This window comes from Anolis carolinensis, chromosome 2 (assembly GCF_035594765.1).
Source record: "Anolis carolinensis isolate JA03-04 chromosome 2, rAnoCar3.1.pri, whole genome shotgun sequence".
In the NCBI taxonomy this organism is placed as follows: domain Eukaryota; kingdom Metazoa; phylum Chordata; class Lepidosauria; order Squamata; family Dactyloidae; genus Anolis; species Anolis carolinensis.
The window spans coordinates 265,720,928-265,865,106 of record NC_085842.1 but is presented as its reverse complement, the minus strand read 5'-3'; positions in this window follow the sequence as shown (position 1 = coordinate 265,865,106).

Sequence of the window (144,179 nt, the reverse complement as noted above, 5' to 3'; positions counted from 1 at the left end):
CCAGAAAGCATCGTTGACACCGCAAGGGAATCTACCGAACAACACACTTTTAACAGATTCTGGTCTGTTCAGAATTTGGGGAGTACAAACTCCCAAAACTTTCCCAAGGGAACGCTACCCATTTTCCCATCTGTTTGACAGTCTCTGGCTGCAGCGAATTTCCTGTTTTGCCCTCCTTTGTCTAGTCACAAAATCTCTACGATTAAACACTCCGTTCCCAGGCATTTCTTCCACATCTGGCTCTGTTTGCAATGAAGGACTAGAAGAATCCTCCCCAATTAACAATTCTCCAACGTCAACATCTTCAGGCACCTGTAGCTGTAAAGGCCCCTCTGTGGAGGGTGCAATGTTAGTGAATTCCTCCTCATTATCTATGTCAAAGTGCAGGTCCTGAAACGCTGCAGGCCTTAGTGCCCTAGCCAGCTGGGACCTAACACAGATGCTGCTTCTCTCCCAAAAGGACTGGGTTTAATTCCTTTGAAGGGCTTTGAGGAGGATGTGAGGCCCCACACTTTACCCAAAGGGGGCAGCAAGGGGGGAGGCTCAGGGCCGGCAGGAGGGGATGCCTGGCTGGATGGCCGGGCAAGGAAGAAGCCCTTCCGACACATGGCCGGCCCAGAGAAAGATAGGTCAAGACCACACTTACATTGAGGTTTTAATGTGGAAAGCAAGCAGAATTCTGGGAAATGTAGTTTAGGGCAGTCCTTTTGAATTATCTGGCACAGGGGTCTTTGCCTTCTCAAACTATATTTCCCAGAATTCTTATTTCCTTGTGCCTCCTTCTCATCCCTGAAAGATTTGGTGTTCATTCTCTAATGGATTTTGAGATAATAGGGGATTGTTGGGAGTTGAGGTAGGCAAAGTTGAGAGGCAATAAGTAACTCCAAAGTTTACCTAGTAGGTTTCCTACTATTTTTATTTCTATTATTATTTCAAAGGCTGGATGGGCATCTATTTGGAGTGCTTTGACTATGCTTTTCCTGCCTGGCAGAAGGGGGTTGGGCTAGATGACCCCTGGGGTCTTTCAGTGAAATAATACTGTTAAATTAACAATCAGGACCAGCTAACACCTCCCATCAAATGATTCCCCCAGGGAGGAAGCAGCCAGACTTTGAAGCTGAAAGGCCATTACATGCTAATCATTCTGGCTAATTGCAGCATTCATACTTCCCTCCAACAGACCAAAAAGAAAAAAGAAAAAAAAGGAACAACCAGAAATATTGTATATTCACAAGCTTTAGGAAATAACATATACTAACTACCACAAATTCCTTAATACTTTATATCCCATACCACCACACATTGCCACAGCAACATCTGACTGGGCACAGCTAGTTGTATATAATGGAATTTCAGAATCCATAGATTTTGCCATTCACATGGGGAGCTGGGACCAAATCCAGCTGATACCAAGGGCACACTGTAGATTAATACTGACAGGATCAACAATGGTTAGTCTGATTGATGAATATATATATATATATATATATATATATATATATATATATATGGACAAAATATTCTGACATTTTGGAACAATGTAGAGAGGTTTGGACCTATATTCATGTTGCAATGTACAGGTGTCCATTTCAGAATAGTAGCTAGTGGAGTGACTGATGCACCACAACCTCAATGTGCAATGGGCATCAATGGGCTTTGGGACACTCCTGATGCACATGTGGACACTGGCAGCAAGAGTGCTGCATTTGCACTAGATGTTTCTGATGTGTATCAGAAGTAGTTGATATGAATGGTAAGTTCCCAACATGTTTCAGGCACCTATGATGCACATCAGGAGCAACTTATGTTTATCAGAAGAATCTAGTGTGCATTGGTATACTCTTACTAGTACCCTGATATGTATCTTTACAATTCACTAACATTGCATTTCTGCAATGCAGACTGTTATAGTAAAGATTTCGGTAGATGTATCTTTATTGGAAGAACTACCCTAATGCCACCTATTTCATCACAGAGAAACGCACAAGAAAGGCATACATGCTGTGATTCAATGAGACAAAGAAATGGTACATTTTTAACCTAAACAACTACTATAAAAAGTCCTTTTCAATATAATTTATAATATGTTTGCAAAAAGTGATTTGCAAACTTAGCTAAAATAACAAGCCATATTGACATGTAGCATGTATGTGGCACAGTTTGCTTTCCCGTATCTTTCCCATAATGAAATTATTGCTTAATTACATTGGATTGATTTTATTGTCCCAAGTTGCGTAAGGGACCAAGGACAGGGCTGATGGACTGATCTCTATCGCTCTCGACAGTCACTTTAAAACACTCCCTTAACTCAGCCTGGACAGCCAGATGTAGCTCACTTACAACTCAATTAGATGCCTTAGTTAATCTAAATGCATAATCAAGTTATCATTTACAATTAATGGGGTAAAACACACATGCAAACCAATATTACATTATTTGGCACAAATTTATTAGCATACAGTCGCAGCCACACACACAAATGGAGTTTGGAAAGTTTTTTTCAGGAGCACAGCTGCCAGAATCCACTTGCCAGGCTCTGCACAAAAAGTATGTTCATCATACTGTTTGAAAAATCAGATAAGGAAAATTAATTATACCTCTTTAGATGTGCACTTTAAATGGGTCACAATCTGCCTTCAGCTATTTTTGTGACATTGAACTGACTACACTGGAGCTATCATATTTTCACTTCTTTGCCTGGGTGAGGTCAGTCTCCCCTTGTGCCACAATTCCTGCTATTTAAAAGATTTCTTTAGCAGCAAGGAATGCAGCGTAGATTATGGGAACATTTTTTCTTACACATAATGAATTTTAATTCTTTCACTGTTAATATAATTATCATTTATTACTTTCATGCCCAGAGAACCAAAGGACTGGATCAAGTACAGCTTAAACACAACAATACTAATGTCATACTAATAATGTATAAATAGAAAATACTAATGTACAGTAGATCACGTAAGATTTAAAAGTCTAGTTACAGCTTGCAATTCCAGGAATCTTACATTCTTTTTTTAAATTTTGGTTTTCAGATAACGTAATGACATGTGTAGCCATGTCAAGGTTATGCATTTATCTCTTTGCATGGCAAAAACTGATACCAAGTAAATAACTATTTATATACTAGAGCAGGCATGGGTAAACTTTGGCCCTCCAGGTATTTTGGACTTCAACTCCCATAATTTCTAACAGCCTACTGGCTGAACTAGAGCATAATCAAAGATGTTCGTATTCTGTTTGGCTTGTTTATGTTTGGTGTTGCTTTCTTTCTTGTATTTGTCTTATTTGGGGTATCACCTGCTGTGGATCATTTCCCAGAGTGTTTGCCTCTGATTTTTGAGCTGATCTCCTGGATTCTGGATGCAGAATCAAAGGTTGCAAACATTGCTTAGCCACTTATTGACATGCTACCTTATCACACAAGGGAATCCCCCCCCCCCACCATGCCATTTTGCCAGCGAAACAGCAGGTGCAAAGGGCAACTCCATAATCCTTCTCCGGTGCAAGCGGTGCAGAAGTGTGCTGGCTCCAATGGAGCCAGCACAACACAGGCAGGCTCCCATGTTTGGAGGGAAGCATCATACAACACTTTCACTCTTGTTGTGGATGGGGTCTCCACCAGAAGTCCAGTGGCATTTGTGGATGGGGCCTCCACCAGAAGTCCAGTGGCATCATGAGATCGGCAGTGTGCCCATCCATCACTGGACTGGTGGGGAAGCACCCTAAGATGCTTCCCAAGCCCCATTTGATGAGGTCATTAAAATGATTATGCAGGCTACAGATTGACTTAAAGTTACTGAAATGAATTACCCTATTTACTCAAATCTAATGCTCACCTTTTTTTGGTTAAATGACCTTGTCAAAATTATGGTGCACATTAGATTCACACAATGTGATAATCTTAGAGTTGAGCCAAAGCAAAAGGGGAAGGTGCTTCAGGAGCTCCTGTTTGCAGGATATCATCTCTAATTTAATTTCCATGACTCAATGCTATACCATCCTGGGAGATGTAGTTTAGTAAGCCACCAGCATTCTTTGGTGGAGAAGGCCTGAGACCTTGTAAAACTGCAGCCCCAATGATTCCATAGCATTGAACCAAGGTCATCAAAGTGGATTCATTCTACAGTATAGATGCATCCCAAGGTTTCCTTTTTGTTTGCTGGAAGCTTTGGTGTTCTAACACTTTTGTTTCTAAAGAAGGAATCCTAAGCAGGCAGCAAATATAATGCACACCTTTTTTGGCCAAATTACAAAAGGGTACACTTTTTACATTCAACAGCAAATACTTTTTTTTCGTTTTATGGTTTTAAAAATCGAGGTGCACATTGGATTTGATGGTGCATTAGACTCGAGTAAATATGGGTGATATGTTTGAAAAATCTTAAGGTGTATATACTCCTTAATATCCATGCCTAGATTAAACTATATAGTCTTTGAGCTCTGTTGCACATATATACCCACACTCACTGTTATATAGGTAAGGAAATGAGCATGCCCAGTGCTTTTTGTCTATGAGTGAAGGAATTTCCAGCTAAAATCTCAGAAAATACTCCACCAATGTATTCATATTATTTTCTCTGATTAATATATAATTGGATACCATCAGGACTGACCCACATTATTTTGCTACCAGAGGCAAAGCACAAGATCATTTCCACTGTATAATGAACCTGAATTGACAGAGGAAGCTTATACCTACTATAAAAGATGGCTACTTCACTCTGAGTAATATGAGCTTATCAATGCCATGTGTTTAAAACCACTAATAGATTCCAGTGGAAAGCAAAGCATATCAAGTCATATACAACCTCATCACACTGACTTCTTGCTCCATTTTAGGATGCTTTCAGGATGGAGCCAGGACAGAGACCACTGATGTTGTAGTTCAGCCTGTGATAGTGTCTGATGTCAATGGGGATGCTGGGATTCCTAGGCCTGTGTCTGATGACAATAGAGATAATGATTTTCTTGACAGGCCTGGCTTTGAGCCGGAGGTTTCTAGCGAACAGAGAGAGGCCCTCAGCAGGTTTTCCCTGAGAATTGGTCTTCTGAGGATGATTTGTCAGATGAAGAATTTAATGAGCTGGAAGATAGGTGACAAGACTTTTGTAAACAAAGGGAGAGTTCACAGGTCCATCGAAGGTAAGTTCATCTCTGGGGAAAAAGGGAAAGTAAATCTTTATCTGGTGGGAAAGTGAAACAGAATGTGTTCTTTTCATTGCATGAGACAGAAAAAGTTTTATAAGAGACAAGGGAAAGCTTTTTACCTCAGTATGGTCAACTGTGATGTTTCATGCCAGTCTTGCTTCCAAGTGGATTTCTAGCTTCATGGTTCCAGTATTGCAAAGTTCCTGTTTTGAGTATTGGGATTTTATGCTGTCTTTTCTTGTGAATTTTTCAATCTTGTACCTTGTTTTTTTTTTATCTTTGCACCTTGAAATTCATGGACTAATTGTTACATGTTGAAGATTTCTTTTTGGACTATACTTTTTGCATCATTTTTATTGCTTGGCTTTAATATATTCTTCAATAAACTGCTTGCTGATAATACTCAACTGGTGTAGTTTCTAAGGTCAGAGGGGTTCCAGTTCTGAGGTACAACAGCTGAAGCCCTTCACATGATGCAGAGCTACTTCTGGTGGAGCTCTGTCCTGGCTCCATCCTGGAAGTGTTCTAGGATGGAGACCAGAAAACATGGGAGGCTTCCTGTGTTCTCATTACTTAGAATGGGGCACATGTGGTGGTGGTGGTGGTGGTGGGGGGGGGGGGAAGCCAGGTGGAGATGCTTTCCCCTATGTGATGGGGAAAACAATGATGCGGGCAATGCAGGGTGTGGGGTGAAAGTTTCCCACGCTGCCCCACAGATTCACTACACTGCCAGGTGAATGAAAGCCTTAATTGCCACCTTTAGCAGTATTTTTGCAGCTGCGCCCAAAGTGTACAAGTTACAATATGCTGTCTTCCATGGCCAGATCATAGAAATCTGTGATTATTGAACAGGTGCTATGCTGAGAATCTGCCTCTGCTCTTTGGTCAAAGCAACCTGTTTCTTTGAGGGACACTAATATGCCACTGGATTGTGTCCCTGTAATATATCTTTCTCTCTGATTTGCCCCATTTCATTTCAAGCCCTGAGTTGTCACTGGGCAAACAGGTGTGATGACTCATGAGCCTTGTAGTCCTGTTCCTAGTACTATTGTGGCAGACGAAGAGGAAAACATGGGGTTTTCTCCGGTTCAGCAAGAGCCGGAGTCCCTTCACCTGCAGGATGTTGATGTTTGCCCTCAAGAATTCAGCCAAACAGGCCTTGGGCAGAACTCCCCTCCGTTTCCCAGGAAGGAATCATATTCTAGAGAAAGGGGAGTCAGAGAAGCCCAACGGAGGAGTTTACGCATAGCGGCCAAACATCAAGCTGATTAGGCCTGCTTCCCTTGGGAAATTCTAAGGAGTCACACATCTGGACAGAGTTGGGTTTCGCTTCTCGTTCTCTAGGGAAAGAGTTCTGTTGGCGGGAAAACGAGACCCAATATAGGTGTTTGGCGCGAGGGATTCTTTGCGGAGTCAATTGATCACCTTCAGGAGAGAGATCGTGTGTGGACTTCGTAATCCCAGTTCCTTGCTTCCCGGATCAAGCTTCAAGCCTTGCCCTGCCTCGCGGTTTTACCACGGACCCTGCTTCATGCTTCATGTTTTGCCTTGTCTCCAGTCACGGACCTAGTCAAGAATCAAGTTTATTTCCAGCCTTGTTGTCAAGCTTCATTGGACTCTAAGACTCTGTTATTTCCCCACACTATTGCTTGGCAAAGTGTGTGTTTCGGTCAAGTGGATTAAAACTTTGAACTCTAATATCATTTATTGGACAATACATTTTTGGACTATATTTGACCTCATTTGAAAGGTCTGCTTCTGAACTATATTCTTCACTTGTTTTTATTGATTTTATATATTTCCTTAATAAAGATATTAGATAGAGACTGGCCTCTGTGTAAGGTTATTGGTGCCCAGCAGCCAGGGACCTGACAACAGGCTACTTATTTTTGGCACACTGTCTACTTCATAACTTTTTCTTTGATGATGAATTTTGCCAGGTTTATGTTGCCATTATCAGATGACAAGTATCACAATTTTACTTTGCAGGGATACTTGGAACTGTCAGGTCTCTTCTATAAAGTCATTTGGAAAAATAAGTGTCTCGAGACAAAGATGGCTGTGTTTTATTCTGTTGCAAAGCACAAGAATTCTGCAATGAGTACTTATTTTCAAATATGGGATGGGATGTATTCATTAACATAATTGCTAAGAAGATATTTCTTCCACTTGTTTTACTGACAGAGTGAAGAATACTGTCTCTTACTGAATTCAAGCTCATGTTCCCCACTGATGTTGTAAAAGCAGCCTTTGGGTATGCGTATTTAAGTACTGAGATCTCATATCAAAGGAACAGAGAGACCTCTTGGGATTGAGAGCCTATAAATCCTGCTTTCCCCTCTCTATAGGTGGTACAATGATCTGTTTGTTTATTAGAAATTGAGGTACCAGAGGTTTTTCCTCTCCACATGTTTCCTTATTCCCACAATTTCACAGACAGCATTTTGAAGGAACTAGAAATTGACAATCTTGTAACTTCCTCCTCTGTCCTGAACTTCACATCCTTCTGCTTCTAGTTCTGTGTTCAGAGACAGAGTCATCTTCTTCAGACTTGATTTGTACAAGGAATTGAAGAAGAGTTCTGTGATAGTGGATAGATAGCACTCTACGTGGGGCTCCCCGCGAAGACAGTCCGGAAATTCCAGCTGGTCCAAAGGTCAGCAGCCAGGCTTCTAATGGGAGCTGGCTATAAAGAGCATACAACGTCCCTATTAAAACATCTCCATTGGCTGTCATGACTTATAAAGCCCTACACAGCTCGGGCCCTGTCTATCTCTGTGATCACATCTCCCCCTATGAACCGATGCAGGCCTTGAGATTGGCTGGGGAGGCCTTCCTTTCACTCCCACCACCGTCCCAAGCGCGTCTAGTGGGGACGAGGGAGCGGGCCTTCTCGGTAGTGGCTTCCCGCCTCTGGAATGCTCTCCCTAAAGAGATCAAATTGGCTCCCACATTGCCCACTTTTTGAAAGGAATTAAAAAGCTTGTGGTTTCAACAGGTTTTTGAGTCATTAGCCAAATTGGACTCAAATAGGACTCAAATAGCCTCATTAGCCAAATTGGACTCTACTCTGGTACACTGCTCACCTCTCGGCCCTAAGATATGTGCACACGTTTATCTATCCCTAATATGGACCATGTTAATCTGTCCTGATTCCTGCCCCCTTGAGCAAAGTTTCTGACTGTGATTGTTTATTTTATTTATTTCTAATTTTAACCCATTGTATTGTTTTAATGATGCGTTTTTACTGTATGTTGTTTTGCACTGTTTGAAACCGCCCCCAGTCCCTTCGGGGAGATAGAATGGTATACAAATAAAAAAGAAGAACAAGAAGAAGATTAAGTCACCATAAGTCAAAATTGACTTGAAGGCAGATAACAACAACACTGTAAATAGAACATAATTCAATTACCTATTCATTTATTACCTGCCTTCACTGAAAAGGAGTGGATGACCTTTTTAAAGATATATTACCATAGTTCAAGCATCATAGAATCATAGAATAGTAGAGTTGGAAGAGACCTCATGGGCCATCCAGTCCAACCCCCTGCTAAGAAGCAGAAAATTGCATTCAGAGCACCCCCGACAGATGGCCATCCAGCCTCTGCTTAAAAGCCTCCAAAGAAGGAGCCTCCACCACAGTCTGGGGGAGAGAGTTCCACTGCCGAACAGCCCTCACTGTGAGGAAGTTCTTCCTAATGTTCAGGTGGAATCTCCTTTCCTGTAGTTTGAAGCCATTGTTCCGTGTCCTAGTCTGCAGGGCAGCAGAAAACAAGCTTGCTCCCTCCTCCCTATGACTTCCCCTCACATATTTGTACATGGCTATCATGTCTCCTCTCAGCCTTCTCTTCTGCAGGCTAAACATGCCCAGTTCTTTAAGCCTCTCCTCATAGGGCTTGTTCTCCAGACCTTTGATCATTTTAGTTGCCCTCCTCTGGACGCTTTCCAGCTTGTCAACATCTCCCTTCAACTGTGATGCCCAGAATTGGACACAGTATTCCAGGTGTGGTCTGACCAAGGCAGAATAGAGGGGTAGCATGACTTCCCTGGATCTAGACGCTATTCCCCTATTGACGCAGGCCAGAATCCCATTGGCTTTTTTAGCTGCTGCATCACACTGTTGGCTCATGTTTAACTTGTTGTCCTCGAGGACTCCAAGGTCTTTTTCGCACACACTGCTGTCAAGCCAGGAGTCCCCCATTCTGTATCTTTGATTTCCATTTTTTCTGCCGAAGTGAAGTATCTTGCATTTGTCCCTGTTGAACTTCATTTTGTTAGTTTCGGCCCATCTCTCTAGTCTATCAAGATCATTTTGAATTCTGCTCCTGTCTTCTGGAGTGTTAGCTATCCCTCCCAGTTTGGTGTCGTCTGCAAACTTGATGATTGTGCCTTCTAACCCTTCGTCTAAGTCGTTAATAAAGATGTTGAACAGAACTGGGCCCAGGACAGAGCCCTGCGGCACTCCACTTGTCACTTCTTTCCATGATGAAGACGATGCATTGGTGAGCACCCTTTGGGTTCGTTTGCTTAGCCAATTACAGATCCACTTAACCGTAGTTTTGTCTAGCCCACATTTTACTAGTTTGTTTGCCAGAAGGTCGTGGGGGACTTTGTCGAAGGCCTTACTGAAATCCAGGTAGGCTACATCCACAGCATTCCCTGTATCGACCCAACTCGTAACTCTATCGAAAAAAGAGATCAGATTAGTCTGGCATGACTTGTTTCTGGTAAATCCGTGTTGACTATTAGCAATGACCGCATTTGTTTCTAAGTGTTTGCAGACCACTTCCTTAATGATCTTTTCCAGAATCTTGCCTGGTATCGATGTGAGGCTGACTGGACGGTAATTGTTTGGGTCATTCTTTTTTCCCTTCTTGAAGATAGGGACCACATTCGTCCTCCTCCAATCTGCTGGGACTTCTCCTGTTCTCCAAGAACTCTCGAAGATAATTGCCAGTGGTTCTGAAATAACTTCTGCTAGTTCAAAGAATATCAAAAGATACTCAAGTAACCCTCTGTTCTATACATGATGACATGATTAAATTACACACATAAGTAAATAGCTTGTCAATATCTTATGGGAATTGCCACCATTAAGTAAGGCCCAGAGCTGGGCAATCAAATGTGAAATCTCACAGCTCTTTCAGCTCTTTTCACCATCTCTGATTATCCATAGAATTGTAGAAACCAGTTGCATTGCAGTACACGAGGACTCAGGTCCCTTGTCCTGTCAGATTTGTCAAAACAATTTGTCATAATAATCTCATGTTCTCATGTTCATGTAAGGAGGAGGAGGAGGAGACCAATGCTTGTAGCTTTCCGGAATGACACCAGTCATTCCGGAAACTAGACCAATGCTTGTAGCTTTCCGGAATGACACCAGTAGTTTCTTAAAAATTGTTTCAGCTGACTAATATTGCTAAGAAAAAAGTTTCAGTCTGATATCTTCTCATTATAGCCTATACATTCATATTCATATTTAGAATGCCTGAGTCTGATAGCATAGAACTCGTTTGAAATGAAAATTTGCTTCATGGAAGACTTTTTGCAATTACTGCTCACAGTAATACCATTCCCAAGAACATTCCATCCAATAAATTATTTACCTGAATATTTTCAGAAAGTGAGCATGAAAGGGATGTGTACATTTTCAAAGCAAATCTATTTCAAAATAAGGACGAACAGCAATATTTTTCCATGTATTTGCTTTGCTATAATCTTTATGCAAACAGTTTTAGCTTCTTATTAACACATCCTATTGGGAACAGTTGTTCTTATATTTTAATAATGTACTAGCCCCAACTGTGTTCTCACATACATTGATGTAAAACTGAGAGCCCACTTTCTGAAGTTGCTGATCATGATAATAATGATAATTGTGTTAAAATGTAAATTTAAATTCTCGTTTTTCTTCAGCCATCCCAACGCAGCTTCTACACATAGGTCAATGTGTACTTGTGTGAATGAAAGAGGACTATTTTATGTGTAGACAGGCAGAAGTAAAAAGAATAAGAAATCTGAACAGGCTCAGTATAATTCGTGTACCTATAAAAACACCCTGTCTCTACCAAATATCTATTTTAATCCCTTTCAATCATAGGAAAGTGAATGCAAGATTGCCATGAGTCTGTCCATGTTGTAGTAGTTTAATATGACTTCAACTGCCATGGCTCCAACCTATGAAATCTTGGGACTTGTAGTCTGCCTAGGTTCTTGGAGTTTACTGTTAAAGTGCACCTCTCTGATCTTCAAAGAATGCTAAGTATTTCAGCTAACTACAAATCCTAAGATATTGAAGAATAGAATCATGACAATTAAATAGTACCAGGTGGCCACAACTGTGACATGTACATTTTTTTCTTTTGTTTTTGTTAACTGATATCAAGCTTTGATTTATGTTGATCTAATGAATGAGAGACCTCCAAATCATCCTGCCATCACCAGACCTGCTGAGATGTTGCAGATTCAGGGCTGGGGTGAGCCTTATACATAACATATATCCAGTCTCAATTTTATACATTATATAAAATTGGCACCTTAAAGGGTTTGCTAACAATCTTCTGCCAGTTTTGAAAGTATTGATGGCTGTGGTGGTATGGAATGGTACTACAAGATAAGAAGGATTCTACAGGACTAAGCGGACACTCTTTTGATGATTCCTCCTCCTCCTCCTCCTCCTCCTCCTCCTCCTCCTCCTTTGTGGTGAGAAATCAGATGAGAAATACTGTTTTATACCTTGCTTGTTACCCAAACCATCCACTTTCCTCTGCATAGTGAGTTAGGTATTTTGATTCTTCTCTTGTTCTAATATCTAGCTAGTAGCTTGCAGCTACTTTGACGTAACACACTCTTTATTTTCATACCCAGTACAGGACTGGCCCAACCCAATTCCCAAACAGAGAGAGTTCACAACACAATAGTGTTACGTACAGGATGCTCTGCAGCAAGAGGGCAGGTTACATCAGGAAGGCTCTGGCTGAGCTCAGTGTATAGCATGTTGTAAGTAGCAAGTTCAGTGCTATCAGTCAAAATCAGCATCCTGGAGAAGGAAGCCAGGGTCTGGAGTTTGGCATCAGGAAGGAATCTCCCTTCCTGAGGAAGAATGATTAGGTTCAATCTGTGTCCAAATATAGTGGAATAACTCCTTGAACGACAATACACGAAAAGACCCAAATTTAGTACCATCACAGGATAAGGCTATTGGGCTTAACAAGGCTCACATTCATTATTGTTAAATATATCTAATATTAGCTGCAGCTATTTTACATGAAGCACAACCATGCACAAATATAATAGACTTAATCTGAATAATAAAGGTCATACTTGCTTAAGCTCTTTTAGATATACCGCAGTGACAATCTGTAATTAACTGTGAGATTGTCCTATATTGAAGGAATGGGGAAACTTGCAAGTGTGCTTAATATCTTTATTTATAGTCCATTTTCTTGCTCTCCATTTTCTGTGCTGCCATCGTCACGGTTCCCTAACAGCGAACAGTAAAACACAATTCTTGGCTATAATATGCATAATTCCGAGCTTGGACTGTGGGCAGATTCTAATTTTACTTTGAAATTTTGGAGAATAGCCACACATTTCAACTATCTCCAGGTACTTGTCCAGCTGTAAAAGTAAAATAAAATACAGACTTTCTCTCACACAACTCTTTTTTGTGTCTGCATAGAAGAGTCCCAATTCTTTTCAATGAAGAACATACTTTCACGTTCAGTCTAACCTTAGGCAGATTGACTATTTCTAGCAAAATCTATTAAGAATCCATGGAGTTGGTGGGGCAAAGGAGAGAGCTTGACTTGCATAGTGGATACCTTGTGTCTTCAGAAGAGAAATAAGACTGTAATCTCATAACTGGTGACAGTTGTATTGGAATTAGTCTCATTTTAATCAGTGAGGTTTACTACCAAATAGACATATACTAGGACATTATTATGAAGTGAGTTTTTAGGTCCAAAATATCCCCTGCTGATTAAATTTTATTTTTGTTAGAGACTTTCTATTTTTTTTAAATAACAGTAAAGTTCTTAGCAAGTCTTTCCATTTGGGTAGGCTTCTCAGCTACTATGAGAGATGTAATCATATTAACAATAGCACTTTGAGTATTGATCTAGAACCATGGTTCCCAACTTTTGTTCCTCCATAGGCTTTCGATTCCCAGAATCAGTCAAGCTGGCAGTCTGGGAACTGAAGTGAAAAATACTTGGAGGAACAAAGGTTGGGGACCACTGACGCAGAACATTGGAAGACTAGGTTTTTGATGTATGCTCATCCATGGAAACCTATCTGAGTGATCTTGTGCTTCTCACACTCTTTCAGTCTTAGAGGATGACACCGGCAAGCCTTTTTTGCCAAGAAAACCCTATAAACCAGACACAACTTGAAGGCACATATAACAGCAGCAATGTAGTTAATGTATGTGTTCAAGGGTCTTTTTATGTATGAAGATTTTTCTCTCCCTTACTGTTCATCTTACCTTCTTAGAGGATGTTCAATTACTGTAGGTAATTTTTGAAGCCTGTGGGCAAGGATGGAGGGAAAAAGCATTTGCCCACTTCTGGTAACAAAAGGAAGCAACCATTACAACTGGCTGATTAAAGATGTTATTGTGATAAATGGTTCAGAAGCTGAGATAAGGCAAAATACTTCCGTGAAATCTTTCATGTCATGGGAAAGGAAGCAAAGCTTTTGGACATAAAACATCACTGTAGCTTGCTATTTATAACTATGCTATACAGGAAGCTAATTACCCGTTTCTCATCTGCATCCATTCAAAAAGTCAAATTACCTGGATCTAATCAGTAAAATGTGCAGAATGATTTCAAACAATATATTGTTTGAACAATGTGCAGCTGTAAGATGAAATAATACACATGCTACCTGCAATATATGAAATCAGCAAATCACACACGTGTACACGTGCATACACACACGAACACCCTAATGAACAGTTATGCTGTCTGTGGGAAAATAATCACACTGGAGATAAAATGGGAAAAATAATCTCTTCAAAATATAAAAATGAGAAATCTAAATACAAACTAAACCGGATCAGAAGTGCTTTAGTAAGAAGGATAAGGAAAGGAATAGGAGGCTTAGCAAGAACAATATTTCTCCACACAATTTCATGCATGAAAACTCTTTCACGAGCGCAATTGGTACAAAATGAAGTAGTATTTCTGTGTCTGTAGCATCTATTTGGCTCATGTACAATTCTGTATGAATATGAGAAATCTGCCTTTTCTGCTAGTTGTTTTTTGAGAAGTTATATTCACACAAAAACACAGCTAAATAAATATATGCTACAGCTCTGCAGGCAATTTCATATGCAGGTAGTTGGGGCAGAGATATTCATCTATAAGGGATTGTATTCACAAGGTAAAAGCACTGTGATTTCTGGCAGCCTAAATGAATCACAGGGATATTCAATATCACACTGTAGGGATGTAATTATTTCCTAATTTTAGTGTTAGGAGAAGCAACAAGTAATTTTAGCAATTTTCTTCCTGATACGAGGAAGTCTACAAAAATTGGGCATGTTTTGAAAACTATTTGCAGTTCAGGATTTATTTTGTGTAAAATTCTCATTTGCATTTTCCTGCAGAACCGTCTTTTCTGCATAGCAATTAATATTTACATGCAGAAATATTAGCTTATGTGCAAAATTGCTCTTTCTTAAGCAGAAAAATGATATCAGTGAAAATCCTGGTGATAGTCAGAAGCTCTCTTGAACTCTGTGGCAGTTTTGCAGCACTGATAGGGGACTGGCAAGGTAAGGTGATAATCCAGCAGAGTTGAATGGGCTTTAGCCTCACTAGATGCTCTGAATTCTGTCCCGCTGCTGCTGCTGGGGGACTGAGATGGTTTCACTGCCCCTGGGTAGGAGCCCGTGGTGATATAGTGAGTTAAACCCTTGTGTCAGCAGGACTGATGACTTGAAGCTTGGGTTGTTGACCTGAAGGTTGTTGGTTCAAATCCAACCCAGGGAGAGCACGGATTAGCTCCCTCTATCAGCTCCAGCTCCATGTGGAGACATGACAGAAGCCTTCCACAAGGATGGTAAAACATCAAAACATCTGGGCATCTCCTGGGCAACATCCTCGCAGAAGGCTAATTCTGTCACACCAGAAGTGACTTGCAGTTTCTCAAGTCGCTCCTGACACACACACAAAACTGCCCCTGGGTCTGGTCTAGAGTATTGGTATGGTCTAGAGCAGGGGTCCCCAAACTAAGGCCCGCGGGCCACATGCGGCCCGCCAAAGCCATTTATCCGGCCCCCCGGGGGTTACTCGTTCTGGGTGGGGGACCGGCAGCCAAGAGGAGGAAGGCTGCTGCTGCTGCTTCTTCTGAAGGCTGTTGGCAGCGAGCGGGCAGGCGGGGGATGGACTTCAGGAGCCCCCTCGTGTTCTTCTCCTTTTCCTTTCCTTCCTTCCTCTTTTCCGAAGTAGCAGGCAGGGAAAGGATGTTAGGAGCCTACGTGTGGTGTCGTCCTTCTCTCCTTCCCTCTCTTCCAAAGTGGTGGTGGCGGTAGTATGGCTGCAGGCTGGGTGGCGTACTTTTGTCTCCTTCCTTCTTTCCTTCCAAAGCAGTGCTTTCACCATGGCTTTGGATGGGGAAGAAGACGACGTGCTGTCTCTTTTGCCAATTTGGAAGAGGAGAGGAAAAAATGGAGACCGGTGAGCGGGCTCCTAAATTCTCTCCCCCACGCATGCTTTGATAGAAGAGGAAGGAAGGAGGGGAAAGGGGAACGCTGGGTCCTAAAGTCCTTCCCTCCGCGCTGCTTCAGTAATAAAGAGTAACATTGTTTTTGAAGGCTTTCATGCCTGGAATCACTGGGTTGCTGTGAGTTTTCCAGGCAGCATGGGCATGTCCCAGAAGCATTCTCTCCTGACGTTTGCCCACATCTATGCCAGGCATCCTCAGAGGCTGTGAGGTCTGTTGGAAACTAGGCAAGTGAGATTTACATATCTGTAAAAGCCTCTGGTGCCTGCGATTCCTTGGCAGACCTTTGGGGATTGATTGGGGAAGGGTCTTCTTTTTGGACTGCCATTCCCAGAATCCCCCAACCAGCTGTGCACCTTTTTGAGCAGTTCTAATCTGCAGCATTGAGGGAAAAGATCTGCATGTATGGACTTATGGCAACCCTATATATTTCATAGGGTTCCTTAGGCTAGGAATCCCTTCTGTACAACGCAAACATTTCTCTTCTCAGATGTGGAAGGCTTTCATGGCCAGAATCACTGGGTTGCTGTGAGTTTTACAGGCTGCATGGGCATGTTCCAGAAGCATTCTCTCCTGACATTCGCCCACATCTATGCCAGGCATCCTCAGAGGCTGTGAGATCTGTTGGAAACTAGGCAAGGGAGGTTTATATATCTGTGAAAGGTCCAGGGTGGGAGAAATAACTCTTCTCTGTTAGAAGCCAGTGAGAATGTTGCAATTAATCACCTTGATTAATATTGAAAAGCCTTGCAGCTTCAAGGCCTGGCTTCTTCCTGCCTGGGGGAACAAATATGGAAGCAGACATTGAGCATCTTATTAGCCAAAAGCAGTGTCATAAGATATGTGCAGTGTGCATAAGAATTTGTTTATGGTTTTTTTAAACTATAGTCCGGCCCTCCAACAGTCTGAGGGACAGTGAACTGGCCCCCAGTTTAAAAAGTTTGGGGACCCCTGGTCTAGAGTATTGGTACTCTGGACTGGTTTTGGATTAGCGGCTTGTGCAGATGAGTCCTTAGACCTGAGCATCTGAGGAAATAAATTGCATACAGAAATTAATGGGGAGAAACATTTCCTGTTTTTAACAATAGGATATGGTGCCCATATCCTACTGTTGTTTTGCTGGCAAACATGCTTGTCAGATTGTTTGTGAAAGATGACATAGAGATACAGATGTAAGCATCTACGGCTGCATCTATACTGTAGATTTAATGCAGTTTGACACCACTTAATGTCCATTGTGGAATACTAAGGAATCATGGAAGTTGTAGTTTTAGAAGGTTTTCCCCCTGACATTAAGTCCAGTCGTGACCGACTCTGGGGGTTGGTGCTCATCTCCATTTCTAAGCCGAAGAGCCAGCGTTGCCCATAGACATCTCCAGGTCATGTGGCCGGCATGACTGCATGGAGCGCCGTTACCTTCCTGCCGGACCGGTACCTATTGATCTACTCACATTTGCATGTTTTTGAACTACTAGGTCGGCAGGAGCTGGGGCTAACAGCGGGCACTCATTCCACTCCCGGGATTTGAACCTGGGACCTTTTGGTCTGCAAGTTCAGCAGCTTAGTGCTTTAACACACTGTGCTAACCTTCTCTGCCAAAAAATTCTGGGGCCCCGGCAAACTGCAATTCCTAGATTTCCATAGCATTTAGCCATGGCACCTAAAATGCATAATTCTACAGTGTAGATGAATCCCAAGACTCCTTCAAGTGATCAGGATCCCTGACCTATGAGGACACAGTAGAAGGTTTTTCACCTGTATCCTGTCTTTTCCTTAAAATTGAGAGTCAAGGAGGCTTATTAAAACAAAGAAAACAGATACAAATAAATAATAAAGCCGTACAAACAGGCTTTGGTAAAATGAAATTGAACATTTTATAGAATGTCAGCCACTTAAAGCAAATTAATTCATAGACCAAAAGATACAAAATTAATAAAACAGCTCACTATTCAAAGTCTTTTCCATAACCTCCTGCCAAAATAGAAGATTTCAGCTGGTGATGGATGGAGAGCAAATAGGGGGTCATCCTGACCTCCCTTGGGAAGGAGTTTCAAATTCTGAATGATCCCATCCCCTCTTTCCTGATTTTGTTGTATGTATGAAAGCAGATATTATGCATGCCTTTAACTAGGATGACCACAAAAGCCTGCTGTAAAAGTCCAGGTGCTTCATGGAACTGTATGATTTACTGTCCACATTCAAAGCTTATTAACTGAAAGCTTGCCAAAAAGGAAAACTAGTGAGTCCTCTGGAGTAAACAGACTTCATGTCCCTGCAGTCACATCTACTTTGTAGTCCTGGAAACATGATAATAAACAAATAATTTAGGAAGCCAGGCATATTGCTTCATGCTCTCCTGGGGTCCTATAGATGAGTAAAACCAAGATGTCAAGTAGGTCTAGAAAACAGAGAAAAGTGCTGCACCAAGTGTATACCCAACTCCTTATAGAAAAAAGGCAGAGGATACGAAGAGGAAGTGGGGGACAGCAGGGAAACATAATGGTAAGGGATACCATGGACCCCAAAGGTAGGGAACAAAGTGAGACAGTTTCCTACACTGCTCCACGATTTCCCCTGCTGTCACCCACTTTATTCAGTCAGTCAGTCAGTAGCCTTTATTTCGGTCAACAAACCATCAGCTAAGGTCACGTGAAAACAGAATGATCAGGGATCTGTCATCCCTGTAAACTGTACAGATGAAAAGTACATGTATTACAGTTTTGACTTTACCCTCCCCGCAAGGGCATGCGCTGTGTTTATATTCAGTCCCCTTGTATCTACCCTCTAGTATGGCTGATTTGAGCGCATTAAATCTGGCCCAACAGAAAGCAAGGTGAAATTTTGGGATGTTTAGATTTTCTAAATATTTGGCACGTCCCAAGGAGTTAAATGTTAGGCCTAGACTCAATGGGGAGCATGTGGAGCGTGCCCGAGTCATTGAGGTCTGTTTGTCTATGTCACGAATTCATTCTACTAAGATCTTCATAGTCCTTTTATACTCAGAACCCCTCACTTTGTTCTCTGATAGCCCCATCTGCCCAAATTTCTCATTTAATGCTTTGATTTGGTGGGATTTGAAGAGGTCTTTCTGAATCAAATATGTATATCCTGCTTCAGGCCCTTTATATGTCATCACAATCCAATATCCTAGGGCCCTTCTCCAAGCTATTGATTCCAGTCTTAGAACAGCAGCTGGAACACAATTGAGGACAGAAAATCATTTCCTGAGAAACCCTGATTGAACTTGTTCTACTTTAGATGAAAGCCCTGTGATCCAAACCGGAATTGCATATAATAGTTGGGCTGTTACCTTTACTTGGAAAACCTTTATCGCAGTTGGGATATACTAGCCACCTTTTGTTTTTTAAAAAAAGCGGATTATAGCTTTACTACTAGATAAAGCATTTTGTACTGACATTTTTTGGTGACAGCACCAAGAGCCTGAGACCTGGAAGGTCACCCCAAGATATTTAAAGGTGGAAACTTGTTGTATTAAGTTCTCTCCTATATACCAGTTATACCTGGCTCGCTTTTTTGAGAAAATCGTGATTTTGATTTTACTATAGTTTATCTTTAGCTGATTTTTCTCACAGTATTGGTGGAATGCCCTCAGTACTCGCTTGAGTCCTACCTGGGTGTAAGATATGAGGGCAGCATTATTAGCGTACAGCAGTAGGGGTATATTGGTGGATGTGATTTTGGGGGATGTCCATTTGGTAGTGAAACATGGGTGGCCAAGTCATTCAGGTATAGATTAAACAGGATAGGGGCTAGGATACACCCCTGACACACCCTTCTATTGACTTCTATTAGGTTTGAGAGGTTGCCTTGTACGCCACATCTTGCTTGTGTTGAAGTGTCCGAGTATAAGCTCTTGATCAGGCATAGCAACCTTTTGTCAATTGTGGTCTTCTGCAGTTTTTGCCACAGCAAATTTCTTGGGATTGAGTCAAAGGCAGGTTTTAGATCGATAAAAGCCGTAAATAGTCCCTTGTAGGGAGGGGTTTGATATTTTTCAGCTAGGTGGTTTAACATGATACAGTGGTCTATGGTAGACCTCCCTTTTCTAAAGCCTGCCTGTTCCTCACCTATTGCATTTTCTAAGTCCAACCAGTCTAGGAGCTTGTTACATAAGTGGCGAGCGTAAAGTTTGCCCACCACCGAGAGTAAACTGATGGGACGGTAATTTGCTGGTTCGTTTTTGTCTCCCTTTTTAAACATTGGGATTAGAATAGATTTTGACCATGAGGCAGGTATTAGGGTTGTGCGGTTAATATGTGTGAAGGCTGTCCACCATGAGATGTTATTTTTTTAGAAATTCGTGGGTTATTTGATCTGGCCCTGGGGCTTTACCATTTTTGAGCAATGAGATCAGACTTTTTATCTCCCTGCTGGTCACCGGGAGCCATTGTGGTGTGTCTATGGTACTGATGGAAATGACTGCATTTTCTTCCCAATCTCTTCTAGCTGTTTCTTCATTTCACCCATATAGTATAGTGAAGTATTTCTCCCACACCTGTGCTGGTATATGGCATTTGGAGAAGATTTTCCCGGTTCCCAGAATTCCTGTGGCCAGGGCCCAGAATTGCTTGGGGTTGTTGTTTAAGGAAGCAGTTTGTTCGGAACAAGTACTATCGCCCAATCTCCCACCTCTGAAGCATCAAAGTTTTTTTACCCATTTCTTTTCATTACTGTCCTTATTTTCCTTTTTCTTAACAAAAATGCTTTCTCAGGGATCCTGTATGACTCCTGGGTCTCCTAGTTCTGCCGGGTCACACGAGAGGGGTATCACTTTATTGGCTTCCAGGACATCGAGAACTGTTCTTGGCTTGGTCTGAATTGTTGGCATTTCATTTTTGAGTTCAAGTTTACTATTTTTTTTAATCTTTCTTAACTTTAGGGATCCTCAAAGTAGTGCCTCGATCCTTCTTCTTATCCATAAGTTTATGCTTAAGGAGCTTTTGAGAGTTCAAATTTGTTTGTTTTACTGTGGATATGGAGACTTTTTTCCTTACTTGATCCTTTTGAAGACTCTTGCATTTGTGCTTTATCCTTTTGCAAGCTTTGCTGTTTATGGGGTCCTATTTTGTTTTTGTTTTTGTTCTTTGCCTTTTTCTCGCAATGCCCATTTACACTGGAGTCTTGGTTGAAAGTTGGAAATGTTTTCTTCTTGTTTGCTTCCCGTTAGACCATGAATTGTGTAATTGTAATCAGGAGGGCATTGGTTTCTGCAAGATAGGACTTGATAGCTTGAATATCAGAGTTCAAACTGGTTAATTGATTGACCAGGTCCTCTGTGATGGGTGGTTCTTTGAGGGCCTCTGATATTAGTTTTGTCTCCAGGCCCCCCTCTGGTAAATTGATAGAATCCTCACCCTCATCTTCATCAGGAGATATAGAGTATGCCTCCTGCACCTCCTTCTACCATCCAGATCATCAGTGGCAAAGGCAAACTCCTCAGCTATACTTATGCCTGAGTTCTCATAAGGGTTATTGTAAAGAAGTGTGATGCTTTAGTTTATAGATGTCATGTTTAATTGTGTTTTAGAAGTCATGTTTGGCTATGTTTAAAATGGGTAAGTATTAGAGTTAACAATGCGTGGGGGAAGGTAACCAGCTCAGCATTCTGAGGCAGGTTGCCATAGCAACGGGGGCGGAGCTGACCGCCATTTGAAGGAAAAATGGAGGGAATGTTTTAAAAACAGGTCAGTCTTTAATGGTGGAATTACAGTGGAGACTGATTCTCAGTTGGAGGATCAGGGTGGCTCAAATGAGGGAATTTGAGTCAATTCTAAAATAAGGTGACTTGTTTTAGGTAGTCTGTGATTTTTAGTCACAGGGGAAAGACACTGGTTCCAGATTAGGGAAACTAGGGAAGCAGACCTCTAATAGTGCCAGACTAAGCAAGTTGGGTGACTTGTTTACGGTTATGTGTAGAGGCTGAGAAGTAAGGGGAAGTAATCCCAGTAGATCCAAGAGATCAGTTAATAGTTTTGATTGAAGAGGAGAAAGTATTGTGGAAGTTGGAACACCTCAACATCTATTTATAACAGTTATTTAAGTGCCTTAAAGAAGTTATTGTAACCAAGCTCTGTGCATGAAATAAACTTGTTTTGTTCTTTAAACTATCTAAGTCTCTGTCACATATATTCAAAACTAAGTTACGATACCATCTAAAGTAAATAAGAAGAATAAAGAAGATAAATTCCCCTCTGCCTGACATCTCCACAATTGGTGGCCGCGGTTAAATAAAACATATTTATATTGGTGGCAGCGGATATAGTTAAATATCTAATATAATTAATAAAAAGTTTCCTCCTCTACCCCACATCTTTACATTTTGGTAGCAGCGGTGGGATTAAAAAAAAAAAAAGGATTCCTCCCTGTCTCAGTTCTTTACAGTTATAAATTACCCGACAGTGATCTAAGGTCCAGTCTAGAGGAGAAGCTGTGGGGGAATTCTGTTCTTGCTCCGGCTCCTTTATTTTAACTATGGGGGAGAAGTAGGCTTTTATCTCTTTTTGTTTTGTTTTATTTCTTTTCCCGGGGGGGGGGGGGGGGTGATGATATTAATGGAGAAAGAGGCTTGTCACTGTTTCTGTAGGCGTGTCTTGTTCTAATCACCATGTCTTTTGTAAGATAAAGCCATAGTGTCTCTAGACAGCCAAGAGTTTTAGGTACTAGTTGATAAGCGTTACTTGGTGCTTGATGGAGTTACCTACACTGCTCCACGATTTCCCGTGCTGTCACCTGCTTTATTAAGGACCATCTGATGAGGTTCTTGGTCCTATGACTAGTGATTCTTCAGACCAACTAGACAGTTGAGATAGCAGGAGTTCTTAAAATGCTCAGAAGCCTGACAGCTGTGGGGGTATGTACTTCTGGGGTGGGGGGCATATTTCCTTCCTATGCCCACCCAGCAGACAACAGCAGCACATTAGTGTACCTGAAGTGACAAGATTTCACTTCTGACATCCATTTGGATTGACTTTTGTTCTATCATTCTGTTTTGGGGAGGTTTGAGGTGCTTAAAAGCAGTTGAGGGAGAAAACACATCTTTTTATGCAGTTTTGGGAGATTTGCGGTTGGGGTTGGCAAAAAAAATCCAAAATCAGCCCCCCCCCCCACCAAAAAAACCCCACCACCAATGTTTGGAGGAGATCTGGTGAGTTTAAAGGGCTTCTGGGTGGAAGGGGTTTCCATGAGTTGCACATTAAGGTCCCACATTGCATAACAAAAGTTTAGATGCCTTATGCATTAAAATATTGGAAATGTTCACTTTTTTTAATGACAATTCCGAGATCTAGCTGCAAGAGTCGAAAAACTGATTTCTGCTTTTCCTGTTAATATTGCATATGCATAATGCTACCCTGATCTTTTATGACATATGCATTTTAGCCTACCAAGTGCTTGAGAAACATTTGGATTTGCAGCCCATTTGTGGATTGAAAAATCTGACATCTTTTTAAAGGCTTACAAGAGATGCCACAGATTTGGGCGCTAGTTAATTTTACCAGAGATGAAAGGCTTTTTTTTGTAGGAAAGGGAATGGAAGGATAGAAACCATCCCCAACTTAATAACCTGCCAAGTCTCATTGAAACAGATGCTGCCAATTTCTTTTTTTGCTTGAGAGGGGACAGCACAGCACCCTCTGAGCTGGATTTTGTCCAATGGGTGATGAGTTACTGACCCCTCTGTTTGATAATTTTTGGAAAGCAAGAAGCCAGAGCTGAAGCTGGGGTGTTTCTGTGTCAGAAAAGCTGGCCCGTTGAAGCACTGACAGCAGCTAACAATGAAGATTTCAAGCACCCATTTACATTCAGGATTGCTGCTTTGTTGTCTTTTCTCAGACCTGTAACCACATAGGCCCTCATCACATCATTTGGCTCTAAATTTAACAGATTTCTGTATGCTTCAGTGAACTTTTAATGTCATTAGATGCTTCCAATGAGAATAACAATTCAATAAATCATTACAGTAACACAATTCAGACAAGAGCATTTTGGCTGAAAATATTATTGCTTTTGATGAGATTACAGAGTTTATATTCTCCCTCCCATCTTCCCACTTCAGCTAATGGTTTATGCCATTTATCAAGGTTTTAAAGCTAAGCAATATCTTTAGTTTTGGTGTATAAGAATGAACTACTGCACAGCAAATTCCCAGTATGAATTTGACAATATAATTATTTCCTCTTTTCTTTCTTCTTTCTCTCCTCCTCTTCTCTTCTTTTATGTGTGTATGTGCCTTCAGGTTTCCTGTGGTAGCCCCATGAATTTCATAGAGTTTTCCTAGACAAGGAATATTCTGAAGTGGTTTTCTTCTTTTACTAACCTGCAATAGCAGATAACATAAACCAGATGCAAGACGTAATTTGCAGAACTGTTTGAATGTGAATCTAGACATAATATTAAGTATATAGGTTGGTGAATCATGCTTGGTTTTTAAACCTCAGAAGAGGGGATAATAAGGATTGGAAATAGCTTTCCCAGTCCTAAAGTTAGGTCCTGTATAAGGGTGGCATGCCGCCCCGCCAAATCACCATGTTTGAGAATCATGCTGCTATCAGACCAAATATGCAGTTTCTGGTATGAATACAGCATTCAGGTCTTAAATTCCAAAAGCCAGAGGTCCATCTATGGTTGGTATGCTGCTTTGTGGTGAATCGGCTGGGCAGCAGAACAATACTGGTGCCATGTGCCCTGTTCAGCTGGCAGCAACGCTTCTCTATCTCACGTGGGGAAGTTGCCATGCAGCTTCCCCCTAAGGTAGTCCCATTGTTCCTATGGAACATGGGGAGGCTGCCATGTTGCCAGCACAGTGTCCTAGGATGCTGTCACCACAGTTGAGCAAAGGAGCCCCACCAAAAATGAAGCTATGTTGTGTGATGGGAGACTTGGAGCTATGTCGCTCAACTGGGCAGAAGTGTCCTAGAATGCTAAACATTCTGTGTGTGATGAGGCCCTTACTCTAATCTGGTCAGATAACCTGATGCCAAACAAAAGAATGAAGCTATATTCTCACAAATGATGGCCTCCCATCATGAGATTTTCATGGATTTTTGAGCATCTCTTGAAGCCTGAAATCTTATGGAAGCTCTGAAATCTTGAAAGCAGGCCCATAGCCAGGATTTTGTTTTGGGAGGGGCTGGGATTTTGGTTCGGGGGGGGGGGGGGGGGGCTGAGTCTGAGCAGGAGAGGGTCTACCCTAGCAAATCTTTTGTATTGTTATCCCAATACCCCCATGCATATGGGATATATTGAGCATGGTGGTCAGATCATGATATGAATAAACATAACAGATTAAATAATAAATGTAAGGCCTTTTCACAGACCACCCTGAGAATTTCGAGGGGGGGGTGAAGCCCCTCAAGCCCCCCCCCCCCCGGGCTACATGCCTGCTTGAAAGAGACTTAAACCTCATGCATCCCAATTAGCTCTGTAGAAAATAGAAATCCTAATGAGGAACTTGATGCATCACAAGTTCTTTAAATTTCCCCCTGAAGCTGCTATTTGACACAATAGGGAAAAAGTCACTGCTTTATTCTTTCGCAGCTTCAAGGTTTGGCCAAGTTAATTTGGTGTTGGAAGCAAAGGACAAAATGGTGCTCCTGTATAGATGGCAATGTTGGAAGCGATATTCAAACACTTTATCCCAAATTGATGGGGGAAGGTTTTCCTACTGCTCAGTCTGCAAGCTGTCAATGTCTTCATTACAACTGGGGGAAGATTAGTTTAAAACTTTTTCACACAAGACCCCATTTGGCTTTATATAGAGGTAAGGGGATCCCATTTCATGTCAGGACACACAGTTTAAGAAGCAGTGGTTTAAAACATACACAACAAGCGGTGTGGCTCTCAGAACTGTGCCATCCAAAACAGAGAATGACTGAGGAAAGTGCGAGTTTCTGCCCTTTAAAATGGGCCATCCAGATGACATACTACAGAAAAATGAATTCATTCACCACAAACCAGGAAAACCCTGGTTTGTGGTGAATGAATTTGATAGCCCATTAGAAATGCACTTTTCTGAAAGGTCCAAGTCTAATGGGCTGGGGCCCTGTGTGGACAGGCCAATGGGGAGTCCTGGGACTTCCCTGCTTCCTGTCCATACACCCATCCTCTTGGATTGCCCCCATCCCTTCCCAAAATCCCTTAAAAATGGGGGGAAACAGTAAAAATATCTTACCAGCTTCCATTAGGCCTCACAGCACTGTCCCTGGAATGTACCAATATGTGCAAAAAACCAAGGGGAAGGCAGGAGTGATTTGCCCTCCCCTTGGTTTTTCACGTGTAATGGTACATCCCAGGGACTGTGCTGTGAGGCCTAATGGAGGCCGGTAAGTTATTTTTATTTATTTCCCTCGTTTTTAAGGGGGTTGGGGAGGGGGTGGGGGCTGTCTCCATGTTTTTCCGGTAGGTACCGGAAGGACATGTAGACAGCACACACGGAAAGTGTGGGCTTTTGGGGCAGTGTGCGATCTACCGCCCGCTCCAACCTGGATTTTTTAAACCGAGTTGAAGTGGACTTTTCTGCCGTCTGGAACTGCCATGAATGTCTGGACAACAGTTCAGCAGGAATACAACTTCTGCTTATATAACTAAGAAACACTTAAACACCCTTAAGGCATCAAATCTCCTGCAATCTTGGAAGCTAAGCAGGATCAGCCCTGGTTAGTACTTGAAAAGGAGACTGCAAACAAATACCAGGTGTTGTAGGTTAGATTCTGGAGGAAGGAACTGGCAAAACAACCTCATGCCTTGCCCATGAAACTCTTCGACATTAATGGGCTTTCCATAAGTCAACAGGCAACCTCATGTCACATATACATACCAGTGTGCCAACAGGAGCCTGGTCATAATGGTTTTTGTATGATAAATGTATGATTATTAGGCCACAGTTAACCGAGAGCTAAAAGTCTGAGCAATCTTGCATGATATGCAGCAGACAATTACTTGTTTTTGCTTACAGTTCAAAGAATCCTTCACACTCTGAAACTTTTCATTCCTTTATGAGTTTTGCTGAAGTGGAATCAGGCCAGAATCAATATACTGAGCTCCTTGCCGTTTTATGTCCCGATTCTAACAAAGAATTATGTTATGCAATCTTTTATTGTGCTTCAACACAACTGATTACAAATACTAAATAAGGTTTTTTTCAACAAGAATAGCATAACTACTTTATTTTACTGTTGCAACTTAATGAAAGATACCTTCATTATTTTTATGTATAATTGTAATGTTATAATTGTTAGTACAATTTAATTGTAAAGACCTGAAAACTTGGTTATTTCAATGTGTTTTTGACTAATTTGGCACAATTTGACAGAGTCCTTTTACCTCCATCTATACCCTGCCACTGCATTTTATTACTTGCCCATCTTAATAGTGACCTTGCAATATATTGCACATGTATAATTTATTGCCTTGTCTCCAATTTTGAACAAGCCTATTGTTCCTGGCTATTGGTTATTGGTTATTGTGTTGTTGAGTTTATAGTTTATGTTTTTATGATTTTTATATGTTTTTATATATTAATTCATTGTAATTGAATGTATCTTATGCTGTTGTATTTTATTGTTGCATTACTGGGCTTGGTCCCCATGTAAGCCGCCCCAAGTCCCTTTGGGGAGATGGGGCAGGATATAACAATAAAATAATAATAATAATAATAATAATAATAATAATAATAATAATAATAATAATACTGTTTTAGTTACTTTCATAGTTATACAGGTGTGATCTTATTTAATCATGGCAGAAGAACATCACATGGATGAAGTGCTGACACTACACAATTGTAGCACCGTGATTCCACATTAATTGCTGTGGCATTTGGGGGTTGATAGTTTTTTTAAAAAAAAAAATCATGTCAAAAATGATTTGAGAACATACTGCAAGTCACTTTTGGTGTGAGAGAATTGGTTATCTACAGAAATGTTGCCCAGGGGATGCCCGGATGTATTAGGATCCTGCTGGGAGGCTTCTGTCATGTCCCCACAAGCTAGAGCTGACATAGTATGATAAAATCTTATAGCTTTCTGAGAAATCCAAATAACCCTTCCTAAATTGCAAATCCCATGATTTTGTAGGATGTTACCACTACAATTAAAGTGGAAATCACAGTGCAGTAATTGTGTAGCATGAAAACCCAATAACTTGTTGGTCAGGAGGAGAGTGATTTTAATTGGGACTATGCTGAAGGAGAAGAAGGTGGTCCACTATGGTAGTTGTACATAAAAGATCCATACAACTTCACATTATAGTTTTAGCGCTATCTGCAATTTGAGTCTAATTCTTATGGCATCTTAAACTAGCCAATCCTCCTTTATTGACAGAATGTGACCTATTTCATGCGCTTTTACATGGCTTTGTCTACAACAAATGTCTTCCAGCGCCAGTCAAAATACTGCACAATTTGTTTCAAAGGCTAGTGGAAATTTTTATCTGTAGCATCCTGTAACTCCAAGAATATCTTTCACTCAATTAAAAAAACAAGCCAGAGTTTCCTTTCTCTCTCTGATTAAAGAAAAGGTTTTAAGTTACTAAGGTAAAAAGAACTATATGATGCCTTCCTAATCATAGATGAGCATCAGCTACTTTTGAACTTCTGCATTGTCTGCTAAGTAATGACTCATTTTGTGCTTTGTTCTTTGCCTGACAAAGACAAGGGAGAGTCAACTTTAGCCATGGTGTCCTGTTACATTTAGATAGTCCCTTCAGTCTGAGAGAAACACTGTGTGGAAAAGGGTGCATTCACAAATGAAGAGAGTGAATTCACAAATGAAGAATACAAAGACATTTCTTCATAATGTGGATTCATCAAACTACTTAGTTTTCTGGAAATATGTTCTTATAGCTCAGGTTCTTGGTAGTTACTGAATTGCTGTTGAAGACGAAAACAAAGCAGCTAAACAGGCATAGGAACACTGTAATTCTTATAGAAATTATAGTATGTCTTTTTGGAAACAGTTGTTTTCCATATTTGAGGACACAGAAATGCTGGACCACTCTAATAACTATCATGTCAGACTAAACAGGGAAGCCACTGAAATCCACAGACATGTGGACAATTTCAACAGAAAGGAGGAAACCATGAAAATGAACAAAAGCTGGCTACCAGTATTAAAAAAAAACTCTGAAATCAGAACAGTAAATAAAGAACAACACTGAAAACAGAAGAATTACAGACATGAATCAATCAGGGGCAGCTAACACCTCAGAACAAAGGATTCCCTCAGGCAGGAATGAAGATTGCAAGGCCATTAATGCTAATAAAGGTGATTAATCACAACATTCACACTGGCCTCTAACAGACAGTTCTTTCTCCCACCCTGGACCTTCCACAGATATATAAACCTCCCTTGCTTTGTTTCCAATACACTTCACAACCTCTGAGGATGCCTGCCATAGATGTGGGTGAAACGTCAGGAGAGAATGCTTCTGGAACATGGCCATACAATCTGGAAAATGCACAACAATCCAGTGTATTCCATATCATAGAAAGCTGTGAAGTTATGGTTGATGTAAAAATACACTGACAACACAGATAAAAATATTACAAGGAATTAAGATTATATAATATATAAGTTGTGATATAATAATAAAAAATAACTTTTCCTATATCTCAAAAGTAACCAAATTACTTGTTTTTCTAGTTACTTTTAAAAAAGAGTGCTACAAGCCATTGGCTGGAGACATTTCTACTCTCTCCTCCTATCCCCTTGTCATTGGTGGAACACCCCAAACCATACACAAGGACAATGCCTGAACCATTCCACATTCATCCTCCATTATCTACTGAGGTCACACCCTTATAATAATAAAGGTAACTATGAAATAATATTGGATGAGAATTGTCCCTCATGAATAACTACATACAGCCATAATGGCACATGTATGTAGCTATTCATGAGGAAAAATTCCTGTCCAAAGAAAATATCATTAACTGCAAATATGATGCAGTTATGCCTCCATTATTGGGGAAAATAATCAATTATACATATGTTCAGCTCTTCACATTTGCCGGGGTTAGAAAAATGAAACCTTTCCACAAAAAGTGATATTTTTATACTTGACAAAACATCTCTCTAGGAATATCTAGGTCCTCCTGTGTGACTCCAAGGTTAATGTCTTCTGGAAGACCTGTAGATTCCTAGAGAAAACGTTTTAATTGAATCTGCAAATAGTTCACAGAAGCCAAACCTGCAAATGCAGGGGACCAAATTTGATATTTACTATCAAGTTCTCTTCTTTGGAATTGGCCCTTGGTTTTGCCAAAGGATAAAAACTTGGATTTACTCTGGCTTTATGGTTTATTTTCCTGTCGGAAAAAATATGCACTTATTTAAGAAATTGTATTCTTTAATATAGAGCTGGAAGTAGCAACTGTAGTCAGGAAGAGAACAATATTTACCTTTTCATTCCTACAGTAGCGCATTTTGCCCCAAAGTACATTTTCACTAACAAATGGCTGAAATTGTGATACAGAAATGAATAGAAGCTTTACATTGCCAGAGATGTATGTGTGTGTGTGTGTGTGTGTGTGTGTAATCCAACCATATTTTGCCAATTAAAATGATTTGTGTGAAGAAAGGGAAATTGGGAAGTTTTCATATCACTTTAGGTTGTGTTTGTAAAAATGTTTGGATTATTATTTTCTCTCACTGTTTTGTTTTTGTGCATAGGGGACTTGAAGATGTCTCTTTCTATGCCTAATCTAAACTAGATGAAATTAAATTAGGCTATATGAAATGATAACAAAACTAGCTAAGGATTTATTCAAATGGTTTTTAAAGGCTTCTGGGAGCAAAGATTCTGCAACACCCTAAGCAATCTGCATACATTTCCTACCATCCTTTCTGAGTCAGTTTTTATAGGATAATTGGTGTTAAAAGGGGGGGGGGAGCATTAGTTGAGGACACAGACTTGCCTATGATTGAACATGGTAATTTATATGAATAGATGCACATTCAGAAATAATTATAATTATGACTGTAACCAGGTTAATTGATTTTGTCCAAGTATGTCCAACTTGAGTTCTGGATAACTCAAAGTCCTCTCTGCCTTCTCTCCTTGTTGAGCTGCATAATAAAACAAGCCCTAGTCTGGTCACCTCTCCAGAGAAATTGATATCTTCAAACAAGAGGAGGGAGTTATTTTGTTTACTTTTTTACTTGCTAAAATAAAACATCATGGCTATGCTAAGTTAACATGTGCTATTAATTACGAAATGGAGTGCCTGGTAGTGCAGCAGATTAAACTGCTGAGCTGCTGAACTTGCTGACTGAAAGGTTGGAGGTTCAAATCCGGGGAGTGGGATGATTTCCTGCTGTTAGCCCCAGCTTCTGCCAACCTAGCAGTTCAAAAACATGCAAATGTGAGTAGATTGATAGGTACTGCTCCAGTGGGAAGGCAGTTGCACTCCATGCAGTCATGCTGGCTACATGACCTTGGAGGAGTCTATGGACAATGCCGGCTCTTCAGGTTAGAAATGGAGATGAGCACCAACCCTCAGAGTCGGACACAACTAGACTTAATGTCAGGGGAAAACCTTTACCTTTACCTTTAATGACCAAGCAACAAAGAGCCAGTGTGGTCTCTTTAGGAATAAGTCAGTCCTGTTCACTACCCATATGAGTTCTTCTGTAATATCTGAAGCATAGACTGATGTCATTTTACCTACTGCATTAAAGGATTAAGTGCCAATTTAGACCACTGCTCCATTCATTTCATCTCCATGCACCAGGATGACATAGAAAGCAAATATCATATAGTAATCTGGATGGTGTCAACATCAGTTTGCTGACATATTGAATCTTACCTTAGGTTAGATAAACTGCTTAAGATAAAGTTCTTCCATACTGTGCTCATTTTTAAGGATTTACACCAAAGCATCTTTCCTGCTGATTTTTTTCTGGGGGAAAAAGTTGCAGATTTAACATGGCTCTTCCTATCTCTTTTGTGCTGTGCAAAGTTAAGTCTATTACATTTTGCAAAATAAACTTTTTTTTTAAAAAAAGCCAATAGTTATTTTAAAGCTCTTTTATTCTGGCATTTTCAGTGTCACCAAATGAAAATATGTTTTACTGGCAAACAACCAGATTATTATTATTATTATTTATATACAAACAATCATTTATTTTCATTTTGAAACTGCAAACAATTATTTTGATAAGTGGTGGTGAAAGCAAGTGAATTTCCAGTCCAACAGCTTGAGCTTCTACCTGAGTAGAAAACACAAGCAATTTGGATAATGCATTATGTGCTGACTGAAGTAATCCCCTGTTTCTGCCTTTCACTGCGGATTTGGAATTAAATCACTTTGAAGGCAAGAATTAGGGTGGAGAAAAAGGAAACCCATTTGTATAGGACCAGTGTGAATGCCACTCTGCATGTCCCCTATGGCAATAATAGCCGGAGCTGAAAATCATACTGGGAAAGATAGCGAATAAGCTTCTTTGAATCTCTTTTCATTGACATTGGAGCAAACAACACACAATGGCTGGGTTTAAACTTCTGGGTAGCTTCTGAGTAAGCCAGAATTCACATGCTTGGTTTTTTTTTTCTAGGATGTTGGAGCTCATTACTCACAATCCCAAGGTTTCCTTGATTTCTGCACTTGAATGTTGCTCTTCAGTTATCCTTGAATTTCCATACCAGGTTTCCAGGTAATATTGGGCATCTTCAAATACCCTGTGGTTATTCTGGGCCAATCACTTCCACAAATGTGGGAGTGACTAAGGAACACACAATGTGTTCATCATGATGTCTGAACTTAACACTTTGGCTTGTCTCTTCACTGACAAATCAAAGAAATAGCTCAAGGTTTGCTCTTGGCTGATTTCATAGGCTTGGTGGTACAGAGATAAATGAAACACCTAGATTCAAATATTATGTCAAATAAATAAAAAGATTGCGGTCCATTTAGCTACTCCTGGTTGCACCAGCTCACAGTATTATACTAATTCCATCTCTAGTTCATGCTATGATTTATTTTGGTTTGCAATGAAACCAGGAATGGTTTGTTTTGGTATGTTTGCCTTACAAAGGGATAGAGACTAGATGGACGTTCTTGCTGAATTGCATCTCTTATTATCTCTCAACATTGGCCAAGCTGGTTCGGGCTGCTGGGAACTGCTGCCCAACAAGATCTGGAAGGCCACACATCTTTCATTGCTCTTCTGGCAGATCCATGTAATACACAAATGGAACGGAAGTCTTGGGAAGGTAGAGGACAGTTTTGTGTTTCATGACAGAAATAATATAAGATAGTCCTTTGACAGATCAGACCCCTTCTCTAAAAATATTTAGCAGCTCCATTGTTATAAAAGAAAATATAGCTCTGTAATGCAGATTTTGCCTCCAGGAGTAAAAGTTTTGGGTGAGATGCCTGGCAATCAAACTCTAGACCTTCCTCTTTTGTGGGATGTTGAACTGTAAATTAATCATTTAGAAATCCTCAATCTGAAAGATCAATGTGAAATTGTGCTCATTATATATAATCCAATCATTTAGAAAATGGTTTTTGAAAACAATATTGAATTTTCTCCTCAGCTTGATCAATAAGAACTGAAAAAAAGGCTGTGTTTAAGATGTTATTGAAAAGAATGATTTTGTTGTGTGTTTTTTTAGATGAAACAGTTTATGGGACCAGAATTGGCACATTAAGGCCCCAATTTTTTAAAAAACAACCCGCTCTCACAGGTGCTTTTGCTCCAAGACCTATTGGGATGGGAAAGAAGTTGTTTTTTTTTCGTGTCAGGAGCAACTTGAGTTGCTTCTGGAGTGAGAGAATTGGCCATCTGCAAGGGCATTGCCCAGGGGACGCCCGGATGTTTTTATGTTTTTGCCACCCTTGTGGGAGGCTTCTCTCATGTCCCCGCATGGAGCTGGAGCTGATAGAGGGAGCTCATCTGTGCTCTCCCCAGGTGGGATTCGAATCTGGCATCCTTCAGGTCAGCAACCCAACTTTCAAGTCACGAGGCTTTAGTCCACTATGCCATCGAGGACTCCACGGGAAAGAAGATGCTTTCAGATGCATTTTTCAAATCCAACAAGTGCTGGCAGTCTTCAATATCAATAGAGAAGTGAATCTGGTCTGGGTTTTAGTGTGAACTTTAAAGGAGTTCTTTATAGTCCCAAAAACTATGGGGGGGGTATTAGCAATCTGTGCTGCTTCTTTAAAGGGTGAACTAAAACTTGAAGTGGAATCATCCAATGTCAAAGAAGCAACCAGAAACCATGAACATCATGGGGGCCGGGCTGTGGCGCAGCTGTTGAGCAGCTGCCTTAAATCACTCTGACCATGAGGTCATGAGTTCGAGGCCAGCCCGTGGCGGGGTGAGCACCCGTCAATTAAAAATAAAAAATATCCCCTGCTCGTTGCTGACCTAGCAACCCGAAAGATAGTTGCATCTATCAAGTAGGAGATAAGGTACCACTTATAAAGTGGGGAGGCAAGATTAACTAATTTACGACCTGGAATGAGGAAGTGCCGTCAGTGTGGATGATGAAGCAGCTGCTCCCCCCTGTGGCCAGAATCGAACATCCCCTCAGAAGAAGGTTAACTTGCCTCTGCGTGTGTCTCTCAGTCTCTGTTTGATGTGTTTATGGGCATTGAATGTTTGCCCTATGTGTGTTATAATGTGATCCGCCCTGAGTCCCCTTTGGGGTGAGAAGGGCGGAATATAAATACTGTAAATAAATAAATAAATAAATAAATAAATAAATAAATCATTCCAAAATCACTCCATCTTCAACACTGGTTGTGGATTTTCCTATAGACAACCTCCAAGTCACAGAAAACCTGTTCCTGATCACTTGTGATGTATAAAAGAATACAAGTTTTATCTCCTTTGGTCTTTAATTTTCCCCTCACATATAATTAAGCAAAAAGGATTTGGGAGGGAAATAGTCCAGAGGCTTATTACAGCTGAAACATTGTGATGCCCCAAATAGAATCATCTCTGCTCTGCTTCAACAGGTCCTGTTTGATGTGCTTATCGAGGCCTGCCATTTATTGAGGGGAGAAGTGTGAAGAAAAAAAATGCCAAATAGTACAAAGAAAAAAGTAAAATGCTCTTAACTTTATAGCACCAGCGAGCTGGCACTTTACCTTCATTATAACATGGCCCAAGGCCTGGGGTTAAACTAGGCTTCTCCCTCCTTCCCCAACTGTATAATGAACTTTCAAGTTGCACCATAATAATGAAGGTTATTAAAATGGGCTTAACAGTCATGTTTCGAAAAGGTCTGTATCAAAGATTGCAGCATATGCATGCATAGAAGGTTACGTCCAATATTATTGTATTTAAAAGTGCAAAAGTGTGGTACTAACTAGAACGTATGGGCAAAGAGGGCACTCTCTTAGGCACATGGCCCCACACTGGTTGTTGTGACTGATTGTAAGTCACTTGGAAACAAACAGATGGCGCTGGATGATTTCAGCATTCTTATCTTGAGGAATGAGCTATTTTCTCTTAGAATTCTTTTATTGTGTGTTGTCCCACTTATATAGTCCTGTATGTCCTCCTTTGCTAATTTGTTAAAATGATTTTTTTTTGAATGCCATCTAATCCTATTGCCATAGCTACAACTAAGAAATTGCAGACTGCAGCACTGAGCTGTAAATAGCTGACTTTCTACATGGGAAAGGGACTCATTCGTATGCAAAGCTCTGTGCGCAAATACAGTCTCTTATTCAAAGGACAATTAGAAGTTTGATCTTTGGAAGCATGACCTTCTAGTGCCTTTCTATTTGCAACTAGTCTGAGGCTGTAAAGAATGGATTGAATGAAATTAGTAAAAGAAAAAGGAGGCAGAAGGGAGTGGCAAATCTCTACTTAGTATACATATCTTTACTGAATAATATTAAGAAGAATAGGAACTATACACATATGCCTCCTAGATAATCTCAAATGGATTCCTGTGATGGAATTCCAAGACAGAATTGAAGGAATGTTTTAGATAAATGAACTATATAACTTTTTGTGAAAGTAAAAATTTGGGTACATTCTCTGAAAATAGCCAGCAGAGGAGAAACCTTAGTATAAAAGGTGGGCATTTATTTCCTCTAGTGTAGTGTTGGATCATGACCCTGGAGACTGGGGTTCAAATTTCTGCTTGCCTTGGGCAAGTAATCTTCTTTTAGTATCAGAGGAGAGCAAAGGCAGATCCCCTCTGAATAAATCTTGCCAAAAAAACCCTTACAATAGGTTCGCCTTAGGGTCACCATAAGTCAGAAACAAATTGAAGGTACACAACAACAATTTATTTCTTCTGTAAGTTACACTGGAGATCGACGTTGCTCTACAAGTTGGATTTCCAACAATATCTGATGGATATAGAAACTTTAACTCCATGGACATGGTGAGTTGAGGTTTCAATAGTGGTGAAAGCATCAGGACCTTGTGATAGGAGATTAAGAGTAATTAGCTTTACAAAAGATACTCACTTACTGGATATAAGGAACTGCTATATAAATAAACACAGCAAACTGCATTTTGGACTCCAAAGGATGAGTTGAGATGAGTGACTGTATACAAATAATAATAATAAAAACTTTCCACTAAGTAACTCTTGGCAATTATTGGTTACTAAACCAACTATCTCATACAATATCAGGAACTATATATAGGGCTTGATGCCAAAATGATTGTGAATGAATCCATGTTAATGTCCAATTATATATAGCATTTTCTTGTTCTAACACACTTTTCTCAAAAAACCCTGACACGTTCATGGTAAAATATGCTTTGAATGCATAAGCGCCAATGTTAATTTTTGTCTAACATCTTCCATTAAAAGTTCTCAAGTAGGAGACAACACTAGGATGATCCAGTGGTCTGTTTCACTGATCCAGAGGTTTGAATCAGACAAAGAGGCAGGAGTTACCAGTTAAGAACAGCAGGCTGGTACAGACTACCCAGTCACTCTTACTTGAGTGGAAAAATCTTAACAACAATTTCCTTGTTGGTTTGTTTCTCTCCCAGCAAACTAGGGAATGAATCCAGGGCTATGCTTTTCTCTCTGATATGATAAGGAAGAAGTAAACCAGATAGGGGCTGTGCCTGTGACTGGATGATATGCTAAGCAAACCATGGCGCAAATGTCTAGCTGTTCCCAGTAGCAAGTGGGAATGATTAGGCAGCATGCATTAGCTTTCTGTTAATAACTGATAAACTTGCACTTGTGAAAATAAGCTGTGGTTTTCAGAGTTATAGTGAGGTTGTTTGGGGAAGGGAGCTACAGAAGTGTTTCCCAAACTCTAATCTAATTGTTTTGGACTTCAGCTCCCAGATTTGTCACTCACTGTCAAATTCAGATGAGGCACTGAAAGTAGAAGTCCAAAACACCTGTGTGTGAACTAGAATCAAGGAATAATTGTAATAGAGCAATCTAGCAAGGAGTTCTACCTACCTTACGATATTACACATCTCAGAATTCTGCAAGATTAAGCCATGTCAATTAAAGTGATAGCAATTTGCTGTAACTGACTAATGTAGAAATTAGGGTTGTGAAATTCAGCACAAAAACATGTTGTTTTTGGTTCCATTTTTGGATAATCCCTCATTCTATTTACACAGAAATTGCTCACATTGGGGTGTGTGTGCCATTTTTGTTCGGCAAAGATTCAGCCCATTGGATACAATGGGGAAACTTTGGAGGATCAATCCTCTGTCATCCTCACCTATCTGCATGAAATCTACCTCTGCTTTAGACCCCATCTGCAAGCCTGCCCAAGTATCAGAACTATTCATCACTCTACTGATTTTTTTAGAATTATTTTAAATTTTTACCACAATATTTTTTAAAAATAAGACAAACCACAAGAGAGGGTTCTGGGAATTGTAGTTGCTGGTTGTGTCCATTCTCAGCCACTCAGAGCATGGACACAGCCAGGCCTTTTATTGGCTGAGAAAAACAGAGAGAGAGAAACATCATTTTCCATCATACTCCAAGAGGAGCTCAGGGACTTCCACACAAGTGTTGCTGAAAAAGTGAGTTCCCAGCAGAGCCCTCTCTGGAGGAGGGGCCTAGGGAACTTTTCCAGAACAAATGGATGTTGCTGCTGGGGAGGAAGAAGAAGAGATGCTGCAGTTAACCCCATCATCTCCAGTGGCCGAAAAATCCTGCTGTCTTCATTTATTTTGGCCAGATTTCTGGTCTCTGTCTCTCCACCCCCCCCCATTCTATTTTTGGGAATTTAGCAAACAAATCACCAAAATTTACAAATCACTTTCAAGACAAACTGGTCCAGGCACAACCCCAGTAGATATGCCCTTTAAGAAACTGTTCATTCAGTTATATAATCCTGAGTGCAAATTGAACACAACTCTACATTTCTATAAGTTTGGATAACAATGGGGATTGGTCTCCAAAATTCATGACACATGGTTTTAACTCTATTAGTTCACTACTGAAAACCTATTAGATTATAACCAAGAAAAAGGTTATACTTGAGGAAACATTTCTGTGAAAATTACTATGATTATTATGAGGTGGAATTTGGAATTATTAAGAATTACAGTCCAACAATATCTGGAGAATTGCATGAATTGCATGATGCCTATCCCTGCTTCCATAATAAAGGGAGACCAAAATATGAAAAACTCCTGGGTGACCTTGGGCCAGCCACACTATCTAAGCCTTTGAGCAGTGATTCACAACCTTTGATCATTTAACAATTTAACATAACCCCATCCAGTTGGCCAATTGTCAGAAATTCTGGAGCTGAAGTCCAAAACACCTGGAGAACCAAAGGTTGGAAACTGCTGCCTTACAGAATGGCAACGATTAACCAACTTGAATAATATTTGCCAACTAAAAGAGGGGGTCATCATAAGTCAGGGACAGCTTGAAGGTACATATACAAACAGAAACAAACAACTAAGAGTGAGAGAGTTCTAGATGATTAGGCCATTACCACCAATAACAGAGGATGCTGGTGGCTGTGATCTTAATGGGGCAGTACATTTACGTTACATTTAGTATGAATGTTAAAAGACATCCAAGATGCTCAACCTATTTCAACAATAATGCTCAGCACTTTTGGTAGTTACATTATCAAGTGTGGACATTATTGCAAGAAGTTGTCATTTCACTGTGTTTGTATGACTAATCTTTCTTTACTGGGATGCTCCCACAGAAGCATCTATACCTCATTGCACAAAGTGTCAGTTTTGCTTCTATGCTGGTTTGCTACCTTCATGTGAAAAAGTCCTTGAACTTGAATTTATGAACCTCAGTTGAACACTAAGTAGCCTAGATTTTTAAGGACTTTGCTGTCAGAAAATTTAGTTTGCAGAAAAGTCAGTATGCAACAGTCATCTTCAATGAGACTTGCTTTTCTTTTGTATACATATTAAACCAGCAGAGTTCTATTAACATTTTATGAACCCCACTGGGTAAGGTAGGTATCTAGCTAAGATTGGGCTCAGGGCCCTCATGTCCAAAACAGCAATGCATATTTTATTCCATTGGGTGCAGAATTGTTCCATGTGGAATTTATGTCAGGTTTTTGCTTTGTGCTTTGGTCTTGTGGGGGCTTTTTTCAACCCTCTCACATCTGTTTGTTGAAGGCTCGTTCTCAGCATTTTTTTTTTTCAGGGAAGAAGAGATGCCAATGCTCATGGCTGAAAGAATACTGCATATTCTGAAACATTCCAACATCACTTTTTAAAGAGACAACATCTAATATTTATGTGCTAGCCTAGTAGAAACGAAGTATCCCAAGGTGCAACCATCGCATTTCAAACAGCTTTGATAGCCTGACACCCATTCATTTTTTCAGCTTTGTCAATATCATTTTCTTACAAATATTTTAGAGCAACTAGAAACAAATATGCTGAAGAAAAATAAGTTCAAGTCACTGTAGTTTAAAAAGGATACTGACAAGCTGAAGCAGAAAAGAGGAACAAACATGGTAAAAGTTCTAGAAAACAAGCCCAATGAAGAATGGCTTAGGGAGGTGGATATTATAGCTTGGAGAAGAAAAGATTGAGCGATAATATTTAAATACCTGAAGAAATATCATGTAGGAGATGAACAAAACCTGTCTTCTGATGGTTCAGAGACTAGAATATGAAACAATAGATTCAAATTACAAGAAAAGGATCCCACCCAAACCTGAGGAAGTATGGTAAGAGCTGTGATGTCATTTCCCTTTGGAGATTTTCAAACAGATGTTGTATTGATGTCTTTTGTGAATGCTTTAGTCTAAATACCCAAAAGGCACCAGATTTCAGTTGAACTTGGGTGCTAAGCAAGGTCAGCTCTGGTCAGTACTTGGATGAGAGACTGCCAAGGAATAGTAGGTGCTGCAGGCTATATTTCAAATGAAGGAACTGGTAAAATGATCTCTGAATATTCCTTGCCTAATAAATCCCTATGGAATTAATAGGGATTTTTCAAGCACCTTGAAATAACTTAGTCCCCTTGCAGTCCCTTTTAATTCCGATCCTATGTTTTTATCTTTCTGCCAGACTCCCAACACTTCTTCCCAACACTTTTGACAATAGGTTAATTGTTAAATCACAATAAAACAATTGAGGATACTTAGTCCTATCCTCTCATTGTTTTATCACACTTGAATAACAGCCAATATTCCATGATCATTTATCAAATGATATGTGGAGTTATCAAATTCATGATTTCAGCTTGCTCAATATCATTCATATATATATATATATATATAAATCAGAGGAAAAATGTGGCAAGTGAACTCCCCTTGACAAGCTAAAGACTTTTGTCAGTTTCTGTATGGAGAATACAGTGAATGTAGTGCATGGAGATGTCAAAGTAAGCTAAAAAATGAATGAAACTGCTTAGGGGATGATCACTTCATCTAATGTATGAGTTAAACACCGACTAAGGACTCTTTCATTAAGTGAGAAATTAGCTAAAAGCTTTAATTCTACAGACGCTTACCTTCGCACTGCTCTAGAAAATTCTAATATGATACTCGTAGAATCTGTGGGAAAGAAGTGTCAACTGAGTTTCTTTCTATTACACCAGAAAATTAGGAAACTAATATTTTCAAGTTTGCAAGAACATTTATCAGATTATGTAGTTTGCTCATTCCTTCATGAGAATTAAATTGCACAGATATAAAAATGTGGAGGAAGTGAGAGGGAAAGCTAAACAGATGTTTGGCTCTCTACAGGTGGTTGTGTGTAGGCTCTTCAAACTGATGAATTTTTAGTATCACTTTGTACTAACAGAACACATATGTATACTGAAAAGAGGACGTGAACACAGCAATTTTATCCACTTTAGTGTCCCTAGGCACTTCTAGAGAAACATAAAGTGTAAATGAATGTTTGACCCCTTGACATCTATGCAAATAAGCAAGAAAGTAATATGGCTTGGATTTCACGTTTCCTAAAGTGCAACTCTGCTTACAGGAGGCTCCTATAGATGGAAACTGTTATTGGATTCTAATCACTGAGAAAGTTAATTACTTCCAGGTTTTAATCTTAACTTTTGATTACTTATCCAAATAATTGAATTTATTTTGGGGATACCATATATATAGCTCATGTAAAATTCAGACTAAAACCCAGAGTCTTTTCACCTCCTCATGGGCCACCAGCAGCCACTTGGTGGAAGCGGGGAGGAGAAGGGCAATTCTGTTATATCTCTCCTTACTTCTGTACCTCCCTGCACTTCCAGTCTTTTTTAGAGGATTAGAGTACCCCCTTCCTGAGGTAATATGAGATATGGTGTTGAAGACTTCCTGCAAGTCTGGGGATAAGTAGTCTTGGGAGAATACTGCTACCTGTTAACCAAGGTTTGTTCTCTCCCTCCCTTCTACTTCTCTCTCTCTCTTTTAATTTCTGTGATTTTGCAGAATCCTCCCTCATCTCTAAAATAATGAGATGGAGAAACGAGATGGTTTTTGTGATGTTTAAGACCATGGGTGGACCTACATTGTAGAATTAACGCAGTTAGACACCACATTAACTGCCATGGCTCAATACTATGGAATCCCGGGAATTGTCAATTGGAAAGGCACTAGCACTATTTGGCAGAGAAGGCTGAAGATACAACTCTCATGATTCCATAGCATTGAGCCATGGTAGTTAAAGTGGTGTCAAGCAATATAAATTCCATTGAGCAGATGTATCCCAAAAGAACAATCTTATTAATGCTTGCCTACTCAGGAATGCTCTCTGTTGAGTTGAATGGGATCTGCAACTTTTTCATTTTGAGAATTAAACGTATTTCGGTCATGGTTTCAAGTTTTTGTGGGAGAGGGTCAAAGATAAAGCATTGGAGACACAGAAACAAAGTTGCAGAAGAAAGGAAGATGTAGCTAAGAGGAATGGAGAGAGAAAATGAAAAACAAGACCTACTGTTTCCAATTTGGATTCAAGATCCAATTTGGCCTTAAAACACACGGTCATCAGATTTCATGGCATTTATAGCTGCTGCAGCAGAAGGTCTTTGGATGCTACAAAAAAGAGTAGGCAGCCACATGTGACCTGTGGATTCTGTGTCACCCTGGTCTCAATGTTATAGACAGGGATGAATTCTGTCACCAAAGGAAAGCTAAAACTGGCGGCATGCAATTTATAACAAGTGCAAGAGCTGTACGTGGACAAATGAATGTATACGTAGAGGGAGCATGATTAAAAGCTAGAGATTATGACTGTGGTGCATTGTACATAAATGTTTGAAGTATGTGGCCTTGTTTCTTCTATTTCTTAGGAGAACAGACTGAATTTCTATACTGTTAGAACAGATGTAATCTTTGTTTTGATATAAAGATATGGTGACTGAGAAGCATTTTTGTGACAGTGAATGTCAAACTTGGACATTTTCCCTTTTGCACCGCCAGACAGCTATTGAGCCATCTGAAGCAGAAAGTTTTAAATGTGAAAAGAGCTCAACTCAGACCTTTCCAAGTTTGCCAGACTTTCCAGCTCCCTGTAAAATGAATTACTATGACTAAGCCGAGCATGACTGAAATTTCATTTACGCTATGACTTCTCTATATAGCTCTAGCTGGAGAAAAAGAAGGATGCTTATAATATGACTTAATAGCTTTATGTGTCTGGAGTTGTGTAGATTCTACTGGAGTCCTCTGGGTGTCTACAATATATAAAATATACTGAGTCAGGTAGGACATAAAACAATGGGAGCTGATCACTGAAATGTGTGTGTAGTGCAAGGGCATGACTGGGGTGCTAAGATAATGTGCAGCAGCCAGGGCTAGTTTGAACATTGCTTTGGGACAGCACTTTTTAAAGCTTCTCTAAGTTTTTAATAAAAAGATCACTGTGTCTGCCGTGATATCACACCTGTCAACATTGCACATATCAAGTTATTTATGCACCTATTTCTTTCTTCCTTTGATTATATGACATTCCAGGACTCAAAATGACCCCCGTTGAAGTGCATTTTTATTTACTTATATATTGATAATAACCTTCTGCAATACACTTGAAACTGGACTGCTCTATCCCAAGTTTAGAAATTTCAATTAGATGACAGCAAGGTACTTCTTCATCTAAAAGTGATAATAGTACACCAATATTGAATCTCTCCATTACATGCCAGTTAATTTCCGATCTGCCAATTAGTTGGGAGCTTACATCATTTTTCACACAGAAATAGCATTTTCTGAACAACTGTTTGGAAAACAATTTTTTCTGTATATAAATTTTATTTTCCCATTAAAAACCCATGTGCCTTTTTCGTAAATACATTCTTAATTGCAAAGATTCTCACCCATTGAAGATTTTTTTCACCAAGGCTTCCCAGCAATTTAGAAACCAGTAATATTTTGAATATTTGCCAATATTTTTCCATCCCACTTAGAACTCAGTTGCACACACCCATCAAACCCCTTTGTGTTCCACTGCCTTGTGTGAAGATGCATTACATTTCCAGACCAAATAAAAGAGTGCTTTAAAAAATGTACACACAGGGCAGCTCCTGCCTTTGCTGTGGAGTTTCCCAGGGTGCTATCCTTTTGCCCCTGTTATTTAACATCTACATCCGACCACTTGCTGGACTAGTGCAGAGCTTTGGCATAGAGTGCTACCAGTATGCAGATGATACCCAGCTACTCTTGCATCTCGAACCTGGGACAACCACGATTCCTGAGAACTTTAAGCTGTGTTTGGAAGCAGTGATGAGTTGGCTGCGAGCGAGTAGACTAAAAGTGAATCCCGCGAAAAATGAGATACTCTGGCCCAGACAGCCACCAGAGTTAATCCAGTCACTGCCTGATTTTGATGGGGAAGTTCTGGTTCTGTCTGCTACTGTTAAAAGCGTTGGGGTTTTGTTGGACTCATCGCTGACAATGGAGGCCCAGATAAGTACCCTGTTTCCCCGAAAATAAGACATCCCCAGAAAATAAGACCTAGTAGAGGTTTTGCTGAATTGCTAAATATAAGGCCTCCCCTGAAAGTAAGACCTAGCAAAGTTTTTGTTTGGAAGCATGCCCGCCAAACAGAACACCAGAGTATGCGGGATTGGTAAATGTACATACCATAGAGTGTTGTACATGGTAATAACAAGAATTCACAGTTTGTCTGGCTATGTTGGTTTGTGATGACAACTACTGTACAGTATATAATGTTCATTTTTGTTCAACAATAAATGTGAATTCTTCATGGAAAAATAAGACATCCCCTGAAAATAAGACATAGCGCACCTTTGGGAGCAAAAATTAATATAAGACACTGTCTTATTTTCGGGGAAACACGGTAAGCAGGCCTTTTTTCATCTTCGCCAGGCAAGGAAATTGGCATCCTACCTTTCGACAGAAGCATTGGCAACTGTAATCCATGCAACAGTCACCACTGGGCTGGATTATTGTAATGCCTTATACGCCGGCCTTCCGAAGACAAAAACCCATAAGATCCAAATGGTCCAAAATGCAGCGGCCAGGCTGCTAGTGGGATCATCTATAAGATCCCATATTACACTGATTCTGAAACAACTGCATTGGCTACCAATAGAACATCGGATCTCTTACAAGATACTGGTCCTGACATTTAGAGCTCGAAATGGCCAAGGACCATTATATCTTAGGGACCGCCTCATTCCTTTCTTCCATCAGTGGTCACCTTGATCTTCCCAGGAAAATCTCCTATACGTATTTATTTATTTATTTACATCACTTTTACCCCGCCTTTCTCTCCGAGGAGACTCAAAGCGGCTTACAGTAAATGGCAAAAATTCAATGCCTAAAAACAATGTAAAAACAACAATTCATATAAAACAATCTACAAACAACAGTTCATATAAAACAGATACCATTACAAAATAAAATCACATTATATAAAATTTTAAGAATGTCCAAGATTAAAATTACCGGGCCCTAGGGAGGTACACCTGGAAGCTACAAGGCGTAGAGCTTTTTCGACCTATGCTCCAATTCTGTGGAACTCATTGCCTCCATATGTTAGAGCAATATCGGAGTTGCGACCTTTTGGAAAAGCGCTCAAGACTTGGCTGTTTGGTTGTGCATTTAAGTAAATCAGATCTAATTTGCCAAATAGTCACTGTTGAATGTTTTTAGGTTGAATGTTTTTATGTTGAATGTTTTTATGTTGAATGTTTTTATATTGTGGAATGATATTTTAAATTGTAAGTCGCTCGGAGCACTCTGGTGGAGAGCGACTAATTAAGAAATAAAGTGAAGTGAAGTGAAGTGAACAGTTAGCAAATTATCTGTAAAGTATGCTGTTGGGATATCCAGAACAACACCAACACTAGAAAAATGGCAACCCTAACTTCTATAGTGTCTCCTTTTTAAAAGACTTTAGATAGTCAAGAAACACACGTCATGACTCACCAATCCACGTTAGTTTTTCCAAAATCAATTATCACCCTCTGCTTTCACTATTTGGAGTGAAAACCAAGGATATCTCTTCCAGATGTCCCTGATGCTGTGGGAAGTCATCTTAAAGCCATTACATGAATTAAAATGTACCTTGTATTGTTATATTTTCTCATTTTGTGCTGAAACAGAATCATCGTAACAGCTTCCTTCTCATTTTTGTCTTCAGCATGTATTACATTTGAAAACTCAGTTCTTCTGACTACTGGCACTATTGATTTAATTTGTTTCCCCTTAATTATTTAACATAAAGGATGCTTGAGCTTTAAGCTAGAAGGAAGATTGGGGGAAATATTTGCATAAAGTAATCAGCTCTGAATAGGCCATCTCTCTTCCTTCCGTTCTTTTTCCAGATTCCCATGGCAATATACATGAGTACTCTTCTCACTCTTAACACAGGATTTGAATATTTCTTTCTTCAGTGATAATTTAAAAGAAATACATTAATTTGCCTGAATGTTAACCACACATTTTTTTCTAGTGAATGAACCATGATTTTCAGTTTGTTTCTATACTCCAATTCATATTTTCTTGGGTAACAAAACACTTTAAAAAAAGCTATGTTTGCTAGAGCAATAATATGCCAGTGCTCTTCTTCTATATTGTGATCTGTACCAGTCTGACCACTTGCTATGGCTTTTTATCTCTGCCTAGAAATGCATTGTTGAGAAACCTGGCAGCCTCCAGAAGTTTGTACCTCAATTCCCAAAACTCCAACCATTGGTCTTGCTGGTAAGGTATGTAGCCCAAACATTCACGAGGGGTCCAGGTTGCCTACTATGATTTAAGGGGGTACTACTCAAAATGGTAACCTTTGGGCCAGTGCTGGAGTTTCCAGGAAATAAAGAAACAATTGTAACCCATGAAGATAAATGTGGTACTGGTCCTGGCAACAGTGGATGACGTTATTGCTGATCTTCCACATCAGAGAGTGTGGGAAGCACTGCTGTAAAATGAGTGTGAAACAGGAAGACATCATTTTGTCATTAGACTCTGATTTTGTACGGGTCATTGCTTTTCCTGCATGAGTAATATTGATGTGTCAGAAAATGTTATGCATGTTGCTGAGAGGAAATCAAATTGAAATGGAAAGGAAGTGGGTGTAAAATAAAATAAAAAGTGTGTTGAGTTTTAGAACAATTAGTTTAGCGCTCAGAAGTTTTTCTTTTTTCCAGTTTCTAAAATACTATTTTTTATTTTAATTTTATACCCCATTTTTACTTAGACTTAGAACAAAAGGTGACTTGACTCTGAGACTCAATGTATTGAGGCTCATGACAGTGAGATAACAAATAATAGCTGGAATCCTGTATGGACGTTACATCTTAGTAACAGAATTCACATATGTGGGAATTTGAATTGGGCAGTTTGGTAAGATCTGTATCCGGTAGAGGGCTGCTGTTATATCACTGGGTAGTATAGTTGACAAAGTGACCATTGTGTAATGGGACAAATACACAATGAGACCAATGCTCAATGGGAGTGATCCATATCAGATTCATTGTGTATTAGGCACCAATGCGTATCCAGGACTCTTGCTGCTATCTTGATAATATCTTTGCAATTCACTAATAGGTTTCTTAGTGCCCCTGCTACTTATCTAAATATACATAAAATTGCATTAAATAAAAGGAGATGTAGGATTCTAGTGAATTATTTTAGACTATCATGACTGGAATGCTTTCCTTTTCACTATCCTGTAGAAGATAAAATGTTAGATGTGGTTGTTATACTTATCACTCCAGTACTGTAGAATGAATATCTCATACTCAATAAAATGATTTGCATCCCTTCCTTTTGCTGAATAGTTAAAGAGCTTTCTCATTTCCACAGTTTGCCAAAACTCTATCAAAACATTCAGACAGTAATGGTGCATTATCATTCTTATTCATTAAAGCTAATGGAAAGTTTCTGTTTATGCTGAAATGACATTGGTCGAGGGCTTAACTAGACCTTATATGCACTTAATAAAGAAAAGCAGCTTAGGGAGGCTGTGGTTTTAACAGAAAAGATGCAGTTTTCCTACTTCAAATATGCTATCTCTCTCTCACCAAGCAGCTTGCTATTCCATAAATGTTTGTCTAGAACTGCTGGTGGCGAGGAAACACCATCTTCAGGGTATATGGCTAGAAATTAGAAATAGCAAGCCCAAAAAGGATTAAACAGTATGTCCCCCAATAAGTCTCTTTGAAATTAGTCTCTGAAAGCACATTTCCTCATTATAAAGCAGCCATCAGGGTATAAACAAAAATAACCTTGAGTCATGACCTCAATTCTATAACATAAAAAGTGAGAAAGCAATAGGGAGGACCTCAGTTAACAAATCTATACAAGGAAAAAGGGGGAAAAGTGAGAGTGAGGACCAAAAACAGATGAAAAGCTGAAAATTGAAGGAGCATGGGGACTTTTTGGCAATTGTCCAGTTTACACTACTGACAACAGCATGCTAGGTAGGAAGGTGAGATAAAGGGGGGATAGGAGAAAGAGATTGAAAGGAGTGGTGAGAAGAAGGGGGTTTCAGAAAAGGAGAAAAAAGGAGTCCACTTTAGTTGCAACCTCACCCACTGCACTTATTTTTGACATATGGATCACTTGATAGATTATCCTGAGGGTACGAAGTCCTTGACAGTAGTAGAAAAGTTTCCTCAGCTCTACTCTCTTTTATTTATTGGAAAGTCAGGGTTTGTTTAAGGATAAGTAAAACCATACTGATGACCCTTTTTCTATAAACTTCAGACAACCCGTTTGAGTAGTTTTGATGGCCAAAATCTTGAGATACCTCCAGAGTCGGCCCTAGGTAATTTTCAAGTGTAGGCAAACACAATTTTGCCCCCCCCACCCGAATTTTGGCATCCCCCCAATTTTGGCGTCCCCCCCCCTCAACCAATCAGTCAAAAATAAAAGTATTGCAACATTCACACTTGCCTCAAACAGACAAGAGCTCTTTCTCCCACCCTGGACATTATTCCACAGATAAATAAACCCCACTTGCCTTGCTTCCTGAATCCTACAGACCAGAAGTAGGGAACTTTATTATTATTTTTTTACATTTCCCCCCTTTTTATTTTATCTTTTTCTTTTTTCTTTTGGCGTTGCCATGTTTCTTTTATCATATATATGTAAAACCTGAATAATTTTTTTATTAAAAAAAGAAGAACGTTTGATAAAGCTATATGAAGTTATCAGGACCAACTCTGTACCCACATATTCAACCATCAATAGCTTGAAAATATTTTTTTTAATTCAAAAGGATACTATTTCACTAATCCACTGGAGACATGATAGTTACCTTTATGCCAGATGACTTGAGAGAAAAAAAGGGGGAAAACTTGAGAGAGAGAAAAGGACCTCTCCTGACTGATGACCATCCAGCCTCTGCTTTAAAAATACACCAGAGAAGGAAACTTTCACAGACTCCCAGACAAGGAGATACAATTAGAACCCTCCCAATAGATGACCATCCAGCCTCTGCTTTAAAAAAACACCAGATAAGCAAACTTCCCGAGACTCTGAGGCAAGGAGATACAATTAGAAGCCCCCAATAGATGACCATCCAGCCTCTGCTTTACAAAAACACCAGATAAGCCAACTACCCCAGACTCCCAGCCAAGGGGATACAATTAGAACCCTTCCAATAGATGGCCATCCAGCTTCTCCTTTAAAAAAACACCAGGGAAGGAAACTTCCCCAAACTCCCAGGCAAGGAGATACAATTAGAACCGTTCCTATAGATGGCCATCAAACCTCTTTCTCCCACCCTGGACCTTCTACAGATATATAAATCCCACTTACCTAGCTTCCAACAGACCTCACAACCTCTGAGGATGCCTGCCACAGGCTCCGGAGGATGAGCAAAGGCCCTGGAGGCCAGGAGAAGGTCCCGGAGGGCAGATCCAGACCTCGGAGGCTGGGCGAAGGCTCTGGAGGCCAGGAGAAGGCCTCGGAGGGGGGATCCAGGCCCCAGAGGCCGGGTGAAGGCCCTGGAGGCTGGGAGAAGGCCCCAGAGGGTGGATAAGACCCTGGAGGGCGAGAGAAGTCCCTGGAGGGAGGGCAAAGGCTCCACAGGCTGGGAGAAGGCCCCAGAGGGCGGACCCAGGCCCCAGAGGCTGGGAGAAGGCCCTGTGCGGCCCAGCGTTCACCGGAAGGCCCAGCGCTCACTGGAGCACTGGGCGGAAGGCCCATGCTGGCTCGAACATGAAGGAGGCGGGGGTGGCGCCATCCTCCAGGGGCTGTGACGGCACGAGTTGCGCCATCTATATGTGGATCTGTAAGTTGCAAGATTTGAATTGTTGTGTCATTCCTGATTTTGCCCTTACCCTGTAAATGTAGTTGGATTGGTTTTTTATATCTGTCAATCAATGTTGTTTACACCTGTTATGTTGCTCACTCAGCTCAACTGTTTGGCTCCACCTCTTCCTGGAGTAGGACAGTGTTTCCTCCCTTTCATTCCACCAGCAAGCTCTCTATTGGATGGACGTGAGAGAGAGACTTGGCACTAAAAGCCCTTGAAAAGTTACCTCTCAGCACCAATTCTGAGGTTCTTACCCTTGGGACTTACACTTCATGTTCAGGGCCAACCTGAACAACGTTGAGGAGTCTCAAGCGCCTTCATATCAGTCCTTTGGCAACAGAGGAAGACTGTGTCTTCAGACATAGGTCATTGGACTGAGGCTGAGTTTGCTCCGGCATTCACAGCCAGAGAAAGAGGGAACTGGAAAAGTTCCGCAGACTTAAAACAATCAAAGACTGTAATGTATATTTTCTTTTACCCCCTTTGTGAACAATAAACCCAGTTTTTGAGTTATCTACAGTGTTTTGGTCCTTGGGAGTTCCAGTTTCCCTAAAGGAGGGCAAGAAGCAATCCCCTGGGGAAAGATGTCACGTCCATGCCTCTTTCACTAAGAGTTACAGCCCCAGGCACGATGGCACAGGCCTCAACTCCTTTTTGGGCAATTGGAAGGCCTGCACCACATGGACGGGTGGCACTCTCCCAGGGGCTGCCGCCGCTGCAGGGGTGCCTCAATGGCACCCACAAGAACAATGCATCACAGGTGGTCGCTTCATTGGCCTCACCGGTGGACCGCCTCTGGGTACCTCCCTACATGCCAGTTTCAATCGATTCCAATGAAGACATGCAGAATGGAGGGCAGAGTCAGAGATCGCTTTATTGCTCTAGTTGGCCTAGAAAGGATGCCAAGCTTCTTCAGCTTGTTTGGCTTCTTCAGATGCCCATAACGGCAAGGGCTCCACCACCAAGGTTTTTTTCTCCTTCTGCTCTATTCAGGATCATGTAGCATGTGGAGAAGCTGACGTGAGTTCACATGGGGTTTCCAGGTGAGCCTTGCCTGATGGGTCAATCAGAATAGAAGAAACAGCAGTGACATGTTTTACATAAGCTGTGTCAGTTTAATTGGGCGAGTGCCTCCATTGCTCTATTGCGTCCTGACTCTAGAGAGAGGTGCTTCAGTCCGATAGCCTTGCCGCTGCTTGCTCTCAGTTTTAGTTTTGGCTTGGCTTGGCTTGGCTTGGCCTTTCTCTAACATTTCTCTAACATTATTTAGTGGGATTGGCAGTTGGAAAGTATGGGTGGGTGGGTAGGGTACGTGGTATTTGGGGACTGTGGGTGGGTGTGTTTTCTTTTAGGGTAGCTCTGAGTTTTAAGTCATCCTTTAGCCTTTACTAAAGCCTTTAGCTTCTTCTCTCATCTCTCCTCCCTCCTCTCTTTCAGAAAATACTTTTAAAAGATTATTGTTATTAATAATTATAGGAATTCCAGGATACAGCAAAGCCCCATTCTCAGAAAAACTGCCTACCTACTTACCTACTCTTACCACAAATATCATCATACAGGAGTGTTTTTCTAATAAGGGGACATGCTGCTTGTTTGCTGGTTGATAATATGTTGTGAGAACAAGAAATGCGAATTGCAAAAGCTTTGGAAGAAGTTGCTGTGTTTTTTATTAGTAAAGAAAGTATAATAGTGGTCTGTTTGATGTGGAAGTGCATCTTTGACATTTGACAGGAAAGAATGGTGCCCGGCTGCTGCTCCTTGATATGTTACATGGTGGGGCTAGTGGGGGATATCTTTTTAGGAATGTTTTCAAGGAGATATTATTTCTAGAAAGAATAAAAATACTAAAAATTATAGGATGACCCAAACATTATGACAATTGGTGGGCCAGCAGTGATATATGTGTCCTCCAAGTGTGGCCATTTTCATCCCAATGGTACTAAAAATGATGGGAAAGGGAGCCAGTGAAGGCCCCCCTCCCATTGCCACCAATGGGCCGGATCTTGCTGCATTTTCTGGCTGCAGACCAAAAATGCACATTCAATCATTTGCCCGTTTTCGGGAGGCACATGAACATGGATCTGCGGGTCCCCTGGAATCCACATAGCAAAAATGGCTTGAAGTTCAGCCAAAATGCACAAGACTAGTTCACAGTACATTCATTGCTGTCATGTTTTATAGTGATTGGTGTAAAGTGTAGTGGGAAACAGGGTTGTTGTGTGTTTTCTGGGCAGTATGGCCATGTTCCAGAAGTATTCTCTCCTGATGTTTCGCCCACATCTATGGCAGGCATCTTCAGAGGTTGTGAGGTATTACCTCACAACTACTGAGGATGCCTGTCATAGATGTGGGCGAAACATCAGGAGAGAATACTTCTGGAACAGTGCCATACTGCCCAGAAAACACACAACAACCCCGTGAAAGCCTTCGACAACACATTGTAGTGTAAAACTTGATAAAGTTTTTTATTGGAGGAATGTTGAATTTGTCTCTGTATCTGTGCCAACCCATTTCCACCAGTGGGGTTCTTTGGAAAGGAAGGTGGACACTAATGGGATCAAATGTCAATGATTGCTATTGGGGTTGGGAAGAGGAGAATTCCTTGATGGCAACCCTGGAATGATGTACTTGGGATTCCTTTGGGGAGAATTAATTGTGCTTCCATGGGATTGGTATGCTTCCTGAATGAATCTGCATTCCAGTCTCTGTTCTGACTCCAGAGGTTTGGGTAGAGAGGAAATTCTGCTATTCTAAGCCCATTATGTGGTGGTAGTAAAAGGAGAAGTTGGCAGCACCACTCAGCATGTGTATTTTCCCTTATCTGAAATTGAGCAGAGTAATTAGAGGTCATTTACCTTTCAGGGTCCCAGTTTCAGATAACAGTTTCATATAAATAATGTGTATATGTTTGTGTATGCATATGGATATATGAAACCTAAGAAACCCAAAATATATTGGGTAAGCAGTATCTGTGCATGCGTATGTGCTTAAAGGGAGGGCATGAAGGAAATACACGTATAAAGTTATATTGTGCAGTACTTTGCCACATGGATTACTCAATGAATCAATAAAACCTCAGTTTGTCTAGACTGAAGAGTCAGGTGAAAATAAAGATAACCCCCATAAATAAGACTTTGATAGGTAGGACCATAAATATTGCTGAAGCAGCATTTCACAAAGCAGTTTAGACGATGATGACTTTGAAGCGGCTCATATTTGCAATAAACATATTCCTGTTTTACTGTTGCATGGCCCCCACTCCATAAATATGTGTTTACGGCTGTTATTATGGAATGTAAAGGTCATGCAAGACATGCTGTTTTTTAAAAAACATATTACTTCTGTTTTAGAAATGCAGCACAGTAAAATATAGTGCATAAAGTATATGAAAGATATTCAGTGAAGTTGATTGATTAGGCATAAACTGCTGCAATGAGGCAGGCACATTATAAACCTTTTGATAGTTCAATTAATTTGACAATTTAGGGACATGGAATAGGGGCATGAATTCAAACTATGGTGATGCTGAGGATGCAAAGAAGCTACACTGTCCTAGCTCTGGTGGAAATTGCCTTACTGAAGATCAAACTAAGAGCTTACCTGTGGCCCTGTGATTCTTGTTGCAAGTAGATTTTTTTATAAAAAAGATAAGCCAAGTATGTGAAAGTTCAGAAGAACTAATGGGGGTGAAGAATAGGATCCTTTACCTTTTGCCTGTCAGGTTGCCTTACCTTTTGTCTGCTCAACATTTCTTCAGAAAGATTTCTCCCCTTTTATCTTCCAGGAGAAAACTGCTTCACCCTAACAGTGTGAAAAGAGGTCAGAAGCAAAGTGGACAAATGCCCATGTCTCTTTTGCTACTTAAGATCTCCCATTCAAGATTCTATTTTTCCTGTGCTATGGATGCTTTTCTTCATTTTAAAAAAATCACAATATGGTACATCAACCACTGATTCTTATATTCAAAATCCAAAATCCAGAAGAAGCAATACCATTATTGGGGCAACTCTGCAGCATAAAATACATTCTGCAAGCTTTTGAAGCTTGTACACTATAAAGAGAAGTAGAGTACAGACTAACAGTAGTTTTAAAAGTATAGAGACTCCTTGAGAAATGTAATGGTCTCTGCATAAGAAAGGAGCAGTTAGATTTGCACAGAATAGGGATCTGGATCTCAAGAAAAAATTCTTCTATTGCTAATAGAACCCCACCTTCACTGAGGCTGAGGGTGCAGAATGCCCATATCAGCCTTGAATGAAAAAAAAAAAACCATAACTTTTTATATCTGAGAGAACATATCTCTATGACTCTCTAAGTCAGTGGTTCTCAACCTGTGGGTCCCCAGATGTTTTGGCTGGTAAATTGGCTGAGATTTCTGGGAGTTGTAGGCCAAAACACCTGGGGACCCACAGGTTGAGAACCACTGCTCTCAAAGAATCATAGAATCATAGAATAGTAGAGTTGGAAGAGACCTCATGGGCCATCCAGTCCAACCCCCCGCTAAGAAGCAGGAAATCGCATTCAAAGCACCCCCGACATATGGCCATCCAGCCTCTGCTTAAAAGCCTCCAAAGAAGGAGGCTCCACCACAGTCTGGGGGAGAGAGTTCCACTGCCGAACAGCCCTCACAGTGAGGAAGTTCTTCCTGATGTTCAGGTGGAATCTCCTTTCCTGTAGTTTGAAGCCATTGTTCCGTGTCCTAGTCTGCAGGGCAGCAGAAAACAAGCTTGCTCCCTCCTCCCTATGACTCCCCCTCACATATTTGTACATGGCTATCATGTCTCCTCTCAGCCTTCTCTTTTGCAGGCTAAACATGCCCAGCTCTTTAAGCCACTCCTCATAGGGCTTGTTCTCCAGACTGTTAATCATTTTAGTTGCCCTCCTCTGGACGCTTTCCAGCTTGTCAACATCTCCCTTCAACTGCGGTGCCCAAAATTGGACACAGTATTCCAGGTGTGGCCTGACCAAGGCAGAATAGAGGGGGAGCAGGACTTCCCTGGATCTAGACACTATACCCCTATTTATGCAGGCCAGAATCCCATTGGCTTTTTTAGCTGCCGCATCACAACCTCTAATGTCTGCCAGAGGTTGAACTTAGAATAACACTGGAGGATCTAGAGATTCTAAGATAATATTTCGATCAAATCTGTAAAAGTAAAACCCAAGAACATGGAGGGCTGACTGTACATTCTGAGAGCTGTGACTCATCATTACCATTTTTCTCCTGCATGGTTGTTTAATTAATAAGGTAGTGAAGCTTTGAGTGCTTGCACAAGCTATTTTATACTTTGGAATTGGCCCAATAAACATATTGCCACTTGTGGACTTTGGATTGTGACGCTAAAAGAAATTAGCATTTTTGTAATAGGTGGAACTCATTGGGAACTTCTACAGAAATTGTACCACAATAAATATTCCTTTAAATTTAATCTTCTGCTTTTGATAGCAATTTCAATGTCACACATCATGTTGCTACTGAAGGTGCAGACACAATACAAAAGTAGTGTGCCAACAAGATCTATATCTTATATTTACCAACTCACACTACTATAACATATGCTTTATACGTTTTTGAATGGTGGCCAGAAATTTTAGCTAATGCAAAACATTTGACTGTTATTACTAGGCATATGATTTCAAGAAGATAGTCTTTAAACAGTAAAAACAGTTGCATAGACTTGATCACATTTCTGAGCTAGTTCATGAACAATACATTCACTATCTTGATATCTTTGTTGTGCACCTTCAAATAATTTCCAATATACAGCAATCCTAATGTGAAGCTATTGTGGGGTTTTGCCTTTGCCTTTTTCTGAGGCTGATAGAATTTGACTTGCCCAAGATCACACAGTGGGTTTCCATGGATGAACAGGATTTGGACTCTAGTGTACAGGGTTATTGTAACTGTGCAGCTATACAACTGATATGTAAATAGAACATTATTTTAAAAACTCCATTGATTATCCCTGGAGGCATCTAGATACACATACCTCAATGTCTCCATCTTTCACCCAGAATACACTATTTATTCTATTTTTCACAGCCAAGTCATACAGTAGGGACTTCATCACACTGAGGTCAATAAGCCAGATGGCAGCAGGAGGATTTGCCACACAGTGTCGCAAGTCTGGTGGGCAAAGAGGGAAACCATTGCCCCTCACTCCGCATCGCCCACTATGCCCCTTACCTTATCCCACAAGGGGCAAGCATCGCCACCCAGTTTCCCCCATTCTCCTGAATGATAACACGGGAAGCCTCCAGTGTTCTCTGGGAAGTGTTCTGGCTTGCTGACAGGATGCTTCCTCTATGGAGCCTAGGCTTGTCCGATCGATGGAAAAAAATGTTTCAATTCTCATTTCTAAAGTAGGGGGTGCCGGCACTTCGATATGGAAAGTATTTCTGAATTTTTCACCCAAAAATTTTGGATATTTCCGAAAATTCGTAATGCTCAATCGCCAAAAAAAAAAAAGGAAACCGGGGGGGGAACTTTTACAGGGCTCCCCGCCCTCATTTCTTGAGCTATCCACATCAAATTTGGTACAGTGGGAGACCACATTCAACACTCTTTGCTCAACAAATTGCAGAACGTTTCCTGTCTCCTATAATTTTTGGCGAATTTTCATAACTTTTTATAATACACTATTTTTCAATATTTGAAGAAACCTGTTCCTGGTTTGAAAGTCTTATTTCCTGTTCAATTGAGTTCTTATCACTGTAAAAATCCTTCTTCTACTTGTGTAGACTTTGGATTAGAAACGCAGCACACGCCAAGCAATGCCTTGGCAGGAGTGCCCGCGTCCTTTGGAAACTATAAATTGCTGTGGACCCTCTATTGAATCAAATCAATGTCTGACTTTGTGATTGCAAAAATAAAACTCTGCCCAAGGTTTGGGATTAGAAACGGAGCGGACGCCAAGCAATGCCTTGGCAAGAATGCCCACGTCCTTTGGAAACTAAAACTTTCCTTGGACCCTCTATTGAATCAAATCAATGTCTTACTTTGTGATTGCAAAAATAAAACTCAGCCCAAGGCTTGGGATTAGAAACGGAGCGTGAGGGAAGCAATGCCTTGGCAGGAGTGCCACGTCCTTTGGAAACTATATATTGCTGTGGACCCTCTATTGAATCAAATCAATGTCTGACCTTGTGATTGCAGAAATAAAACTCAGCCCAAGGCTTGGGATTAGAAACGGAGCGTGAGGGAAGCAATGCCTTGGCAGGAGTGCCCGCATCCTTTGGAAACTAAAAATTTCCTTGGACCCTCTATTGAATCAAATCAAAGTCTGACCTTGTGATTGCAGAAATAAAACTCAGCTCAAGGCTTGGGATTAGAAACGGAGCGGATGCCAAGCAATGCCTTGGCAGGAATGCCCATGTCCTTTGGAAACTAAAAATTTCCTTGGACCCTCTATTGAATCAAATCAAAGTCTGACCTTGTGATTGCAGAAATAAAACTCAGCTCAAGGCTTGGGATTAGAAACGGAGCGGATGCCAAGCAATGCCTTGGCAGGAATGCCCATGTCCTTTGGAAACTAAAAATTTCCTTGGACCCTCTATTGAATCAAATCAATGTCTGACCTTGTGATTGCAGAAATAAAACTCAGTCCAAGGCTTGGGATTAGAAACAGAGTGGACGCCAAGCAATGCCTTGGCAGGAGTGCCCACGTCCGTTGGAAACTATAAATTGCCTAATGCCTCTTTTCAAGCAAGAACTCTTTGCCAGATCCCACAAGCCCCAAGCCAATGCAATATTTATTACCCAAAAAATATACACAATCTTGAACCAGCAACAAAAGCCCAAACACTTACCAGACCCAAACCCCTCTGTCTCTCTACAGCCAGAACTTCACCCTCTCTCCCTCAATGCAGGCGGCTTGTTTGCTTGCGCAGTGCACCACCCTCTCCGCTCAGAAACCCACCCAAGAATGGCTCGCCAGGGCTATGGAGGGGGCTTTTATGGAGATCTTCCACGTGGATGCAGAGGACGCTAGCCCCCACCTTTCCATCCATCGTGGAAGCCTCTGATTGGCCTGGGAGCGGCAGCCATTTTAGGCTGCACTAGGCTCCCATTCAAGGTAGGTTGCAGAAACAAAAAAAATTTTTTTTTAAATATTTTTGAATATATTAAAAAAAATTTAGGGGGGAAAATTTAACGAAACATTAAGATACAATTAGAGAATGGGCCAACGATGGTTCAAATTACATTGCCAGTTGCGCCCAGGGACAACGTCTTGGAAATCGATTCAAAAAGCGAGAACAATCCGAAATAATTCCGATATAAGAATCATAACGATTTTTTGGACAACCCTAATGGAGCCCTACCAGAAGTAGCCTTACATCGTGTGATGGCATCCGGTGGGCTTTGTCAAGGAAGCATCCTGGAAGTGTCCTAGGATGCTTCCTGAAGACCATGTGGTAGATCTGTATCTGCTCAGACTCACAAGTGAGAGATGGATGCATTTGAAGTACACATTTCTCATATGACAATACACAATCTTGGGAAAAAACCAAGCATCCAAGCAAGGCTAATGTCCAGGAACAATCTGTTCCCAGACCTGAAAGGTATAGATGACAAATAGTATACACTATCAGTGAACTACAACCAATTCTGGAGAAGAACACTGCCTTCTCATAGGCCCTGATGGCAGACTTTTACTTGCTACTCAGCTCCCCAATTTTAGACAACTATTCTCCCACATTAAAACATTTAGCATAATTGGAAATACAGTAGAGTCTCACATATCCAACACTCGCTTATCCAACATTCTGGATTATCCAACGCATTTTTGTAGTCCATGTTTTCAATACATCGTGATATTTTGGTGCTAAATTCGTAAATACAGTAATTACTACATAGCATTACTGCATATTGAACTACTTTTTCTGTCAAATTTGTTGTATAATATGATGTTTTGGTGCTTAATTTGTAAAATCATAACCTAATTTGATGTTTGATAGGCTTTTCCTTAATCCCTCCTTATTATCCAACATATTCGCTTATCTAACATTCTGCCGGCCCGTTTATATTGGATAAGTGAGACTACTGTACAAGAAAACAAAAGAGGATAAATGGACATATAACTGATGATGATGATGACGATGATGATGATGATGATGATATTTATACAAAATCCAGCATATATATCTCGTTTGCTGTATTATACTCTGTTTTTGTGTTAATAATAATAATAATAATAATAATAATAATAATAATAATAATGTGTATTTCTTACCTGCCTCTTCTTGTGGATTGAGGCAGCTTACAATAATAAAAAAAACTAGACACAGACCATTTCAACCTTCCTGAACATTGCATTTCTGATCTAGAAATAGCTGCTCATATATTTTTTTTAAAAAAATTAAAGGTAGATTTGAAAGAAAAACATTGAGATGAAATATAGTCACATATTCTAATCCATTAACAGAGATGTGACTATGATTTCGTGGCAAAGTACATATATTAATATATGAATTCACACCAGTTGCTACATTAGTTTACAAATGTAGCAAAATAATTCTCCTTAGAAAATTGTCCTTCTCCAAATGAATAGGAGATAATTGTTTTTATACGCCAGAAGGAAGGTATCTTGTCAAACCTTACACAACTCTTAAAAGGTTGATGGTCATTTTCACCATCCTCATGCTGTTGTATCATTTTACATGCTACCCCAACAATGATCAGATCGCCATATCTGGTTTGAATCCAGGAAGGTGTTTAGAAGATGTAACATGGAACCTGGCCTCAAACCGCTATGCAACCCCTTTTCTAGGAAAAATAAATATCAGTACACCAGAGGCACAAGTATGGGGGAAAAGGGGAAATGACAGTCTTTCAGAGGCCAGTTAGATCCTGGCTGCCCAGCCATGCTCTTGGGGCTTTTTTTTTTTTTTGGAAGCCCCTGTTTGAGATTGTTTACCCATTGTAGGGATGGGTATCTAAAAAGCACTCTACATTTTGTGCAGCCAATGTTGTTCTGGATCTGGGAAAAACTGACAGCTGCTTCAGTGTCTTTTAAAACAGAACTCAGACTTTCTTGAGAGTTTTTAAAATGTGTGATAAACTCTTAGGTACACACTGCAGGGCACACTGGCAGCATGCAATTTGTTGCCACCACAGCCTCTAGTTGGCTTCAAACTGCATAGCATGTATGGCGTAGAAGAGCCCTTAGCCTTGAGAATGCTGTTAGAACATATTTCTAATCCCAATCTAATTTTAAGATAATATATATAGTGTCTGAAGAAAGTTTAATTCAGTAATGAAACTCAAAATTACTCAAAGTTATCATTTTCCATCCGCTTAACTAATCTCTTAGTTTCTTGTGAGAATAACATGAACAAAGATGTGGTGCAATTTATTTCGAGAAATTGGGACAAACTGAGTCAATTAAATGTAGGTATTCAGAAAAGTTTGAGCTGCATTATTCTATGAACTATGTGAGAAGAAATGGAAACCCAATTAACATAGAGGAGTCTAAAATTAATTTATGATCAAGGAATTTGAAAAAATAAACCAGTAACCTGAGACCCTATTCTTATGGATGAGTATTGGAATCATACAGATTTGTTGAAGCAATTAATGTAATAATGCAAACCATTATTGTCACTGAATGCTCCATTTTAGCATTTTTACTTGGAATGGAGGACCTTTCAGTTTTAAGACATGCGTGAAAGCTGCCAGAATTGTTCTCAATGAGCAGGGATTTGTATATTGTAGAAGATAAAAATGTAAGTCTTGATCATAATTCACAATGAGAGAGAATAGCAAAGAACTGGAAAATACATGGAAACTCTTGTCACAAATAATGAAAGGAACCAGCTTGGGGTTGACACAATGTAAAGTTTATTAAACACATTAGCCTTCAGAGACTGACATGGCTGTGAAGAAATTAGGACTGCTACCAAATGAGACCTTGAGAATTCCAGGGCCAGTTAAAGGACAATGTGTATTTTGAAGAATGAATCCACACACTCCATAAATAGATGGAAATAAAAGAAGTGGGGGAAAGATAGGGAATCAACAAAGAAGATTTATCTCATACACCTTCTGTTTTATCTGCTAAATAAAATCTTACAAAAAGATGGACTATCTTGTAGTCTGTCCTTGGGGTAAATCTGTAACCTTTCACTTATGTATTGTTTTCAAATGCTCAAGGTAGCTAATATAAAAATGGGGGAAAGGCCCAATAAACTATCTAACAGAGTAAGTTACGACTGTAAACTGAATATTAACAAGGAATGCAGATTGAAATTGACAAACTGGACATATTCTCCTCCTCCTCACAGCACCTTCCTGTTCAATTTGTTTTGGCAACCATCTACAGCAGAGATGGGTAACATGCAGAGCCTAGTCGTTTTTGTGGCATTGTCAGTCCTTAAAAAAGTGGCGGAAACACAGGAAAAACATATAGTCATGTTTTTTTTTTGTTTTTTTTTCGTGTCAGGAGCAACTTGAGTCGCTTCTGGAGTGAGAGAATTGGCCGTCTGCAAGGATGTTACCCAGGGGATGCCCGGATGTTTTGGATGTTTTTACCATCCTTGTGGGAGGCTTCTCTCATGTCCCCGCATGGAGCTGGAGCTGATAGAGGGAGCTCAACCGCACTCTCCCCAGGTGGGATTCGAACCTGGCAGCTTTCAGGTCAGCAACCCAACCTTCAAGTCACTTAGTTCACTACGCCATCTGGGGGCTCCTATAGTCATGTTAAAACACCCCATTGATTGCTGCCATGTTGCCACATTTAGGCGTCATTGGAATTTATTGTTCCCATTTTCAATCTGACCGGTGCATCAGCCAGAAAAGGCTTTGTTTTGGTTAGTTCAAGTAAGACAGATCCTACATTTTAGCAGATGTGTATAACTCTGTGGTGGCTTTTCAGTTACTCTGACTGTCCTGTTACACTCCTGGTGGTTCTTGAAGCCTACCTTAAAAATTTGTTGTTGTTGTTTTCTTTTGGGAGGGGGGGTATCACCATGATTTTGAGTTTCTTGTATCCAAACCATCTAAAACCCCTCCTAGATTAAAGTGGTTTGCCTTTAAGCACCTCTCAGAACCCACAATTTTCCCCAAAACCTGCTCTTTGTAGTTATTGATATGGAGAGCAATTCTTAGGGCTATTTGTTTAAACTCAGTCATGGAGACAATACACACGCACGCGCGCACACACACACACACACACACACACAGGCAGTCCCCAAGTTTGTTTTTAAGTTGAATTTGTGTGAAAGCCAGAACAGGTACAGTAGCATCAGCCCTATGTGTGTGTGTGTATGTGTACATACATACACATACATACATATACATACATACGCACTTTGGATAGCAAAGGGAAGGGTTAAAACACCTATGGTGTCTGTTTTGCTATCTGTGCCCCTCATTAGAAGATTTTGCCTCACTTTCTTTCCCTGTAATAATTGGATTTTGGAAAAAAAATGGCTTGTTGTAGAAACAAAGATTGTTGTCAGGCATGTAGCCGGGGGGGGGGGCTTGAGGGGCTTCAGCCCCCCCCCCCAAAAAAAAAAATTCTCAGGGGGTCCACAAGAAGGCCTTACACTTATTATTTAAACTGTTATGTTTATTCATATCATGATCTGATCACCATGCTCAATATATACCATAAGCATGCGGTATTGGGATAATGATACAAAAGGTTTGCTAGGGTAGACCCTCTCCCGCTCAGACTCAGCCCCCCCCCCCCCAACCAAAATCCCAGCCTCTCCCAAAACAAAATCCTGGCTATGGGCCTGATTGGTGTTATAGCTTCTGTTTTTGCTCCATAATATCTCTTTCAGGAGTGAATTCCCTTTCCTCAGGGTAGATTTCTCTCACTTTCTGTCATCTTACCCCCATTTTTAACTATGAGTCATTTAGTAGTCGGATGTTTGCAACTTGGGGACTGCCTGTAATAAGATTTCTTCAGACACAGGACTTTCATGTACTTGGACACATTGTTATATCTTTACATGCAATTATGAATACAGGCATATCTTAGTTAATGAAGCTTCTTTTTACAAAGGCTTTTGGTGAAAGAGAAAAGTCTCCTGTGATGGAGCAGCTCCCTGTCAGTAGCAACAGAAAAACATGAAACTAACTTTTTAAGGACTTCATCAGATGGGGTTTTTCCTCAGTTTCTAAACGCTTCAAAGACGGAAAACAATGGAGCCCATCAAATGACATAAGTCTGCTTCTAGTGCCGGTGGGATTCCATCTCTGCAGCATATAGAAGGAGGAGGATTCAAAAGACAGCGAATCCACTCGTCTTCCTACATGTAGAAATACTTAAAAATGGGTATTTTCCTTGGAATGGAAAGTATGGATTTGTCCATTTACTTTGTGGTTTTTCAGTGTGGGCATTCATGTGGGCAGTCTGTTAATGCTCCTTCTGTCTCCATTAGTGGTTTAAAGATGGTGTGGTTCCCATTGAAAGAAGTATTTTAAAAATATGCTGGTCTCCTTGAGAGTAGGGGTTTAAAGAGGATGATCTCATGGAAAGAAGTGTTATAACAAGCGTGCTGTTATCCTTGAAATTAGGGGAGACGACACCCACCAATGTGATGGGAGATGAAGTGGATGGCTGAGCTAGAAATGGGAGGAGGCAATCCTGTGTAATGGGATGAATAAATTCTCCATTTTCTTTAAAGACAGAACATCACAGAAAATCACGCAAAGAAGATTATTCCACCTGCTACCCCACTTTGTGGTATGAGGTCCATAGTTATGAATAGTGGTTTCCTGGAACTAAAACATGATTCAACACACAGAAAATAGCTGCATAGAATTCCCAAAGCCCCCAGATTAATCCTTTGTGTCCAGGTTTATTTTCAACTGAGGTCCTGAAGAATGATGCTTATTAAAATTTCTACAAAATGATATACAATCATAGAGCTGGAAAAGACCTTGTGGGCCAGCCAAGAAGCAGGAAAATCTCATTCAAAACACCCCCTATAGATGGCCATCCAACCTCTGTTTAAGTGATATACAAAACAGAACAAAACAAAACAAAACAAAACAAGACATTATTACATTTTGATAGATTTTAAGTAGTCTATAAGAGGTTTAAAATATTTTCTTTTACTCATGCAAGAGTTACCTGACCTTGACCACGTCTACACAGAGCAGATCACCCCTGTATTTCAATTTCAGATATGCCCCAAATCCAGCACATACCTGTCGATTCCAGGGCTATTGTCTTGTGCTAGCCCATCACATCTCTTTGACACCTATGGAGTCCTCTGCAAGGGGAAGGGTGATGGTGGTGGAGACAGCATCCATCTGAGCAAGCCAGCTGCAACCAGCTGCAACGAATCACTTTGACCAGGAGGTCATGAGTTCGAGGCCCGCTCGGAGCCTATGTTTGTCTTGTCTTTGTTCTATGTTAAAAGGCATTGAATGTTTGCCTATATGTGTAATGTGATCCGCCCTGAGTCCCCTTCGGGGTGAGAAGGGCGGAATATAAACTCTGTAAATAAATAAATAATAAATAAATAGTGTTTTGAGCCAAAACAGGTCAGATCCAGTTATCCCGAAGGCTACGCTAGAATACCCCAGACTTCCTGCAAATTCTAAGGTTTTTTCCTGATTTGTCTAAAGTGGAGAAATGTCAGGTCAGGGAACAAAAACCGAGGATACTAACAGGAAGTCACAGTGCATCATAAAGTGCTGAATTCTAAGTGAGTCCAGAGTTGCTTGTTTCAAGCCCCTTGTTTTATTTTGTGTGTGCATGTTGTTAGCTGTGAATAATAAGTGCTGAATCATGCAGAGTTGCTGGTGTGTTTGTGTGATGTAGGTCTTTTTCCAATTATTTCCAAGTTATTATTTCTCTAATATCAAATTTTCTGTTAAAGAAGTAATGTGAAGTGCACATCTACTGCATTAACTGAGTTTATTTGCAATGAGCTGCGTGAAAGTAAAATTAATTTGAACAAAAAAAAATTCCCAGAAATTAAACCACCAATATTTACGCATTCTTCTATCATCAAATATGAAAGTTTTTTGTTTTTTGTTTTTTTTAAAAAAAAGAAGTCGAACATCTCCCCTTCCTTTCCTAAGTTGTTGTTCTCTCTTACACATACAAAGTACTGGTCAACATCCAAGTCTTGACCTTGAAACCTGTCAGTTGTGTTATGAAAACTGTGATAAACATCAAAGTTTGCTGAGGTGTGATACATCCAAGACACCGTGGATTTTGTGGCTCAGCAGTATGATCTGCAGCAATTTGTAACAATAGCAAACTCACAGACTGTGACAGCTTTTAGTTTGTGCAAAAATCTGTTATGAGCTGTGTTTTAAAGTCTGTCTGTGAAAAGTAGCATTCCATAGCACCAAAAACAGTTCCAACCCCTCTGTCACATAAAGCTAAGGGAACTAGAATGAAGTTTAGATGCTGAAAAAATTAAGGGTAATGGAAATGATTATTCTGAAAGATAAGGATAATTAAAATAAACATTTCATAATTAGAGATTTAATAGGTTAGAAAGTGGAATGGGTAGGCCAGAATTAATTACATCTGCCTGAAGAGAAAGAGATGATTACAGATCCCCATGGAAAAATTTGGATAGTACCCCAGAACACTTTCCCCACTGTGTTGTTTGAAGATGTTTTATATTGAATCAGATCATTTTATCCAGTTAGTCCAGTACTACAAATTATGGCAACAACTTCCCATGGGATTCTTTTCAAGCTTTATCTGAAGATCCATTTTATGACCAGACATTATCAAACCAGACATGACAATGTTACAAAATCAGATGACATGGGACAGGGTGCCATAGTGATATTATAGAAACTTTACTTATGATCAGTGTGTGATAAATATGGTTTATTTCGAGTGACAAAGAGCAAGATAGCATCCTCTTCTTAAGTGTTCTAAAAACGAGTGGACTACCTGTTGAATACTTTTATACTGGTGGGAGCAAGACAGCATCCTTCCACTATATGGGAAGGCAGCAGGCTTGCTTATGCAATCTTGAAACATACCTCTTTGCCCTCTTAACTCCCTGGGGCCATTCATACTATACAATTACAACATACTATACAATTACTTTAATTTCCATGGTTTCATCTATTGCAATCTTGGGATATGCCATTCTGTAGGGTGTCTTTGGCATTTCTAGCTAAATGACTCTAGTGTCTTACTATACTACTAACTACAAAATTACACAGCATGCACAGCCAGGGTACTTAACATGGAATCATAGTGTTATAATAGTGTGCAAAAGTATTTTGTCACTAATCTGTGACTTTCCATGATTTGATGATTGAGATGGCTGGTTCAATTTATATCATAATGGATCTATTTTCCCATCTTTAGGGGCAAACCACATAGGCTTAGGCTGCTATATTTCTGAAGATTTCGCTGTGTGCAGTATAGAGTATACATATTGATTCTGATGTAAGCATCACAGAATTAAATGATGATTACATCCTGGTAAATTAATTCAGGATTGTAGCCTTGCTGCACTAACAGTTAAAAGCTTAGCCCCAAATTGCAAACACTCCTGTAAGTCCTCGTGGACTTAGTGAAATTTCCTTTAGAGTAAATGTTCTTAGGATTGCACTTTAACTTACGGTATATTTTACGAATGTATTTCCATCTGCTACTTAATAATTTGGGAACAATCTTTCTGTTCTGAAATAATAAAGGCACATAGCGAAGTGACCACAGATAATTAACTCTGCCTGTCACCAAGTTAACAGGTGTGGCGCAGGCTGGAAAGCAAGGCCGGGCTGTGGCGCAGGCTGGAAAGCAAGCCAGCTGCAACAAATCACTCTGACCAAGAGGTCATGAGTTCGAGGCCAGCCTGTGCCTGTGTCTTGTCTCTGTCTCTGTTCTATGTTATGGCATTGAATGTTTGCCTTTATGTATGCAATGTAATCCGTCCTGAGTCCCCTTCGGGGTGAGAAGGGCAGAATATAAATGCTGTAAATAAATAAATAAACACACTTTGTAGATTCTTAAATTCCTTACTTGATATTCTATTTGATTTAAAATTGGAATGACCATTATATTTTTAAAACAAAGACGAAGCATCATGATTCAGGCAACCTGATCTATGAATCGGTTAGCAGAATAATTGGATTTATCAATTGAATCAATTGATCAATATTATTAGCATAATTATTCATTCTGGCTGAGATCCACAATGCTGTCATCCAGTGTTATTGAAATCAATGAGACTGGTCCAAAGTGAGTGAGCTGTTGTTTCTGATTTGGAACCGCAAAGGTTATTAGCAGAGGCCTCCTGATAGAATAGTAATTTGTGCAATCAATCAATCTATAAAAAGAATGAAGCATTTTTAGCCCTTTGAAAATGTTCATCAAGGGATAAGATTTGAATCTTTCTGGGTCCTCTTTCAATCTGTTCCACTTTCACAACTATATAAATATACTTTACTTGAGGCCTTAATACTACTCAGTCCTGCATCTGAAGAAGTGGGTTTATATCCATGAAATTTATGTGATAATAAAATGTGATAGTTAGTCTTAAAGTTGCAGCCACATTTTCTCTCTTTCCATACTTTTCTCCTTTTCTTCTTCAGTGATAATGAATAATATATAGAATTTGGATTTTGATTTTGCACAGAATGAAGAGTTGCATCCTGCCAATTTGATTTTATTGTACACTGAGAAGATCTTTATTCTACATTTCCTTTTCACATATTTTTTGAAGAAAGTGCAATATTCATTTGATTAAGTCTGATTTATAATTGGTTTTAATATGTAGCCAAGAAGTAGAAAGTGTAACTAGCTATACTTCTGTTCTTGCATGTTTTACTCTTAAAATGCAGAGGTAATTGCAATCTAATGAGCTTCATATGCAAAAATCAAAACAAAACAAAACCCACCCCTTTTCATGAAAGTTTCCTTAATATGGCTTCCCAGATACCACAACATCTCCATATGCTGTACAAGGGCCTAACGCATAAATTACAGGAGATTTGTGCTATTACTGATCTACCCATATTCTCACTCATATCCCCACTGATAATAATCAAATAAAGATATTACGATCTTGTGACATCATGGAATCCAGCATTTTAATGAGCATTTTCTAGGTCATTTAGATATAAGAATGAAAATAGTTGAAATTCTGTTGATGCTTTATTGTTGAATATGTTCCATTAAGGAATAGTTGTAATTTTTTGTGTAATATGTTTGTGAAAGTAAGAGACTTTTCACACTAAATAATAGTACTATGATTCAACTTTGACTGTTATGGCAACTTCCTATGGAATCCAGGGATTTGCAGATTAGAGAAGAGTACTTAGAATTCCCTGCCAACAAGCTTCAATACCTTCCCAAACTACAAACCACAGTATTCCATAGGATATTGACACAGCAATTAAACTAGAATCATAGTGATATAATGTATAATGTAGGTTAGGTAAATTAGTGTATGTGGTGCACTGTGATACACTGCGCATTGGATTACAAATGAGGTTGTGTTTTGAGTTGTATGTTGTACTGCATGGTCAGTTGTACATTATGTTTCCACTCAGTTCCTTGTTCTACTGCGTAACATTGCCATTTAGTACAGAGTTTCCACAGAACAGTCAATGTATCACTTCATATGTGGAGGTTTACAATGCACATTTGTGGTGTAGAATATTGGCCAATAGATCAACATCACTTCATTAAAAATGTAACTAGCCACGGGAGAAAAAATCAAAGGAATGGATGAAGAAAAGTCAAGACAATTGCACTTCATTGGTTCAGGAGTGGTCCTATCATTGGGGAAAGTGGGGTGGCCACTTTAGTCAGCAAATTTTGGCATCATGGAATCAAATAATGAATGAGTAATATCTTTTCTGCCAGTGGTATAGGGCAATTCTTTTGATTTTTTTCAGTCACAAAAGGCAAAATAACTTGGTTGTTCTTGGACACCTTGACTACTGTAGGCAGGGGGCATTCACTGCTCTATTATAGACTTCAAAACATATTCCGCTAGTCCCAGCTAGACCCTCAGGCTTTAATCATTTTGAACAAGAGCCAAGATGGAGTCTGCTTATTTTAAAAAAATATCAAACAATTCTTATTTTGAATGAACAAAACTCACAGATCTTATCTCTGTATCTTTAATGTTCTGAAGAGTTTCATAAATACAGGATTGTATCAAATGATGTCCATCTGCCAAGAGGAATGATGACACACACCCTTCTCCCTGTGTTCTCCATATGTTCTGGAGCATTGGGAGAAGGAGCTCTTGAGGATATTTTGAGACTATAACATGCTTCAGATGGGAAAGAAGAAGTTCAATTATTCCATTAGAACTCTGTCCACACAATATGGGAATTCATCCATAAACTTCGGTATAAGCTAGTGGATCAGATTTCCATTTGAACATAGAGCTCCTCAAGTTTGATTTTAATTATCTGCTTTTCCAGTTTCATTCAATTTTTGCTGAATATTGAGAGTGAAGGGTATGATTGAATGTATGGAGGTTTTAATACTTTAACAGAAATTCTTCCTACTTTGCTTTCCTTTTAAGGTGGTATAAAAGTGAACTCCACTTCTGTATCAAGTTGCCGAGACAGCGTTCTGTATGTATCTGGAGAAAATATTCTGTATTCTTTTTAATAAAAGAAAGTATTTTGCAGAGCCGAATGTACTCTATAAACCAATGTCACAAATTATAGGGTACAGATATTCTTCATTATAGCTTATTCTCCAATAGACAGATGTTTTCCAAGGGGTCTGGAGCAGGCTCTCAGTGGAAAGCATCGAGTGTCAGATATGATAAAGACCCTCTGCTGCTGTATATAGAATCTGCATATTCTTTTTATAAAAGAATATTTTCATACTGTTAAAGCTGTTTTTCTAAAGTCTTGGAAGAGCTGAATTCACAGGGGAAATAAACCTGTTAGTGTCTATCAGAAAAACATCCAGTGCTTCTCCAATATATATATATATATTTGCAATTTCTTTTAGGTATGCCCAAATGATTGTGGTGCATTGTGAAAGAAAGAAAAGTTGTGAAAGTAAGGAAAAGGAGTTCTTTACAGCAATGGTGCTAGTGGACTGCCAGCCATGGAGGAGAGAAAGCCATCTAGAAGAAAGTATGGCTGAATTCCTTCATCCTTGGAAATGGTGATCTTCTAGAGACTACAATCCCATCATCCTCAGATAACATGGTCAATACATCTTCAAGGCACCATATTGTAGAAAACTGAGTTTGACCATCCTTGATAACTGAATGGTTTCACAATCATTATAGTTTATCTAATTATCCTGAAGAGGATATTCACCTTTGGGATTTTAGTCTCAGAAAAGAATGTAGCAGGTGTGTGTGTGTGTGTGTGTGTGTGTGTGTGTACGTGCATGGTTTCACACATTCACACACATTCACACACACACACACACACATGCCTTCATATGTCTGTTTCTGTAAAAAAAAAAAACCCGGACTATTTGTTTGATCAGAAAGGCAGGACCACATGCAGAATTATATTGTTCAATGCTTTGTCTGAAAGTGTAGATCAAATTTACATTTTTTTTTTTTAAAAAAAGAAAGTTGTTGTTCACTGAAATGAGAACAGTAGAAGGACAATTAACAATGGAATCTCATAACATTTGCCTAAATAGACATGCCCCCACTCATCAAAAATATACACATAAAGTATTATATCCAGTACAAAGCATGAAGCACTTCATATGAGTTGAAAATTAATCTTTTGAGCTCCTCATCCTTTCCTTATGTACTTGAGACAGGTATAACTAGGAATGTCACAAATTCTGCTGCCACCTCCTGGTTTTTCTTTAGTTGACTTTGACCTGCTGGCCATTGGCACATAAAAAGAGAGCTGTATAGAAGTTGCTTTATTACCAGCAAAAGGCCTCTGGTTAGACAAGTTTGATGAAATCTATGATATGGACAGACTAACATACTTAATGAAAGAAAACAGAGGCAAACCAATAAAAAATACAGACAGGAATAAATACGAAAAATATAGAAAACAAGCAACGGATTAGAAGAAATGAAAAGGAGAATCCCAGGAATCCAAACAAAATCGAGACCATCAAACAAGAAAAGAAAATATAAACATTCGAATATATCCATGAAGAATAGAAAATGGAAGACAAAACTTTTACCCTTACCCCCCTTTTTTTCCTCTTCATTTTTTTTCTTTTTTCTTTCTTTCTCTCCTCACTCTTTCCCCTCTCCCCATCAATTTTCCTACAGTGCTATCTCCCATATCATTATTATTATTATTACCTTTTTCTTTCCTCTTCCTTCCTCGTTCTTTCTTCCTGTTTTTCCTATTCACCCATGTATATCTTTTATGTAAAGTACTTAAAATCTGAATAAAAATATTATATATTTTATATAAATATATATATAAAGAAGTTGCTTTATGTGACTCACTGAGTATGGAGAGGTGTGCACTGTTTAGCATCTTTGGGAACTAGCTACAGATGATGTATAACCTGAGTATGCTATAGGCTATCTAACTAGTCCCATGAAGAAGAAAGTGCACAACCAGCCATAGAAATCCAGGGACTATTGTTCAGAAGCTCTTCTGTGGCATCTCTTCCCTTTGACCTGAAAGAAGGAAAAGACCTACACAGTTCCAATGAAAAAAGGGATATGCAATGACACTTCCCTTGCTGCCTCATTGCCAGAAGCCAAAGAAGTGAGGTAAGATGAAAGGATGTCAGAGCAACCACTTTGACCTAGGGCAATAGCAATGTTGAGAGGTTTAAAACAGTCCTAATGCAATTTCATTTTATAAGCTGTCTGGATGAACAAGACAGAAATCAATAGCTCATTCTTTCACTCGTTCAGACACTTCTGCTTCTACTTCATCATGCTCAAATAATCATATATGTAATTGAAATCCCATCCTATCCATTAATAACAAACAGACTGAAATTGTAACCTCACATGCTGAAGCTAAAGAACAATGTGGATCAATCACTCCCCTTATTTTAGTCTGTACTGAAATCACTAACAAATTGTAGTTCAGAGGTCAGACATATGTTTTGCTTGCAGTAGGTTTCAGCTTCACTTTCTAGCATTGATAGGTAGGTAAGGCTTGAATCTGTCTCAAATCCTCTGAAGCTGCTGTTAGTCATTGTAACAAAAAGGGCCAAACTGTTGCAATCTAAGTATCAAAATTGGGAAGTGACTTAAGAACTATGTTTCAATAGTGGGTTAGTCTAAGGAAACTGGATAGACATTCCAGTGGTCAGCAGGTCAGAAGCAGAAGAGAAGGAACAAAAACGTTCAATCCTGGGATACCAACTTACTTTATTCGTAACATGCTGCCTCCATGCAAAGGAGGGAAGGCATGGAGATAGATTTTTTAAAATGGGTTATCTGACTGTTTGGATGACATGGGGGGGGGGGGGAGGCTAAAGGGAAGTTGGGTTTTATGTATTCATTTAAATATAAATATGTAATTAAGTTATATCTTTTAATTAGGGTTCACGTTTTACAGCCAGTAACCATTGCTTCCTTTAAAATTACCCATCTTTAATATAACTAGTATATGACATATTAGCTCCTTGGCAAACCGTTATGCATATTATCAATTAAATCCGATAATTACTTTTAAAGTCTTTATTTAGTTATTATTAAAATTAAAGCTGAGTAGTTGTACATGTCTGGCCTTTTGCATTTTTTTCGGCTTTGATATTCCATAAACAAGGGATCCTCAGAGACTGAAGCTCTAACCTCAGAAACTTTCACAGCTGTCAGATATTCAATGTGCCAGCCGGATCAAGGACAAGAATCGACTATTTTCTGTATCATTGTATGTTGAAAGGACACTTTGAAGAATGACACTCAGTTTTCAACAATGGTCTATGTACTAAAATAGGAAACTTTTATGTTAAGGGTAGGAAATGTTTGGCATGAAGTCAAAGATATCTATTATCTGAAATTTGGTTGTACTGAGTCTGTAACTAAGTTGAAGAGCTCCACTAGTGTATAATGATTTCTTTATTTCCTCTTTGAAATATTTTTTGCAGTGACAATGATCCAAGACATTACAGCTGAAATTTACACATAGGTCAATAATCAATTAGACAAAAACTAAAGGGCTCTTGAGTTCAAAGTTAACCAAGCAGAATGTACAATATGCAGAAAAATATATTAACAGCTGAAAATCTTGTGGAAAGGCTTGAATAATTTCCTGTTAAAATGAGGTTAGGTATGCTTGTTGATTATAATTTTTTTTACCACTGATTGTCATATCTCCAATAATAGTTTAGACTAGAAGTACTTCATTTTCCCTGAGTTATCCGAAACAGGCAGTAAAGGTCAATGTGAAAACATAGTAGTTCTAGTTCATCTATATTGAAATGTTGACTGGCATTCAATATTGCACTTGCAGACTTGTAATTTCCAAATACAGATCTGTAACTGGTCTGTATTCCATGAGATTAAGTGATTTTGCACTGGAAATTTACATAAATGCCACCCCGTCCACCTCAAAAGTCAGCAGTCAGATTGGGCCAAGGAGTTCTGTTCATTTTCTGATTGGGTACAAGGAACACAATGTGACACTGAGGAGCAGGGCTTTAAGTCCTTGTCACAGCATTGCTTACTGTTGGGACTGAGGTGGAATCATCCCCTTCAATTAGAAGCTGTGGTATAGATTTACCCCAGAACCAGGAGAAAAGAGCAGTTTTCGTTAACTGAATAAACAGAAAACATACCAAATTGCAACAACAGATGATTCTATTCCTTCTGAGCTTGCAACCTGCATGGCCTAACCTATATCACACATGGCATGTGGGGAGGTTTTCCATGACCCATGTGCTTCAGAGTCTTCTGGAAGGCTCATCTTGGGAATGCTCATGGATTTTTGTGGTCTGTTCCTTGTGTTGCTCCAAATGGGAAAAAAAATTATTTAAATGCATATGCCACCTTTATCTCTGCCCATGGAATCCCTTACCACTGTGTGTTTTTTTTTTTGTTTTTTTTTTTGCTGCACTGACATTGCACAAGTGTATCCTACACACAAAACCCAGAAAGGTTTAGTGGCATGCAGAAGCTGGAGGTTTACTCAGGCTGTAAATCCACCCTACACAGAAAAACAAATTTTTCTCCAGCTCGTTCTGAAATTTGACTTCCTACTTGGAAACTCTGAGAAACATTGGAATTCCATGAGACTTTAGATAGCTTGGTTGCTTTATTGCTTAGATATTGGTTTGTTTGTATGTTCCATCTGCAAAATGAATTTTACTAACTTATAATATTCTTATGGGATTGAATAAGGTCTTGCAAATGTGCTTCTGACTTCCAAGACCATGATTTTAAAACATTACAGAACTGTGTACTTAACGTCTTGGTGGCAGTGTTTTAAATTTGGGGAAGATAATCTCAACACAGTATGGTTTCTTCAAGGACAATGTAATATATAGTAGGGAAGTAACCAATTTCACAGTCCAGGCAAATGAATCTGCACAATACAGATTTACAAACATATGTTGCTATGATTCTTAAAAGATTGTTAACACCAAAAATACAATGTTCTTCAGATTGAATTTCAGTGAAATCATATCTTAACCTTAAATTTAACCAAAGACTTGTGAATTTGTTGATGTGGGTTGCCTCACCTGCTAATGCTAACTGGAATGAATCCATGTTCAGTTGCTATGGCTGATTCATCTGTTGCTATGGCTGACCATCACATTGAGGCCTTAATGTAGGCAGCCCCGGTATTCTGAAGCAAGCAGAATTATGGGAAATGTAGCTCAGGGCAGGGCCTTTTGAATTCTCTGCCACAGGGGTCCTTGCCTTCCCAAACTACATTTCCTAGAATTTCCCAGAATTCTGATCACTTTAGAATACTGAGGCTGTCCACATTAAAGCTGCTTTGTGCCCCCTCCTCCACCACCCTGAAAGTTTTGGTCAGGGAAAACTGGGGTTCATTCTCTAAAGGGATTTCAAGATAAAGGGGGAATGTTGGGAGTTAAATCAACCCTGTGAGGTAGGCAAAGTTGAGAGGTAGTAACTCCAAAGTTTACCTAGTAGGTTTCCTATTATTATTATTATTATTATTATTATTATTATTATTATTTCAAAGGTTGGGTGGGCATCTGTTGGGGGTATGTGACTGCTTTTCCTGCCTGGCAGAAGGGGGTTGCACTGGATCACCCCTGAAGTCTTCCAGTCAAATAATACTCTTAAGTTTATGTTGGTTAAAATCCCCTAAAAATCAGTGGATGTGCAAATCTTTCTGAAACTTTAAGGGAATGCCCTGGTTATGTTGTATAATTGAAAATAGAAGTTCTAGGAGATAATAATAATAATAATAATAATAATAATAATAATAATAATAATAATAATAAATTTATTCTTATATCCCGCTCCATCTCCCCGAGGGGACTCGGGGCGGCTCACAACAATAATAAAAACAGTGACAAATTACACATTGTAAAATCAAACATGAAAAGCATTCATACAATCAATACATACATCACATGTTAAAAACAAGGAGATAAAACAGTTCTAGGCCGAAATAGAGGGCTTCTGTAGCTTCGTGGCAGAAGTACTCAGCAAGGTATCAATAATCATGGCAGAACACTCTCTAATTAAATTAAATAGTTCTTGAAGGGTTTTTTTTTAATGTTATTCATGAAACTTGTGTGTGTGTGTGTGTGTGTGGGGGGGTAATAGTGGTAAATGTGTTCTACCATTGAAGTTTCATCCTGATAGCTCTAAAAATGAGGGAGAGAGGAGCCCTGGAAGCTTCCCCACTTGTGCAATTACATTACGAAAATTCACCGTCCTCCCCCTAATTTAGTAATGAGTAGTGAAACTTTTTTTCATTAATCACACAAGCCTATATGTTTACTTACCCATTCGAATGGCTCTTTTCAGCTTTGAATTTTTGCAAGTCAGTTTGAAACACAAGATTATGAATATGTCACACATAAGACAGTAGTCAAGACTTTGCATCATGATGATTTGGAGAGGAAATATTCACTTGATTTGTTTTCACTGACATTTGTCTGAAGACAATGACATATTATATTTGAAAGGCAGTCTTAAAAAAAGTTGCCAGGTCTCCTAGTTAGTTATTCTAAAGTTTATATGTGTTTCATTCAGTTTCACAGCAGATGCATTCTGCTCTAAACCTTTTACTAGCTGCCTTGATCTCCTTAGAATACTGTCTATTTTGCCTGTATCTAAAAGTGTTGCATTCCACATACTAAGACAGTTTTCCTGCTAAGATCTCAATAAAGTCCTGACTTTATTGAATGCAACATTTTTGTTGATGACATCCTAGAACTTAATTTGCTTTCTGACTCAGGTTAACCTGTGATTCATTATAATACATAGAGCCTTCCCACATTGCTACTGTCAAGCCACAAATCCCTCAATTTGTCACTATGGTTTCATTCTTACACCTTCTTTCCTAGGCAGCTCTATGATACCAATCTCCATTTAATTTAACTGTAAAAGTACCCCTGAATTTTTTTTGTATTTTTCTTTCATCACTGTCCTTTTGAATTCCACTCTGTATTCTATTTCATATTCTTGACTCATACTACGCACTCATACAATATTTACTCTTACACTACATTATTACATCAGTTTGATCCGCTTATCTTTCAGTACTCAGAATCCAATTTAACAATCAGTGTTTTGATAATGGCGTAGTGGTTTGAGTGTTGGACTACAGCTCTGGAGAATAGGGTCTGAATCCCTGCTCTGCCATGAAAACCTACTGGGTGACCTGGTAAATCACACATTTTCAACCCCAGAAAACTCTGTGATACTTTTGTTTTAGGGTTTTCAAAGAAATGATAATTATAGTGGGATAAACCTGATGTAACTGTGTAGTATGGATGCACTCTTTGTTTCATAAGAGAAGTATAAATCTCATTACATTTCATTAAGACTTTTTTCTGGATCTTTTGTTCTACAAAATTGTTGCTGCTGCTGTGTGCTTTCAAATTGTTTCCAGCTTATGGCAATCCTAAGAGGATCCTATTATGATTTTTTTGTGACTGGGAGAGAGTGTGACTTGGCCAAGGTCACTCAATAGGTTTTTATGACCAAGTGTGGGCTTGGTAACTGCTCTCCAGATTCAAAATTCAATGCTCAGATCACCACTCTATGCTGACTCCACGATCATAGCACTCTTATTGAAATTTAACTGCCCTAGCTGCATCCTATAAAATCCTAGTTTGATGAGACAATAGAGCAGCTCTCTGCCACAAATTCTAAATGGCAAATCCTGGGAGTTAAAGTACAATTTATTTCTGCAAGAGTGTAATATGAAAGGAATCCTGATTTGAACTGTCAAATTAGTACCTGTCCTTAGTGTTGCTATTAGGTGGATCTGTTTTAGCCCAAATCCATATACACAATTGAGTTCAGAATGATTTGGACTTTGAGGTAAAGCAGGGCTTCTTCAAAGTGGTTTGTAGCAACAGAGGGATTCTGATACCTTGAAGATTAGGAAAACATACAGTCTGAGAGTTACATAAAGGGTGAGGCTTCTCCTTTGAGAAGAAAACTAAAATGCCAAGCAAAGGGGAGGGGGTAGTTTTTCTGATGGATAGGCAACATTTTCCTGTTACTAAGCCTTTATTCTATATTTAATTTTTATTGGGGTGGGGAGAATATGCATCCAGGTAAGGGTTCATCTCCTCTACATAAAGGGCCAGAATAGATATCAAGCACTTTTCCTTTTCTGAGGAGGGAATAGAAAGTCTATATATGAAAGCTGAGCCTATTGAGATTATGAAAATCACTAATGTAATATGTTTGTAAGTCTCTTCTGTTCAAATAATAATAATAATAATAATAATAATAATAATAATAATAATAATAATAATAATAACATTGCATGGAAATAATAATAATAACATTGCATGGAAAGTTCCTTGACAAAATTGAAGGAAAAGCTGATAAGGAGAAGACCTGGCTATGGCTCACGAATGGGACCCTGAAGAAGGAGATAGAAGGCCTGATCCTTGCAGCCCAGGAGCAAGCCATCAGAACAAATGCAATTAAGGCCAAGATCGAAAAATCAGCTGATGACCCAAAGTGCAGACTCTGCAAGGAAACCGACGAAACCATTGATCATATCCTCAGCTGCTGTAAGAAAATTGCACAGACAGACTACAAACAGAGGCACAACTCTGTGGCCCAAATGATTCATTGGAGCTTATGCTTCAAGTACCACCTGCCAGCAGCAAAGAACTGGTGGGATCACAAACCTGCAAAAGTATTGGAAAATGAGCACGCAAAGATACTGTGGGACTTCCGAATCCAGACTGACAAAGTTCTGGAACACAACACACTAGACATCACAGTTGTGGAAAAGCACAAGGTTTGGATCATTGATGTTGCCATCCCAGGTGACAGTCGCATTGATGAAAAACAACAGGAAAAACTCAGCCGCTACCAGGACCTCAAGATTGAACTTCAAAGACTCTGGCAGAAACCAGTGCAGGTGGTCCCGGTGGTGATGGGCACGCTGGGTGCCGTGCCAAAAGATCTCAGCCGGCATTTGGAAACAATAGACATTGACAAAATTACGATTTGCCAACTGCAAAAGGCCACCCTACTGGGATCTGCACGCATCATCCGAAAATACATCACACAGTCCTAGACACTTGAGAAGTGTTCGACTTGTGATTTTGTGAAACAAAATCCAGCATGACTATCTTGTTTGCTGTGTCATACAACATTGTTGTGTCAATAATAATAACAATAATAGAAGACTGGAATCTGGTGGTTTTCATGCTATTTTTTAGGGGGGAGGGGTGGGTCTTGGCTATAGTCAACATTTTATGTGAGCTGCCCAAGGTGCTGAATCTATTTTGGGGGAGAAGATTTAGCAGCTTGGATAGCTCCTTGAAGATCTAGACCATGGTTCTCAAACTGGGGTATCCAGATGTTTTTGACCTTCAACTCCCAGAAACCCTAACAGCTGATAAACTGGCTGGGATTTCTGGGAGTTGTAGGCCAAAAACATCTGGGGGCCCAGGTTGAGAACTACTGATCTAGACCAATACCCAAAAGGATTCACTACCTTACTGACATTGGAGGCATATTATATTTCTGGATAAATTGCTTTGAGAAACTTTTGTTGAAATATAGCAACTGAGCATATGTAGAAGGAACTTGAGTACCAATAAAGCAAAGGCAAACTTAAAGCCAAAGCCTGAGACCTTATATTGTGCACTTATCTGCCTGAGAAGTTACAAGTTACTCAGCACCCAATATTACTATTACTTATACTGTTTTATTTTGCCTTCTTCCTGCCATTTCAAACATGTATGCAGTGACTACAAAATAATAAGGGGAGTGCCTTTCTATTTTGTAACTCTTCCAAATGACAAAGGATGTGTCCCTGCATGACTACTCTCCATTCAACTGAATATTAATGTTGTTTCTGTCAGTCTGACCCTATATAATTAACAAAATATTCAGACTGGACTTAGAAAAGATTTAAATTGACAGTCTAGTCTGGTTAAGTATTTAGGAGGACCCCCACATACACACGCACCCCTAGGAGATCTTAGATTCATATTTATGACTTCAGACATATCAGCATGACTATTCCAGTCTCCAGTTCTGTGCCAGAACTTGAAGAGAACTTTAAACTAAAATAAATTGAAGCTTGTGATGGAAAAGTAACACTTTGGCTTCATATGCTTTGACCTTGCTTTCTGCAAAGTGATAGAAAAACAACTAAGATTGTTTGGGCTACATGCCTTGCAGCTGTTGATAAGGAGTTAGCTGAGAAGCTGAAGAGCAAGGCTCAGAGTCTCACTTAAAAATTAATTTAGAAAAAGCACTTGCCTCCTTGTATTGTGTTTGGTACCAGCACTGATAAGAGGACTGAGAAACCTCATCCATTCAATGGCTCTCAAAGCATAACAATGCTACACACCTGATACAATTTTATGCCAAATAATGACAAGAAATGGCACACATATGGACAAATGTTCGAGAGTGATGTCTGAAAATGAATTCTCCAACTAGGTAATATATACAAATATAAAAATGTAGTGCTGGATAAGACAAAAAGGTCTGGTCTCAAACAAGACAACCAGACACCTATGAATGGAATAGCACCCTGCTACTCATGTTCCATGTGTAGGGAATTTAGAAGAACTTCAAAGGGATGTGGCAGGCACTGTATTTGGTAAGATTTGCTATAACCAAATTGTGGAGTCATTGGGACTTTAGGAAATAAAACTGTTTTGTTTTTAGATGTTCTAGGATTTTGATACCTGTGTGGACATACTACATTTTTATCTTTATCCAACATTTGGAGACATTTTATGAAAGGTACTTTCATATTAAATACATTATCATTTAGGTAATTTGGTTCCCTCTGTTGCAGTTTCGATCATTTAAAAAAGAAATCTATCTATCTATCTATCTATCTATCTATCTATCTATCTATCTATCAATCATCTATCTATCCAGGCTGTAATTAACTATCACAGTTGCAACGTATAACCCAGAATTATGCATTCCTAATTGATTTCTATTCAAAAAGATATTGCAAAGTAATATTATAGCACCTTTAAGACTAACTGGAACCCCCGGTGGCACAGCGGGTTAAACCACAGAGCTACTGAACTTACTGACCGAAAGGCAGCTGATATGAATCTGGGGAGCGGGGTGAGCTCCCTCTATTAGCCCCAGCTTCTGCCAACCTAGCAGTTTGAAAATATCCAAATGTGAGTACATCGATAGGTACTAATCCGGTGGGAAGGTAATGGTGCTCCATGCAGTTAGAAATGGAGATGAGCCCCAACCCACAAAGTTGGACACAACTGGACTTAATGTCAGGGGAAAACCTTTACCTTTACCTAAGACTAATTGAGAGATAGAAGTTTATTTTATAAACTGAATCTACTTCATCAGACCCAGTGTACAAAAGTTTATGCTACAAATTTCTTTTTCTCCGTTAGTTTCAAAGGTTCCAATATTCCTTTGTATACCAGTTCAGACTAACCCAACGATGTCTTTGGACTGATTTTAATACATGACCCTTATATATTCAACAGTGCAGAGAATGTGCAAGAATCAAAGGTCCCCTGGTTCCTATTAAAAGGCAGCAGCCACTGGGAGTGTCTAGTGTTTGTTCTCCTGTTGTTCAGGATGCAGCAGACTGAGATCCCATCCCCATTCCCTCCAAGATCTCCAATGTGAAAAGGAATCTCAAAAGTAATTCTGCTTCTGGCATCCTTTAATGACATTTCCATATAGGCACTTCGGTGAGTCTACACTGTAGAATTAATGCAGTTAAACACTGCTTTAATTGCCATGACTCAATTGAATTTGAATTGCAGTTTGATGAGTCACAAGGACTTTTTGGCAATGAAAGCATGTAAAACTACAACTCCCATGATTACATATCATTGGGACATGGCAGTTAAAGTGGTGTCAAACTGCATTAATTTTACAGTGTAAATGCACCCTTAGTCACCAGATTTGTTCAAATAAAAAAGTGCCATCCTGCCCATGGAAGGAAGGCAGAGAAGGTGGTCACTGCCAGCCTAGACTACCATTGCAGAGTTCCATAGCTGGGAAGCAACTACCAAGAAGACTCTTCTCTGTGTCTTCACTCTCTCCTCTCCTGTATCATTTAAAGTGCGTTTGATGTACATGTTTTGCTTACTTCTCTTTGTGAAAAACCCTTCTTCCTGTTAACTTTCTTCATACTTTCTGCTGTACCACTGAGAATGTAAAGCAGGCAGATTGTAGCCACCTTGTCCCATTTGGCAAACAATATGGAGCCTTCCAGTGTTAAAGCGATTCATTCCAAAGAGTTTTAAAAAGCTGCTGGTTGTTATTATTGTGCACATTTTCAAATAAAGTATTCAGCAGAGCCGAAATTTACTAAATTTGAACATTTAGCCATCTGGAGCATTAGATGCTTAATTACCGCAGAAAGAGTTGTGAATTAACAATATGAGACAGTTTCCACTTTCCAGTGGAAGATTTTGATTAGGTTTGAGCCTTTTCTTCCTTGCAAAAAGGAAATATGCAAGTAGGTCACGTCCTGCCTACAACTAAGGCTCCCTTTCAGATGCCTTTTCTTTTAGCACAACCTTATCTTTGTTAAAAGCTTTATCCTGAAGTGGTAAAAATCCTGTCTTTTAAAATAAAGTCATGATAATGACAATTATATAGAGATGGGTTTAGAGAAACATAAGACCCAGAAGTGTATTTTATTTCTTGGCTATATTATGCTTTATATGGGCTTCCTGCAAAGAAGCTGACTTATAGACCTTCCTGTTTTAACTCTTTGTCATCCTTGCATCTGATGAGCTTCTTGAAACAATGCGCACTTGAAGGGAATAGTATGAATGAAACAAGAAAACCTTTGTCCCCTGTGCCCAAGGCAAGATAAAGTATAATATCCCTAGCCAGCTTTGCCAAGAAGCCTTCAGTCAACACTTTTAGCACTTCTGACAACCGAGACAACAGTTAGGCCTAAGGCATTCAAACGTGACATTTTAAATAGAACGTGCATTGAGGTGTAAGAACCAGGCAGTGGATTTTCCTGCAATACAAAGGTAAATTTACAGACGGTTGCATTCCAGTGCTTTTCATGGCAGGTTCCTTCTATATCCCACCCCCATTTGTACTGCATTGAAGAAGAAAATGTACAAGCTGCTTGAGACAGTAGCTTTTATCGCTTGTTTGAAAGGATGAGCAAAATTTACAAGCTGCTGATTAAGGGCTACAGTAGAGCACACTATTGGATTTGCAGAAAGTCAAATGGCGAAACCTTTTTAATTAGGCAACTTGCTTTGCATAGCAGTGAAAGGGGAGTTCCTATTGACACTGTCCCAAAGAGTCCAAAGAACATTTCTACTATGTTCTCTGAACAATAAAACTTTCTGGCCACTTATTCACAGGTTGGTGCAATTGTCTTTCCTAAAGGCAGTGTCCCTGATTTGTTCCATATGAATACTACCAGATTCCCCTTCTTTCCCCAAATTGTTTGATTCTGTTCATTTGCAGTCAGTGCTAAATATTATCACTCCCTTTACAAGGCACACTTGGTACATTTAGATGGTGTCCAATCACTCCTTATGTGTTGTTATCACTCAGTGACTTTAAACAGAAAGGGACTCATTATGCAGACAGGGTGGGCACTTTATTCAATGCTGGCAGTACACTTTTTATGGTTTTTAAAGGTCTGGAGCAAGACTGGGAATCTTGTGGCACTCCCAATGTTGTTGGATTCCACCTCTCATCAGCCCCAGTCAGTAGAGTCAATGGTAAAGAATGAGGAGAGTTGCAGCTCAGCAATACAGGGAAGCACCAAGGTAGCCATTCCTGGCATAGAGCAAATTTTCAATAAACACACTTGCCAAAATTGTCCTAGACTAGGGACCTCTTCACACAGCCCTTTCGGGCCATGCTGAGGCGCAGGTAATTGCCAGTTAAAAGGAAGGTGTGCATGGCAGCTTGTGCCACTCTATGCGGCCCCCCTCCTCTCCTCATCACACGGTGGGGACAGGAGAGGGTGCTTTAGCACCATTTCCCTCCCCCCACCATATGGCAGAAGGGGCAGCAAAACGTGGCAATACTCATTGCCCCGCTGCCCTTTGTGCCATCACATGGCAAAAGGGGAGGAAAGTAGCTCTGTGAGAGGTACCCAAACTACACTTTCCTCCTTGTAGTGGAGGAGAAAGTGCCTTTTAGTGCTTCCCCTCCACTTTGGGAGGTATGTGGGCGGGACCTGCTGTGCATCATGTGATGGCGCATGGCAGGCCCCATCCTTGCAGTGCATAAAAGCAGCAAAACGGGGCAAAAATGCCCTGTGTGAAGAGGTCCTATGTCCTTGGCTGTACTTTGGAGGATGGGAGAGATGGACTAGTAATGATATCAATCTGGATGGATACCAAATTATCCTTTTATTTCCTGGACTTTAGGCCAAGGAAGGAAAAGAAATCACATTACAGCCTGCTCAGAGATTATTCATCTCTTGTCCTTCTTTTCATCATCTTCACATCTTCACATCTAAGATCTTCTTGGGGATTCAATCATTTAATCATTCTTCTGCCTGAAATTATATCTTTCTTCATTACTGTTGTGCAGCTGTGACAGTTCACAAGGCAATTATTCATAGGAAAAGATATCTCACATAAAAGGCATTGGAAAGAGCAGCAATCTGAGCGAGGAGTACCACAGTTGTCTGTACCACTGATGCTCTGCATTATCTAGAGGTACTATTGCCAGCTTTGATGTTGGGTAGCTTCCTTTATTGAACTTCAGATTGATTTGCAGATTTTGAGGAGGAAAACTTATATTTTTCATGAATGCAGATATAGTTGTTGACTGCAAGACCAAGTTCAGAATCTATACCACATTAATACCATTATTAGCTAACCAAAATGTGGAGGAATATCTATGTAAGACATTTTAGACTACAGACTTCTTCATTAGCTGCTTTAAGGTTTCTTCATAAGCCTCTTGCCAACAGTGATAACTGAGAAAAGCATATATTTCACAATAACTTTTCTAACTCCGACAAAAAGTCTGTCTAGTCCATTAATGTGTACCACAGTTGTTTCTTGGATGTTACATATTTAAGTAGTAGTGGTCTTGTCTCACCAGTAAGGAAAAAGTGGTAAAGGGATAAGTTTGATTGTGGACAACAGCAAATCTAGTTGAACAGACCTCAAAAGAGACCAAGGGAAGAGAAGAGCCAAGTTCATCTTTTCCATTTCCTTGTGGGGTCAGAAATGATCTCAACCTTCTTATGCTCACCCGTGGAGAGACAATCATAGTCAATTTCTCATAATATGAACCGTGATGCTTGTGATCTTGTTCTGATGTTGCTGCATCAAAATGAATGTGGAGAACCAGCTTGATTTCTCCCACGCATGCAGAGGCATTTGTGGAGTTGGCAATCTATTTTATGGTTAGCAGTGTTGCTAACAGTTTGATTCTCACTTTACAGTATCTTACTAGATCCAAGAAGGTTATAATAAGGTGGGAGAGAAAGGAAGGGAGAAGAAGGTATATCACAGCACATAGTGGAATCCAGCTTTGCGACACAACAAAGCCTAGACTTAGCCGTACCCTAATGATTAAATAGTACTTCTCTACCTGTATTGCAGGCATCTTGTTTTGATTAGATTTGAAATAGGGACATTTCACTTCAAACTGCAGTCTTCTGAAAACCAACCCTGTGCTTGGGCTGAACAAGTTGTTCCCTTTTTCTCTAAGGTGTTGTTCAATTATTACAAAGTTTTTGAGGATGGATAGAATGGACAGAAATATTGTCTTGTTATTTCTGAGGGTGATAAATTGTTTTGCATGCATTCAATACAGTCACCGTTTGCCATAAATCATGGGAGAGAGATGTTTTCAATTATGTATCTTGGGTCAGGGGCCACCGGTGGCAAAGTGTGTTAAAGCGCTGAGCTGTTGAACTTGCGGACCAAAAGGTCACAGGTTCAAATCCGGGGAGCGGAATGAGCTCCCGCTGTTAGCCCCAGCTTCTGCTAACCTAGCAGAAAATATGCAAATGTGAGTAGATCAATAGGTATCGCTCCAGCGGGAAGGTAACGGTGCTCCATGCAGTCATGACTTTGAAGGTGTCTATGGACAACGCCGGCTCTTCGGCTTAGAAATGGAGACGAGCACCAACCCCCAGAGTCGGAAATGACTGGACTTAACGTCAAGGGAAAACTTTACCTTACTTATCTTGGGTCAAGTTAACAAAACAATTACTTGTACCTATTTGTGGAAATGGTAAAAAGTGTAAACATATACTTGATGCACTAATTCCACTTCATAGCTGTTTATTGAGCATGTTTCCTAGAATCAAATCAAATGTTTTAAAGCACCCAGTATTCCGAGAAAATGCTCCTAAATTTTTATATATATATATATATATATATATATATATATATATATAGGGGAAAGAAAGATTGCCTTGGTAAGAATGAAAAATTCCTCCAAATTCTTCAAGAAATGTAATCTAAAAGCTCTCTTTTCCACCCTTATAACTTTTTAATACAACTGTGTCACAGTTGGACCAGGCTGTAGTTCTTCAAACCTCAAGCTGAAATAACATTACACCATTGTTTTGTTTAATATGCCAGCTCAATATTTGAATGGTGGAAATCTTGAAAACTCGAAAATTCATTATTTAAGACAGGACTGTGCAACTGCAAGGGCCTGAGTATCTGCATTTACCTTCCATTGGACCTTGGACACCCAGATCGATCACTGCCCCATTTAAAAAAATAATAGTTAAATAATCTACACTTTGCCATGACTGCTTTCAATATAAATCAAGTTTGATTAAATACATGTCAATATAGGAGAGTTTAAAAATGATTTTAAGAAAAACACGACAAAAGTATGTCAGCACACAGAAGTGTATGCATAGAATAAAGACATACAGATTGACCCAAGGCAGTTTGATGCCTAAAGCAGTAGTTCACCAAAGTCAAGGTCCATTGTATCAAAGATGAGCAAAGTTAGTTTGGACATGTGGCAGAAAAAATTCCCAAAAACAGTTTCCCCCCATCCTAATAAAGGTCCAATAATCACAGTGTAAATAAGTATTACATTGCTTCCTTTTCATGACATCTGAGATCTGTTGTTTAAGGCAGTTGCCAACTCTTACTTAAGGATAGGGATCAATCTGAAGGTTCTAATTATAATAATAGGTACAATTATATTTTGTACTATAGTTTTACATGTTAATGTTTCAGCAATGTGATTTGGTATTAAATGCATTCTATGAGATCCAAGCATTGTTTCAAAACTGCGGAAAACATACAAGAAATCCCTCTTTTCAGTAAAATAAAAATGCCTTCAAAAAACAAGAGTCACAGCTCAAGAGGTGATAATTTTATTGGTAATAAAAAGAGATGCATTTCTGTCTCTATGTACTCTTAAGGCTTTCTTTGGGGGTTATATAAAATTTAAAAAGGATAACACGTACGGTAAATGTGTAACATCATATTATGTAAAATTGTTGTTACCTTGCTTATGGCTTGCACATAAATGTTAGAATTAAATTTCAGAAATTTCTGAAGCAGGAGCTCTCAAATCATTTACTGGACAAGGAAAAACATATTACCAAAGGCTTAATTTTTTTAAAAAAAAATTATCTTGGAATACATATGTTAGAAAAATATAGATAATATTTAAGGGCACATAGATGTATCTGGTGAAAAGATAAAGAGACCTTCTGCAAGATTTTGGAAGAGTGAGAAAAGGTTAAGATCCTCATTTAAGCTGACAAAGACCATAGATTTAAACTGCTTATTTCATTTGTAAATCCTACTGAATGTTCCTCAGTTTCTGCATTTTCTGTATCAAGGCACCAGGCATTCTTCCATTCTCTATTGTGGCCTTGAGAAAAATTAGCCAGAGATGTTCCCTCCAGAAGGGAGTCTGCCGGTGTTACAATTGCTTTCCTCCCACAATGAATATTTCATAATATTGGATGTAGGTATTGTGAGGCCTGTCAATATTTGTTGAGTTTCAGTTTCCAGAATGTTGTCCTCACTGTCCATGCTGATTAAGACTCGTGGGAGATGCAGGACAACAAAACTTCCATCTCTGATTTATATTAAAAGGTATAAGTTGCTTCTCTAGTTAACAATACCACTCAGAGTGACTTATGTTAGGATCTTTGGGTACCACCATATTAACCAGAACCAAAATTTTAATCAAAAGAGGAACAAAGAGATAGACATTTTCAATGCAGCTGTAGCCTTGACTAACCAGCTCTGTGTGTGCTATGTTAAAATAAGAAAAAACCCTTTAAATCCATCCACACATTTAATGTATCAGCTAGTTCAGCCTTGAGTATTTCAGGTGCCCCAGAAACAAGCATTTTATACCCCTGCAATAACTTTGCCATTCAATATTTTATTACATCCATGCTAAACTACTTCCTGTCATATTTCCTAGGTTCCACAAAAAACCCTTTTCTGCCAATACAGGTCTGTCAGAAATTGTGGATATTTGCACTACTACAATTCACTTTTATTCCATTAGACATTGTAGAATGACAGAAATACACTTGTTGGAAATCACCTAAATATTTGATCAGCTTTCTGACTATGAAATATGTATGTGGTAAGATATTCATGCATGAAGAGAAGTGCTCATATAGGTAGGTATAAAGCCAATTTTTTTTTAAAAAAAATGTGCAGTTTTACAGTGAACAACATTTCTGGACACAGATTAAAGTGGCTTGCTTTAGAAACACAATAGAACTGTATTTGTCAACTGTAATACCGTTGGATCCATACACTGTGATAAAAATAGTTGTACAAGTTGTTGTGCTTTCTTGATAAAGTATCATAGGGCAATCATTACACAATTAGCTTTCTGCATACAGCCCTCTCCTTCACTTTTGACTTCAAATATGAGGAGCTAATCCAGTGTTTTCAAACAGATGAGCTCAAAGTCCATTGCACCATGTGTCGTAGAACTGTGGAATCCAGTGTATCTACACTGACTACAGTGTATCTATGCTGACATATACAGGATCTTGGTCATAAAGTCTTATATACATCTCATGAACTGAGTTCTATCCATGGTGAGCTTTCATAGATTGAAGAAGGTCTCCACTCATGAAATGTGACAAAAATAATGACAGAGAAAGATAGTGGCTGTCTCCACTATTGGCTTGCTTCATATTAGTGTCATATGCAAATTTAAGTGTGACTTTGTTGTTTGTTGTGAGAAATTGAATTATCTTCCTTTTCCCTAATGGCCAAAGTCTCCAAGGACTCATTGTTCAACTGTTATAGCCTACTACGTTGTGGCCATTCTGTGGCTTATTAAAACGTGGGGAAGATTGTAGAAGTGCTATGTCTCCATAGCCACATGCAAACCATGATATCTCACAAGAACTCTGGAGGATCTCAGAAGATGATGTCATCATTCCATCATCTTCTGAGTATGGGGCCACACCATGACAGTTCCCCAATTCCTCTCTTTCCGCTCTTTCATCAGCCATTGGAGGGTCAAGGACAGACAACATTATTGTACAAAAAAGTGAAAGAAGCAGCAAGGATATCAAGTATTCTGAATCTGATCCTAACCAACACTTGAGGATCTGGTAAATTGAGCAGGTGGGATCATTAAGTGGGAGTGACTCTTCTGGAGTCTGTTATAGAGAGGAAAGGATAAACTGTTATAGAGAGGAAAGGATAAACTAAGAGTAGTCAGACCTGCATTCTAGACTTTAGGAGAGCTGATTTCAGGACATTTAGGGAAATTCTAATGGTGAAACCATGGATAGGAATACTGAAATAGAAGGGAGTTAATTATGAATGTTTTTTTTAAAACGAGATACTGATATAAATATGTGAGGGGAAGTCATAGGGAGGAGGGAGCACTCTTGTTTTCTGCTGCCCTGCAGACTAGGACGCGGAACAATGGCTTCAAACTACAGGAAAGGAGATTCCACCTGAACATCAGGAACATCAGGAAGAACTTCCTCACTGTGAGAGCTGTTCGGCAGTGGAACTCTCTGCCCTGGACTGTGGTGGAGGCTCCTTCTTTGGAAGCTTTTAAGCAGAGGCTGGATGGCCATATGTCGGGGGTGCTTTGAATGCGATTTCCTGCTTCTTAGCAGGGGGTTGGACTGGATGGCCCATGAGTCTCTTCCAACTCTACTATTCTATGATTCTATGATTCTATGAGGGCATAACTGTAAACCATGCCAACAAGAAAAAAAATAAGAAAAGTTTAAATAAACCAAAATGGGTGTCCAAAGAACTTTCAACTGAAGTAACTTTTAAAAGGGACATGTAAAAGAAATGGCTTGCCAGAGAGGTTAAAAACTACATCCTAGAGTATAGAAGGAACTAGCAGAAGTAATTTCAGAACTACTGGCAATAATCGTTGAGAATTCTTGGAGAACAAGAGAAGTCCCAGCAAACTGGGAAAGGGCAAATCTTAAAGAAGGAAACAATGAAGACCCAAATAATTACCATCCAGTCAGCCTGACATCAATACCAAGAACGATTCTGGAGCAAATAATTAAGGAGGCAGTCTGTAATCACTTAGAAAAGAGTGCTGTGGTCACTAAACATGGTCAACATGGATTTCTCAAAAATAAATCATGCCAGACAAATCTTGTCTCTTTTTTCGATAGAAATAAAAGCTTGGTAGATGCAGAGAATGCTGTGGATACAGCATATCTTAATTTCAGTAAGACCTTTGACAAGGTCCCTTGTGATCTTCTAGAAAAACAAACTAGTAAAACATGGGCTAGAGACAATATTACTATTAGGAAGATTTGTAATTGGTTGAATGACTGAACCCAAAGGCTGCTTACGAATGGTTCCACTTCATCCTGGAAAGAAGTGACTAGTGGAGTGCTGTAGGGTCCTGTCCTTGGCTTGGTGCTGTTCAATATCTTTATTAGATGAAGGTTTAAAGGGCATGCTTATGAAGTTTGCAGATGACACAAAATTGGGAAGGATAACTAATACTCCAGAAGACAGGAACAGAATTCAAAACGACCTTAACATATTAGAGAACTGGGCCCAAACTAACAAAATGAATTTCAACAAGGAGAAATGTAGGCAGAAAAAATGAAATGCACAAATACAGAATGAGTGACATCTGGCTTGACAGCAGTACATGTGAAAAAGATCTTAGAGTCTTAGTAGACAACAAGTTGTACATAAGTCAACAAAGTGATGTAGGAATTTTGGGCTGCATCAAAAGGAGTATAGTTTCTAGATCAGTGATTCCCAAAATGGGCACTAACGCCCCCTGGTGGGCGCTGCAGCGATCCAGGGGGGCAGTAATGGCCACATGTGCATTTGGGGACAACGAATAACTGTATTACCTTTCTATTCTGAGTTCAAAAAATAGTTTCATAATTTCAGACTTCAATGTTTCAAATTTACACCTTTCTTTTCTATATTTTACAAAAAAGGTAGAAACATTAATACATACGGTATATCTTTCTGTTTAATTGCTATTAAAATTTTAAAAATGAATTTCCAGGGGGCGCTGAGTAATATTTTTTCTGGAAAGGGGGTGGTAGGCCAAATAAGTTTGGGAACCACTGGTCTAGATCAAGGAAAGTCATGGTACACCTCTATTCTGCCTTGGTCAGAACTCACCTGGAATACTGTGACCAGTTCTGGGCACCACAATTCAAAAACGATATTGACAAGCTGGAACATTACTGAGGAGTATAGTGTCTAGATCAAGGAAAACAATAATGCCCCTGTATTCTGCTTTGGTCATAAGTCTCCTGGAATGCTGTGTCCATTTCTGGGCACCACAATTCAAAAAGAATATTGACAAACTGGAACATTGCAGAGGAGGGCAACTAAAATGATCAAATGTCTGGAGATCATGTCCTATGAGAAGCAGCTTAAAAAGCTGGGTATGTTTAACCTGAAGAAGAGAAGGTTGAGATAGACATGATCGCCATGTTTAAATATCTGAAAAGCTGTCATAAGGAAGAGATAGCATGCTTGTTTTCTGCTGCTCTGAAGACTAAGACTTGGAACAATGTGTTCAAATTACAGGAAAGGAGATTCCAATTGAACATTAGGAAGAACTTTCTGACCATAAGAGCTGTTCAGCAGTGGAACTCTCTGCCTCGGAGTGTGGCGGATGCTCCTTCTTTGTAGGTTTTTAAACAGATCCTGAATGGTCATCTGCCGGGGGTGCTTTGATTGGACTGGATGGATGGCCCATGTGGTCTCTTCCAACTGTATGATTCTATAGCAGCTAATCAGTGAGTCATGGATGGGGTGAGAGGGCAACCATAGAGTACATCCACTGGCAGAACATTTATGCTGTGCTCTCGAATACAGGATTGTGACCTATCTGTGTTTGTTTTCATCCTGTTTAAAATTCCATCATAGTAGGGCTTTGGATAAGTATCATCTTCCAGAATAGTCTTCTTTGATAAGTTGTAGTTGCATGAAGCCATTCAACCAAAGTTTTGGTAAATGTTTAGTTCATGTCTATGGTGTCTGGTTGTCTCTACACCAATGGGGAAGTGCATCTACTCTAAGTATCAATCCAAAGTTTAAAGGTGCTTTCCAATGTTCTGATCCTATTTTAATGATATGATTCAGCTATACAGATCTTTCTTTGTTAAGACTAAAGCCCACACTGCATTCATTGCCCCACTGACATGAAAGTTACCAGTCACCACTGATTCAAAAAGTCATGGTGAATAAAAATAGAAGTAAAAGATTCTGTGAATTAATTCTTAATGCCAGTATAAATTAGCTTAACGATTAAACCCGCAGGCAGGATTAGTTTGGATTCTGAAAAGGGAATGTAGATTCTCTTTAAAATTGACAATTTTTTTTGAACAAGATCCGTCTCTGCTATCATTATACCCTTCCTGTGAATCCTCACCTCTGTATTTTCTATTCTTATAAATCTATGTTCATCTTAGACATCAGTCCTTAAAGATTTGATATCAGGTATAAGGAGGAGCCAGAACATACTATTTGGTTTAGTTCAAGGAACAGTGTGTTTATATACATGCTGACATGTTATATCTAAAACATAGAAAATGAGCAAGACAACCAGGCTTCCAACATGGCATGATCATATTATTGTTCAATGTTTCCTCTGTTTTTCAGATTGGTAAGCACTCCTTCTACTAAGCTGTTCCTCTCTTTATGTCACTTGCTGGACACTGCCCAATAGAGAGATTGGAAATCACAGTAACAGCAGGAGAAGTTCAAACTGCAATAGGATTACCAGATTTTTTATGGCACTTCTTGGAAGCTGTTCATTCGATTGTGTTCTAGTGGAAGATAGAGATGACCTGCACAGGAGAAGCTGACTTCCCCCTCAATGATGTTGGGGTTTGTTTGGTTTTTTGGTTTTTTGTCTCTCTGCATGACACAGATTGCTTTGCTGTGTCTTCCCCTCAACAACTTTATTAGTTACTACACCCATCTGTCTTTAGTTTTGACTTGATACACAGTTTGATATTCTGGATCACTTCATCAACTGAATTTATCATTTTGTGTAGAAAAACATTGTAACAAGTCATCTATTATATCCCCTTCCATCAAGACAATTTACTTCCATGATTCCAAAATATAGGTGGAAAGTTGGTTTTTCAAGATGAGACATGAGAAAATGAATTAAATTTAATTTGTTAATTTTAACAATAATGTTTAAAGCCTCTGTTTAAATCATTAGGTGCTAATGCTGCCAAAACACTGAGTGATTGCTACTTTTTGAGGTAGTTAATTTGGGGGACATTGTTTAGTAATGCTAATAATTTAATATTATGGCACAGCAAACAATTAATTATTGTAATGAACCAATATGATGCTAACTATGTTATCTTGATAATTAACATTCAATTTAATAAATTTGCTTTAACATTACCATTTCCAAGGTTCAAGTCTCATAGTCAAATATGTTTATTTCACTGAAGATCATTAAATAATATATAACTCACCTAGTTCCATTTTCCCCAATTCTGAACTTGGTTAGGTGTGAGATGGAAATAACATCAAATCTCCAGGTAGATGTAGGAAAGAATCCTACTTCTGAGTGGAATGTTTTTTTTGGGTTTTTTTGGGGGGGGGGGCTGTGTAGTTTTTAAATCTAGTTTTAATTATATTTTAATATTCTTATGCTCCAGGACACAAAATTTTTGGTTTTTTTTTTAAAAAATTATATTCAAATTTCAATGCAATTGCTCTGCTTTTAATTGTATTGTGTCATATCTGTTGTTAGCCGCCTTGAGTCCCTACATTGGGAGAAAGGCAGAAGAAAAATAACATTAAGTAAATAAATTTTGTTTGAAAACATGGAGAGCAAGTAAATAAATCCTGTTTGAAAACATGTTATTTGAAGTTAATAATGCTATAGATCAACAGCCTAACTCACTATAAGACACGTTACCTCGTATCTCCGTTTAGGCTTGAGCAAGCTAGTTGCTATTCTCAGCTCCAAAATCCATAAAGAATGAGGGGGAATATCATAATATCTGTTATAAGCTACACTATCTTTATACAATATAGTCACATCTTTAGTGCTTTTCAGCCATTTACCTGAATACATGAAAATGTGGATGGGGATGTGAGGATACACATACACCCCAACTCCAACGTCCCTGAGGCCTAGAAATAAGTTAGAACTTTGCACATGGCTCATGAAGAACTGCAACTGCATTTGTCTTAGCACATTTGCAGAGACCTTATAAGTAGGAACTCTGATAAAACTGAGTCATCTTTCATAGGAGCCTTTTAAATCTATCCTGTCTTTCATACTAATGTATAAAGTAAACTTGTACTTGAGTACTTGAGAATGTGGGATATGAGGCTTACAATCCACCAAAGTCCCCATTCCCATTTTGAGCTTTGTATAGGTTTGGGAAAATCATACTTTATGCAGTAATGATTTTAAAATGTTAAACATAAGAAACCATTGCCAATATGGCTCTCCCCCATAATCCTGTATGGTAACAATTCCCTTGAAATTATATGAAATTCCCAGATCTTCTGTGTTCTTGGAACTCTTCATGAACCACTCATTTGATGAGTGAGTTTATGACATACTCACACCAGGTACAACAAAAAGGCACATAACTTCCAGCTTTCCTTCTTCTGGCATCCCAGAAATTCATAATTTATCTTCTGTATTTGATGCATCTCACACAGTATTTCTGAAAAAGGTATCAGGCTCACAGTCCTCTCCTCTTCCCCCACCCCTACCATTTTAACCTAGCAGCAGTGAAAACATAAGATTTGACTTTTAAATTTAGCATTTCAAGATTTAAGGACAATTTAACTCAAAGGAACTGAGCCAAATCCATAGCCAAAGTAGCAGATGTTATCTACCAGCATGGCAGTCTTCCTCACAGGTACCTGTGTTTCACCCAAATACCAGAGGGTTTTTCTATCTCCTATACATGTTTTTGAAGGTGCAAGAGAGCTGCCGGAGTAAAGAACAGCAGTCCTCCTGTTTCTAATAAAAGAAGCCGTTACATCAGTGAAATGTCCCCTTTGAATCTTGCCCTTTGATTTATATTCTATGAAATATGCAAATACAAGAAAGTGGCTCATACATTGCAAGGAAAAAGCAATCTCTGCTTGCATTGTTTAATATCATTTCCACTGTGATCTTATTTCTCCTGTGACAAATTGTTTCCTGAAATTAATGAATCCACTGAATCCACTCTTGCTTATTCCATAACTAGCTGCTCAACTCTCCCAGTCCTGGACTCTATCTCTTTAGAGTTTAGCGCCTCATAGTTAGAAGCAAAGCCTATAAGATTAGTGTCAATGCAATGGTCCGGGATCCAGAAAGCCAAGAGGAGCCCATGAATTTCTGACACCACAAGCTGTTCATATTGTATTATTACCATATTTTCTACAACATAAGAAGAAGAAAAACTACACCAAACTATACCATTATATTTATAGAAAAGATTTAATCCTCAATGTTGAGCTCCCACCCATGATTCCAAAGTAGCCCTGTTCTACCTTGCCAGATTTCTCTCAGAGGCCCTGGTTAGAGCATGTGCTGGAAGCATTCCCTTGCAAGAGAAATACTTGCTATGTAGCTCTTTGGGACTCACCCTCTTCATTCCTTATTCATCCAGTTTCTGACATCCCATAGGTTTACCTTCTCTCTCTCCCCACCCCTCCTTTCCAAATTGCTGTTGTTTAAAACAGTCTCTGGATGATTGCCTCAAGAGACTACTTTATTATTTATGAAGCTGATGCAGAGAAGCAATACATCCCAAAGACGACATATCATTAATTAACATGTCTTCTTGCTTATCATTGCCTTTTTCACCTTGTGGACAGACAGTTGTGAGGAATGTACTTAATTCATTAATAATCAACTATGTGTGCTTTCCTGGCATTCTGAAATGGCAAAATTCTTGCCTGGGAAATGCAGTCACATAAATAGAGCTTAAGGAGATATCATTTCAGCTTTACCAGTAGCTTCTATTTGCATTTCATGACACCACTACCATGACATGTTTATTTCATGTCACTACTGTGTGCTGATAATCCCTTATTTTCTTCTCTGTCTTTCTGTTTGAGCACTCTGTCGTAACATAAAGAGGGAAGTAAGATTAGCAGCAATTCGATTTCATTGGGTGAGCCTGTAGAGTATGCCTGGAATAAGTTTTCTATGATTTAATTTTCTTTAGCTGCAGGGAATTACATTATTGATGTCCCTCTCTCTGCCTCAGTCACAAATTACTTATTTCATTTCTATCTGCAAATGTATTGCCCAGGCTAATCAGTCCCAAACTACCAATTCAATCAATGATGCTCGAATAAACTCATTGCCTTCAGATGGTGAGCCAACTGTATCGCCAGCTCCTTGTCGACAGATGACTTGCTCAAATGTTTATAAAGGTGCATGCTTTCCATTTCTACTCATCCTTTTAAGTATCAGCCAAATGTCAATTGGAATTTTCAGCTGTTACATCTATGTTAACTTAAGTGAGGCTAATGTAGGCAAATCATCTGAGAATAATATATGTGCACTTATGTCTTTGCCAGTAGACAGACAGACAGATAATCCAAGGCCAAACCTGATGTTCTGCAAGAATAATATGACTTCCCTCCCCCCAGAGGTTTCTTATTATTGAGTTTATCAGACAAATTACGAATCAAGATAATGTTCTCCATTATTTTTCCAGCAAACTCTCAATTCTAAAAATTCTAATTTATTCTATGGCCCCAAGAATATGTTGAATTGAATGTTATTGTTAGTCCCAACTAGAGTAAACAATTGAATGAAAAGGATTTATGTACATGTTGACTTACAATTCAACAATTAATTCAATAAGTCTACAATAATAATAATAATAATAATAATAATAATAATAATAATAATAATAATGCATTTTGTATTATTATTATTATTATTATTATTATTATTATTATTATTATTATTATGACACAGCAAACAAGATAGATATGCTGGATTTCATATCACAAAATCACAAGTCGAACACTTCCCAAGTGTCTAGGACTGTGTGATGTATTTTTGGATGATGCATTCAGATCCCAGTAGGGTGGTCTTTTGCAGCTGGCAGATCATGATTTTGTCAATGTCTATTGTTTCCAAATGCCGGCTGAAATCTTTTGGCACGGCACCCAATGTGCCGATCTCCATCTCCCTCTCTCTCCCTCTCTCTTTCACACATACACACACACAGACTCCTTTCCTCTATCTGTTCACTTAGAATCTATTGTAACATTGGCACATCTTAGATCAGTGATTCTCAACCTGTGGGTCCCAGGTGTTTTGGCCTACAACTTCCAGAAATCCCAGCCAGTTTACCAGCTGTTAGGATTTCTGGGAGGGTGTTGAAGGCCAAAAACATCTGGGGACCTCAGGCTGAGAACCACTGTCAGATGAATACTAAGTATTCATAAAATGAGGTCATCACATTTGTAATGATGTAATTTTTAATGATGTTCCTGTCATGCTCTATAGCAGACTGTACTAGAAAACAGGAGATAACTATTTATGAGGAAGAAAACTGGGCAAAAACAGTTTGGAATTTGCTGTATCATGGAGAGATATCCCTACATAACGTCTTCAAAAAGAAAATGAGGATTGCACATGAATTTTTTTATCTTGCTTTATCATGTGGTAACCTCCTGTGGAGTATCCAAGAATCCCAGTTGTCTCCTTAATGTCAGCATTGCTATCTTATCAACATTTCATTTCAGCTTAACTACAGTAATGTGATTGACTTGTATTTATAAATCTATGGCAATATTCTTTGCTTTTCTGGAGAGTAGGTTCATTCTGCTTTGCTGCCTTCTTGCTGTGTGTTTTAATTACAACATCCTTCTGAACACTAGAAGGCAGTTTCTTTATACAGTCTGGCTTAGCTCAGTTATTCACATCCTATGTTTATTAGATTCTGCCACCTCTCCTCTAAGGCATTTGAACCCAGACTTTCTATCACTGAAACTGAAGGTGGATGAACAAAAATACAATACAAATAACAAATAATAAAATATTGCAGTGCTGTATAATACTATTAGGCTATGGGTTGGTTCAGATGAGCAGGTACCTCTTACCTGAGTACGATGGGAGATGTTTGTGCAGTTCTTACTAAATTATGTGAACTGGTATCTCCATGAATGGTTCTTTCAAATGGAGCAATAACCTGGAACCAAGGTATTAAAAGAAATGTGTTCTCCCTTAAATTCCATGATATTTTGAAGAGGCTGTACTCTTGGTTGCATATCTCTTGGAAGAATGTTCAGTGTGGCTTTCTTGGTGCTGCTGTCAGGCCTACTACAGAAGATGACTATGTGGGCCTCCTTTTATAACAATTAGGAAACAAAGATCTTTTTTATCTTGGCAGATGTCTTGGCATCTTGTTGCGTTTCACATGAAGAGGGCTGTTGTTTCTTCTTATTGATCTGCTTCTCATTGTGATTTTAATCTGCTTTCATGTTTTCTTTTTGTTCTTATTTGAATTTTATCACTGTGCTGCCTTGAATGCCATTTTTTTTGCAGAGAGGCAGGATATAATTTTGATAAGTAAAATAGACTGCAAGATAGTTAACACATTTAATGTCATTCCAATTTTGGTCTTCTTTCTATCATAAATATGTCCCATAATTACACAAATTTGTCAATTTCCAGCCATGATGAAGATGTTATGGAAAACCTCAGAACTGAAAACATTTCAAGTAGACTCATCTTCTCCTTCCTTGGAAAATGTTTTTTTTACCAGGTAGAATAAAAATATGGGAGCAAATGAAACTGAAACTTTGAGGCTTTTTCTCCCTCCCTCTACAGCATGTAAGTTTGCTACTTCCATTAGACTGACCTTGAAATGAAAATGTATTTCTTTATGATGGGATGATTTTGAATGGAAATTCCCTCATACATACATATTTAAGATATATTCCAGATTTAAGAGCAAAGATTGGCTCAGCAAATTATGCATACAGTTACCATAGGAATAATGATACAGCGTGACCACCGTTCCTCCTTCAGTGTTCCTAATGAAAGTCTCACATACATGTCAAATGCCATATTTGATCACACATACTTTTGGATATCAGATGTAAGTCTTAAGCATATTATCTGGTTGTAAAATGTGAGCTTCATTTACTCAAACAGACCTTTGCTTGCCACAGGATAGAAGGGTGTGAAATTATGGCACTTCTTTCATACCACATTTGAGAAATAATTACAATTGTATGTCTCTTAATTACTTCTTTTACAGTGGAATACATCTTTCCTCCCTCCCAAGAAGGACTTTCCCACATGTGTCATTTTTTGCACTATAAATGCACTGACAAAACTATAAGCTGCAGTTTTGAGTGCAACGTTTTCATTGCAAATATTCATTTGACAAATAATGACAGCTTGGCCAACTGCCAGAATGATTAGAAATGTTTCTCTTGGGCTTTCATTGAATGGGTTTTGTTTCAGCCTTTTGAATCTTCAAACTGCTTGCTTGCTTTGCCTTTTAAAAATAGGTTTAGTATTCCTTATCTGAAATCCTTGGGACCAGACCAGAAATATTCTAAATGTAGAACTTTTATGGAATACTTGCATATATATAATGAGGATATCTTGGAACTGAAATTCAAGTGTAAACCTGAATTTATTGTATGTTTCATAAATACCTTATGCAAATAGCCTGAAGATAATTATTTATACAATGTTTTAAATAATTTTGTGCACGACACAAAGTTGGTGTACTTTCAATCAGAAAGCAAAGGCCACCCATATGGACAATTTTGGATTTCAGAATTTTAGATAAATGATGTCCAATCTCCATTTGCTGATAATGTTGAATCATAGACTTCATCCCACAAAGTTTTTTCTCTATCTTCCCTCTGTTTTTCTGTGTTGCCAAAATGGTGTCCCACAAAGGCCATTACATGATGCAAGACCAATTCATGGAACTATGTAGTGGCAGCGCAGAGAAACGGAGAGAGGACTGTGTTTTCAGGAGTTGGGTGCAACCTGACTCCTGGTGACAGAGAGATGTAGAGAAGCTGGATAGAAGTGGGGAAAGGTAGGGAAAGGATGCGGGATGGCTGCAATCCCTGAAAATGGAAAGGTGCTGAACCTCAGTGGTAGGAAAGAAAGAAGGCAGTTCCCTCTGCTTTCCCCAACTTTCATGTGATGAGGTCCTTGGAATCATAGAGTTATAAGAGACTACAAGGCCTATCAAGTCCAACCATCTGCTATACAGGATTATACAATCAATCTCCACTAATGTGACAGATGGCCACCTAGCCTCTGCCTAAAAACTGTCAGGGAATTTTGCGTAATATTTAGGTGGAATCTCTTTTCCTGCAGTATTAAATAATTACTCCCTGTCCTTGTCTCTAGAGCAGCAGAAAACAAACCTGTTCCCTCCTCAATACGCCATCCTTTCAACATTGTTATCATGTTATAGCTTAACCCTTTTTTCTCTAATGGTACTTCCATATAGTGCCAAAATCCACACCAAGAGGGGTTTTAAAAATGCTTTGGCATGGATTCCCATCTCCATTTCCCCCCAAAATGTCAGCTTTCCCGGGGGAGGTGTAGCTACTTGCCATCTTGATTAAAATTGGAATGGCATGCAGACACCCAAAGCGCCCCAAATTTTCCCCTAAAAATAAAATAAAGCTTACCTGACCTTCTTAATATTCCTCCTCGCACCCTCCTGGTGCCAGGAAATGACATGCCAGGAGACCGGGGTATGTGTGTGTGTGAAGAGTAGGAAAATCCCCCACCCCATCTCTTGGCGCTTTATTTCCTAATGTCAGGAAATGCAACCAAACAACCAAGACAAAAATAAAATTACAGACATTTTTCAGAGAGTCCACCTTTTCCTGCCCTATTCTTTTCTAATGAACTTTGAGGCTTGCGGAATTTTATCTTTGTGAATCCCAGCCTGAACTGACATGATTCACATCTTCTAGACGAATAGATGGATGAGAATCCAGTTATCCTTCAGATCCCTCACTTCTCCAGTTTCAGTCTTCAGCTCAAAATATGTATCAAATTGCATTTTAAAATGCATGCTTTGAGATACCAACTGTTTAGAAATGAATGTATTTAGCTCTAATACTAAATGCAAATCTGCTGAGAAAATACATTCAGCATGCATACTTCGAGATGTATTTATTTATGAAGTTTTGTATGTTTTTTCTTTAAAAACATACATTAATGTAGACTCATGATGAATCCCTAAGAGGATTACAAAGGAAATAAGAAATTGATCTATCGATAAGGTGAGGGAAGAATACATAATTCTTACACATGGCTCTGGGTCTCAGTGAAAAGCAAATTGCTCTGTACCTCTTAGGTACTACAAAGCTAAACAACAATGAAGCAGTGTGTTGTGCTCATTCCCATGTTCATTCATCCTTGACTGTGGTGTCATAGGTGAGGAAGAGTAGGAGAGGTCATACATATAGCCAACACCTGGATATTCATTACAGCTGAAAATCAACAAGATATCATCTACACTTGCTATACTCACCATTCTCAGCTGACTACCTCACTGTTTCCTATAAAACACAAACATATCTTGGAAGTGGAATAAGCTGGCAGAACTAAACAACTTCAAAGTTGCTTACATGTAAAGCTTTCCTTGCTTAGTAACGTCTAACTTACGTTAATGGTCTACTTGGTTAATGGAAGGCTAACCATTACAATAAGTTACGCCTGTCAATACACACTCAATGCTATATAGGGGTGCAGGACCTCAGCCACAAGCCAAATCATCTCAGAACCATCACAACTGGAGGCAAATATTGTATTCTCAGAGCCCACCTATACTTTCTGCAGATGGTTCCATACAGGGGAAAAGTCTAGTCCAACCTGGGTTTAAAAAACCTGGGTGAGGCCGGACTTCTGTCTCCACACCATTAAAAAAAAAACCACGCTTTCCTGGGAGAGGGGTGTCTGGTAAGGCACTCAGACAACAACAACTTCCTCCCCTCAGAAATGCCTTAAAAGGCATTTCTCCTGGCATGTAGAAATGGAGAAGAGGGGCCAGGAACAATTATCCTTCTCCCCTCCCTCTCCTGGCATGTCATTTCTACATGCCAGGAGAGGGCTGGCAGCAGAGAAATGCCGGCCAGATAAGTAATTTTAACTTTTTAAGACTTTTCTGGGGGGCTTGGGGAGGGCGCTAGAGCACTCTTGAATATTCCAGGCTGAATCAGCCTGGAAAACCCAAGAGGGCTGTCTGAACTGCACCCTCAGAAGTCCAGGACTTCTGAGTGGACAGTCTAGACACTGGCCATACTCAATTAGACCTGAGTCATTCAGGAAGACTCAGGTCTAATCCAGTATCAAATTAATTCAACACAAAGCAGAGTCTTCCTGCTTTGTGGCAAATTAATGCGTTCTAACATGAGGTGTCATTTGGATGAACCACATAAAAATCCAGGAGGATGCGCATATTCCACCCTGTGTGGATGCACCTTGGGACAAAGTATGGTAGCTTTGCTCCACCTGCACATAACAATGAGACAAATATTTGAAATGAAAAGTGGTATGCCACTGAGGGAAGTCAAGCCAGTCATGTGCTAGTTATGTCCTTTTGTGCAAAGGTGGTGGGGTGTTATTTTTATTTTATATATATATATACACACACATACATACACACATACATACATACATACATACACACACTATACTACAATATGCCAGAGTGGCTTATAATATAATCTACTGAAAATTTTTAAAGATAAAATAATAAAAATAAATGTAAGCAATTGAAACTAAATGAAAAATTAAATATATTAAAAATTAAAACAGTAAGTTTGTGTGTAATGATCTGGATGAAGTCATTAGATTTCAAATTTAAACTTCAATTTAGACTTGATTTTTTTTAAAAAAAAAACAAGTCTTAACCTGGCTAAGTGGAATAAAAGCAGTGTTTGTGCTTGTTCAACCATCCAGGTGAGGGCATTCCACAATCAGGGTGCCAGAGTAGAGAAGGCTCTCTTCCATATTCTCACATAGAATGTTGTTTCCATTACTAGGACACAGAGGAGGACCTTTTCAGGTCATGAAGAGGGAGAGATGGGAGGGAGAGAAAGGGAGGTGGTCTTAGAAATATGAAGTCTCAAGATCTTCAGAGTTTTAAATGTCATTTTTAGTGTCATCAGTTCAGACAATGAAAGTACTTGCACCAGTGTATATTTTAAAATCAGTTCAGTATAATCTCTAAATCCATGTGTTTGTTTTCTGTAATTTTAGGCCCCATCTGCATATCATATAATCCAGACTGAACTGTATTGAACTGGATTATATGAGTCTACACTACCATATAATCCAGTTCAAGCTACATTATAATAGAAATGTAGATGGGACCTTAGTTATCCACAGTCACCTGCAGTCCAAAAATATTATGTTGTCTATCCTATTTCCGTGGTTTTACTTTCAGATATTCTTGGGGAGTCATGGATTGTATCCCCTGAAGATAAAGAGGTCTTACATGATATCTGTAAGCTACTTCAGTAAATCATTTAGCTGCTGCATTTTACACTAGACACAGCTTTAAAGTTTTCTTCAAGAGTGCATTGTAGTGGTCTAGTTAGGAGGCTGCCAGGACATCTGCAGTCAGATTATCTCTGTCCAGAAAAAGAGTGTAGCACGCAGACTTGTTAAAGCTGGCCATTGATCCCCACTTGGATCTCCAGAGACAGAGAGGGATCTTATAGTATCACCAAGCTACACTTCTGCTTCTTCAGGGGAGTGTGGACCCATTCAGGACAATCCCTTTTATTAATTTCTGGACCTAGAAATAATCATTCAACAGTGTCTCCAACTAATCAGGTTTCAGCCTTAGGTTACTGGCCCTCATATAAGCCATAAAGCATCTAGGCACTGATGCTAAATGGTGTATATCCTTCTTATACCTCTTATTTTCATGTTTCCTTTTTCATTATTGTGTAATATAGATAAAGGCAAAAGCAGAAGAGTTCTCCAGTAGCTATAAAAAATGATATCAAACAACTTATCACAATTTTTGGATTGTTTAATCATGTTAAAGGTAAAGGTTTTCGCTGATGTTAAGTCCAGTCATGCCTGGGGGATGGTGCTCATCTCCATTTCTAAGCTGAAGAGCCAGCGTTGTCCGTAGACACCTCCAAGGTCATGTGGCCGGCATGACTGCATGGAGCGCTGTTACCTTCCCGCCGGAGCAGTACCTATTGATCTACTCACATTGGCATGTTTTTGAACTGCTAGGTTGGCAGGAGCTGGAGCTAACAGCGGCCGCTCCTGCCGCTCCCGCCGCTCCCGGGGTTTGAACCTGGGACCTTTTGGTTTCCAGCTCAGTGCTTTAACGCACTTTGCTACCGGGGCTCCTTAATCATGTTACCTTGGTTGATTTGTGTTGGTTAACTCCACTGTCAATATATCGATATTTTTAAATTTTGATTTTAATCTTTCAATAGCTTACTCCTTCTTTTCCTTCAAGAGGTGAAACTGTCAAAGGCAGCAAAGCTTTGGAGGCAGAATTGTTTTGGAACAGCGTAGCAGTTTTTTGTGTGTAATTTCTTCTGTCATATGAAAAATTTACTTGCCCTTTATCCAAGGAGAAATGAAATAGTACAGTCACCTGAGGGATTCTTTTAAAAAATCTGCTAGGAAAGCCAAAGTTAGCATGACTTCTTTGTCTGTGGTATTCATTCTTATATTTATCACTGATATAACAGTGAAATGTATGTTCCAACGAATGCAGATAGAAGGTACTTTAATATATGGCATGGAAAATGATCTTAGACCTGCAAATCTTTCTTCATATCCCAAAGTCAAACACTTTCTAGTCTGCTAATATATCAATCAACATTTGTGGAACAAAGCTATAAATGTTCGATGTGAGACACTTAATTTGTAGGGTGGGTAAAGAGTGATAAAAATGCTTATGCTTAACATAGTTCTTTTTTTACAGAGGATCCACAGATCAAACTTTCTGAATGGGTATTATGAATAAACATAGATGGTTCTCTCACACCTTCTATCACTATAGAAAACACTGATTACAGGGAATGATGGATCAGGATGAAAATTCCTGTCTACTTATATTTTTGTGAATTATTTCACAAATAGATCCCATTATCCTGTTTCTGTCAGCCTGTTTTTGATAATGAAATAGGGAATAGGTTATCTAGCAGGCTTGAATTTCTGATTGCACTGTTCAATTCAGGTTACTCCCATTTGGCTTCTGTCTCTGTTCACAAAACTGGGCCACAGCCTTATTAGAATCTGTTGCATTTTACTAGTCCATTTCCTTTAACAAAGAATGCGATTCACATTACTGATGACAGTTGTGCTGAGCCACAATATTTTGTTTCATTCTACAATATTGGCTTCCTTGAGTACTATGATGTAGTTTTCATGGTGATTCCTGAGCAATGGAGGACAGCTGTGAAAAAAGCAGATAGTCTTGTTCCTCCAGCTGCTAACCACACCAGGTTCTCAATTTTGCCTAGTCAGCTGTGGTCAAAAGTCTCAGGACTGGCACTATACATTTGACAAGGAACAAACAGCTGAGATTGTGCTCAGTCTATTCAGTAAAGGTAAATGGAATGGAATGAGTAATAGTCACCAACAATGTTCTCTGTCTCTACTGTCTTGGTTCTCTCCCATTAGTAGCACTCCTGAGTCACAAAACAACTACATCATGAAACATTAGAAAAATATCCAATCTATATATTAGACATGTCATTCAAGGTTGCAAAATAGAAAGAAGGGAGTGAGGAAGGGAACAACCTGACTGTATGCACTGGGAAGAGGCAAAAACAAAACATAGGTTTTGGAAAATCATGTGAGGTCTTAAAAACTATGCTTAGTAGAAGGGAAAAAAGCAAAGATTTAGGCAAGAAAAGATCAGATTTGTTGGGTGCAAAAGAGCCTGCGTGATGTAGTGGTTTGAGGATTGGACTATGACTCAAGTGATCAGGGTTTGAATTCCTGCTTGGCCATGAAACCCACATTTACGTTAGGGAAATTTAGGCCCCGGTGGTGCAATGAGTTAAACCCTTGTGCTGGCAGGACTGCTGACTGACAGGTTGGCAGTTCGAATCTGGGGAGAGCAAGTGAGCTTCCTCTATCAGCTCCACGTCTCCATGCAGGGACATGAGAGAAGTCTCCCACAAGGATGGTAAAAGTTCAAACATCCAGACGTCCCCTGGGCAACGTCCTTGCAGATGGCCAATTGTCTCACACCAGAAGTGAGTTGCAGTTTCTCAAGTCACTCCTTACATGAAAAAAAAACCCTTAGGGAAATCATACTCTCTCAGCTTCAGAGGAAGGCCATGACAACCCCCATCGGAAGAAATCATGCCAAGAAAGCCTGATGATAGGTTCACCTTAGGGTCACCATAGGTTGAAAATGACTTGAATGCATACAAAGACAACAAACCACAAAGAGAGCATTGTGGGATAAACCAGGACCATAAAAGGGACAGGTTTTTCTATAATCAGAATGGAACCAGACAGATGTCACTTAACATTAAAAAGATGACAAAGCAGCTGTTAAATTGAACCTTGAGGGGAAAATATCAGGAGCTGAGAGTAGTGATCAGAGTGCTGTCCATTTTTAAAATTGATATCAAGTAGATCTCTGTCATATTTGAATTCAAAAATCCAAATTTCTATAAAATGAAAGTATTGATAAGAAAAGGAAGCTGCAGCAGGATATCAAAATGCTATAGTTATGAAAATGATGACAGTAAATATTTGTTTACTGCTTCTCATACAAGTTCCCTGGGCAATTTGCAATAGCTAAAAGCAGCTTTAAACATTAAAAAAACAGATTAAAACAATCGAGAAGGTTAGGCATTAACCTATTTAAATGAGTCAGTACTGCTATCTCCTTTCCCCAGAGCTGCCACCCAGAGCTGGCCCTAGGTATTTTTCAAGTGTAGGCGAACAGAATTTTGGCACCCCCCCCCCCCAAAACCAATAACTGAAAAATAAAAACGTTGGATAAACAAAAATGTTGGATAATAAGGAGGGATTAAGGAAAAGCCTATTAAACATCAAATTACATTAAGATTTTACAAATTAAGCACCAAAACGTCATGTTTTACAACAAATCAACAGAAAACGCAGTCTCAACTGCGCCCCTGTATGTTTTGCGCCCGAAGCAACAGCTTAATTCGCCTCATTGTTGGACTGGCTCTGCTGCCACCCACTTTCTCTTGAACTCAGTGGTGCCACGAAAAGGGGATGGACTCAGCTTACGGTATTGCCATTGCTGCTAGAGAGCTCCTTTCTGAACTACTGAACAGCCTGAACTCCATTCCCACTGCTGTGCTCGGATCAGGTGAAAGAGCTTCTGAACAGCTCTGTGGAATAATTGGCTAGTCTGGGGTATTTCTGCTCTGGACCTTCCCTGGATTTTGGTGTATTTGTTGATGAGCACATGTAGGAAAAGAGGATGTGAAGAAGAAAAAATCCCTGTGACATTGAAGAAGTCATATTAAAACAAAAGGAAGGAATCTTGTCCTTCTCAGTAGGCTTAGGCAAAACCAAACTGATGGAGATCCTCCTAGCATGTGTGTTTTTTTCCATTAATAGCTTTTCACACTTTGAACTAGCTCCAATTTTCAGGCTTTTAACTGTGAAATATAGGAGCGTATGTTAATGTGTTGCAGATTAACGTGCAAATTATCAGCTAGTGAGTATAGGCAAGGAAAGATTGCTCACTCTAACAAAAGCTATTGGCAGCTACCAGTCATTATGGCTTTAATGATTAAATACTCAGACACAGTTGCTGGGGAACAGGAGTGGGAGTGTGCTATTGCATTCATGTCCTGCTTTGAGTTTCCCATGAGCATCTTGTCAGCCACTGTGTCAACAGAATGCCGATAAGCCTTTTGTCTGACACAGCATGACTGTTTTTATGTTCTTACAAGAAAACTGTGATATGCTGAATCTACTTCAGCCTTTTACAACCCAATTTCCTTCAGATGTGTTGGAGTATAATTTCATAACCCTCTGAGTGCTGGGACAGTGGCTGCCTTGAGTCCCCCTTCAGGGTGGAGAGAGGCGGGATGTAAATGGGGTAAATAAATAAATAAATTGGTGTGATATCAAAGGCCCCAGGTTTGGGAGGGTGCCAGATTCCTTCATTGATTCTTGAAGAGGGACCTTTATCTTTCACTATTGCAATTTATTATTTATTATGGTGAATCTTGAAAATCTTGAGAAGTAATTTTGGTTGGCCAGAAACATCTGTGTCAAAAGATAAACCTATTCTCTTTCCCTGAAATTTTATAAGTTAGACAACACACCCACATTTGGCAGTTCTCTTTCATGAACAGAATGCTATTTATTTTATTTTTAAAAAATTAATGCTCTATCAAATTATGCAAAAATGCCAGAGATAGCAGGAGTTTTTTCTATAGTGTTCAGAGTATTTTTGAAAAAGCAATATCAAGACAATTGAAAGTTGCAGTAGTATACCACAAAAGAAGTGAAAGGTAAGTGCACAAGGTAAGATGCATGCACTATGTATTATAAAAGGAAATTATTACAAGAAACTAGATTGGTTTGACATATCACCTCCTCCATGGATAATCTTTGGATCCAGTCTACCATTAATGACTGTATATTTTCACTATATTTGACAGCTCACTGTTATGAAGAAAAATTCCATCTCACCCTGCTTCATTATTCATCCTTTGTACTTTCCAAAACTTATACGGATCTCCAAACACACAAACACACACACACAGGCTGTGCAAAATATTTGTTTTTGCCTCGTAGGTTGTATAATTTCATTAGATTCATACATATGAAGTTATATTAAGAAACACAAAGGGGCACCCAAGCAGAAACATTAGAATCTAAATAACCAATATTTTCATTTAAATTCTTTAATCCTCGGAAGCTTCCGAAAGTAAGTTTGATTTTCTGCACAAAAAGTGAGGCGAAGCCAAAGGCCCCATTCCTCTTTAAATTAAGAAGACACAGGCTCAGGCTGCCTCTCACCATGGGGAAAGCAGCTGGGAGGGACTAGCTGAGTGAGCTGGGAAAGAGACTGAGAGTGCACAGAATTCTGGGAAATGTAGTTTGGGAATACTATGCAAAGTATTCAAAAGGCCCTGCCCTAAACTATATTTTTCAGAATTCTGCTCAGCATCAAAAAGCCCCAATTAGGATAGAGGAGAGATTTGTTCCTCCTAGCAGCAGCCCGAGTTGAATCTGCAAAGAGAACTGACTAATAGTCAATACTAGTACTTGAATCTGTTTTGGTGGACTGAGAAGAAATCCCATAGTTGATGTTCTATTGATTATGCTTAATATGTTGTGTTATGTGTCATATATAGAGAGACATTCTGAGATAGCTGATGAGGCTTTACATGTTTTTGGCAAAACTTTTTTAAAATTCCCAAAAACTCAGTAGACTGTACAAATATTTCCGAAACTTGGGGGGAAATTATCCCGTTATCTTGTGTCATTGTATAGACAATTTAGGAAAATAGCTCTTGTAGTTTTTTAAAATACTGTGTGTAAAAACTTTGAAAATTCCCCAAAAGTGGATGGGTGAAGCATTCTGAAACTTCATGGACTAACAGTGGTGAATATGTTCAAAAACTGTCTGTAGCAAGTTTCATGCCAATAGCTCTAACAATGAGAAAAAAGGAGCCCCTGAAGTTTCCTCAATTACTTAATGAAAAGTAACTGAAAAGTAGTTAACTCATTCTAGTTATGATATGAACCCCACGCAATTTTGGAAACACTTTAGAAATGATTCCCCCACCTTTTAATTTCTTAATGAGTTTTGAAACTTTTTTCATTGATCGCACAGGTCATATGAATATGGTAACATGATACGTGTTTCACCTTTCACTACTTTCCCACATATTTCAGTGGCTCACTGGATGTGTTGATAGGGTACACCTATCAACATCTGTCAAACAAGCCATGTCTGAAAATGGAGAGATAAGCATGCCTCTGAGTATAGTTTGAGTATAGTTTGTGTATTAAGAAATACCTAATCACTCAAAACTAACAAATGAACACAGCCAATGAAGGGTCATTTAATCTGAGTTTGTGTTTTGTTCCTCACTATCCTAAGAGTCATCCTTAACAAAATATATTAAACATATTGACACAGTTCAGTGACAGCTGTGCTTTGGTTGTAAGAACTGAAATATTGCACTTTTGATCAACTAAAACAGGGGTCCCCAAACTAAGGCCCGGGGGCCGGATGCGGCCCTCCAAGGCCATTTACCTGGCCCCCGCCCTCAGTTTTAGACTTAGGCTTGCCCAAAGTCTGAAATTACTTGAAGGCACAACAACAACAGTCCTACTTGATTATCTCATTGGCCAGAAGCAGGCCCACACTTCCCACTGAAATCCTGATAAGTTTACAGTATGTTGGTTAAAATTATTTTTATTTTTAAATATTGTATTGTTTTTTTCATTTACCAATATTGTAAATGAAATATTGTAAAGAAATGATATGGTAATAATATAATATATATGGCCTGGGGCTGTGGCGCAGACGGGAGAGCAAACCAGCAAACCAGCTGCAATTAACTGCAATCAATCACTCTGACCAGGAGGTCATGAGTTCGAGGCCCGCTCGGAGCTATGTTGTTTGTCTTTGTCCTATGTTAAAAGGCATTGAATGTTTGCCTATATGTGTAATGTGACCCGCCCTGAGTCCCCTTCGGGGTGAGAAGGGTGGAATATAAATGCTGTAAATAAATAAATAATAAATAATAAAAAAATATAGTGTATACATATAATATTGATAATAAATATTATAATGTAATACAATAGAATATTTATTTATTTATTTATTTGTTACAGTATTTCTACCCCCGCCCTTCTCACCCAATAGGGGACTCGGGGTGGCTAATAATAATAATAATACAATATAATAATATTGTATTATATAATAATATTAATTATATATTATATATTAAATGTAATATTACTAATAATAATACGGTATAGTGGTATAGTGCAATATAGTAATATATAATGCTAATATTGTACTATGCTAATAATATAATATATTGTATGTACATACAACTTGTAAGCTGCTCTGAGTCCCCTTCGGGGTGAGAGAGGGTGGGATAGAAATGTAAGAAATAAATAAGTAATTGTTGCTGGGTTTTTTTTTTGTTTTTTGTTTTTTGTTTTTTTTTTTTGCACTACAAATAAGACATGTGCAGTGAGCATAGGAATTTGCTTGTTTTTTTTTTTTTTCAAATGATAATTCGGCCCCTCAACAATCTGAGGGACCATGAACCGGCCCTCCACTTAAAAAGTTTGAGGACCCCTTAGACACCTCTGCAAGGAGTGCCGCTACCTTCCCACTGGAGCAGTAATTATTGATCTCACATTTGCATGTTTTTGAACTGCTAGGTTGACAGAAGCTGGAGCTAACGGTTTGATTCCGCTCCCTGGATTCAAACCGCTGACCTTTGGTCAGCAAGTTCAGCAGCTCAGCGGTTGAACTTGCTGTGCCACCGGCATTTTTAGTATAGCATTATAGCTCCCTAATTGATAGCAATGGCAGAATGCTAAGCTATGATTATATTTAGTTCCCTTTTTTTCCAAGAGCCTGATTGAAGGGAAGTATTGAAAGTATAGAGTTCTTCTCACCACTTGAATACGTCATCTTATGTTAATGATGTATCTCCACAAAATTTGAAAAACAAACCACATGATGATAATTTTATGCATTTGACTTAACATTGATGTCAGTATGGAACATATTCCAGCTGTCTATTTTTGAGCTATCATAGTTATGATATAATCTGTCAGAATGCAAACTAAATGGCTAGGTGAAAGAACTAGCTGGCATGAAAGCAGGCAGAAAGATTTCCAGCAGAAATTGTTTATATCCAGAATAAGAAGCAGGGAGAGGTTTGAAAGGCACTGAATTGCTAGTTTTTAAGATAGGTGGAAAGTATGGTCCTCCAGATACCATTAGTGTACAATTTGGACCCATGATAGGCAATATAGTCATTACATAAGAATGAAAGGAATTGCACTCCAATAATTTTTGTACGCTGTGTTTTCCCCATCTCAGGTTTAGGAGACGATATCTCTTCACTCTCATTCATTCTTTGACTATATGAACAGGAACAATTGTGCAGAAAGGAATGCATGATATTCATATAATCTAAGCAGAAGGTCAAGTGCAAATATATCCTAGGACTTATTGAAAGTGATTTTAAAAGGATTATTATAAACATCCTGGAGTATACTTTGGAAATCAAACTTTGCAATGTATAACACTTCCCAAAAGACTTCCTATTTGCTGTGCCACATGTTTTCCAGAACACCTGTGTAATGTCATTTTTAAACATACACCTTTTACATGAAGACTTTAATTCATTTCTCCAATTATCAGATCAGATTAAAACAAAGAGTTCTTTCACAATATAGCTCTGATTCAACTTTTACTGACATCTATGTAGACAATGGAATTCTGGGAAATGTTTTTTGGTGAATATGTTTCGCTGTTTTGCAGTAGTACTGAACTGGTAAATGTGGACTAAATAATACTACTGTTAGGTGGATTTGTAATTGGTTAAGTGACTGAAGGAAAAGGGTGCTCACTAGGGCTGTGCAATCAATAAAAAAGCTTCAAAAGTCATTACAAAATTAGGGGGCATCGGCATTTCCTTTCTAAAGTATCTTTAGTAAAAAAAAATTGTTACTATAACTAGTAATAGTTGTAGCCTGGTCAGATTTTGCGTGCTCAAAATATGAGGAATGAAATGCTGGGATAGATTCAGAGCATCCAGGGGATGATAGAAGTGGTCTAGAGAGAGTTGTTTTGGAATCTCCTGGCATTTTTCACAAGACTGGAGAAAGCAATATCAGTTCATATGAGACCCTGCCAGAAGTGCAGACTGAGAGAAATGTGGGGGACGATTGTTTGTCTAGGTCAAGGCACTTGGAATTGTGGAGACAGAGCATGCAACAAAGACAGACTCGCTTTTCCCAGGGAATTTAAGATAAGGAGAGGAAAAGCAGGTGTGTGTGAAATGATGTTATGGGATGATTGAGGCCTTTTAAAGTGGTTCTTTCTGGTACAATCCTTTGTGAGAGAAATGTTTTATTCAGGTGAACAGCTCTCTGTTTTTGGTCCTATGTTCTTGGAATTCATGCATTCAAGTTTTTAAGTTTGTTCTTGTTTCTAGTTCATGTGTGGCATAGGTTGCCTGCCTTGGATTCATGCATTCATGTTTATGGATATATTTGCGGATTGACTCTGGAGACTGTATTTGAAAGGATTTTGGACTCTCTGCTATCTTGGAAATAACCTCTTGAACTTTGATTCTCTTTTTTGTATTTGCTTATCTCTTTTTAATAAACTTCTTCTTACTGTATTACCCAGATTCCCTTGAAAGGAAGAAAGAAAAGGGTCCCAGGAAGGGTGCTTCCTTAATTCCGTTGCTCAGATCCAGTCTCCCTTGAAAGGAAGAAAGGAAAAGATCCCAGGAATGGAAAGGGGAGCCTAGTAAGTTCCCTATTGCTGCCAAATGGCCAGATCTTCCTGAATCTTTTGGTTGCCTAGCCGAAAACAGATATTTCCATTAGCCAATTTTTGGGAGGCTCCCAAAAATTGATCTAGGTGCCCAATAAAATTTGGATACCAAATTTCAGCCGAATTATACAATCCTACTGACTCTTGCTCTTGTCCCCTTTGCCTCCTCCTCAGGCGGGGCATGCTTCAGTTCACCCTGAGGCGAGGAGCAAGGAAAAGCAAGAGGGGAGGCAGCCAAAATTCCAAACCTGCTTATGGTTTGATGAGTTACTCCCACGCTGCTCAAACTTTGTCAGGTCCACAAAAAAAAGTTTAAATAGTTAAACCAATTGAATGTTCTATTTTAAGAGCAGTTTTTTCAGCCCAAACAAAAGCCCTTGTTTGATAAAAAGGGGAAAAGAGCCAGAAAAAGCAGCTAAGGCAATTTGTGCCAGATTTAAATTGTGTTTTTTTTTTTTGCTGGATTATGCACACAGAGATCACACTAGTGCTAGAAAAAGCAGCTAAGGCAATTTGTTCCAGATTTAAACAAGTTGTTGTGTTCTTTTTTGATGGAGTCTGCACACAGAGATCACACTAGCACAAGAAAATGCAGCTAAAGCAACTTGTGCCAGAGTTAAACAACAGGTTGTGTGTGTGTGTGTTTTTTTTTCTTTTGCTGGATTTTGCACACAGAGATCACATTAGTGCTAAAAAATGCTGCCAAGGCAAATTGTGGCTGCGTGAAAAAACTGTTGTGTGTGTTTTTTTTTATCTATGCACAGAGCACACAGAGAGCAATGTAGCCCAGGCGATAACTCTCAAAGATTTCCTAAAATGCAGCAAAAAGTCATAAGGCAAAAGGCGCTCACCTCCTTCCCCCAAAAATAAGCAAGCTCCTGCCTTCCAGTGCCTGTCTCAGTATCTCTACAGCATGCAAAGCTTCTCTTTCCCCAGCATGAAGAAGTGACTAATTGGGTGCTACAGGGTTTTGTCCTAGGCCCTGTGCTGTTCAACATCTTTATTATTTATTTCCAACATTTATTTCCCACTATTAGTGCCTTGGATGAAACTTTAGAGGGTGTCAGGGTTGTTCTATGTTTTCCGGGCTGTATGGCCATGTTCTAGAAGTATTCTCTCCTGTCGTTTCACCCACATCTATGGCAGGCATCCTCAGAGATTGTGAGGTATGGAGAAACTAAGCAAGGAAGGTTTATATATATCTGTGGGAAGTCCAGGGTAAGGGAAGAACTCTTGTCAGCTGGAGGCCAGCGTAAATGTTGCAGTTAATCACCCTAATTTGCATTGAATGGCTACATCTACTAGCTACTTTCTGCCTGGGGGCATTCTTTGTTAACTGCCCCTAGTTCCCATGTCTCAGAGTATCGCTTCTTATTTACTGTTCTGATTTTTGGGTTTTTTTTTTAAATACTGGTAGCCAGATTTTGTTCATTTTCATGGTTTCCTCCTTTCTGTTGAAGTTGTCCACATGTTTGTGAATTTCAATGGCTTCTCTGTGTAGTCTGACATAAGAAGCAACACTCTGAGACATAGTGTGAAATGGTTTTAAGACTATGAGTGACTCTACACTGTGGAATTAATGCAACTTGACATCACTAACCACCATGGATCAATGCTATGGAATCGTGGGAGCTGTCATTTTACAATAATACAGTAATGCTATGTAGTAATTACTGTATTTACGAATTTAGCACCAAAATATCACGATGTATTGAAAACATTGTCTACAAAAATGTGTTGGATAATCCAGAATGTTGCATAAGCGAGTGTTGGATAAGTGAGACTCTACTATATATAAAAATGTAATGTTTGTTTTACTATGGAGTAAACAACAAAACAACTGAACCAAATCACATCCAATTTGGCCACAAAAGACAGTCATCCAAAATATGTCTTTTAATTAAAAAAAAAACCTAGAAAAATAGTCCAAATTACAGAGGATGAGGAAGAGTCTTTCTCCTCCTAACTGCCAGTTAGAAAGGTAGGCTCTGCTACCTTTAGCCCCCCCCCCCCCCCGCTGCCTTTAGGCCCCACCCCTTTCATATCCTAGCAACTCCCTCAGCCAAAATGCAGCCCAGGACACAGGCAGAGTGCACTTAAGCCTGATCCACACTACCTATAATGGCTACTCTGTCCCATTCAACCTGGCCTAGCAAGGATGCCCTATGCAGAAAGCAGCCAGACTTTTAAGCTGCAAGACTATTCAGTGCAATTCAATCTGGCCAAACAATGAATCCCCTACAAAGGAAGAAGCCAGGCTTCACAGCAGCTCTTTGATTGAGGGTGCTACTCCAGCTATTCCAGAAAACGACCAGGCTTTGAGGCTGCAAGGCTATTTACTGATATTCCACCTGGCCAACAAATGATTCCCATAAGCCACAGCAACGCAGGGCCGGGCAATGCTAGTTTTGACATAAAATCACTCAGGTCTATTCTGTCTTGGAGAATACAGTTTATACAGTCTTAGTGAATCTAACCTTAACCCCTGCTTATCCTGCAATAATGTATGCTTTCAATTTGAGCAGCCAAAGGATGTAGATAGCATCTGACTATCCCGAAACAGATGACAAGTTAAAACATAAACAAGAAGTCAGGCAAGCCGCTAATAAGTATGGTTATACCACCATATTACAACCGTTGGACACCTTCTGCTTCTTACAACTGGAGGTCTTACAATACCGGCTCCAGACCCCGTCATCTTTGCCACAGGCGCCTCGACAGCCCCCGCTGGCCAGCCCTCGGCAACAGGGTAGGGGCCTCTCCCAATCTCGCTTTAGGCGGCGTGTTTAGTGCCAGCCTCTTGCCCCTTCTGGCTTTCAACCTGCACTTGGTGATTGGTTTCCCCTCTTTCTCCCACACTGGTAATCTTTCCTTTTCCTCTGCTGACCTTACGATGCTGAAGGAGCGTCAGTCCCTTCCGGGGGTACATTCTAAAACCTTTGTTACAAAAGTCAGTCTGAATTTTCTATAATGAACCTGAAACAGAAGCATAAGTATCCACTTAGCTCCAGAGGTTCCTGAAGGAAATGGATTACCTGAAAACTTCAATTAAAAAAGAATGGAGAAGGTTAGGAGGCATCTAGTCTGTTGAGCAGAACTAGGGCACCTACTCCTTCAACAGACTGAGATACAATTTTCTGAGGATGGAAAACATTAGTTCAGAGACAATAGGATAATAGAAAGGGTAAATTTGAGAGAATATGTTATTATTTCCTCCAGTGAATGATTAAAGTGCTTGCTGTCACTTTCATATCCATTCATTCTTTATATGGGGGATTGATTATAGCGATTTCTTGAATCTTCATAAAGTTTCTTCCAAAGTGTTTTGAAAAATTGAATTGTAATTTTCTGAGGAGGTTTTATGGTTTGAAGGGCAAATTTTATCCTCTTTGATTGTTTAGAAAAATGTTCTTATAGTTCTATAAAGCAAAAGTGAAAGGCTACTCAGGCCATGAACTGTGAAGATTTTCTATATTTTATTAAGTTAAAAGCTCACAAATTTTCCAACCCTAGAAAGACTTCACCAAATACTATGCCCCATTTAGGTTCCCCTTAAATTATTTTTGTGCCCTCCTTTCACTTCTTCATCCAAGCCTGCAAGAGACATTGTGCATGGAAAATATGTCTGTAATATATACCTCCTGTTCCTCTGCTACTTTGATGCCAAGGTTTATGTTTTGGTTTCTTGCAACATCTATATGTATCATCTGGAAAAGTTTGCTTAAGATGTTTTTTGTCAGGTGTCATCTGAGTCCAATTTATGTTTGTACAGTTATATAAGAAGAAATAGCCAACATAACAATGTTTATTCTTCAAGTTATTGTCCATAAACTCAAACCTCAAATCCAATTTAATTGGAAGCCAATGTTAGATTGCATGACGTATGGATATATTGCACATGACAGGTGCGTGACTTCCATCATCTGATTCATTAAAGGCATGCAGCTGAAGTCAGAATTGTGGTTTTTAGTTTAAAGAGGGCCACAGATTACTGAATGGGATCAGAAGCCATTCACTCACATTATATTTGCAGCATGTCCAAAACCTAAGGAGCACAAAGCAAATCTTGCTTTATAATGAAACTTTGTTTTGACAAATTATTTACTCTGGCACTGTGGCTTCTTGCCTCTGACAGATGAAGAAGCTTTAATACACTGAATTGCCAGATTGCCTTTAGAGATCCGAGTAAGCATGAGGATGTGCTTTTAAGGAATGCCAGTCCCAGGCTTTACAACAGAATAGTGCCGAAGGGTCATTAAATGGGGAAATTGAATTGGTGCTGTAGATGAGGTGAGTCAGAGAAAAACAAAGGATACCAGAACTCCAGAGTAGGAACATTTGTTGAGCCATGAAAAGAAAAATATAGGAAGAATATTGTTAGCACAACCCATTGACGCTTATTAGCCCATCACACTGGCAAAATACAAACACAACATATGTGTATGGAATCCTATGGGTGTATGGTTAAGGTGCGTATTCAAAACATGATACAAGTTAATTAAAGCATGCTAATATTTAAAGCAAAAAGGTCATGAGTGCATCATAAGACACAATCTGACATGAATGTAGAGCATAATATTTCTGACCACTTTTGCATTCAAGTAACGTGCAATATCACAGATCAAAACACCAATGTTCCATGCAAGGAGATTCCCTCTAACAAGTGGTTGAGTTGCTTGGCAAAGTTCACAATCATTCCAACTTGTCAACAGTAATAATTTATTAAGATATATTATAATATATACAAAGATAATAAAATTGGGTAGAGGAAAGGGAGGAGACATCACAACAAACAAAAACAAAAAAAGGTGTGGGGGTAGGTATTGGAGGGAACTTGACTTTCAATCTTCCCCACATCTGTTGTCATGGTCTTTTTCTTCTCCTATCTGTATTTCATGCTCTTCCCTCTTTGTCTTTTCCTCCTCCGGAAAACAATTTTAGTTTCAGACACCAGTCCCCTCTGTCCGATTTATTTTTTGTCTCATATATTGTAATAGTGGCAACCAATCTGTTGAGTCCATCTCTGGCATAGTAAATGAGCTAATTTTCCATTTTCATTATATGTACTATTTTTTAACATCCATTACTCTGTCATTGGTAATTCTTTCATTCTCCATTTCTGGGCATATATTATTCTGGCTGCTGTTATGAAATATGTGAATAGTTTCTCCTTTTTTGCATTGTTAGGAGTATAAATATTGACAATGCGTATTTTCTTTGTTTGTAATTCTATTGTTACCAGTAGAAATCTTCCTTCTGTATCTGTCTTAACCATTTGAGATTGCCAGAGTTTGGGGACATACAATACCAGGCCATTTCTTTTGGAAGTTCCTGCTGAAATAATTTTTTTCTCCAAGTCTTTTTTGTTTTAAGTATTTCCTGATCTGTCGTTTAATGTGTATCTCCTGCAGCTCTATAATAGCAGCATTTTTCTCAAATAATGAAAGAATGTTATCCTCTTATTTGGTGAGTTCATTCAATTTATATTTAATGAGAATATCTCTAGAGTCCTCATTCTTGTAACAGTATGTGATGATAATCCATTTTTCTTCATTCTGTGGGGTAACCTGTTGCTGTTGTCGAGCATCATCCTGCTCTAATAAATCCTTTGTGGTTGCCATTTCTATCTGTTTTCTTGGATGTTGGTCTGCTTGACTCTTGTGCATTCTTTTTGGTGATGCTTGAGCTTGTTCTTCTCCTTGATCTTCTGATCTTTCATCTGAGTCTAAATATCCTTTAAATTTTTCATTAAAATTCATTGGCCTTCATGATTGATGTTAGCCAACATCTTTGTCCTTTATACAATACAATAATTCCTTCTGGATTTTCCCATCCAAACCTGTCGCCTTTCTTCCTGAGCTTATCTTTAATATCTGCAGTGGGAATTCTCTTATTACCTCAATCTTGGTATTTGCTATCACATCGGGTCTTTGGCATGTGCTTGCAACACTTGATATCTTATATACTTTCTTGTGAACCACACAATCACATCTCTTGGGAGTTTATTCCTTATTGTGTATTGAGAGTGGACTTTGAAGACCCTGTCCAGTTCAATCCAGAATGCTTCATCTGTTCTATCAAGGATTCTTGCCACAACTTCCATTATTACTATATCCAATCTTTGTACAGATTCAGGGATTCCTCCCAGTCTCAAGGAACATTCTCCTTGCGAATATTCCAACCTCTGGAGTTGGAATGGTCCAACCTCTTTGGAAATCCATTTGTATCTTCTTTTGTGTTTCTTCAATTATTTTTATTTTCTGTTCTTGTGCTCCTGCTGCTTGAAAATACCATTAATTGTGTCTGTCATCTTTTGCATATCTTTTTCATATTCTGTTAACCCTTTTGAAGGTGTTTTCTGCCTGCAGTGTTTTTCTGATCTTTCTGCTCCTTAGTTCTTGGTTTTGTTGTCATTGTTGTCATTTCTTTCGATTACCATGTGTGCCAGTTGTCTTCTAAATGAAGATCCAATTTTCAAAGATTTTAAATTTTTTATTTGGTTCCACCTTTGGCTACTTTTACGCACTGTTGCCTAAAGTTCTGGAGAGTTGTCTTCCTGTTCCCTATATTCTAAGCTCTATGGACTTCTCTATGATTTTTCCTCTATGGATTTATCTCTATGCTTTACTTCTTGTTTCCAATCTATGATTGCTTCCTTTCTGGAGTAAGCTCAAGGTTTCCACATAGTTGGCTTCTTTTGTCTAATGTTATTCTCAGGTATGGTAAACAATTTTTGGTTCACATATTTTGTTTTTTAAAGTATAATTATTAGCAAATTAAATATCTTCTTTTTATGTAGATAATCACCAGATATTTTCACTAGGCCAATGATTCTCAACCTGTGAGTCCCTAGGTGTTTTGGCCTTCAACTCCCAGAAATCCTAACAGCTGGTAAACTGGCTGGAATTTCTGGGAGTTGTAGGCCAAAACACCTGGGGACCCACAGGCTGCGAACCACTGCTGTACAGCAAAGGCATCTTTATGAGATGTTTTAATTTATCTTATGGGCCTGCTTCTTCTATTTGCACAGAGCAAAACAGGGTTGGTTCAAAGTTCACTGCCCAGGAGAAGAGGTTCTTAAAAGCCCTATAGAAGCAGACAGCAGCATCATAATAACATGTGACACGGCTTCCTAAGTATTTTATGTAACTGGTAGAATTCAGTTTAGTATAACTCATAATAATTAATCAGCTTTAGTATTTTTATCCATTTGTGTTACTTCTAGTGTTGCTGAAATCTGTGATGTTTAAAAACAGAACACATATGACACCTTTCTTTATTGTAAAGATTTAGCAACCATTAATAAGAACGAGCACAAAGTATTGGAACCATTTTTGAAGTGTTTGAGATAAAGAAGCTTACAGTCATATTTGCCAAGATGCAAGAGTGAATAGCAAATGAACAAAGCAAAATTTGGATGTTTGCACTGACTATGCATAAGTCGTTTAGACTTTTATTTAAGTTCTGAAGACACTTGGGACCTTTGTTTTGCAAATGTTTTGAGCTATACCTAGAGTCAAGTGTGTTTTTAGCAAGGAAAGGCAAAACCAAAAATAATTTCCAAAGTATATTTAAGTCATTCATCAAAATTAAGCCTCATGAATAACTCAAATCACCTCAATAGAAGACTGAAAACACATTTTAGCTTTTCCCCTCCAATTTCCAAGTCAAATGTAAAACATTCCTCAGATGCATTTGAAATACAATAAAATTGCTGTCAGGAGTCAGTGCATGTTTATAATTCTAAGACATAAGATTATAACAGTGAATCCGTTTGATTTCTAAACTTGGGATGAATAATTTGTACATTAGGCTCTTGTATTTTTCAATTTTTCTCTGTGATGTTGACAAGAACATGGATTCACAAACTAGAAGAATAATGTTTATAGCTTAAATATTCCAGTTACTGTCCAGTGGGAAGGCATGCTAAGCGCTGGAAAATACATTCAGAGTTTTTTTTTCCTGTGCAGAAATATTCATTTCAAACCTTCCAAGAATTTCAGTAAAAGTGAGTGCTCCTCACTTCAGAACTGTGTATATTTTTGAGGCCTGTGATGCTTCAAGAAAAAATACAAAGAAAAAACCATGTTATATTTGAAAAATGCACATTTAAAAATGTGCATAAACACTTTAGTAAATGGAAATATTCTCAAAAATCTGAAAACAAACTCAATGTCAGTGCAGAAAGTGAAAAACATTCTTCCATGAAATATATAACCAGGTTTGAAGATGAATGCCAATGGAACTCTGTGTGTGCATGTGTGTATAAGAGAAACAAAGAGAATATGAAAGTGAGTGAGAATATATTTTGAAACTTGTATAGAATGCTTCCATTTTGGACTATAAAGGACAATCTTTCAGATATGATGTTTGTGTGCTTTTTGGCTTTGAAGACTAATCTGTTTCGTCCGAGAACTGTAGTTCTCATCCTGGGGTCCCCAGATGTTTTTGGCCTTCAACTCTTAGAAATCCAAACAGCTGGTAAACTGGCTGAGATTTCTGGAAGTTGTAGGCTAAGAACATCTGGGGACCCCAGATTGAGAATCGCCGCTCTAGAATATCTGATGCTTTTAATGAAAATTACTAGGTATGTCCAAAAAATCATTTTGAATCTTATATCGGAATTGTTTTAGATTATTCTCGCTTTTTGATACACATTCTGAGACGTTGTCTCACGGTGCAACTGGCAATGTAATTTGAACCATCGTTGGCCCATTCTCTAATTGCCTCTTAATGTTTCGTTAATTTTTTCCCAAAGAATTTTTAAAATATATTTTTTAAAATATTTTTTAAAATATTTTGTTTCTGCAACCTATCTTGAATGGGAGCTTAGCGCAGCCTAACATGGCTGCTGCTCCCCGGCCAATCAGAAGCTTCCATGATGGATGCAAAGGTGGGGGCTAGGGTCCTCTGCATCCACGTGGAAGATTGCCATAAAAGCCCGTTGTGTAGCCTGGGCGAGCCATTCTGGGCTGGGTTTTGCGCGGAGAGGGTGGTGGTCTGCAAACGGAGAGCAATCAAGCTTCATGTCTTGCGGGAGAGAGAGGTTAAAGGGGCCCGGTCTGAGTGTTCCCACAGAGGGGTTTGGAGAAAGGGTTAGGGTTTTGTTGCTGGTTCCTTCTTTTGTGAGTGTGTTAATTTTGGGTAGCGCTCAGCTATTTAGAGCTGTGAATTCCAGGGTTATTTTTATTTTTTTCCAAATTATTAAAAAAAATATCTAGCTTTCAATTTCGTTAAGAATAGTTCTTGCTGGATCATAGCATACCTTTGCAGAATCAGTAGTCTATTTCATTAAGAAGGCATTGTGTTTGAGGCTTGTGGGATCACATAGCCAGAGACACCATTGATTTCCAGTGTCCTTCTTGCTTACAAATATAGCAAGGGAATTTCTAGTTTTCAAAGTATCTGTGCATTCCTTGCCAATTACAGATCCACCTAACCGTAGTTTTGTCTAGCCCACATTTTACTAGTTTGTTTGCCAGAAGGTCGTGGGGGACTTTGTCGAAGGCCTTACTGAAATCCAGGTAGGCTACATCCACAGCATTCCCTGTATCGACCCAACTCGTAACTCTATCGAAAAAAGAGATCAGATTAGTCTGGCATGACTTGTTTTAATCCAAGCTAAACGGTCCGGCAGAAGCTTGGATAAGCGAATATCTTGGATTATAAGGACTGATCAAGGAAAAGCCTATTAAACATCAAATTAGGTTATGATTTTACAAATTAAGCACCAAAACTTCATGTTATACAACAAATTTGACAGAAAAAGTAGTTCAATACGCAGTAATGCTATGTTGTAATTACTGTATTTACGAATTTAGCACCAAAATATCACGATATATTGGAAACATTGACTACAAAAATGGCTTGGATTATCCAGAGGCTTGGATAAGCGAGGCTTGGATTAGTGAGACTCTACTGTAGTTAAAAACAGATTTAAAACAATACAAAATACTTGAGCCATTCATCCATAGTTGGCCATAGAGATATGCTGAAGTACATAGATTCCTAGAGAAAACATTTAAATCAAATACATGGATATTCAAATCCGTAGAAGTCAAAAAATCAAACCCTCAAATGTAGAAATTTAGAGTAATTTAAAACATACACAAAAATCTGCATTCATCAAGGGGAAAAAATAACCAGAATGGATATATTTTATCATGCACACATATGTGTATATGTATGTATATATATAATCACAATAAAACTGAGCACTTACTAGACATTAAAGTGAGAAAGGGAACCCTGTCATTTTAAATTTAGAAATGTGAACATCCTTGGGGTTTTTCATGGCGATGTAGGGATGAATGCTGACTAGTCGACATACTTCTCTGAACTAAATTTTACTGATTATGCAGGCAGCCGTACTAGCTAATATAGCACCAGCATAATGTAGTAGTTTGAGTGTTGAGCTACATCTCTGAAAACCTTGTTTCGAATCTCCACTCAGCCCTGGAAAACCCTTGGGTGCCCTTGGACAAGTCACATCCTCTCAGTTCCACAGGTAAGCAATCCCCTAACAAACATTGCCAAGAAGACCCCATGATAGAGTCACCATATGTTGGAAATGCCTTGAAGTCACATGGCAACAAGAAGAACAAGTAGCTACAGGCTCCAGAATGTGATGTCATTCCTTTCAGAGCAAAACATTCAAAATAAATGATAATTCAGATAGTTGTTAAAAATACAAAATTCACGCAAGCTGCTCTCCTATTGGGATACTAAAAAGATGTAATCTACAAACTCAGTAGGATATTGCAATAGTGGTTTTTTTTTTCAAAGTATAACTAGCAGGCATTATTCAAATTTCAGTTCTGTAATTATTTTCTTTTAAAAGGCACAGTATCTAACTGTCTCCCTCTTGAGTGAAAAATCTTTTAGCAGAGCTGCTGGAGGGGAGATTCTGAGAGAAATGTTCAGGTAAGCTGTGTGAGCAATAGATACGTACTCTGATTTTGCCAGCAGATGTGTGTTTATCTCCTGAGTGACTCTTACATCCTCTTATTATCTGTGTGATTAAACAACAAAACATTTAAGCATGATTCATGGGGTAAGAAAAAACCCTCAATGAATGATGGATCTTGGTTGCTGATCTTTTGTGCAATGGGTCTAGGCTTATTATTTGTATAGTTCTTGTGTAGGAGGGAAAAAGAAATCAAGGAATTATCTTCAGGCGTTCTTCGGAATAAATGGGTCAGTTGGAGTTGTAATTGGCCCAGGGTCCTTCTCTTTTTCTCTTTGCACTTTAATTCTACTGGCTTCTTCAGAGCTATTCCTTATGTAAATGAGAATGAATTATGCCCAATGTAGACCTTTATATATCAGAACAACAGAGCTCAAAACTTGGTTCAGAAGGTTCAAATGATTTTTTACTTTTCTGGTTCAGCAAATCATCCAGGCATTAAGGTGCTCTTTGGCAAAAATTAAAATAGCCCAATGTGGATTTTAATAAAAACTGGCTTCCACTGAGATGGAGCAGCAAATACAGGCATCAGGCAGGTTTGCCGCCCATTTTCAGTTATCAAAGAGGAAAAGATTTAGAAAAGCTATAAATCACTAAACTGGACAAACAAACCTATACTAACAGTGTGGATAAGTAGGGAATAACAGGCAGAAAACTGACAAGGTTGGAAACTTTTTTTTCTCCCTGACAAAGTGGAATTAAAAAAAAGAGAGTGCTTGTGGCAAACAGGCACTATAACTGCTTCAGTTAGTCTATTTTTTTTCCTGTCAAAAGTACAGAAGCCCTGGGGGAGGGATGAAGTTGGCAACCCTAAGGAGAAACAACACGCTGTTTTGGAATAGAGTTAAACAAGTCTGTCAGCTTTAATTCTGCTCAGTTTAATTTTTTTAAGTAAGTTTTTTTCTGCCTCATTTCTATATGAGCCTGATTTTTTTATAGTCTACATGACTATTCCTATGTACTTTTGCATATTTTCCTCTAGACACATAATTTGCTCCCCCAAAACTAAATGCTCAAGCCATGTCACACATCCCTTATTTCCACATTTTGCATTTTAATCATAATAATAACAATAATATTTATTTCTTAGCTGCCTCTCTCTATGGATCAAGACAGGGAGCAACAGATTGTTTATCTTTTTCCTTGCCCCTGAACATCTATACCCAAGTATGACCCACGTTTGTTCTCACTTTCCCCTAAAATAACACTTCAACATAAATATTTTGTGCACGCTTCCATAACATACATATTTTATGCATATATTTTTGAATTGCATTGAAAAATAGAAAACATATAAATATAGAAGTATAACTTCATTCTAATTTATTTGGATTGCCCAGTGTTTTACCAAGTAGAGTACAGGGTGGGGATCCTGTAGTTTTCATATTTTACTGATTGTGAAGCAAGACAAGAAATCACAAAGTTCTGTAAAGCCTGAAAAAGGTACCTATCCCCCATATCTTCCTAACTCCAACTTTCAGCTGTAGTCATCCACTACAAGCACAGCTATTGTCTCACTGGCAGAAAACAGAGAAGGGTTTGAAGTGGGACACCCTGATCTGTTCATGTCCTGGTGCCTCTTCACCGCTCTCCCCTAATCTGAATCTTATTGAATCCTGTTGGGTTGCAGTTTGGTGAGGCACTTGAGCTATATGACAAGAGAATTCTAAAAATTCTCACTTCCTAAATTGGATATCCCAGGATTCCATAGAATAAGGTAATTGTAGCTTAAATAGAATCATAATACTATAATAATATAGTGTGAAAAAATAAGTCCTTTACAGGAGCATGTTCAGAGGTTAATAAGTACACAAATGCAACATAACATCAGTCTCTTCCCCTTAGGATGCATCTAGACCAGGCATGGGCAGACTTTGACCCTCCAGGTGTTTTAGACTTAAACTCCCATAATTCCTAACAGCCGGCAAGCTGATTGGGATTTCTGGGGGTTGAAGTCCAAAACATCTGGAGGGCCAAAGTTTGTCCATGGCTGATTACACTGATTAATTCAACACCACTTTAATTGCCATGGCTCAATGCTACGGAAGTTGTAGTTTTATAAAGTCTTAACCTCCTCTGCCAAAGAGTGCTGGCGCCTCACCAAACTACAGGTTTTCAACATGCATATAGCCAGATGGTCAAGTGGATTGAATGTCACTTTCTGAGCAATTAGGACTGCCTGAAGAAGAGCGAAGAATACACGGAGTTGGCTTTGCTATCAGAAATGACCTGGTGAAGCACCTGACCGAAGCACCCACTGGCATAAATAAACAACTCTCAACCCTTTGAATTAACCTTGCCAAAAACCAACAGGCAACCATCATATGTACCTATGCACCAGCACTAGATGCTGACGAAGACATCAAGGAAAATTTTTATTGTCAGCCATCCTATCGGAGATACCTAAGGAGGACAAAATCATCCTCCTGGGGGACTTTAATGCAAGAGTGTGGCATGCAGCCTATCTCCAAAACCTAAATAGACCAACTGAATGGAGACATGTCAAAGAACCATAACCAGTTGCCAGTATTGAAATATGATTATTTTACCAATCCAGTCAGCTTATGTTTGTCAATTGAAGGGATGTGCCTTCCTTACTGGCTCAGGGTTATATAGTCATAGAACTCTTAGTGGCAAATTACTGTATTTGTTCCCTGTTGAAATTCTCTGTTGTTTGTAACAGACTTTGTAGTGAAAATTCATGTGCATTGGAGGTTTATGGCCATTTTTTCACAGTGCAAGCTTCTACCATCTTCATTAGGAATGATGTTAGAAGTCTGCAGAAGGAAAGGTGTATGTCATCACATGTGGGAATAACAAAGCTAATGTAGGGGTCACAAAAAGGCTTGCATAACACCTGCAACTCTGTCATCCAATACCTTGGTGCTGTTGCCCTGGCTTCCCCTGTACTTGTATTTACCATTTCATTCTTCTTAAAGGTAAGGCAAAACCATTCCTTAGCCCTAGGACACACTGTGTAGAATTCAGCAGCAACCTTGGATAGATTAAGGAAGAATCTGAGCAGAGAGTCACAGGCAATGAAAGAGTCAGTCGAGAGCATCTGAGCTAAAGCCAAACAACAATCCAGGATGTATACTTACCCAGCTGCTAACTGTGGCCGAAATCGAGCATCCCCTCAGGAAGCTGGATGCTGGAGAATGTTAAATTGCCTCTGCATCTCTGTCTATGTCTCTATGTTCGTTTGGCATTGGATGTTTGCCATGCATGTGTACATTGTGATCTGCCCTGAGTCCCCTTTGGAGTGAGAAGGGCAGAATATAAATACTGTAAATAAATAAATAAATAAATAAATAAAACTGTGCAATTGTATAATTGTAGGATAAGAAAAAAAAACTATACTATGTAGTATATGGGTATGAAGATGGTGCAAAAGACTGACTGTGGGAATGTACATCACCAAAGCACACCTTATAACACTATTGGAGATGAGGTGTGAAAGTGATTGTTTCCACACCAATATATTTCCATTCATGTAATCAATGCAATTGCTGTAAAACAAGCTGGTGTGATAAAGCCCTAAGACTGTTGGAATTTCTTCTATATTTTGTGCAGAAAATGAGCCACAGTCCACTTTTTGCAGTGTTTTCTCTCCTTCTCTTTAATTATATTACAAAAGAATGAAAGCACAAGGGCAACATTAGCTGTAATATTTTTAATTATTTTTATTTTCATATATTTCCATTACCCAGTGCTTATCAAAGAAGAAACAATAGCACTAATTACTATTTCAATGCACTTGTCACGTCTTGTTAGCCTTTCCCATGATTCTGACCTTTAATTTAGTAGAAGTATAAAAAAGAGAAGAAGTGATCAATGCTTGCCATCCTTCTCCCCACTCTCCCCATCCCCTAAGTAACTGATAAGCAATATTTTAGGTGACTGCAAGGGTAATTACAGCTGTGTGAACAGATGCAGGACTTGTGCAACACAAATTATAGGTCAGTGCAGCTTGTGTTGTATCATTCCTGTAGTGATAAAAGAAATTGCTGTTAATTACTAGATTATTACCATACTTAATTCTGATAATTCCAGGCTATCAAAACAATGTGTAGAAGCACAAATCACATTATTTCTGTTCTTTCTGCAAGGTGGCAATGCTCTGGATGTATCATTAGCTTAAGGAATGCTGCAATTTTTGCTAATGAATTAAATTTACAGCTTTATTACTGGTACACAGAGATTACAAATTTGCCTTGAGATGTTAAACAGCCCTCTTCGGAGTGATTTACTCATCTGCATATTGTCCCTTGAAAACAGAATAGCTAGTGTTTCAACTTATGTATTGCTTTGTGAAACATAACTTTAGAAAGCAATTTCACTTGGTTGAGGAACAGTTCCCATGAGCTATGTTGAATGCAGTACTGTTCTAGACAAACATAATAGATCCAACTATTGTGTAGACTAAGCAGTTGATTTCATTCTTTATTTCCTAAAGAGGCAGAGGATCCCCAGTGACACATTTCAGATGTAATATTCCCAATCCGTCCAACTAATTATTGGAGCAGGAATGAACAGCAAGATTCAGACTTTCACCATCCCATTTATTTTTTCCTCATACGTTTATTATCACTGTTTCTCCATGATGTCAAAATCATAGCATAATACCCCCTACAAACATAGGTTTCAAACCAAATCTGGTGCTTTTTCAGGAGACAAAATGCTAAAAGTAGCAAATTGCAGTCCCAATAGGTTAAGCAACACTTTCTTCTGAGAGAGATGGCTGCCTGAAACACATGGCTGCATTGATTTCAGTATATCTTATTTTTCACAAGTGTTCACTTGGATCACAGCTTTCAAGTGCCATTGTTGCTCTCTTTCATTTCTTTGGGATACCCTATGTTGCAAACATGATAAAAATGAGCAACACATTCCTGTTCCCATGGAGGGCTATTGAAAAGGATTAATAAATGACTTCACTGGGATATTTTTCTATGTAAGTATATGCAATAATAATAAAATAAACTTTATTTTTATATCCTGCCCCATCTCCCCGAAGGGACTCGGGGTGGCTCACAACAGGGACAAGCCCGAAACAATGACACAACATATTTGACAAAACTTAAAACATTTCAACGATACACAAAATAAAATAATGGACAATACATTAAAATCCAAGCAGATAAAATCAGAGTAATTAAAAGCAACCAGCGGGGACAGGTTTCATAAAGTGTTGTATCATGGAAATGAGTAACAGTGATAAAGTGCCATACCGTTTTATAAACATAAAGAAGTACAATGGCAACTTAAATTGTATGAATGCCAAAAGCAACAGAGGATGTAAACCCTCTTCAGGTGAATAGCTCAGGTAAACAACTATTCATTTTGTTTATTTTGTTAGAATACTCCTAGGCTATTCTGGTAATATATTGAAATTCTGAGCACAGAATCTCTTGTATCCTCCTTGAATCTTGGCTGAAAATGAATTCAAAGATTGGCTTGATCCCTAAAGGGCAATATTAAAATAATCTTTGGGCTTGTAATGGTATTTGGATAGACACTCAAGTACCTGTTATTATCTCTAAAGAGCAGAAGCTAACTGGCAAGAAGCCGTTTTCTTATGTTCCCTTGCCGTGTTAATACCAATACAGGTTATTGTGCAGTTACATCATAATGATCAAGACTGGAAGAGGGTACTTTCTGAGCATTAACTGCTCCATAGGTACGCAATCGATTCAATTTCTCATCAAAATAACTTTCAAGCTGCTCCTTTAAAATATAGCTTATAACACCATGGCCCTAACAATAAACTAGGATTACGTCATCTACAATGCACATGGACAATCAGCAATGAGACTTCACTTGCCAACATTTTCAAGTGAATTCCAGTTTGGATGAAAGCTAACTAACTTGAATACTACTCTTTTGATGACTAGATATTGTTTCACTCCTAGATTGAACATTAATAGCGGGTGTCCCCTGAACCATGTGTGATGCAAAATTCAAGATAGACTTAATAGTTCAACCTTCTGATCCACTCCCCCACCATTCCCTTGAAAGGGCTTTGTGACTGAATCAGTCTTATAATCAGTAGAAGTTAAGTGCTTAATTGTTGTGCTTTTAAAAAAATACAAGTGGCAATGGTATTACTTTTGAACACTTTTAATAGAAATGAGCTTTTGCATAATCAGAAATATTTATTCCTAATTGTAGAAATCTGACTTTTGAGGATGGATTTGAAGTGTTTTGTCATTTTCTCTTTTTAACAGAAAATATTCACAGTATCATTCTCAGAACATTACAGTACTGAACAAAATGAATGCTTAACAATTAATGCATTGGTTTCAAAAGGAACAATTCTATGCTCCATGAATAGCAGGCAGAAATTTGACTGGCACAGCACACTCATAAGTGCTTCTCCATTTGTTGAAATGATGTACTTGCTCCATTTTTATGTCAACAGTTAAAAGAACAGGAAACTTAATTTCCAATATGAAATGTTGGTAACTCAGTTTTATAGCTCACTCCTTATCTAGAACTTTGTTCCATTTATTTGAGGTACATAATGTGGACAAACGTTGAGTAGCTCTTGGCGTAATGATTCAGTGGCAATAAAAGTAGAGTGACTCTTTGGTGATTGGACAAAGATTCACTGTTAGTACTCAAAGGCCTATCTTCTTTAACACTACTTAATGTTATTAACCTCTAATATTCTATTCTTTTAGGTCCCCCAAACCAGAGTTAGTTCACCCTTCTAACTATTTTGCCTCACCTGAATCCACCTCTGTCACTGTCTAATCCACTCCCCTCTCTCAAATCCCAAACACTGTTTCTGGACTTTATCACATGAAGCACACAAACCAGCAATGCAATTGGATTGTCACATTTGGTACCAGTTCCTATTTCACAATGTCATGTGCATTCCACGGACAACTTCCAATTATTCTCCTGTCCCAATCTCACAATGTTCCAATTACCTATCTTGATGCAATGGGTACCTTCTACCCCCCTAACAATGTTAGTGCAACTATAGTGAAGTAGAGTGTTTGTGTAATAAAGTCTTCTATCGGGTTCAAAACTTTTCTGACAATCACAGAGGCATGGTCCTGTTTTAATTGCATACTGTTGACCTGCAGCCCCTTTGCAGCCTCTCTGAATCTCCAAGCCTGAGTCTCTACCCAGTGCTTCCTTCACAGCATGTGCATGAACCAAATTGTCCCAAAATGTGGAGAAACTGCCTCTTCCCAATGTTGAGGATGAAGCTGAGAACTTAATCAGTTAACATCTTTTTCTGGGTTGTTTTTTAAAGTCTGACAGAAAAGGGAAGGGCTGGGTGGTGGGACATTCAGTGCGACTGCCTGCTCTTTGTCAGTTTTGTCACTACAAGAAAGATGCACACAACTTACTCTTTTTGGGATGCAATGCACACACTCTTCACTCAGAAAAACTACTGTCACAGAGAGCTCTTACTAACAGGATGATGAATAGACCTGCTGGATTGGGACAACACTATCTTCAAAGTGTTAGTGTTCCAGTAGACCGTAAAGTTATTTATTTATCATCATTTGGTTGGAAGGAGAATTCAGTGTTAGAAGCTTTCCGACTTGGTTCTGAGTTTTACATGGGGAAGGGTGTGTTGACTCTTTGGCCTGTCTATTTTCTCTTGACATGTGATTTCTATTTCTTCTCACTTCACATCCTTTTCTAAGCCTTGCCTTGACATGCTCATGAATTAGTGCTCTTTGGTTACACGGGCTTCATAAATTGCCATGAAATCACACTGATGATTTGATGATTGCCCATGACTGACTCTTTCTTTTCTTTTTAAATGTTAGCATTTCCTACTGTCAAGATAAGTGGGACTTGTTTCAAATTTAAATGTTTGCCTGTGCCTTACAAGGGTTTGAAGTATGGGTTTCTTTGTATGTGGCTGACCTACTGGGTCTACCTGATGCTTTATTTAAAAACAAAGAAACAACCCAGATCATTCTCTCCCATATGGCATGGAACAAATGGATATAAAAGGTCATTGGAAAGTGTGTGATGTGAGGTCATTTCAGGGGTTCACCGAAGGAGCATTTAGAATGGGGCCAAGAGACAGAACTCCGTTGTAATCAGTTAATAGAGCAGAGGGAAGTGAGGAGGGCAAAGTCCAAAAAAGTATTAAACCTCTGTACAGACCAGTCCTCCAAAGTTTATATCTTTGGAGTATTTCCCTGCAAACATTTTTCACATTTTTGGATTTGATAGGGTCAGTTTATACCAAGGGAACCCATGTGGTATAGTGATATGACCACTGGACTAGGATTCAGGGAGACCAGATTTTGAATCCCTGCTCGGTCACGGAAATTCACTGGGTGATCTTGAGCAAGTCACTCTCTGTGTCAGAAGAGGGCATTGGCAAAATCCATTCTGAAGAAATTTTGCTAAGGTAGCTCCATGATAGGTTGGTCTTAGGATCACCCTAAGTCAGAAATGACTTGAAAGTATGGGACAATAACAAAGTCAAACTACCTTTACACATCCTTCAGAATTGAAAGAAGGTTAGGCTTGGTAAGTACTTCAATGGAAAACTACATGGAAATATTCGAGATATTCAGGGAGGGATGGGAAAGATTTGATCTGAAGCCCCGGAGAACTGCTACCAGGCAGAGATAATGCAACTCAGCTAGATGGACCAGTGGTCTGACTCCGTATAAGGCAGCTTCAACTAATATAAATCCTATGGACTGGTATATTTTCAGTTCTCTGATTCTTTAAGACTTTTGCCAAGAAAGTAAATGAAACCATTCACCTATTAAAATTAAAATACCATGTTTTGTTGTTAAAATGGCTAGTTCATTAAACTCTGAACAAATATATTGACCATTTTCTACTTTAAACAGTCAATATTATTGCACTCAAATGTAAAACAAGTTTTACAAAAACCTTTATGAATACCCTATAAATCCCCTGCATGTGGATATTTTCAGTTTTTAATTGCAGTGCCAAACTACATGTAGTTCTATATGAGAAAATGTTCCATATTTTGGTCCACATCCATCCATACACACACATGGCTAGAAATAAACTTTGGAAAGTTCACATGATATCTTTGCCTTGCTCTCAATGAGATTTTCTTTTTTCATGTCAGGAGCGACTTGAAAAGCTGCAAGTTGCTTTTGGTGTGAGAGAATTGGCTGTCTGCAAGGATGTTGCCCAGGGGACGCCCAAATGTTTTACCATCCTGTGGGAGGCTTCTCTCATGTCCCTCTCAATGAGATTATGTTGAAGGATAAACAATACACTCCACCATGTGGCTCATCTGCCTGAAATAAGCTATAATAGAAAATTTGAAAATGCATACTCCTACTCATTAGAAAACTCATTAGTAACATAAAGGTCGCAAAAGTTTTTAATGCCCTAATCATCCCTTCCATTGTTTCATGCCACTTGAATATGTTACCATTATGTGTTGTATGACTTAATTAGAGTGAATTTTAGTGGAATAATTGGCATCTTATAAAGGTATTGTAATCATTGCATTTTTATAAAGGGCAGCCTGGTATGTCTTATAGAATCAGGTTTTACTGCCAAGTCTGACTCATAAAGAGAGGTTAAGACTGACAACACATGATGTAATAAACAGTACTATAGTCAGTTTATGACAATATATTGTTTTTCAATCAAATAACTGATAGGTGAGTCCTAAAGGATAATGGGTGATCAAAAAATATGCTAGGAAAAATGACTAAGTATTGGCCAACAGCATTGCAGCCCTTAGCTAGCCATGGCTGAGTGATAGATTTTGAAGTGGAGGTGCACACTGTGACAGCTCCCCTATCTATCCTTCCAAAGAGAAGTGATAGCAAGCATGAGGCCTGAATTTGGGACTGAATTTGGTCTGCGGGCTGTATTTAGTCTGACTATCAGGCTTCTTTTGTGGGCCTTGCTTTTTTCCTGTGGAGTATTGACAAAAGGCTCCCACTCTTAGTAAAATGCTCTTATGTCCTACCAACTGAGACCCCTTCTACACTGCCATATAATTCAGATTATCATATCAGATAATCCACATTACCTGTTTTGAATTGGATTATATGAGTCTACGCTGCCATATAATGCAGTTCAAAGCAGATAATCTGGATTTTATATGGCAGTGTAGAAGGGGCTTTGATGTCAACTGCAAATTTGATAAGCAGTTCTTACATTTCACCATCTAAGGAACTCATCACACTAGAGCTTGGATCCACTTTAAATTCACTTTAAATCCACTTTAGGGAGCGGGCTTTAAATAGCTCAGCCAGACAGGTCCTGGCCCTCACCAAACTACAAACCCCAGAATTCTGCAGGAGGCATGTGTGGAAGCACCCTGGGTCCCCTTCTACACTACCATATAAAATCCAAATGATCTGCTTTGAACTGAATGATATGGCAGTGTGGACTCATATAACCCAATTCAAAGCAGATAATCTGGATTTTATATGGAAGTATAGAAGGGGCCTGAGATTACTTTACAAATTCCTTGAGTACTCTTGGATGTAATTCCTTTGCCCCTGGTTGTCCTGAGACACTTTCATCTGCTATTATAAGGGTAATTTTATCATAAAATAAAGCTGACAGTTTTGCTTTATTTAATCCTCCAAGTGAGTTTAGGGTGTACCAGCTTTGACCATCAGGGAAAAAATGATTTATTCTATTGGGTTTATTCTATGAGCTCTTATCAGAGGCAAATTACAGTGATAACAATGGGTTTACTTCTAAGCAAGCAAGCATAACATCACATTGTTAATCTGCTCTAATTGTAACTGGAAGCAGTTTAAGTGTTGGTCTTCCCTTAAAACTGGAATGAAGCATGAGCATTAATTCTCTCTGCCCTGAAAGCCCATGCCCTTAATAATGATAAAATCATTTTAGTATAAAAGGGATTAGTATACTGGAGAGGATTTAGGGCTAGCTTGAGCAAATAGCCATTGATTTTCATCGGGATTTTCAAATTCATTGCAAGATTTCACCATAGGTCAATGCAGATGTCTTGTTGCTTTTGAATCATGTTGTTTGAATACATCTCATCTCTTTTTGTAATGACATCAGATTCAAACCTTGTATTGAATGGGGAATAATGCTCATGCATTTCTGTCTCTGCATAAATTCTTGTTGACTTCTACAAACAGTATTTCACTGGTATGTTAGGTTGAAGCAAATGTGTTATGTGACAGATTATTCTTTTGGGGTGATGCAATGGTAGACCTCTTAAAATCATCTATTATGAGGGATAATGTTACAGATATTCCACAATGGATGTTAGTTATATTGACTCTCCTATTTCATTTCTCATTTTGTAGTATTGTACCTATTCAGTCTTTATAGATTTATTGTATATGATTTTGGATTTTCATTTAGCATTGATAACGTAAGAGTTGATGAAAAAAGGTGATGAGAAAAAGGGGGTGTATGTCATAATTCTTTGGGTTCTAAAGCAAGAATTTTTTTTTCCAAACTGCTGATATGATATAAGATGATGGCAGCAAAGGAGAGCCAATAAAGCAAGCTTGTATTTGGGTCAGAAAGTGAAATATTGATCATCTCCCTCTGGTGTTTTTCTTCTTCTTCTGTGGTTTTCAGTTTTGACGTTCCTCTCAGATAGAATTCTTTTATCATGTTCTCACAACAACTAAGTGAAGCTCACAGGAACATCTGTTCATCACTCTGAATGTTTATGGTGACCCGTGCATTTGAAATTTAAATGAGGAAACATTTTTGTGACAATGTTCATATTTCTTTCTTTAAAAAAGGAAAGCTTTGTACTTCAAATGACCAAAAAATACTGACATAAAATGTTGCTTCGTTATATAGTTTTTTAAAAGATAAAGATTTGAATTTAATCAACTTTATAAGATGGTGAAATAGCCATGGATCCAAAGATCCAAAGATGAGCACCAACCCCCAGAGTTGGACACTGCTGGACTTAATGTCAGGGGAAAACCTTTACCTTTACCTAACTGAAATACAATATATGTGATATTTGGACGTGTGCAATTCTCTTTTTGCTTATTTTCCCCACTTTGTTCATAATTTTATTTGATGTCAATAATCTTCCTGTATACTGCATATTTAACACTTAATTTATATATATGTGTGTATATGGTTGCATGGAAGTTTAACTGATGTGCAATGACTATTGGAATGGCTTGGACTACATTTGTGGATCACGTGATTAATTGTGAAGGTATTGTTTTAAATGTTTGAATTGTTTGAATTGTATTTTATAATTCCATTTTAAATGTTTATTTTATTGTACATTATTTTTAAAGACATCCAATAGTTGCCTATGTGTAAAGCCACCTTGAGTCCCCTTCGGAGTTGAGAAAGGCAGAGTAGAAGTGTCGTAAATAAACAAACGAATAAATAAATAACTTCCTTACTAGCACTAAGTCAAAAGGAAGGGTTCATCTACACTGTAGAATTAATGTAGTTTGACAACACTTTAATTTCCATGGCTCAGTGCTATGGAAGCTACGAGGGACATAGGCACCAGCATACTTTGGCAGAGAAGGTTAAAGACCTTGTAAAAGTACAACTTCAATGATTCCATAGCATGAGCCATGACAGTTAGTGGTGTTAAACTGCCTTAATTCTACAATGTAGCTGCATCAAAAGTCTCCAGTTAGCCATTAAAAGGAACCTTGAATTTGGTAAAGCTCTAACATGTAACAATAGTTTATAATATCACAGAATTGGACAGGATTTTGGATATTATCTAATCCAGGAATAATGCATCTACACTAGGGGTAAACAAAGTGTGATCCTTCAGATGATGTTTGACTGTTACTCTCTTTGTCAATTTAGTCAATAGTGGGGAATGCTTGGAACTGGAGTTCAACAACACCAAAAGAACTGCATTTTCCCTTTCCCTGATCTACAGTCTTTGTGGCTGTCTAGTTTTCTTCAAAATATTACCAGCAGAGAACCTACTGTATTCAGAGTAAATTCATTTCACTGTCAAATGCAGTAGCCAATCCATTTCAATGAAAATTGAATCCAGTTGCTTGTAACCTAGTTGTGGAATGTCTCCAACATTAGCTTCTTTCCAGTGACATGTCAACACATTGGTTTTTAATTTTGTTTATATACACGTGCATGGTTTTCAAGGAAGATGCATGCTATTTATCACCAAATATCTAAAGGTCTATTATGGAACAGGTAGAACAGATTGTTCTGTGTTGTTCCCGAAAGTGGGATAATGTACTAATGGATGAAAACTGCAAGGAAACAAAATGTATATACACACTAGACCTGTTATGTTGGAAAAAACTTCAAGAGACAGTTAGAATCACCATGATTTGTGTTTTTAATTATTTTGTGTAAGAAACCAGGATTACACACTGATGAGAATGACAGTCTTCTTTCAGTTCCATCATCAGTAAAGGACCCTTTTACATTGCACATCCATTGGGATCCTAGAGTTTTATTTTGTTGGGGCTCTAAAGGTCTTTGACTGAGTATTGTAAATATTCTTTCAGTAACTGTAAATCCCCAGAATTCCATAAGATACTGCCATAGCAGTCAGTGAAATCATAGTGCTCTGTGTAAAGTGAAAAGGCCTCAGGTTAGCACATGAATAAAGCCAACCTGCAGATCATCAAGAACATAATCAACCCCAATTTCCAATTCAACACATTTTTTAAAGTCAGAAAATGTTCAAAAATAGTCAGTTGGTCTTAAAGTCCGCTGAAGAAACCTCAGGAGAAAATGCTGCTAGAATATGGCCAAACAGCCCGGAAACCACACAACACTCCAGTGATTCTGGCAATGAAAGTTTGAGATAATACAGTGTTGAAATTTGTTTTCAGCTTCCACTTTGTATGCCAAATAGAGAGAATGCTCTTTTGTTCTTTGTTTCAGACAGCAAAAGCTATTGGTCTACCCTTGATTTTTCTGCTTTCATTTCCCCAAGACCAAGCTCTTAAATCTTAGCAATGCAGGTCATGCCATAGGCAGTTTAACTACAGTGGCATTGGTAACACAAAATACACACTTAATGTGTGAAATTCAATGGGAAAGTACTGCAGGATGTGGCAACAGCTTCTAGCAAGGAAGTTTTTTTAAAGTATAATTCTGATGTCTGAGAGGAGATGCAGAAGTCCTTGCTTGGGCCTTGCAGTCCTCCTCTTTTCCCACTACTTTCAATTTGACCAGACATTGACATCTTTCCTAATCAGATAAGTCAGGTCATGATGTGTTCAAAGTACAAGAGCTATTTCATAGTGGTAAACTAATAAGATTTGATGGAAATATTTTTCCACAACTTTTTAGGGTAAAAATGGTCTAGACTGAACAAAAGTGGAGTGAAATGCCTCATTCATTTTTAATCATTTAAAGGTAATTGGAAGCAGATTGAGTTAATACATGCAGCTTGGGGCTATCATAATGTTCTCTCTGCTCATTCACTGGATACAACTGTTATATGGTTTTGTTCATATTCAGAGGCTTCCCCGTGTGATAAAAGGATCACCCCAGATAAAGGGATCATATTCTAAAGAGGGAGAAAAGTTGTGAAAGTTTTAAATATGGTGCATAGCCAATTTTGAGCTTCCTGATTTTATTTGGTAGATTATTTGTGATTGTTTTTTATTCCTGATATAACGGTTTCATTTAATTCATATTAAGTTCCATTTAGAATTTTTGTGTTTGGAAAGGCAAACTAAATAGTTTAAGTAATAAAAAGGTAAGTCAGAATAACAAACTTTGAGCCAAACCCCCTTTTCACGGAGTTTGCTGACAAATTTACTGAAAAGAAACACATAGATGAAGAACTTTGAAGTTTTGTGACTATTTTTATGCAGCTCATTTATAATGCTCACATTACAATAAACTTGCATAGTAATGAAAATAGTTCAGGAAGACCTATACTTTTTATTGCAATACATTGAAAATATACGCTTTAACACAAAAATATTTTGTACCAAAAATTATACAAAAATAACTTGCATAATACATTTCAACACACTTTTGTCTATTAATTTATCACTACATGTTATTTATTTACTTTCAAATCATTGAACAGAGAGTGGATAAGTCATTCACTGGAAAATATATTTAATGCGTATTAAATTTTCAGTTGACATAATTCAGTTTTGTAACTGGATAAAAAACATGAAATGTATTCATCCAATAGATTACTTGACAGCAATGAGACATCATACAGCAAGGAAAATGTGTCATACCTTTCTTAAAACATGAGCATACCAAATTTTTGTTTGTCTTTTTCCTTCCTTTTAGTGTATTCACCATAACACTTTAAATATTTTTGACAGTTATTATTGATCAGTTAGAGATGTTCCACTGTAGGAGTAAATTTATACACACATTACATGAAAGATTATGGGATGAGGAATATTACCTAGATACATTTGAATTTGGGTTCAGGCATGGTTAAGAGATGGAGTAGGCTTTGGTCAGTTTGGTAGATAGCCTTCATCAGGAACTGGATAGGAAACTATGTTCCTATTGGTTTTGTTGCATAGCACACTGGCTTTTAATGTCATATTTCTGGGCTACATCACTGGATGGGATTTGGAGGCATATTTAATGCCTCAGTTCCTAACTGAAGAGATTAATTCAGAAGGCAACACAAGGGCTTATGTTCCGTACCTTGGCTATTGACTCCCGAAGTTCCATTTTGTTCTCCACAGTGTTTAATATATATGTGAAGATTAAAATAAATGTTGTTTGAAGTCCTGTGCCAGCATTATGCTGGTGCTACCCAGCTCTACTTCCCCTTTCCACCTAAACCAGAAAAAGTTGTTTTGATTTTAAAATTGTATCAGGTAGCAGTAAAGGATGATGGTAAACAAACAGAAATCCAGGCAAGGCAGAGGTGCTCCTGGTTAGTTGTAAGGTGGATCAAACAAAAGGGATGGAAGTGGTGCTTGATGGGGTTATGATTCCCCTGAATAATTTGGGATGTCTAGGTTTCAGTAGTGGTCAGAAGTGCATCTGCACAGTAAAATTACCATAAATCTGACCTGTTCCAGGAGGTGTTTGATCAGCCCATATTGATTTCCTCAGTGACACATCCTAAATTGGTCTGCAATTGAGAAGGCTTCAGTGGTGTCATCTGGATCAAAGAGCTGCAGGCAGACTACTGACTAGAGCCAGCTGCAGAGAATATTCTCTTGTTATGACTCACTACTGGCTACTATTATTTTAGTGTATATTTTACATTGCTTTTAATGACATAGATGGCTTAATCACATTTTAATTATAATATTTATATGATTTTATCTATATTGATTTTAAAAAGCTTTCAGTGAGCCAAATGGCAGGAGAAATGGCAGGATATAAACTAGATAATCACAAAAATATACTATTGGATTTAATTTTAGACTTCACATTAAATTCTTCTAGCAGCAGCTACATTTACAAGGAACAGTTTGAGGAAAAATAATGTATTTTCGAAGCTGGAGCATCACTGATGAAGGATCAAGGTTGGTCCTGCCATTTGGTAGAATTAGTCAACGTCTTCAGATAGAGTATATTGTGGGGTCATACAGCATTGGCAAAATGTGCCCACAGCATCTACTGTCTGAGAACAGTTGGGACAAATGGGTTGTGTGCTTCTTGCAGCCTTTTGCCCCCAGGTATAATGCCTTTTGTCTTTTGCCCCCAGGTATAATGCAGGATGTTACCTGTCGTTATTGTGGAAAAAAGAATCAACTGCCAATCCAGTTAGTTTCTGTACATGGAATATGTATGGAGGGACCATCTTGTTCTTTCCTTCAGGCAGCAACATATCTTGGAGGACACAAAGTGACCATAGATCTGGCATAGAATGAACAGCAGTAAAATCAATAGTGTGATGGAAAGAAGAAGGGGGAGAATGAGTATATATTGACTCTAGCCTTGTAGGTAATGGCGCTTCATGCAGTCATGCCGGCCACATGATCTTGGAGGTATCTACAGACAATGCCGGCTCTTCAGCTTAGAAATGGAGATAAGCACCAACCCCCAGAGTCGGACACAATTTTACTTAATGTCAGGGGAAAACCTTTACCTACCTTTATAGTCTGCATTGTCTAGGACTTGTGGCTGCCCTAAACAAGTACTATTTTCAGAAAAATAGAATAGTGTGTGCTATATTTCATGCTTGGGAGGGAGGAAGGGCAATAATGCAGAGCCACGCAGAGGGCAACCTTTTTCTGCACCAGCCTTTGGTGCAATGAACCCTGAAACACAATGTATCACATGACTTTTAAATATTTTGTTGCCTCTCATGAATGCCAGGATTCTGAAAGACAGTATATAATGCTTAAAATATACTGCAAAAACAAAACTACAAAAATTCTTTTACATGGAAATGGCTTTGTACCAAGTCAGATATTTTTCAATCTATCATAGCATTGTCCATTTTATCTTGCAACTGAATGGGCAGGAGCACTGAAGTTGCTGCTTTGAAGGCAGAAGTGAGCAGCTAGCAGCCAAAAAGAAAATTGGATTTTGAAAGATTTTAGATTTCTGGATAAGGGAGTCCTAACCTGTATTTATATATTTAGATTTACATTGAAAATGCACTATAACTGTTTTGTAAGTTTCTCTTGTGTAGCTCAACCTGCCATTTGCTTCATAGATTTTAAATTGGGTATTATGTACAGTAGAGTCTCACTTATCCAACACTCGCTTATGCAACGTTCTGGATTATCCAACGCATTTTTGTAGTCAATGTTTTCAATATATCGTGATATTTTGGTGCTAAATTCGTAAATACAGTAATTACTACATAGCATTACTGCGTATTGAACTACTTTTTCTGTCAAATTTGTTGTATAACATGATGTTTTGGTGCTTAATTTGTAAAATCATAACCTAATTTGATGTTTAATAGGCTTTCCTTAGTCTCTCCTTATTATCCAACATATTCGCTTATCCAACATTCTGCTGGCCCGTTTACGTTGGATAAGTGAGACTCTACTGTATGTTTTAATGTTCATCACCATTCTGAAACCTTTGGCTTGCAACTATTTGTAAAAAATAATTAAATAATAAAATATAGCATATCTTTACTTGTGTTCCATACTGTTTCTTCTGGCAGCTCATTCGTTTTTTTTCACAGTTTATGTATGCATTTGTGCAGTTCCATCTTCATGATGATCATTTTCTCATTGTGTCTCATCACAAAAGCAAAATTACACAGCATATTCTATACACTCCACAATTATATTACTAGCAGTCATGACATCAAAAACACTGCACATATGTTACAATACATATGTGTGTGTGATTAATCTTTCTAATTATTAATCTTTCTAGTAGACTTAAATAGCAAAGAGCAATAGCAAAGAGGAGAATGTGTTGTCGAAGGCTTTCATGGCCAGGATCACAGGGTTGTTGTGTGTCTTTCGGGCTGTGTGGCCATGCTTCTGGAACATGGCCACACAGCCTGAAAGACACACAACAACCCAAAGAGGAGAATGTTCAGATTGAGTAGTTCTAAGCTCTTCTTTCATAACTTTGCTAGCACCTGACTAGAAACAAAAGCATTAATGTCATTTTAATGGAAAACATTACGTATAAGGGTGGAAGGATCCAGCACATAACTAATGCTATAGTTCTTTCAAGTCATCTAATTTGACTTAATCAGGATTAATGTGACCTTTGTTATTCTTTTAGTTTTATTCTTTGCTTTAATATGAACATTAGCAATCAACTTCTTGAGTGGCACTGGGATGACAGACTTCAAGACATTGACAATCTATATATCTATCTATATCCATAATAAAAGTAAAAACCCGTCTGTGTGTATGTGGCACGGGTGTCCACTCACACAGACAGCTTCCAGCCTCCACAAACAGGCTATAGTTCCCAGTGCTAAGGAGCCACCAAGTCACTCTTTTCCAGTGACATCGCTCATTTCAGCTTCCTTAATCTTGGAATATGAAATTGGTCTGATGAGAGAAAATCCATTTATTCCAGAGTGCTTGTTAATTTTGCTAGAAATGTTCAGGAAGAAACAAGTTTCCATTGCGGAATGGTGCATTCTCTAAGCACACTTGAAAGTACTAAGATAGCTATCTTAGTCCTTTCAAGTGCGCTTAGAAAATGCTCCCTTCCGCAATGGAGTTATACAGGAAGGGAGTTCCATAACTGAGCTATGACTAGAAAAATAACAATTTTGATAGCCAGGCACTGAATGGTGAGGAGGAGTAGCAGTGACATAAAGGATAAGATGACAGCCTCATGGGATTGATGCTGTCCAGCCCCATCTGAACACCAACCCAGGATTCATCATGTACTTGCTGGATCAAGGGCTGCTTTGGAGCAGATTTACACTGGAGCAACCTGCCTGGTGTAATTGCAGCCCTAGTCTCCTTTGTGCTAAATGTGGTTTTTTTTTTTTAGCTGTATTAACCATATTGTGGATAAAGATCTTTCTGAGGCTTCTTTTTCCACTTCAATATGATTTTCATAGCCTTTTTAAAGGGAACATTGCCCACCAAATGATAAAACACACAAAAAGAACCAAACTAGCAATCTATTAATGAGGCACATAGTAAGTGTTGAAACAACAAAAATGTAGTGCTTCTCTATGGCAAATTTCCTAGCTCTAAAAGAAAATGTAATTTCAATAAATGTAATATTAGTAATATCTGGAATAAATCCAGAATAGGCAGAATTGCTACAGTCATAAAAAAGGTACAGCCAAAAAATATCTATTAGATGCATCAACAGCACTTCAGCAGAGATAAATTAGGCTCCTCATCCATGTCTTCCATCTAATTTTCTGCTGGAAGCAAATTGCATTGCATTTCAGATTAGGCTATTTTTA